A 144,179-nucleotide genomic window follows, 5' to 3' on the forward strand; every position below is an offset into this window, starting at 1 on the left:
TCCAGTAGCGTCCTTCTTTAGTGTAATATTTTTAAATAACCAATTTAACACTCTGGAAAAAATAAAAATAGTATGACATAAAAATATCAAAAACATAAAAAAAAAACTTATTCAACTCAAATTGAGTAAAGCCAAGTACACCCAAAAATTAGGGGAAAAGTGGGGGGAGGAATGTCTGCCAAATTTCCTTTGAATAAAGTCCGCATCTGCCTATGATGGGCTGCAGTACAGGGTCAGCTCTGCACTCACACGGCTGGGTTGGCATCCTGTCTCTCCTATTCCTGTCCATGTCTCACTGACAGGGTTGCATTCCTACTTTAAACTTCAGTTTTCTTATCTGTGAAATAAAGGCAGTTCTTACCCTATAGGGAATTTCAGAACATTAAAAAAAAATCAGTTTGTGGCAAGTCTACCCCCAATGCCTGGAATACGGTATGTGCTTCACGGATTGAACTTTCCATCCTAGACTCACATGGAAACGTAACTCGAACAACCTCTTTAAAAAATAGTTTGGCAAAAAGGACTTTATGCTCCAAAGTGAAACCTCGTGGTTCATGCTGCCATGTTGCACACTGGTTTCCAAATGAACGCTCTCATCCCGCTGCCATCGAGGGGCATGTCACAGCTAATTATCTGTCATCACGCCCTGTTGCATAGGCAGTACCTTGCCTGCTGCTGCTGGGACCTCCGTGCTGTCTGTTGATTCATTTGCATCGCCTCCTGAGTGTCTGCTGTGTATGGATCGCACAGAATGAAGCCCAGGGGCCAACTGGCAGGCCCGGCTGAGTTGTGGAACATTGCTACGGCCCCTCCTCGTTACTCAGTGAGTAATGGGAGGGATGCTCTCCGGTTCACACACCCTGGCAGTGTAAACGGTCATCTGCTGCCTCATCTGCTTTGCTGCGTCTGGGGTGCAGGACCAGATCGGCTGAGGAACTTTGCTAGCACTTATGCAAATAGCTGTGGGAGCTCCTGGGTTTGGCAACATTTCCTTTCAGAAGCCTCGTTTGCGGCCGCACCGTCTGCCTCTTTGTGCTTCCACAGCGCGGTGAGGCCGGCTCAGCACAGCTCTCGCCCAGCCCGCGGAGCAGGCCCGTCCGTGTGCCCTGGAAAGACCGCAGCTTCCCAACGCGATCAACAGGCCCTGCTCCGGGACTGCGAGGTTGCTGCTTACAGTCTTCAAGAACATATATTGAAGGTAGAATCAAACTATGCATGTCTAGTTTTCCAAATGAAGGGGAAATTGATTTCCTTATGTGATGCCCCAATTTTTATTTAAAGTACATAAATAGTCCTGGCCAATTTGGCTCAGCATTTAAAGCATTGGCCCCCTGACCCAAGGGTCACAGGTTTGATTCCTGGACAAGGGCGTATACCTGGGTTGAAGGTTTGATCCCCAGTCCTGACCAGGGTCACGCAGAAGGCAACCAGTCAACGTGTCTCTCTCACATCGATGTTTCTCTCTCCCTCCCTCCCTCCCACTCAATCAAAATATTAATGGAAAATTATCCTCAGGTGATGATTAACAAAAAAATAAATAAATAAAATACATAAATAAATTCTTAAAACATGGGTAGGAAGACATAGAAAAATGAGTCCTACACTGTTAGGCATATGTGTATAATATTATAGTTTTGTTCCATTACAAACTTTATTCTTTTAAACACACTGCATACACATACTTAAAAAATTTTGATTCAAATTATTTAAATTATAGGCAAATAAATAATTTCACAAAGCAACTATGGAATCTGTAATACTGTATTACTAAAGGACAATATAGTTTAATATTGGTCTGAATTTTTACTTCATTAATGGATGAAATTTCTTAATGTTTCCTTCTCTTTTCTGTACATTATGCTATACCTTTTATTGTGAGATGCTTCTTTAGAAACTAAATTCAAAGTTTGCTTAGAAATGCAGGAAATAATAAAGCATTATAAATAAGCCCCAACCATTGGAGATGTATCTACCCCAGATTATGAAAACCACTGGAAATAGGTGATGCTTAAGACGATTTCCTCTAGATGTCAGTATAGTCCCAGGACTTACAAACCTTAGCATTAATGAAAAAAATATATATATATTAAGAGTCAAGTAAATGTGTTTATTGCCAGTCCATACTGTTAATACATTTGAAAGATTTTTCTCTTGAAAATTGAGCTAAATTTGCAACTGTGAATGTTCATCTGCAGATGACAGAACGGATTTTGTACCAGAGAGGACAAAAGGTGGCTATGATATATTTTTGTAAACACACACTGTTTTCTATGTGTTTTTTGGCATTCTATGATTCTATCATTCATTGTTGAATATCATAATTTATGTTCTCCTTTATAGAGACATTAATATTTTAAAGTCTTATCTTAGATAATTATTGATACCCACTATCATTCATTGTTGGATATCATAATTTATGTTCTCCTTTATAGAGACATTAATATTTTAAAGTCTTATCTTAGATAATTATTGATACCCACTTAGATAATTATTGAGTCTTGGCTTAGATCTTATCATCCATAGCATAGATTCGTTTAATTAGACTAGCATAGAATTTAAAGTGATATAATACAACAGCATACAAAGGTTTGAATCAGTGTGTACTTAATATGTATCACAACATGTACTCTATTAAAATACTGGAATCCCATTCCTTCAGCCATAGAGAATTTTTCTCTTCTCTTCAAATGATTTCCTCAGTAGTCTCTATAGCACCTGAATGTCTCTCAATAATCCAACTGGAAAAGTAATAGTGACATTTCTACATCTACAGATTTAGTGCATTTCAGAAATTCATTACACCACCTCCTCTTAATTTTTCTCCATATTTTATGTTAAAAAAAATGTCAAACCCTCAGAAAATTGAAAAAAAACAATGGATACTTATATACACTCATCTATTTCATTAATCATGTTTTATCTCTCTAAGCAGATACCCTGACATTTAAGGAGAAAATATATCTGAGGCATAAAAAACTGGTATTAATCTAGAACTTGGGTAGTATAAAAACCCTGACAGTTTTCATGAAATCTTCAGTCCAATTCTTACAATTTATATGTATACAAACCCGAGTACTGGTATAGTTTTAGTGCCCCAGGAAGGCTGGCATTCCGGATCAGGCACAGTCACAGAGCAATCCCTGCCAGGGCTCACACTGCAGAGCGAGCACAACCTCTATTCCTCTGAACACCCAGGGCACTTCATGGCCCACAGCAGTGACATTCTTCTGAAGAGGGAGAACATTGTGGAGAAGGCTAGATGACCTGTGTCACTGATCTGTAAGGGTCTGGAAGACATCACTGGCTCTAGTGACCTCACAGTCAACTCCTTCCGTTCATGGCAAAATGTAAAGTGGTCCCTCTCTGATCAAAGGAGACAGAAACTTAAAAAATAAGTAAATAAACTTAATTATGGAAGTGATCCTGGCTACTAAATAAATGAACATATACTTATTCATTTATCCATTATCATGGCTAAAAAATTACTACTCTATCCTGAGCACCAAATTTTAGTCTCCTCAACTGCTACCATGTCTATGGCCAACTCCACTGACCTGTGTCACGCTCATAGGAGAAGGTTCAAGTTCATTTATTAAATTCCTGCAGAAAATAAAACTGAAACTGTGTGTACTTTTTTGAGGCTTTATTTTGCATTTTGTCTTATTATTTAAAAAAATGTTTTTCAATCTTTGCTTATGTAAAGGATTTTTTTTTCTTTTTAAAGAACATTTTGGGAACTCTCCAGAACAATTATTTTATTGAAAATACTGTTTTAGTTTCCTACTTGCCACTATAACAAACTACCATGAATGTGATGGCTTAAAACAACACAAATGTATTCTCCTACAGCTGTGGGGGCAGCTGTCCAGAATCGGTTTCACTGGGCCGGAATCAGCTAGGCGGACTGTGTTTCCTTGGGAGGCTATCGGGGAGATTCCTTTTCCTGCCCCTTTTCCACTTTTGTGGAGCTTCATTCCTTGCATTCTTCAGCTCGTGGCCCCTTTCTCCACCTCCAAAGCCAGCAGGGCTGTGTCTCAGATTTTAGCCTGTCAGATGACCTCCTCCTCTGCCTTTCCCTCCAACCTCCCTCGCTTTCCTTTCAGGATGCTTGAGACTGCATTTAGGACCCACCCAGATTTTCGAGGATAATCTCTCCATCTCAAGATTCTTAATGTAAGCAAGACTACACATTCCCAGGTTCCAAGGACTGGGTCCTGGATATCTTTGGGGACCACATTCAGCCCATCACAAACACCTTCTCTGTGTGCCCATTTTATGAAATTGGTGCAGTCATTTCCAACAGAGAAAAATGAAGCCAGTTCCAAATTCTTCCTTTTTGTTCATTACACTGTCATGAAAAGTTTATGTTTAGCCTCTCTTCAGGCAATGACAGGAGATACTAAATCAAGACTACAAAACTGACACAGGAATGCCGCTGTATCTTCATAAATCGTCCCCCCAAATCCCCAGCTCACCAGTGATTTCCCCTCCTCTCCACAAAGAATCTTTGTTTCCTGCAACGTGTCGACTCAGACTACTTCTAAGATAAGCATTTGGGTGTGGTCGTTTAGTACACATTTTCAAGTTGTTCCCCTTACTCCTAGTTTTAGTTTTCCTTTTCTTTAAACGTTCATGTGATCATGATGCAGTCACGTGTCCTGTCACTGCTGTCAACAGAGAGGTAAGTAACCCCTTTGCCCTTGTTAACAAAGCTGCCAAACATAGGAAGAGCCACAAGGGGGCACTCTCAGTCCACTGTTCTTTGTAGACTAAAAACTCCCCTTCGGTTTTCTCAACCATTCTGGTAGTTTTCATTACACCTCTCTATAATCCCCAGACCTCTATATTTAGCCTTGGCCACTGCCATGAGCTTTGGTTTCACACACAGGGTGTCACCCCAAAAATGTATACAGGGCGTCTGCCGATTCTATTACATTTTGAAAATGAAATGTCTTTTAATAAACACGGGCTTGATAGCTATTCAAAGTGTGTATACATGTTTTGGGACACCCTATATTTAAATGTGGGCTAGACAAATTCATCTGACCTGCTCTCCAGAACTTAAATTCTGTATATCCAAAATGGAACTTTCTTTTTTCTACATAAAAATGCTTCGTCCTCCTTTATGCTGTGCTCGGTGGAAAGGGACACCTCCCATGAGTCACAGAAGCAGAGATCAGGGAGGTATTTGGATTCCTCCTTCCTCCTTCATCTGCCAGCTGTCTACCCATCCTTACAATTAATTAATCCACACCATCACTGTTCATTTGTCCTCCAAAATAGGTGTCAGTTCTCTTCTCTTTTTTACCACTGCCTCGCTGGACTTTTTCAGACCTTAAGAAATGACTTAGATATTTTCATTTGGGGAGACTTTCAGTATATTAACAAGTGGGGGGGGGTAAAAAAGCTAAATCAGTTATAAACCATAAAGTATATATTAATTACTTGGGTTGAGTAACGTTTAAACTGTACCATTCATGAGAAAATTTTAAGACAAATTCAGACTGTGTTACAAGAAATATTAATGTAGGAACACAGATTTTAAAATGTTTGATAGTGTATTCTTTCAAACTTGTCAATGTTTTTGAGTCTGGCTGCATAATCTAATGTGGGTAGAATATCAACAATCTAGACTTGAAGCCCTTTGTGAATGTGATTCCAATACCACATGGCTTTCTTGTAACCTTCCTCTGCCTTGCCTCCCCCTCACTGATAGAACCTGAAGCTTGATCAACCACACTCTCCTCCCCATTCTCAAATCTATCCTCCTCTCTGCCAGCAGACCGATCTACTAAATCTTAACTATCTCCCCTCCCCACTTAAAAGTCAGTAAAGTACAATCTATTTAGCATGGCATCTGTGCGTTCTGTGACCAGTCCAGGGGAGCTTTGCCAGCTCATCTTCTCTTTCTTCCTCTTCCCAAATTTTAAGTCACAGGGCTACAAACTGCTTGCTTTTCTGAAAAAACCGATGTCTTTCTTCCTTCTGCGCTATTGTTCATGATGTTGCCTATGGTCCACCATTTCTGCACCTGACGTCTAGGAGTCTTCTCAGGTGTCAGTCAAGGTAGCCGCCCTGGAAAGCCCAGCTAAGTGTGCCCCTCCTCCAGGGCTCAGATCCTCCTCTGCAGGGCAATTTGCAGAAGGCATATCCCTGGCCATTTCCTCATTGGCAGCCTCATGATACTGCTGTTCTTTGGGGACAGAAACAATGTTTTACTTATTTTTGTGACCAGATAGCCTGAAGATTGCCTAGCACAGGTTTAAAGCAAAGAGATATTTATGAAATTGAACAAAACCTGAAGGAGCGGCTTTCACATCGAACTTCCACCAGGTGGCACTGTTTCATTTTAAATAGAGAGAACAAAAAAAAAAAGGAAGCTGTGCAAGGCGGTGCTGAGTGCATCTGTACACACTGATGTATGTATGTGTTCAGAGTGGAGCTCTTCTCACGACTACCATTTATACTAATGTAAAATACAGACGGTCCATGTTGGTATTTTCTTTTTGATCTTTACAATAGCAAACGAGAAAAAAAATATCAAATTACCGGGCAGTTATTATAATCAATATTTCTAAATGGAAGGGACCTGGTGTCTTTGTCATCTGTAGTATCATCACCCAAAGGTTTTCAGGAGGAGATGACAGTGAATGTCCGCTGTTGAGATGATGCAGGTTATTCTGAGCTAGAGAGACAGGATGGCAAGTTGGGGGGCTTAAAAACACAGAGCCCTTGCTGGCTACAAACTGAACCCTCTGAGATTCAAGGTTTCAAGTATTAAAACAGTGACTAATGCTTCTCTTTAAATTCTGACGGAAAGAGTAAACATTATGCAACCTAAATACGGTTCAAGTGCCAGGCACAGTGAAGAAACCGAGGTCCGGATCATGACTGTTAGAGAGACGGGTCAGGAAACGTATGTCATCCGCCCTCAAGTTTGTGAAAAGATAAAACTGAAGCATATTAAAGAGGTTAAGAGCTTATTTGAGCAAAAATCTATTGGAATGAGGGGGCGCCAGACCGGAAGCGGCGGGAGCATCGCGCTGCAGGAACGGAGCCGGGGCAGGAAGGCGCCCAGGGAAGGACCGGGGCAGGCGGCCGGCTGATCCTGATCCGGCCGCGGGTTCGATTTGGAACCTTGAGGCCTTACAGGGGTTCCCAGCCTTCCTCGTGCCGCAACCCTTTAATACAGTTCCTCTTGTCGTGGTGACCCCCCAACCAGAAAGTTATTTTTGTTGCTACTTCATAACTGTAATTTTGCTACTGTTATGTCTTGGGTCACCCCTGTGAAAGGGGCGTCGACCCCCAAAGGGGTCGTGACCCGCAGGTTGAGAACCGCTGCTACAGGCTTAGATTTGAGTCTGTTTATACCATAGATGCCAAAGCAGCACAGCCACATCAAGCCTCCTCATTTAATTAATGTAACACATTCGAAGAATTCAAAGTGGGTTTTGTTATTTTATTTTCCAAAAGCCTGCCTGGGCTGGAATCTATTTCAGCCACCTTTTGGATGTGTGATAAGTCACCGAAGCCTCTTTTTTCTCAGCCAAAAAGTGGACCTGGCAGCATCCCTGCCTCACTGATGGTTAGGGGGGCTTGACTTAAAAATGAGCTATTTGCTTATTGGTAATAGTGGAGCAACAGGGGTAGAAGTCGAGATGTGACAGAGTATTCCTCCAAAGTTATATACCCCTTAGACCCAAAACATGCTCCAAACCTCACATTGCAGTTCAGAATTCTGATCCCACTACTGGCTCTTAGTTTTAAAAAAACCACATTTAGATCTTTTGATGATGTTTAGAGATTGAAGTTAATGTGTATTTTGTGACCACGCTCACCTGGAAGAAAGTGCTCTTTCCATTTAAGGGAACCAATCCCTTTTTCTTAACCGGTATATTTACATGACAAATGCAACCTGAATTCTGCGGGTGCTTCCCCAACGGGGGTACAGAATGGTTGATAACAATGTCGCCCTTAGCAGTAATATTTCACTTGGGGGTTCTGCCCTTCTTAAATAGAGGTCAAGTGTTTGCTTTGTAAATACTGAGCAGCCATGGAAGAAAGAGAAGAAAACCGGTGTCTTTAAAATAAAAGCATGAGCACCTGGAAATGTTTCTTTTTTTAATCTTACTTCTTAGTCCCTGGTGGGCCTTGGGGGTTGGCCAGGCTCAGTGAGCAGACTGCCTGCCATGGCCGGAGCACGGGGAAGTGCATATCCGAATGTCGCCCTCAGTAAGTAGTAATTCCTAAAATTCCACAATTAAAGATTCATTCTTTTGAGTTAAAACCTTTGACCCCTGGTAAACAAGTATAACGTCAAGTGACTCTTGACATCTAATCAGTTATTTGCATCTAAATATGAGTGACGTACCAGATCCCTTCACCCTGAAGCAGGTTTGAAGGGCAAAGGTAGGGGAAGCACAGCCTGAAACCGAAGGGGTGGGGAGGCGGGCTGGCGGAACCTGATTCCCTGGTGCTCAGCACCACCGGCCATGTTGTGATTCATGTGGTTCAGCTATTCCCTCGCATTCTACAGGAAAAGGAAGCTCGGAGGGGCTGTGTAACATCAAGTGGTAGAGCTTGGAAATCTGTATCTCCACATCATGCACATCCAGAGTTCCGACTGGAGACCAAGGAGGACTGACTGTCATGCCAGGGTCCTGTGTTGGGCACTCGGCCTTGCCCGCAGGTGCCACAGGCTGCCAGGGTACAAGCAGAGAAAGGAAAAGGCACTGTCAGCCAGGGGCTGTCGTTGAAACCACAACTCCAGCTTTTCAGCTCTTGTCCACACCTCTCCGTCTCCCTTCCTGGTCAGTCCACACATGTGAATAAGTCTAACTTCACATGTGAGAAACTGAAGACTGTTGTAAACTCTAGGCTATCTTCCAGAAGCTACGAACATTCACAGCAAATGTGATCACTGGGGTTTAATTACTTTATGAACATTTCTCCACATCCCAGAATCATTTTACTTGCTAACCCAGCTTTTCCTCCCCCTACTTAAAGCAACTACAGTGCTAAGAGATGCTATATATACTGCCTTCCCTCGCAAAGGTAACCATGGAAGTTGAAACTGGCCTCTGTTAAGATTCTTTCACCGGCCCAGGGTGACATAACTCAGTGTTTTGGAAAAGTGATGGCTCTATCCTGAAGTTTTCAGCATTCCTGTTGCTGTCTCATTTGACAGGTGGCAAAACACACTTCTGCCATTAAAAGGACAAAAGTGAGTTCATCAAAATTCCTTGTAAGCAAAAATGTTTGTTAGTGCAATATGAGGCCAGATCTCACACAGCACCTTTTAAAACCGACCACGTTGTTGAAATTCAACAATGATACAGGGCATGTTTAGTAACTGTGATTCATGGTGCAATTTTCTTGTTTGTCCATAAATGTGGTTTTCTAATGTGCTTTCTTCAGCTGACTAATCAAAGCAATTATTTAAAAAAACAAAAAACCTCTTCCAAGTAAAGAATGTATAGGATGTGGCAAGGGTTTTATTTATGTGTTCATTGGTTCAATTCCTTCAACAAGGAAGATAGTACAAGCCTACTGTGCATAAAGCTCTATGAGTTTACAAGTATGTGGAAGTCATGGGCCTTGGCCCAAGGAGACCTGTAAGGAGAAAACCTCCGTAAGAAAAACAACCGTGCAAAGCAGTGTATAATAAGCATCCAAATCCCTTGCTGTGCCCCCGGAGCCAGGAGACAGCAAAAATGAATGAAATGCTTCAGGAAACATAAACACTTCAAAAGGCAGCTGCCATCTAATCAAAGCTACTGTTATCATTTATGCATAGGGGTTCAGAACAAGCCACCCCAAGATGGGCCTCAGTGGTATCTATATTATTTTTTTCAAAAATCTACTGAGACCCTATAGGCTCAAATCAAAGGTCTGCCCCACCCTCCCCTTACCTATCTAGAAGAATTTAAATAAAGGGTCTTGCCCATGGTAAGAGTAATCACCAGAAGGGACGACTAATAATTACTGAACATGTGCCCTCTCTGCAATGACCCCTTGGTGTCCCACAGTTTCTTACCATGTGCCCAGCTCAGAACGACATATATATTTCCCTTTCCCTTTCTGTCTTAGGACGTTTCATTTATGTGGGTCTCTGACTCCCTCAGATATGCGAGGTTCCCATACATATTTATGTAATTAAATGTGGTCATTGTCTCGTGTTAATCTTTCTCATGTCTATTTGATTATTAGATGAAGTGGAAGAACCTTGAGGTAGAGGAAATTTTCTGCCTCCCCACACTGGGCACACACCAGCAAAGGTAAGAATTGTTGCCAGATCTCTACCTACAAAGTTTGGGGAAAGCAAAGGGGTGAGAGTCCTTTTTCTTTTTCTAAATTTAGCTTAGCAGAAGAAAACATTTGTGAAACTAGTTTCTTGGGCTTAGCGATCCTTGGTTATTGGTATGAATACTCATGGGTTTTGTTAATTCTGTTTTTTTTTTTTTTCTCTCTCTCTCTCTGGCTGGCATTTCACCTTTCATCTAATTCTATGTCCTGAGAGCTTCACCTTTCCCATATTTTCTCTGGTCTCCACCATCTGGAAGGTACAGACCACGGTGCCTGTGGCCAGTCACGGAGACTGGGATTCCAAGCTGTGGTTAAGTCATAACAGGCTTATCAGTCCTCCTTTGTCCAGTCATCCAGTTCTCAGGGGAATTTGTCATAAGGAGTCCCAGCCCATAATGGGCCTTTGTTATCTCAACCGTCATTGCTTGTGAATACTGGAAAACAATCTCATTCCAGTAGTGCCTGCCTGGGGTCACAAATTAGCAGGTTCGCTGGCGGCATTTCACAATTTTGTGGGAGACAAAGTTGCACATCCACACCGTGCAACAATGGCCTCTGCTTTCTCTGTGTTCTTGCTTCTCCATTTAAACCATAAAAGGCTTATTAGTTATTAGTTTGAGTCCCTGTGAAGTTCCTACCTATCAAGGCCAGATGATATATCCTTTGAATTGGAAAAACTTCTAAATTGAAAAGAAAGAAAGAAAGAAAAAAACAAAAATTAGATATCTCTCATACGGTTTTGCTGGCTAGTCATTAAGATTCCCTTAACAAGATAGAAGGACAAAAGGAGAAATTAGAACAAAATTCAAAGTCCGCTCAGACCAATTCCTGTTTGCCTTCAGTCATTTGCAGGTATTGTAAAAATTAGGCCATTGGAAATATAATTGTCCTGCACTTAAGAAAAAGGAAAAAAAGAATAGCAAAATCTTACTAAAAATGTTATGTCCTAAGGACTCAGCCGGTTGGAAGCTCTAACAGGTAGCCCGGCAGAAGCTGAACCCCGCTTACGTACAGCGAGGGCAGCTCCCAAGGAAATTATAGCCTGAAACTACAAGGCAGTTAGGAGAAATGTCCAATTAGAGTAGATCATTTAAAAGTACACTAGAAAAACAAGGACTTCCAACTCAAATAAACAGAATGAGATACCTACTTTTAAATATCGATAAGGGTGAAACAAAGAGAAAATAGAGAGGAGAGTGTTCCAAAAGGGTGGAAATCTCTAGATGGTTATTTTTAAAAATTGAGAATAAATACAATGAACACTGATGGAGCTAAAACAAAGGTTTTAATGCAGGACCACTTGGGTTGACCTCTCAAGGGGACTCGAAGGTTTTTTACTGAAGAGTGGGTAATGCCAGGGAAAGAAAATTTTCCAGGACTCCCTGATATGATCATTCATGACCTCTGGTATCAAAACCCATTTGTGAAGCCCTGACTTGGGCTAAAATTAGATTAAAAGAATATAGAAATGTAAGGATTAATATTATGAAAATTGGAATTTTTAAAATGAAGCCTAGGAGGTCTTTATTTGTGTCTGTCTCTATTTTCATGGGTTTTATGTGCTATTTTCTACCTTTTGAAGATATTAATTTATAAAAGAGCTCCATCAAATTGGCTTAAACAAACAAGTGCTTATCTGGCAATTTCCAAAAATATAACAGAAACTAACCCAAGTGCTTTTCAGAATCAAATGACCTGGGAAAACATTTGATATTAAAGCTTGTTTGAGGTCAGTTTGGTTACGTTGGCATGTCTGTAGCCATCAACACTAGGTGTAATACTTTCATTCTAGCTGGGTTTATTAGCCAAATAAGTTCATGTTTTTTCTGTTGCAAAACTCGTCAGCAAGAAAAATAACTCGATAGGATGAAATTCCATCAGTGATGTAAACATAATTGTTAAGAGCAAGTAAATTAAATAAAGGCAAGTAGGATAAAAAGTTTCTTTTTTAGGTAAACTCTTTAGCAATATTTATATTGTGCATGTACTTAGAGATGGTTTCTTAAACCTCTCTCGTGACTTGAAACTTCAGTTTTGCTAGCTCAATTAAGTGGCAGGTAGTCTTTAACCATTTAGATCATTTCCAAATAAGATAAAATAATGAAATACTAATTACTGAACATAGGTTGATCTACGTTTTGCTCCTTATTATAGAGGAACTAAAGATATTTGGGTCTACTAGTAAACACGTCCTGTGCCATATTGAGAAGAAGAAAAAAAGACTGTGCTGTGAGGAAATATATATTTCTAGAAATTATAAAATGTGTTCATACACTTTTCAATCTAAAGAATACTGGTGTAACAGACAATTCACGATTGCTTACTCCTTAGTCTTAACTAGAAATTAAAGATTTTAAAGCACCCTTCTATGTATCATTAAAGCTATAAAAATTAATGCTAATAGGGAAACAATTGTATACACAAGAAAACAGAATATATTTTGGCTTTAAAAATAGGTACAAGACATGGAGATGTGTTTTCGTTAAGGGAAATAAAGTAATTTTTTCCTGGTTACTTCTGAATGGGTAAGAGAACAAGAGACCAGCTACAAGGGACACTGAAAGCTGTTGAAAGTTCATGAAAAATAGATCTTGAAAACAAAGTTTATGTGTGATCAAGCAGAATCCAATGACTGAAATAAATGTAATCAAGTAAGTGAATTTAAATAGCAAAGGTAAGCTGATACAAAGTTAAGAGTTTGTTTCTCTCTCTCTGCTTCAAGGACAAAGTTTTCTTGGGCTTAGTGTGCTACTGATAGGAATTGTCTTACCCTTGTCCTTGATTATTGAAGAAAACTACATCTCCTCAGTAGTAAGAACTCAGTTTTGCTAAGAATTATGTACACTTCTGTATTTTGTAAATTATTTATTGTCACTTTGGTTAAACTGATAATTAGTATTATTTCACAATGACCTATGACCTTATTTAGTCAAATGTCCAAACCTTTTGATATAGTTTGACAAACTTCCTAAAATTCGAATTGCAAATAGACTCTTGATTTAGGAATAACTTCGGGGTGCCCCAGAAGGGTGTCTGAAATACCTCAAAAGATTTGTTTTCTCTCCTTACAAAATAGAAAATGATGTGGTATGTTAAATTGTGTGGGAAGCATGTAAAATAAGTGATAATAAATTTCTAGGGTATATTGTGTAGGTAAACAATACATGTAAATCAAGTAAACAGATGTTTGGGAATCCCCAGACGGCCATTTGGTTGTCCCAGCTCCCCAAAAAACCTCATTCTTTTGTTTTTTACATTCCTTCATCCATTGCAGCACATTTAAGCTGGACTTCACTCAACCTCCATTTAGAAAGGGTAATCAATATTCTTGTTGTCTGTATATTTCCTGGGTGGGCTGACAACACTTCCCCCTGCCACAAGGCTGATACCCTTACAATGACCCAAAACGTCATCCCCGCTTGGAGTGTAACTTCCACAATCTCTAGGGATCGAGGCACGCACGTCACTGAACACATCATACAAGTCTTAACAAAGAATCTTGCAAACTCCTTGGAATTATCCTGTCTCTATCGCTCTGGATCATCGGCAAGATGGAAAGACAAATGGAAGGGGCTGGATTCACGCAGAACAGGTTTTGATGACGCAGGACTGAATGTTCTGATGGGATGATTACAATTTTTATGGCTTTGTTTGAAACATTGCTTGTTCTTTTTGTTTGTTTGTCTCCCTGATATAAGAAATGTTTTTCTTAAGCTCGCTGTGACCTAGAATAATTTGGTAAATTATGCTTTTGTAAGCAGAAATGAAAACATTTATCTTTTTCTCCTTACCTGGTCCCTCCAGAATGTGGACCTCTTAGTATTCTTATTTTCATGGCAATATTGTTATTTGCATAGTTTCAATTAAAGTCTATTTTCCTTCTAACAGGTTACAATTGGAAACTGGTTATTTATTGGAACGTCATAGGCTCGGATGTGACCAGACAGCTGTAAGTAATTAAGATTGACAGGGAAGCCAATAAAACCCTTGGAAATATCTTCCTGCCACCCCCCAGCAGTCTTACCAGATGAATAAAGAAGGTCACTTCCTGGCAGGTGCAGGAACCACAAGGTGTTTCAGGGGCTTAAGAACAGAGGACCTCATCCAGATCTGTAGGTCCTGCAGGCAACTTCTGATGTTCAGTCCTTGCCTTGGGTTCTTGGCCTCGAGAGGCCTTTTGAGTTCAATCTGAAGATTTCTAAGAAAAATTTCCAGCAAAGCAGATTTAAAAGAACCTATATGGTTAACTATTATTCTTGCTGGACTTACATAAAGAAAAAGGCCAAGTTTATTGAAACCCCACTCGTTTTGCAAATAAATGGTCTTAATTTGGCTATCTTTGATAAAAATGAGGGTTATTGTAGAGAGGAAAGATGAGCTTCAACAGAAACTACAATACACCTTTGTGGATATTAGATTCTAGTGCTGTTCGTTGTCTGTTGAGGTTTTTGTTGTTTTTGTTTTGTTTTTTTCCTACTTGTAAACTGGACTGGATCCCAAACTCTTGTAGTTTCCTCCAATATCTGCCTATGACTCTCCAAAGTAATATTTGTAACTTTTCTCCTATCCTTTGACTTGGAACCATTGAGAACTAAACCTGCCCTTTTCCAAGGCCACACAAGGTAAATGTGGGCCACTTGATATAAACTTCAGAGAAATCACAGCAGCTCATCTATGGACAATCTCCAATCTCCACGCCTGTTGCAGAAAGATCACAGAAGACTTGACTTGGGGTGATGAACACATAATACAGAATACAGATGATGTATTCTAGAAGTGTATGCCTGAGACCTACATAATTTTATTAACCAATGTCACCCTAAGAAATTCAATAAAAATTATTTATAAGAAAGGGGAAAAAAAAAATCTGTAATGTAAATTACAGACTACAGACCAGGGGGGCCTCTCAGACAGTCATCCCTGTCTACACTCCATCTGAAGGACTTCAAGACTGACATCTAGAAATCTTCTCGACTGCCTAAACCCAGAGTAGCGTCTGCTTCAATCATTAACCTTTTCCTTTTGTTTCCACAGTGATGCCTCCTATTAAATACCAGACTGCTTGCACCACAGGCCCAACTGTGGAAGCCCACGGACATCACTACCTCCTAAAATGAGGCACAACCGTCTCACTGAGCTAACTTTTCTCAAGACGGTGATACAAAACAATCTATCAACCCAACTCCTGGAATGTGAAACTTCCAGAGAAGTTTCGGAGGAGGTACTCAGGAAAGTCACGCCAAGATGTACCTCCACGATATGCGGATTGTTCTGAGCTAAAGGCAACCTAGATCCCGGGGGCTCAAGAGAAACTTCTGCTCCCCTTAACTGCCCAAAGGAATTTTAATTAGGGGCCTTGCCCATAGTAAGACATGATCAGAGATAACCTATCTATATGGCAGGAAAAAATGACTGATTACTGAGCATGTACTCTCCCTGCAATTACCTTCTGAAGCCCGAGGGTGCCTCACCTCATGCTCGGCTCGGAACGCCGCACAGAGCTCACGGTCTCCCTTCCTGTCTGTGAACCTCTCGTGTACGCGGTTTTTCTGACTCTCTCGCACATGCGGGGTTCCCATACATAAGTATGTAATTAACTTTGGTCATTTTCTCTTGTTAATCTGTCTCATGTCTATTTGATTATTCGACTAGCAGAAAGGACCCTGAGGGTAGAGAAAAGTTTCTTCCTTTCAACAAAGCCAAAATTGATTACCAAATGTATATACACTGCTTTTTAAAATTATGTACACACAAAATCATTATGACTATCATTCTACGACACGATCGCTTCTTCTGGTGCCACCTTCCATTCCTACTATTCCATTGTATTTGCAATTCTGATTTAACCGGTTCTCTTCTGGTGGATATTTAGGGTGTTTGCAATGTTTCTCTTCTATAAAGTAAAAATCTTGATGGATTCAACCAAGATCCAGTATGAACTGCTTGAACAACATCAAGTGGAGTGTTCAGGACCACACAACTGGCTAAATCCAGAGGTGGGGCAGGGTCAGCCGTGGTTCAATCAGAGCTAAGGCTCCATCGCTCTAAGGTTTTGGACCTGCTGTTCTCAGAAGGTCAGCTTAGTCCTTTGGCTGGAAAATAAAAGATGACAGCAGTCGCGGTGTCACATACAATCACAGCAACATCCAGGGAAACAGAAGCCACCCTTCTAGTGCCCCAGCAAAGATCCTCGTGATCTCTAGACCCGTGCACGCGTGATTTTATGTGCTGGCAGGAGAGTCAGCAGCAGGTTAGAATAGGCCAGTGTTTCTGAATTGACCACTGGACAAAGAAAGTAGATTTGCTCTAAGACCAAGGAGGCTCAAGTTCAGGAGCTCAGTAGGAAAATGGTAGGCCTGAAGGAACAGAGGTGAGGTAGATAATTTAATGGAAATAAAAATTGTTGAGAAGGGGGAAACAGATTAGGTAAGCAACTAATGATGTGCGCTACAATAAATAACAATGTAACGAACACCATTAGAAAAGGTAGAGAGACCATGTATCTGTATATAACAATCATTTCCTTAGGATTCATTCCAAGAAGAACCATTGCAAAAACAAAGAAGATTTTTATAAATGTGGGATTTTTTTGGACTTGTTTTGTTTTTTATGTAATGCCAAATTGCCAACCAGAATTGCTATATCAATATATACTCCTCCCAGTAATATGTGAATTCCAGGAAGGAAGGGTCTACTTGACTGGCAAAAAAGTTTGAGTAGATAACACCTGATAAGACAAGAAACATAGGTTGGGCTGAACTATGGGTATTTTAAATGCGATAATGAGGAATTTGACCTTTAGTGAGAATTTAAATATTTTAATTTTTTAAATTTGACATACTAGTTTTTAAAAAGGGTTTTGAAAGGACTTGGAATAAAAAAAAATACTTCTATTATTTATTCATTTATTTTATCCTGACCTGAGGACATTTTTCCATTTTTTGTTCAGACAGAGTGGGAGGGAGACAGAGAGAAACATCGACGTGAAAGGGACACATCGAGTGGCTGCCACCCACACAACCCACTAGGGCCGGGGACAAACTGCAACCGAGGTACGTGCCCTTAGTGGGAACCGAACCCAGGTCTCTCGGGACCGCAGGCTGATGCTCTAACCAGCCAGGGCATACTCCTATTATTTAAATATAAATGTGGGAGAATAAAAAGACAAGCCACAAACTGAGAGAAAATACGTTCAAAAGACTACAGCAGGCCACGGGGGGAGCAGAAGAAACCATGAGAGTGACACCGCAGTGGGCTGACCTGCTCCCAGCCAGCTCCCCAGAATTTGAGGAAAACTGGAGCCGATCCGTGCATTTCAGTTGGTGAAAATTCACTCGGAGCTCACCCCTGTCTACCATTTCCTCCTCGTATCCTGAAACCTCTCATTAATATTTTTAGTCCAGCACATTGAATTATTGAGTGTACTAAAACATGGTAAAAATAATACGATGCTTTCTCAGGCTCTGCACCCTGCAATGTCCGGTCCCAGGACTGAACGACCTTGCCCTCACAGAGCAAGGTCAAAACATCAGCTGTCGGCTGCGAGACACTGGGCAAGTCACTCTCTTTTTCACTTTCACTTTCTTCACCCATAAAATTGAGGTAATACAATAAAAATATATACTTCACAGTATTGTTGAGGTAATTAATTAAGATACTACACCAAGCAGAGTACCAGGAGCATATTCAATGCAAATAATGTTTTCTTCCTTTCCGGTGACCCTTAAACAACACACATGTACACACAGATTGATGCCAGCACCCACATTTACTCTCTACCCAGCTCCTTTTAGAAACTTGCTCTCATGTCACAGACCCTATGACTCTTATGTTCAGAAAGTTATAAGCAGGTTGAGGGAAGAATAATCTAACCACCACGATGAGCACAGTGACTTTAGATTTCCTTTCCTTTACTATGGTGCAAGCCAAATGGACATTTTGTATCTTCGTGCTATCATAATGAAGGTCATTTTCCTTGACCCTTGGGCAAAAATGTTGCATGTGTCTCACTGCAGTAGTTTTGATATTAAAATCAGATTGCTTAGCAAAATAATTTGACGTATCAATTCTGAGCATCTTTGAGCGTCCTTAAAAAAAACGGACATATCTGGTCAGTTTACAAATATACTATGGGTGTATACATGCAAAGCTCAAAGTTATTGTGAAAATAGAATGGCTGACCACCCATTAGTCGATACATGTTTACTCACAGCTGAACATGGTTATGTTTTCATGAGGTCATTTTATTAGACAACAAGCAGCACACCTGTCTGGGTCAGGACAGGCTGAGAGGTAGAAGGACTCCTCCTTCCTCAAGATATCCTAAGTAAAACTGCACTTGCGATACAGGAAATTACGAAAACACTTTGGGGGTTCTTCCTGGGGTGGTTATTGAGAGCCAACTTGAATTTGAAAAGCAGCAGCACTTGCGTTTCAGGAGGACTGGAGCCAGGGGTTGCCATGCTCCAGGCAAAAGCACATGTGCATTCAGCAGACTCAGTGTGGGGAGGGGCAAACACTGTTGTCCCACCTTCCCGACTCCATCTGCTCAAAGGATGATTTGAAATGATCTGTGTCTGATACCTGCAGGCATCAAGGACAATAAAACAAGGGTGGAAAATAGAAGATTATTCAAAATTGAATTGCTCCAATAGTTTGGCCATATTCCCAAACATGCACATTTAATCACCATTTTTTTTTTTAATATTTAATCACATCCTTCCCTGTGCCATTTCAGTTATTGCTATTTAACTTTTTAATGAATAAACCATGGTTCAAACAAAACAATCAGCACCATGGTGAATCATTTTTAATCCATCAATGTAAAAATGATCAGAAATTATGTATAAATGATCAGATGGTTTTGATGAAATATTAATGGGTTGCTTTTTTAAAAATTAACTTTTCCCTGCTGCAGTTATTCTGCTAAGTTAAAATGGGGTCATTCAAGCTGCTTTATGTAGGTACGAGGGTATGAGGCACTCTGGGTCTGGGGTAAACTTCCGGTGGGTGGTCTAATTCTGAGGTTGAAACTTGACCTGATGGAAGCACAACAGAAGCTCCACGCATAGAGACAAGCTCTGTGCAGTCCTAGAGCTTTAGAATCCCTGCAGCTGATGACCTCCCAGCCTCCTCATCACCAGAATGAGAGTAGACGCCTCCTAAGGAGGGCTCATCGACTTCCTGACACCTCCAAGGCTGAGCCTGAGAACTGGAGATTCCCCTACGAGCACCCACTAGAGCCCTCCATCTCACATCTATTTTCCCATCTGAATAAACCATTCCTGCCAGGTGACTGGCCCAACAGTGACCTCCGCCCCCAGCCTGTCCATGGAAAGGCACTGTATTATGATTCAGGCACATTCTTATAAGTGCAGCTTAAATCAGCACACCAGCAGTGTCACGCATTTAGGTGGCGAAGTGCCTGGAAGTCATGGATATTTAGTGATACCCCACAGAACATTTATACATGCTTAAAGTTAAAAAAAATACATTGTTTTATTCTAAATGAGTTGTGTGGGTGGGGGCACAAAAAATAACTTTCCTCCGACCTTCTAAGTTCTTCTAGCTGGGCTGATAATCAAATTAACATTAGCGAGATTGATAGAAGAAAATGTCCAAAATGTATGATACATGTACAAGTGCCATCAGACTATGCATTCCAAATTAGGCAGTTGAGAACTATATGCCATTATGGACAAATGAGGGGAGGGGCGCCCTGGGATTTCAGAGGGAAAGTAGGCAAATTACAGGTAAATGAGAAAGAACAAACATGGTAAATAAACTCTTGCTGGGCCACCCAGAGACAATGGGACAGGAAAGGAAATTCAGCAAACAGGCTTTGCTAGATCTCTCCCTGTGAGCCACATTTAGTTTATATTATGATGCTAAAGTGATGTTCTCTTCCTTTAAGCAAGTTTTTCTATCTGAATTCCTTGAGGCCGGTAAAAGTTTCTTTCTAAGTCTTTTGTTTCTTAATAACCAGCTTGAAGTTAATTCCCCAAAAAGCATATTTTGGGGTGGCAAAAGTTGGCCCCCCCTCAGTTGCAACCTCACACTGAGTATGTGATGACAGACATTTAAAGTTTCAAAAAACTTATGAGAGAAAGATTCAAGTTAAGAAAAATCTATACATTAGTTTATTATAGTATTCCCTAGGTATAAGTAGACTCCTATTGCAGAACTTTATTTGGTTATGAAACATATGTATTGTATCTGACCATAATTTGCAAATGACTACAACTCAATCATCATAGTGTAACACAAGTGGCAACGTGGGCAGAAAGTGTGTCATCTGTAAGAGTCACTGAGAAATGACAAAAGGGAGAGTTGTCCTTTGTCCATTAGGATACAGACATAAGGGGTACGAGCTATCTCACACAAAAAGTTGTTTCTCAGCCTTAAAGTCAGGTCAAACATTCACTGCCCAATAGAGTTCAGTTCTTCTGTTAAGCATTAGTAAAGTAAGGCTTTCACATCCTATTTAGAGCCATTACACAATGGTACCAATACAGAAAATGGGTGGTAATTTAGGAAAAGAGAAACTTCTAAGTATGAAGACACAAAGCTTCCTCAGTTGAGATCATTTTAAGCCATAGATTTTGACTGGGTTTTGAAGGAAACTTGTGCCCAGGGTGAATCAGTTTGATCAGTTTGATGATTCTGATCATGTGTTTCCAGAACTGGTGGTGTTGTTGTTGTTGTTATTGGGCTGAAGTGCATTCCTCTCCATTAATTAGTTTATTTTTAAATGAATGTAGCCTCTTTTTCCCTCAGAGAACTTTCAGAAATATTAACTGTGTGATTAAGCAGCAACATCTGCACTGATACTTAGACCTCCTTAATGGGCGTTTTTCAGCTCTTACCAATAGAACAAGACCCTTTCATATGTAGCCTCTGTCTTCAATAAGACTCTTTAGGAAGAATGTGTAAAAGTACTCAAGCCCTGGCCCATTTGGCTCAGTAGTTGGAGCATCAGCCCATGGACCAGAGAGTCGTGGGTTTGATTCTGGTCAAGGGCACATACCTCTATTGCAGTTTGATCCCCGGCCCTGGTCGGGATCATGAGGAAGGCACCCAGTCCATGTGTCTCTCTCACATCGATGTCTCTGTCTGTCTCTCCCTCCCTCCCTCCTACTCTATCTGAAGAAAAATGGAAAAATATCCTTAGCTGAGGATTAAAAAAAAAAAAAAAGTATTCTTGAACTATTTGTTTCACTGAAAAAAGACAGTGGCTGTGCCTCATTTTTAGGTAGGGGCTGAATGAGAAACATCATGAACAAACTTGGGATAATATTATCTTCTTGTCGGGCAAAATAGCTTTGTGGTTCATCTTCTCACAATATCTGTGAAGGAAGATGAGAGCGATTGACTTCAAGACTGGCATAGGTCTTTTTTAATTTTTTAATTATTGCTCACACAGAGAATTTCCTTACCCACACCCAACTTGCTGGGAAGCTGTCTTCTCCCGGGTCACGGCCTGTCTCTGGCCACCCTGGCTCACACATGGGTGGACGGGGAGAGTCTGGGCCACAAGATCATTATTGCTGGGTTTGCAAAGTTTCCTCCAAGTGTGGTCCATGAACACCTGCTTTAACATCACTGAGGGAGCTTGCTAAAAATATAAAGTACTGAATTCAACCCCGTGTCTACAGTCTCAGGGTGGTGCCCAGAAATCTATGTTTTTCCAAGGTTCTGAAGTAAATCTCATGAGTATTCACCTGAGAACAATACAGAAAAAAAGGAGAATGGTAATAGCATAGCCCAGAGATACACTAGTTATCTAAAGGTGGTCTCTAGTCTCCTTGGGAGATTAACTTGTTCTGAAAATAAATTTAAATGAAGAGGTTTATATTTCCTTCTACAGGTTTAGAAATTCTCTAACTCAACAGAACCCATGTTTTAATAGCAGATTTAAATCTAGCATATTGAATACTGGTCTACCTGAGTTTTAGGATTTTTATGCTCCTATTTAAAACGGACTTCAATTTGATTGCAGCAAAAAAAATCTGTGAAAGCATTTAATGTCCAACTGTCTCATTAAATCAGCTGTGTAACAGTATCGCCAATAGGAACATCTGGGAACCAAGCTTTATTACAAGTCAAATGTTAAGTTTGTTGCCATTGGCATCAAGGAACTAGTTTTATGCTGCTCTAGGAGGCAATGAGAAAAACCTGAGCAGAAAGGATGCCTTAGTGTGGAAAACGATTCTGTGCATGTTTTATAGCTCTCCATACAATTACTTGATTATTTGTGGGCAGTTAAACTACCTTTGCTTAGCAACCTTTTTTCTTGTGTGGTCATTTTCATGTTAACATGCAGCTGGTTAAATATTTCTTTAACAACCATTAAAAAATAAACACCTGATACAGTGAGATTGTTGCCCAAATAAATTAGAGAGATGGGGCAGGGGGGAATGAGAGAGACAGTGAATGGACTGGACAATTCGTTTGACAATTGGCCAAGGAATCTGGTCTCCAGCCCCATCTCTGAAACAGCAGCATGTCAAAAGGAGGCTGTTAATTGTACTCTCCTACTTTTTGGGTGATTGGAAAAAGATTTTAAATTTCTAACCCACCATTTCCTTTTCTATAGTAAAAAAAGAATTACACTGAAGTATCTCAAGGATTTGTTTAATTTCTAACATTCTAGTACTAAATATAGAAAAATGTATCCAGTTCAGTAAAAAAGGCAAATGCATCATAAGAGTGAATTAATTGAATTGTAATTTATTTGTAGTAATATGGAGAAGTGCTTTAGAACTTTTTATGAATAGAAAGCTCTTTTGTTAAATAAACACCTATGAATAACTTTTTACTTTGGTTAAAGATTTATTAAAAATATTACATTTTAATAGAAATCCAGGAATACACTTAAATAAATTTTTATTTTATTATTCATAGCAGCATCTACATACTCCTGAAAAATAGCATCTATGGACATAAAATAGATCTGATTCAATGTAAAAGCAATTTCCAGTTTATATAAAGCTTCTTGGATCTCTTGCAATAACTCCAAATATAACTCCAAAAATATTTGGGGAACTACCAAAATGAAATATGAAAAGATCAACTTGAGCATACCGAAATAGAAACTAGATGTTATTCATCTAAAGGTGATATCAAAAGCTGGAAACCAATCAAACAAAATGGTCAGAGAAGGTGATGTTTCATGCTGAAACTTAAAGATGAGACCGATCTAGACCCACAGAACTGGCGGGAGCATTCTGAAGACAGGGTACGCCCTGGGAAGGCCCCAAAGCAGATGGTGCTGGGCTTGCAATGGTACCAGCAGACAGCATGACTTCAGAGGGATTACATGAGCGCTGGGAGGCAGATTCTCATAGTTTCCCACAGAGTGTGGGTTAAGACTAAGCACAGAAGAAATTAAAAATGTTAAGCAAGGTAGTGACATAATGCAGCTACATCTTGAGAAACATTACTTCTGCTCTATGGGTAATGGATAGGAATGGGGAGAGAAAGAAAATGAAGACTACTAAAGGGGCTCATGCAGAAGTCCAAGTAGATGATGATGGTCTGGAACAAAGGCGAAGACGGGAAAGATAGAAAGAAATGGAAGAATGTAAGGACATTTGGAATTAACAAAGCTTGATAATGGGATGAATACTTGGGGCAAGAGACTGGGCAACCAGAAATTACTCCTAGTTTTCTGGCTTCTGTTACTGGGTAGTTGCTAATCCTGAGATGTGGAAGACTGTGAATGAGGAAATTAATGGAACGGGGGAAAATACCTGAATTATACTTGACAGTTTTCTAATAAACTATTCATGCAACTTTTTCAGTTGGGAACACTAGGAGAATTTAACTGAGTATAATATGTATTTTTTTCAGATTAAAAGCATTCTAAGAGGGCTGTAAGATTTCTATTAACTCGAACATGTCAGTCTTTCAGCGTTTTCACTAAACCCTCTTCCCACAGTTTGTTAGCAGAACCTTCAACCTTGACTGTCAATACCGGCTTGATGTTTGTCCTTCCACTTACAGCCCATGCGCCAGTGGGGAATTGCGTTTTGGTTACTGTTAGCCCTGAGCTCTGAACAGTGTTCTGCAATAAGGGAGCGGCAGGAGGCTGCTTATTAACTAGTCACGACACTCTACCCACCCTGTGACTTCATTTCTGCTTTCATGGAAGGAAGAGTAAGTGGGTGGGTATTGTCTCTCTGAAAAAAATGTGAGACTAAATTATTATTTTCAACTTAGCATATGCTGGAAAAATGGGAGACATTAACATTTTGCACATTATGATTATGAAAATTTTCAATATACAGGAAAATTGCAAACAAATTTTAGTGAACGTCTATATTACCTAGATTCTATCAGTAATGTTTTAGGAAAGGTGCTTCATATTGCATCTTTCCATGTATCCGTCTTTCTATCCATCCATTAATTCATCTTAATTTTGATGCGTTTCAAAGTAAATTGTGAACAGTACACTTTCCGCCATGCGTACTTCAGCATGCACATCATTAAGAGTTAGTATTTGTTCAGCTTTTTCTTTTGATAAAAGAAATTATATAAGTAATGCACAATTCTCACATGCACATTCACTGAATTCTGTCAAATCTGTCACGTCTGTATAACCGAAACCCATCAAATTAAAGATTACCATCATCCCAGAAATATTTCCCAAACTCCTTCCCATTCAATCTCTACTTCCACCTCACCAGACTTAACCACTGTTCTGATTTATTTTTACGTTCTAGAACTTAACAGAAATGCACTCATACAGTATATACTCTTTTGGGTCTGTTTTTTTTTTAATGCAATATGTTTAATTTCATCCATGCTTTTGTGTATATTGGTATTCCCTTCCTTTTACTGGTGAGTAGTATTCCAGTGTATGGCTATACCATAGTTTGTTCATCTCCTCTCTTATCGATGGATCCCTGAACTATTCCAGTTTTTGCTATTATGAATAAAGCTACTGTAAACTTTCTTAAAGAAGCTTTGTAGACAGCCCTGGCCAGTTTGGCTCAGCGGTTAAAGCGTCGGCCTGCGGTCCTGAGAGACCTGGGTTCGGTTCCCGCTAAGGGCACGTACCTCGGTTGCAGTTTGTCCCCGGCTCTGGTTAGTCATGCGGGTGGCAGCCACTTGATGTGTTCCTTTCACATCAATGTTTCTCTCTCTCTCTTCCTCTCTCTCCCTCCCACTCTACCTGAACAAAAAAAAAATGGAAAAATGTCCTCGGGTGAGGATAAAAAAAAAAAAAAAAAAAAGAAGCTTTGTAGACATATATTCTTATTCTCTTGGGTAAATACCCAAGATTAAAATGGTAGGGTCATAATGTAGATGCATGTTTAGATGTATCAGTAACTTCCAGAATTTTTCTGAAATTAGCCATATCATTTTACATTCCAACCAGTAGAGCTTCACAATCCCACCAACACTTGGTTTATTCATTTTTTAAATTCTAGACATCTCAATGAGTGTATAATGATAGTTTGTTGTGGTTTTAGTTTGGATTTAACCTGATGACTAATGATGTTGATCATTTTCTGTTTGTTTATTACCCTTCCTGTAATTTATTTTTTTTGAAGTGTCTGTCCAAATATTTTGCCTATTTTTAATTGGGTGGTGTGTGTTTTTATTACTGAGTTGTAAGAGTTCTTTATATATCTTTGAAGTCAGTCCTTTGACAGATATATATCTTGCAAATATTTTTTCTAGCTTATGACTATTTTCTCTAATCATGTCTGCTAATAATCAGAAGTTTTACATTTCAATGAAGTCTAATTTTTCTTTCTTTTTTATTTTATGGTTATTGCTTTCTATGGCACAAGTAATCTTTGTTTACCACTGAATCAAAAAGATCCCTCCGTGTGTTCCTCCAAAAGCTCTATAGTTGTAGCTGTAGGATAATAAGTATATCATTTATTTTTTATTTCTGTTGGGTTGTAGAGTAAGACAATTATCAGGTTTTTTCCTTTTAATATAGATATCCAGTTATTTGGTAGCATTTGTTAAACGACTTTTCTTCCCCAAGCCAGCAATTACCTTCCCATTATACATTAATTACCTTGAATTGTACTTCTTTAAAATACCATATTTTTGCACATTTTAAAGGCTTATTTATCTTTTTAAATGTAAAACAAGCCCTTTTTTATGTTGTGTCAATAATATAAAACCTGTCTCATCCTCCCCAGCCAGTCAGTCATAACAGACCAGTTGAGTCTGGTTCGTGTCGTCATTTTCCTTTAATAGACAAAGGCTTCTGTTACACAGAATAACACAACAAGTCCATACAGCCTGATGATTCAGAGATCCAGGGAAATGATGAGTGAGCCTAGATTCACCGGCACTTCCGCCGGTGCTGCTTCCTAGCTGTGGTCTGTGGCTCATCTCCTACCACTCCCTGACAGAAACCGGCCCTCGCAATTCTGAAATGCTCATTTGCTGAAAAGTCCAGGCTTTTCTCACTTCCAGAGATCTGCAGGTGATACTCTCTTTGCCCATATGCCCTTGTCCTGATGTCTGAGGAACTTTGCATATCAGAGGAAGCTCTTCTCAACCTCCTCAGAGATGTTAAATATTCCCTCCCACACACTCCCTAAGCACGTTGGTCATAATGTATCATAGCACTTATCTATGTTACTCTAATTATTCACCCTCTATTTGTCTCTCCTCCCCACACACAGCATCCTTAACATGAGCCTCTGGAAAGCATAGATCCAATCTATCCTTCCTTGCACCTCAGTAAGTGAAAACAATAAACCCAACAATGAATTTGTTAGATAAAAGAATTTGAATTTTCTGATGTAATTTAAATGTCAGATCTCTTTTTGTCTTTACACATAAGTATGTTTATATTTATATTTACAAGTTCTCATATCCTGATCATTCAGTTTGGAAACTTTAATTATCTTCCTATACCACAGAATGGAGGAAAACAACTCCCACGAAAGAATAACAAACACCATTTGTAATTTTACATAGCGTATATTCTGAAATCCTCTTATATATGGAGGTTGAAATAATGATTATAGCAGGACATTTGAGGTACACCTTCTCAAAGAAGTATATCATGTGCAGCCTACTGATAAGTAAATGAAGTCCCAACTCTGCTATCTACCAGCTGTGTGAAAGTATCAGTGAGGTTAGGCTGAGTTTTGCTGCAGTAATTGTGATCTCGAAAATCACAGTAGTCTCACTCTCATGACATGACTCATGATGAATCAGCCACAACCCTAGATCACATGGCATCACTCTGAATCCAGGGCAGGGGAACAGGCTGCCAATCACTGAGACGAAGGGACATGGCACACCATACCCAGACGCTTGCAGCTTCTTCCTGGGACGGTCACCCACATTACTAAAGGCCACTCATGAGTTCATCAGAGCAGGATGTATAATCTTCAGTTAGGGAGGGAATTTGAAATATAGTGTTTGGCAAAAGGAATCAGTCTACCAAATAAATAGATTTGGGGATAACAGATAGTCTATCTGTATCACAGTTGCCTCATTTATAAAATGATAATAATGCCATGGTAATATACTCTATAGGGTAATATGGATTAATAAAGGTGGTGATACAAAACAGCACAGTATCTGGTATGTAATTATACGCAGTAAGTGTTTAAAAATAAAAAAAGAACCTCAGTTTCTATCAAGTAATAAACTAATGGAGCTACATAATATCTGGGGTTTTAGGTGGGTGGGTGGTTAGAAGAGCCAGAGATGACCAGCACAGCTCAATTGTGAACATATGCCTAGGGTCTCGGTTCTGTTCTGTGTGGAGTCCATTGGGCTAATATACGTAAAATGACTCCCTCACTCACACATCCAGCATTTGGGCTAGGAAAGCTCCAACTTCTGGGTGCTGGTCACCATTGTGGACTCGGGACCCTTTACAACTGACATGGCAGCTGGCTTCTCCCAGAATAAATATTACAAAAAGAAGATACAAGGTTTTCTGATGTAGCCTCAGAAGCCCAAAATATCACTGTAAAATTCAGTGTATTTTACTAGTCAAGCATATCACTAAAACCAGCAGTATTCTTATCTCTATGTTAAAATAAGTTAGCTAAAAAACTAGAGTGGGTATTGCTGTGGAAAAACTGGTATAATAGGTGTGCAGTGGTTTATTTATTTTGCATTCCCCTAATGGCTAATGAGACTGAATATCTTTTCATGTGCTTATTTGCCATTATCTATCTTCCTTACTGAAGTATCTGGGTTTTTTTTGTTTTTTTTTTGTTGTTGTTGTTGTTTTTTATCCTCACCCGAGGACATTTTTCCATTTTTTGTTCAGATAGAGTGGGAGGGAGAGAGAGGAAGAGACAGAGAGAGAGAAACATCGATGTGAAAGGGACACATCGAGTGGCTGCCACCGCACGACCAACCAGGGCCGGGGACAAACTGCAACCGAAGTACGTGCCCTTAGCGGGAACCGAACCCGGTCTCTCCGGACCGCAGGCCGATGCTCTAACCGCTGAGCCAAACCGGCCAGGGCTGAAGTATCTGTTTATATTGTTGACCAATTTTTACATTGTGTTGTTTGTTTCGTTATTATTTGAAGTTTTAGGAGGTTTTAAAATATGTCATAAATATAAGATCTTTGTCAAAAATGTAATTTAAAATTATTTTTCCCAGTCTGTAGTTATATTTTATTCTCTTCAAAGAACTTTTAAAGAACAAAGGATTTTTTACAAGATTGAGTCCAATTTTTCAAGATTTTTTAAATTTTTATTTTATGGATAATAGTTTTGGTGTCACAGCAATAAAAACTTTAACTCAAGGTCACAAAAATTTTCTCCTATGTTTTATTTTAAAAGTTTTGAAGATCTACATTTTAAAGACCCATCTATATATTATTTTGGGTTAATTCTGTATGGTAAGAGACAAACATCACCATTGTTTGTTTGTTTGTTTTTTTCAGATAGATTCTCAATTGTTGCAATACCATTTACTGAAAAGACTATACTTTTTCCACTGAATTGCCTTTACACCTTTGCAAAAAAAATAAATTGACCATGTTGGGTATATTTTTGGACTCTATTCTATTCCATTAATCTATGTGTCTATCCCTTTCAAACATCACAGTATCTTCACTAGTGTGGTTATCTTGATAGGTTTATAATACATTTTAAAATAAGATACTTCATTCTTCTTTTACAAAATCGCTTTTGGTCACTCTAGTTCTTTTTGCCTTTTCATATAAATTTTAACATCACCTTGCCTAAATATGCAAAATCATGTTGGTATTTTGATTTGTATTGTTTTAAATCTATAAGTCAATATGGGAAGAATTAATATCTTATCTATGTTGAGTATTTCAATCCATTTACTTAGGTGTTATTTAATTTTCTTTTTAAATCAGAGTTCTATTACATTTTGTTGGATTCATACTTAGGTATTTCTCTATTTGGAGCTACCACAAAATATACATTTTAAATGAAAATGTTAATTATTCATTGATAGTATAATGAAAATATGATGGATTTTTGTATGTTGAAATTGTATAATGAGAACTTGTTTAACTCAGTTATAGTTCCAGGAGCTTTATAGTGGATTCGTTGGGACTTTCTATATAGATCATCATATCATCTGAAACAGGGACAATATCAATTTTCCTTTCCCATGTATATGTAGTACCTAATGTACTAGCTAAAACTTCTAATACAATGCTAAATAGCCATGGAGAAAGTGACCATTTGCCTTGTTTAAAATCTTAGGGATAAATAATTTGGCCTTCCATCATTAAGTAAAGATTTTTTTTATAGGTGCCCTTTATTAATTTAAGAAAGTTCCCTAGTTTCCTCATAGCTTTTTCTCATAAATACATGTTAAATTTTGTCAAATACTATTTTTGCATAATAATTATAAACATGTGGTTTATCTTTTTAGCCTATTAATATGGTAGATTACACTACTTGTTTTTCAAGTGTTGAACTAGCCTTGCATTCCAGGAAATAAATATCACTTGGTTAATATATATTATTTATTTTACATGTGGCTAGATTTGAGTTGCTAACATTTTGTTGATAGTTTTCATGACTATATTCATGAGGTAAATTGGCCTCACATTTTTTTTTTTTTTTTTTTGAACTGTCTTTAGGCATCAAGGTAATTTTGCCCTCATAAAATGAGTCCAAAAGTATTCTCTCTTACTTAATTTCTTGCAAGATATTGTGGAGAACTGGTGCTGTTCCTTCTTCAAAAGTTTGGTAGAATTCACCATTGAAACCATCTAAGACTGGAGATTCCTCTTTTGGAAAATTTGAACTATAAACTCAATTTTTCTCATTGTCATAGGCCTAGTCACGTTATCTATTTCTTCTTTGGTGACTTTCGAAGATTTGACTTACTTCATCTACACTTTTGAATGTATGTGCATAGAGTTGTTCTTGGTTATTTCCTTATTAGCATTTTTTTAAATCCTCAACAGAGGATATATTTTTATTGATTTTAGAGAGAGAGGAAAGGAGAGGGAGAGAGAGACAAAAGATCAACGTGAGACAGAAACATCAATTGGTTGCCTACTATACAGGCCCCAACTGGGGATCGAACCTGCAACCTAGGCATGTACCCTGACAGAGAATCGACTCCATGACCCTTTAGTGCACAGAACAACACTCCAACAAACAGCCACACCATTAGCATTTTCATGTCTGAAATGATGTATCCTCTTTCACTGCTGACAGTGATAATTTTTGTCTTTTCTCTTGTTCACTTGGTCATTCCAGCTGGAGGTTTATCAATTCTATTGATCTTTTCTAAGAAACAGTCTTTGAGTTCATTGATTTCCCCCCTCTACTTTGTTCAGTTTTCTATTTATTTCTGACCTTACTTTTATTATTCAATTCTTTCTGATTCCTTTCAGTTAATATTGCTCTTAAATTTCTTCTATTTTATTAAGGTAGAAACTTAAATTGTTAATTTGAGACTTTCTTTTTTTCTAATATAAGCATTTAATAATGGAAATGTCTTTCAGAGCACTGATATAGCTTCATTTCATACATTTCCATATACTGCATTTACAACTTAGTTCAGGTTAAAATGTCTTCTAATTACCGGGAAGCTTCACCATTGATCTCATGATTATGTATAAGAATGTTTTTATTTGTGTATTTTCCAAATATTTTTTCTGTTATTAATTGCTAGTTTAATTACATTGTTGTTAGAGAATATACTTTGTATGAATTCAATTCTTTTACATTTGTTAAGGTTTGTTTTATGATGCAGGATTTGCTGTATCTTGATCAATGAAAATACCAAAACTATGGATATTCTACTGTTGTTAGGTGAAGTGTCCTGTGTATATCAAGTAGACCCAACTGGCTGATGGTGTTGCTCAATTCATCTTTATACTTGCTAACTTACTACTAGTAACTTGTTTCTTCAAATACTAAGAGAGAAGTATTAAAATCTTCACAGCCATATTGTAAATTGTCTATTTCTTATTTTAGTCCTATCAGTTTTTGCTTCATGTATTTTAAAGTGTTTTTTTAAGAACATAAACAGCACCATTAGGTCTTCTTGGTGAACAAACTCTTCTACCATTATATAATACTACTCTTTATTCTTGGTAGTTTTTTTGCTCTGAAGCCTGTTTTGTCTAATATTAATATATCCTTTCTAGTTTTCTTTTGTTTGGCTTTTGAGTTTCATCTTTCTTCATCCTTTTACTTTTATTCCATGCAACCTGCTAAAATCCAATGGAGAATGTTGATTTGTTGTGGCTGTTTTTCTATTGCTGTTGCAGTAGAATTGTTAGGTTCTCCACATGTTTTGACTCACATTCTGTGGATTGTGGTTCATATCAGCTCATTATCTAAAGCCTTCACCATTCTATTTACACCTTTTCTGTGTGCCCACCACCCAATGGCCAGTCTGGGACCTGGTCTGCAGTCTACTTCATAGCTCAGTTCTGAAAGCATCTGATATGCTATTTAGCATCAGATCCACCCCTGGCTCAGGGGTGACCCCAAGAGCTCATATGCATCTTATGGGATCATTATCTCAGGCTGTCTCCTCCGTTCAATCTCTCCAACACTCATCCACTCGCAGAGGTCCTCCTTTCTGGTCTCTGCCCAGAGGGTCAAGGTTGAGTTTCCCCGTCTACTACCCACTTCTCGTGACTGAGTTGGCCTCTGGGGTCTGGTGCTTCGAAAGACCCCAAGACTCACTGATAAGATGCAGAGGTTATGAATCTGCTGAAATTTTAGGCTAATTTTTGCAAAAAATACTTCTCCTTCTTTTTGGATGAGTGTTTTTAGAATTCTTCAACTTTATGTCACCAGTGAACCAAAAAGTATTAAGAATCTTCTATCACAGGCAACACAGAATGGAAGCGGGAGCAGAGACAAAGGGACTTCATTTTCCTGGATCCAACTGTCCAGACAGTTTCTGAAAAGTTACTTTTCTAGGCTTTCATTTTTCTCTTCTGGAAGCACTGAAAATTTCTAATTCGGTGGTTCTGGGATCTTACCTATTTTTGGTCTTCTTTTTCTAAACTAGACCAAATTATAGCCCATCCTTTCAAAACTCACTTTTGCCAATACTACCAATATTTTTGCTTATTTAAAATAAATTTTAATCCTACCACACAAGCAAAATATCAAACCAACCATGCTTGTTCCTCAATCGACCTCAGTTCTACTGAGGCTGTTAGATAAAGTCACTCAAACCTTTGTGTCCATGCCTTGCCATCTCCCACTCCATCCACCCTCCCTGCTGCCGAGGTAGTTATTAAATGTCACCCTAGTTAGCTCCCTTTCCTTACTATAGGCATGTCCATCAGAACAGACGCACATTTCTCTCCTGGCCCAGTGACTATTATCCATCTATTACCTATCTCTTGTGATTAGTGTCTGATTATGTCTTAATTGCTTTCTCAAATCAAGTTCATCAGAGGAAAAGTACTTCAATACCCAAGTGTATAGCGTCTCACCTTTTCACGAACAGTGAACTGTTATTCCTGTGCACCCTAGACCTGAAGAAGCCGGCATCTGAATACCAGAACTGGTCCTAAAGCACACGGTTGCAGTGGGGGGGTGTCTCCAGTTGCCCACTGTACTCTGCTTCTGCTTGCGGGTCCTTTTTCTGTCCTCTCAGCACTTAGCTCAAGCTATGTAACTGGCCCAAATCCCCAGGTTTGCCTGCTCTCTTGTATAAAAGGGGAAATTGTTAGGATAAATGAAATCATACAAAATTGTTAAAGTCATACTCCTTTAGGGAACATTCACATTTTAAATAACCTTGTCAAGACAAGTTATTCCTGTATCTGAATTCTGGATTTCTTAGCATGCTGATACTTGAAAAGAGGAGCTAATATGAAGCACAGGCACCCCTAAAATTAAAAAAACACACACCAAAAAAACTTTCCACTAATGTAAAGGATGAAAGTGAGAAGCGTATTTTGTATTGTTGGACTGCAGGGTGTGGGGTGTCCACAATATTCTAAGCTTCAAATTGCTTATAAAATACTTATAAAATTAGAGGGATAGATGAGTGAAAGAAATGTATTACATTTCCTTAAAATGCATCTCTGATTTACCTAATCAAACAGAATGCTTAAAAAATCCTCACAAGTTATGTGTAGTGATAATATAATGATCTACAAGGATTTGCAAAACACTTCCTGTTCTTCAGCCATATTAATAGTCTTAATAGTCTATAGAAAAGACCCACTTCACTCACAAAATAGCTATTATAACTGATTACATGTGAAAGTTACAGATTTTTACTGTGGAAAATATACCACAGAGTGTTTTATGTAGAACAAGTCTCCCAAAGGTTTCTAAGAAAAAGGGAAAATATGGCTGCATAAATGGAAGAAAAGCTATAAATTATTTCCCCTCTTGGAAATGTAAAATGTATTTGACCATATAAAAGGCTCTACAGTAAAGAAATCCAACTTTTTGGGGCAAAACTTTCTCCAACCTGATTAGACTACCGAACTCTGCTTTGCACAGAATGCCCATGCACACGGTGATCCCGGACACAAGCCGCACAGCCTCTTTGGGAAGCCTTGGAGCAGACGCCTGTCAGTTGGGAGGGATCTGCTCTGTACTTTTACAAATCCTCTGGTTCATGAATACCACAGTAGCACGCCTTTCTGTCATAAAACACACACGCGTTGCTGCTTCTTAAAACGAGCACTAACAGTGTTTGTTGAATTGCTTTTCCTGTTCCTGCGAGGCGGACGTGGTAGATGCATTCGTGTTTCCAGTCCCGACTCCTTCCACGGAGTTAGGTGTTAAACATTTGCCCCCAACTTCTTTGGTTCGAAACACGGCTTTTTAGGACTGCATTACTTTGTTCTTTATATCTATCACAGGGATTAGCAGAGGATAATTTGGGGGACAGTCTCTATCTCTGACACTCCCTCTCTCCCTCCCCCCTTCATGTACACACATACATATGTACAATTTTTTGTGGTTTGGTTTTCATTTAAATTCTGGGGAGTAATAAGGAGTAGAGTAGATTGCGCCAATGTACTACGTGCATATACAGTCGTCCCTCGCCCCTTAGAGTGAAGCCGCGAAAGTCGCAGCCGAAGTGGCCAGGGCAGCTGTGTATGAATAAAGAATCCTACTTCGCGGAAATTCACTTGTCGCGGTGAAGTCTGGAACTGATTAACCACGATAAACGAGGGTCGACTGTAAGCAGAAAAAAATGTGTGGGCAAATATATCCAATCAGCCTTATCCTGTAACCCATAATGACCAACCCATAAAGCAGAAAGTTGGGAGGAATGCTGTCCTATTTGAGATGGTTTTGGAGTAAAACAAACTGATGGATTCTAGGTGACCTTGAACACATTGCTTTCTCTCTCTGGGATAGACTGTCCTTGTTTCTTAAATGGGAACATAATAGTTATTTGAAGACTATTTGAGATAAAGTATGTGAACTTGTGGCACCTAGTAAGTAATCAAAAGGCAGTAGTAATCGTGTAGGGAACAGCTTCATGGCAGAAATATTATTAAAATCTAAGTCTTTAAAAATTACATGTGTCATGTATACAGAAATCAGGACTAAGAGTATGTTTGGTTTTATCAGTGCCTTTTGCAGGCTAGTTCAGATTTATGCCACATTAAAGATCAATAAACATCTACTGAAACACTCTTTTCCAGCCCTAAATAGAGAGAATGAGATATATATTTTACTATTTATTTTAGAGAGAGAGGAAGGGAGAGAGAGATAGAAACATTGATGAGAGGGAACATGGATTGGCGGCCTCCTGCATGCCCCCCACTGGGGATTTGGGCCCACAACCTGGGCATGTGCTCTGACTGGAAACCGAACCGGTGACCTCTTGGTGCATGGGTCAATGCTCAACCACTGAGCCATGTCGGTGAGAATGATATTCTTTGTCCCAAATTCTGGAAGCTAATAACCTCCCTGCACAAGCCTTCTGTGCTGAGAAGAGGCAAATAGGATACTCAGTGTACACACTTCTCCTTTATCTTCCATTTCTTTGTGAATTAGCAACCTTTTCTTTGCAAAGATACTTCAATGCCAGTGTTCTACCTCTTCCTATTTAGGTCAGCACCCAATAAGTATTTTGGAAAATAAATAAATATTAGATAAAATTACCAATTGTCTGAAGAACATGAATTTATAACAATGACTGACACCAAAAGAAAAAAGAAACTATAACCATGTACCCATTTTTCAAAATACAATTTTTAAAATATCCTCTATTTGACTTCTCAAATACTTTAGATATGCCAAAACCTAAGAAGGTGTGAATAAAACATAATGGTAGAAAATCCTCATGTTCAGTCTTCCTTTGTTCAACTTCCCTGTGCTAGGGCGGTGAAATGGGACAGTCTCTGATGCCATGTGTCACAAATGTCAGAAGCACAATACTTAATGCATGGTCATCTCTCTCTGTCTTCCACATGCCCACACAGCGGGAAACCCATAGCACAGTAGATGGTGTTTCGTGCGACTGAAACCAAACAAAGCACAGACAGTGGCTGGATTACTATGACAACAGGCAGTGCCATGGCTCCTAGGAAGCCCTAGCAGTTGCTTTTCATTTTGAGTATTTGCTCTGCTGCCTTATATCATGTTAGCCGCTCTGTTGGCCTCAAAATGTGTGCCTTGGCCACTTAAAGAAGTGTCCTCATTCTGTGTGCTTCTCAGCATGCAGAAATAAGGCCACAGCAAATGCAGCAAGCTCAGGGCTGGGCAGCTCACACGTCTCTCTCAGAGAACCTGGGAGGTCCTCTCCTTGTCCTATGGGCTACGGAAAACTGTCCCAGTGGGACTGCACGGGTCTCTTTTAGTTTGTCACTGTGGAACTCCGCATCTCGGAAGGCCGCCGAGTGGGTTCTACATGTTGTCATTTTTTCCCGAAAGCGGATGGACTCATTTAAAAGGCAAACAATACTCTTCTCTCACAGTCATCGCCAAAAAAACCATAATGGAAAACGTAAAGATGTGTTTTGATCCTAGGTCACACTGAAGAGTCTTTCAAATTTTCTGGAAAATGCTTGATAGTTCATTTAATCCATTTATATAATAGTTTTGCATGCATAGAATCAAAATTGTGCAACTTGAGAGAGTTGTACAAAGAATAAGTTGATGGTAATCAACTTACATTTGCAATATCAGTGCCTGGATAGCTTAATGCTTATACACAACTGACAATCCTTTATTGCCCAGGTCAGTTCTAGATGCTCCAGGAGGTAAGAAACAAATGTATGATGCGTGCTCCGTCCTGGAAGAGCCTGCCAGGAGTTGGTGAGAAAATTAACAGGCATAAAAGAATCAGAATGCAATGGAGAAAATATAGAATCAAATATGAAATATCTTGCCCCCCATCTAGGTACTATTGTTAGCTACATTTCCCCTCCCCCCAAAAAAAACCAACTAAACCCTCGTTTACTCTGTGAAGCTTTTCCTGAATTTCCTAGCTCATAGCTTTCTCCTTGACCTTTTATATTTTAATATGTGTTTTCCCAACTAGATCGTTAAGTCTATTTTTGGTCAGGAACCATATATAATTTTTCTTACATCTTCAAATCCAGATGCTTCATTTGGAATAAAGTATGTACCACTGATTTTTTACCTAATTATCATATCAATGATGACAGTTATTAGTGAAATATGAATTCACAGAATGGAACAACCACAGGGGCAACTCTTGCATGGGGTCGTTATGTTGTAGGCACACTGGTTACTTTGTGAGTCCCTGAAGGACAAGCGTGTGTCTTTTTCATGTTTATTCCTTGTTTTTATCCATCGTGATGCCTGACACATAGAAATGGCAATGTTTGACTAAGGAAGGGAAGAATTGAAAGGAGGGAGGAAAGAGTCTGGGTATTGAAATATGGACTCAATATGAGAAAAAGCAAGGAATTCTAGACAAGAAGGACACTATTGGCAAGGGCAGCTGGTGAAAAGGGGCGGTGTGGGAGCGTGTACGAGTGTGTGAAACTCTGTGGAAGCTAAGAGGTCTCCATATAATGGCACAGCACATCTGTAGGATGGCTAAGATATTTTTCATGCTGTGGAGATCATACTGCGAAAGTTAGAATAAAGAATTTAGAATTGGGGCCAGAGGCAATGGAGCCATTCCAGGTTCGTAAGAGAATGAAAAGCATATTTTAGGAAAACTACTTGGAAACAGTGTTAGGCAAGGTAGATGAGAAAGGAAACAATAAAGAAGGGAAATCAGTTTAGACCTGATTGTGACCATGTCATCATGAGGTGACGGACCTGATCGCCAGAAGAGAGAATCTTTTCGTTGAAAACAGTCAGTGGGGTTTCATGATTAACTGAACGTAAGACGAAAAGGGACAGAGACACAGTTGGGCTCACAAATTGGGGTGCCATAAAAATAAAGAAGCACAGAAAACAGTTGGTTTGAGGAAAATGACAAATGTAACTTTGGACATGACAATTTTACGCAGCATGAGGTAGTAGAAAGAACATATTATTAAAGGCAGAATAAGCAAACCCCTAGTTCTGTGTAGAGCATGAAGAAAGCACTTAGATGTTCAATTTTAATTTTTATTAAATCACTAAACATACCTGGATATTTATGTTTCCTAAAATATTAAAGGGACACATAAATTCCTGCTATAATTACCCCACTGTGAGGATAAAATGAGATGGTCACTATTAAAACTGTTTTGTCAAATAACAATGGTCAACCTTCACGTCAGAGGCAAAGGTAAATATTTTTGCCTGCTCCACAGAAAGCTGGTTTTTCTGCCCTTTTTAGGCTCTTACAGAAAGTTACTCTTTTATATTCACTTTAAAAGGACTGGAGGGTAACAAAACTATAGAGAACACAGTTTATTTTCTGGAAAAAAAATATCCTAGGATTGTTTGAGCTTGTCAACCAAATGCCTCTATTTTCCTAACTATGTAACAAGAACATTTAACCAATTTGTTCAGCAAGCTTCAGCAGACACCAGAACAGGAATGCTGGCCAGGGAAAAGAGGGGAAGTGATGCTGGGTGACAAGGACATGTGGTTTTCTATTTTATTTCTTCATTGATTTTTAGAGAGGGAGAGAGAATCATTGATGAGAGAGAATATCGATTGGCCTCCTCCTGCATGCCCCCCACTGGGGATCGGGCCCACAACCTGGGCATGTGCCCTGACTGGGAATCGAACTGGTGACCTCTTAATGCATGGGCCGACAGTCAACCACTGAGCCACACCAGCAGGGCCATATGGCTTTCTAATAACAGCACATCTACAGAGAGCTAGGACCAAGCAGAAGGCATGGGCCCGTCACAGGGAACTTTGACTGAGAGGGGAGAAAGCACTCAGTAATGATGAAGCACATGGGTCTGGAATCAAACAGAAGAGGGAGCATCTTCAGAGAGAACCCAGCTCCTGGCTGTGTGGCCACAAGGAAACTGCTGACTGCAGCGAAGCCACAAACTGTAACATGGGCACAATGAGAGAGCTTACCTTCTAGAACTGTGCCAAGTAAGTACTCAGTAAATGCCAGCTAACATTATTAAAAAGGAAACTGTGAAATCGACTTTATTCAGCATGAGGACACCACTGATTTCTAGCCTTTAAATACAAGGACAGGGAAAAAAATACAGAGAGAGAGAATGAGGGGGCCGGGAAGAAGGGACACAGAGAGAAAAGATGAGACAAGACAGCAGCAAGGACAGGAAAAGAAGTAGAAAAGGGGGAAAAATGACAGAATGAGGGAGAAAAATGACAGGAAACATTGAAAAGAACAGTGATAAAAGGGAACAGGAAAAGGATTCTTCAAATGTATACTTACAATTTGAAATTTCTCTATACTATTTATTTGTTATTTAAATAGGAGCAGAACAAAATACAGTACAGTTCTGAATGAAACTGGAAACAAATGTTGATGGAAGACTCATTGGAAAGCTTCGCGGGGGACAAGGGGTAAGGGCCTGGGTGTTGGCCATGTGAGAATTCATTAAAAGAGTGAAATGTTACTTCATGTAATTTCTTCCTATGCTTCCATATTTCTATAGCTTTATAAAAATGCTTGTTTAAATAATGTGCCTTCTTAGTCCCATATGGTTTGGCCTCTACACCTCTTTTAAATAGAGTACACTTATATAATTAGGAATGGTACTGTAGTACAAAAAGCAAAGATATTATATTACACCAGGAAACTTACGTTCTATAAAACAGAGGCTACATTCCAGCAAACTAGCAAATCTTTCTTTATAATCCCTATTCATACACAATTTAGAATGAGGTAATGCCAGGTTTTATATCAACTAAACCATTCTTTAAGTGCATCTCTGACCCAAATGCCTGAAGACTCTGTCTGAAGTTGATGGCACGTTGAAGACGTGAATACACTCTGCGGTATGACTCTTTGTTATAGATTACTACTGTTTTCACACTGGAACCAAAAGTAATTCGACTTCAGTTACACTATGCTTAGAAAATAAATATTAATAAATGAGGACAGTTCACTGAGTTAGGACTTAATGCAATTTTCTTGGGCAGAGAAATTCTTCATACAGACTGAGATTTACTCATTTAGTGACCAGAGACTTTTGTAAACTTTTAATGTGTAAGACATGCACATTCAGGGTTGGCCAGAGGGAAACTGTAGTTCCTGAAGATGTATCTGATGACTCATCACCTCTCAACCCTCTCTACCTCCCACACAAACAGTTATACATACCCAGGGACTCATCCGTCTCTCCCAACACAGGGCTTCCAATCAAGTCCTCATGCTCTAGTTTGGGTTTGGGTCCTTTTCTAGAATATTATTGTGTTTCTCAATCCCTCCTACCCAATTATTTGCTACCTAACATGGCATAATGCTAAAGGGTTCCCGAACATTCATGGACTAAATTTCTTTCTAGCTAATATATTTGAAATAGAAAGACATCGTTTAAAAAAAAAAAAAAAGTTCAGTGGTAGTGCTATGGGGAAGATAATTTTGCTAGAACATTTATTAAAAATATAGAGAACTCATTATTTTATGTCATATATAGTCTGCTTTTGGTTATCTTATTCCATGTCGAATCAAGCAATAATCCTGCCCCGTTTCTAGAGCTTTCCATTGCTCTCTATTTGAAGGAGTTATTCCAAAGTCATACACTGTACAGAGTAGGCAGCCTACTTCACTATGGGAGAGGCAGAACACACATTTTCCATGAGGTAGCAAGAGAACAATAACATCATTGGCACTGTATAGTATTAGGGTTTTAACAGTTACATTAGCAAAGGCTATTTAGAAAATGATGATATAAATTTATAGGTAAATGACATTTGTGCTTATTAAAACACCCAGGATTCCCCTTAAAAAATATCCCATAATTTCTTTCCTTAGGGTTAAAAACACCCACCTGTTATGAAAGGTGTGCATAAACATTTAAGACTACAATGGAAAGTACTATAAAGACATTTTACAGCAATCTGCTGAGTTATTTTTATAATGAAAATTAATAAAAATAGTAAAGCACAAAGATTAAATCAAAGCCTCCTGTAATATCACCACAGGGATAGTTTCTTCATTATTTGATAACTATGCTTATATATTTGATGTGAATTTAGGTCGCTATTATATACTTCCATGCATATGTATGTGAATATGTATATACATATATATGTGTATTTGTGTGTATATATATTTGAACATGTTGCTGAGACCAGCATTTTTTTAGCCTTTTAAAAATTTAACAACATATTGGCAATATTTCCCATGCTGTTAAGTATTTCTCTATCTATCACCTCCCTTTCACTGGTTGCAAAGTTGCCCAAGCTAGAACTATACATAATTTATTTAACTAATTGCTTATGGCCAGACATTTATTTATATAGCTGCTTTTGCTTGCTTGCTTGTTTTTCTTTGGGATTTGTATTGAACGCATTTATAAATAAATCTCTCTACATATTGCTGATTACCTTTTTAGAGATAAACTTCTAGGGAAGAAACTGCTGAGTCTAATGGTATGTCTGATTTTAAAATGTGACCATTGGTCCTCTAAAAATGTTAACAATTTACATGTACATCAACAATATATTTAATTCACCCCAGATATGGTCACAACTCAGATGTTTTTAAATTTTAGGTAAGTTAGTAAGTAAATAATAACTGCTTTGCTTTTTATTTTTTTTGCAAAGGAGTTGAAACAACCTACTTACAAGTAATCAAAATTCGTCTTTTCAGAATTCCATGAATCCCCCTTAATCATCTCTAGCATAAAACCAAACTGAGAGAGAAAATGAGAACAAGAGGTGTTTCTGCTCCAAATTTCTATACAGCTGTCAAATGAGATTGGTTGCTGTTATAGCAAGAGCGACCATACCTGTCTGCAGGAAACTGTTAGGTTCCACCTGTTAGGAGAGCTCGCCCCCTCTCCCACGGTCGCCTTCACCCTTTTATTTTCTCCTTTCCTCCCTCCCTCTTTCTGGGACCATATCTTGTGCTATGGCACCTCAAATATTTATGATCACATCTTTTTTTTTAAATTAATTTATTTTTGTTACAGATGTTTCCCCCCCCACACACACACACCCTTCTCCCTATCCTGACCCCCTCCCCCCAAGCATTGTTGTCTGTGTCCATTGGTTACGCATATGTGCATAAATTCTTTGGTTTATCTCACCCCCTGCCCCCTCCTCTGAACTTTGTCAGTCTGAACCTTACTCCTTTCTATGTCTCAGACAAAAAAAAAAAAGGCTAAGGGAATATATCATCACATCTTTTAAACTGAGCTCCTAACCAGCATTGACTTACAAATTCAATCCACATATGACGTGGTTTTCGTAGAGAACAGTGAAGTTTAAGTAGACTTCAACAATGTTCTTAAAAAAAATGTTGAAGCGTCTGAACCACCAAGGCATAGTCTAAGATTACAAGCCCAAGGCTGCTATGGAATTGAAGGTCAGCCACCACAAAATCAGCTAGGACATACATACGGGTTCCGGGTTCCGTACAGGAAGAGGACCAAAAAAAAAAAAAAGAAAGGTTAAGCAACTTCATTCTTGTCCTCTGGAATGGCAGAATGCCTTGGGCTATTTTTGCTGGTGACTTTGCCATGCCCTTGGCATTTGCCACATCAGACTAGCAAGAGAAGTGTCCCTAGTTAAAAGGTCATTAACCCTTCTGCCCAGCAGTCCCGATTATTGCACAAGCTTTAATAAAGCACCCTTTCATGACTGCCTTGCTCCCTCCACTCTTTCATTTCTTTGAGGGCCATCACCTCATAAACCAAAGAATTAATTCCCATTCTATTCAGATCTGGGGTCCACCAAGTGCCATATTCTGGTCTCAAATCCTAGCCCTGTGCTAGAGGAGGAAGTGATGAGTCATAATGAAATCAGAGGTGGAGCATGGGAACAACCTTGTAGAATATCCTAATGTCCCTTAATGAGTCATTGTAAATAAGTCTTCCTTATCTCTACCTCACTTAGACTATCAATCTCCCCAAAACATCAGAAGAAATAACTTGATGTTGGCTTCCTAAAAATTTGTGGAACCCGCCCTGGCCAGTTTGGCTCAGTGGTTAGAGCATTGGCCTGCGGTCTGGAGAGACCCCGGGTTTGGTTCCCGCTGGGGGCGCGTACCTCGGTTGCAGTTTGTCCCCGGCCCTGGTTGGTCATGCGGGTGGCAGCCACTCGATGTGTCCCTTTCGCATCGATGTTTCTCTCTCTCTCTCTCTTTCTCTCTCTCCCTCCCACTCTATCTGTACAAAAGGTGGAAAAACGTCTTCGGGTGAGGATAAAAAAAAAAAAAAAATTTTGTGGAACCTTAACAATTCGGAAAGAGACCTAATGCCCATCTGTAAGTAATGGCAACATGAGTTGGGGAGTAAAATACAACTTGGGGCAAATCCCAGCTTCCCCACTTGATTCCAGTGAGCACTGGGTGAGTAGTTTCACCTCCTGGGGCTTCAAATTAATCTTAGGAGAGCAGGGTTACTACCACTTGTTTCTCTGGGCTGTGGTGGGAATTGAGATACAAAACATGTGACGAGCCTGTCACAGACTAGTGGGTGACATGTAAGAGCTCCCCTGAAAGACAGCACTTTTTCAGTTCCCCCCCTTTATTTTATCACTGTGATTTGTACTGCTCTGATTTAAAAGTGCTTTTCTACTTCAAAAAACTGTTCTTGCTGATTCATCAAATGAATATAATAACCAGTAACTATCTGCCTTAATATTTTGAGAACATAATTACAGTATTTATCTTTTATATAAGGTGCATATACTCAAAATACCTCATTATGGTCACAAAAGTATTTGCATTGACTCATACCTGCTTCTTAAAGAAAATGACATTCATATTCTCTTTCCCTCCTCTCTCTCCTCTCTTCTCTCTCCTTCTCTCCCTCCCCCCTCTTCTGTGCATGCAGCAAAGCTAGTTAATAGAGTAATGCTCTTAACTCATAAGACCGAGGTCTGAAATCTTAATATGGGGAGTTCGCGAGTGTTAATTTCCAAATATGCTAACTTATTCATGTGTATCTTTACATAGAACCTTTATGATGTTTTTAAAATGTTGTTAAATGCATGCAAACTTTTATTCCTTATTCTCTTCATTTCCAGATTATGGAAAGGCACTCTGTTTTTCCTTTCACAACTATCACACTCAGGATAATGAGAAGCTAGAACCCCAAACTATGAGGAAGTCTGAAGCCATTCATAAGACATGGCCAGAAATGGGCACTGCTCACAAAGTCAAGACCTTCAGTTGGGAATTCAATGGCATGTGCCACAACTATAGGCCAAACCTTTTGTGGAAAATCATAGGCCTCTCTGAACCTCTTAGACACCTTCCTCTGCGCATGCTCACTGCTGCTCTTCTCTACCCTCACTGGGGTCCAGTTCGACACGCTCAACCTGCACGTTGTGTAAAATCAATACTTCAGATAAAATCTGCCAAGTCTTTTTCAAATCAAATTCATAAGGATGTCTCTCAACTAGGACATAGAAATAGGATATTTCTTTAGGCCTTTTATGTTTCTTTCCATGTTTACACTCTCTATTGTTAGAGCCCACCTCAGACTCAATTTTAGAAATCGTCAAGGTGTTTGGTAAAAGATAGCAAAGGTGGGTCATATAAATTATGTCCGTGATTATGCCACTGGAGTGCAGGGTAAGAATGTTTCTGTGATCAGAGTTTTCTAGCCTATATAAAAGCATACTTTTAAACAAAGCTTTCAGCTGTTAGTAACTACCCATAGGTGGTTATGAATAAAGAGGAAAAGTAGCCTGTCCTTTTTGATACATTATTCCTGATTAGGAAAAGGCCTGTTTCTATGACTTTCCTGTGGCTTTAAGCCTCCATAGCTTGAAATCAGCCACAATGGAATATTTACACCATGAAAATGGTCGAAAGCTACAAAACAGTTATTTATATGTTTTCAGAGAGACAACTGTAAACATCAGTCAGCGTGCCATCGAAATACAGCCTGTAAGTCTATTCTGTAAGTCCAACTCAGATGTTACAGAGGAGCACACCTAGGTTAGCTTCACTGAAGCGATCTCTCTCTGTCCGCCCCGTTTGCACATTTCAGTATGGATTCAGAGCTCAGCAACACAAGCAAAAGCGAATAAAGGACTCCATTACAAATAATGAAGGCAGAGAGATTTGACAGGGATTGTGAAGAGGGGATAAGGCTGACGTAGATGCCGGTGACCTACTTTAGTGTTGTCTACTAAAGCTCCCAGGGCAGTGTTTAGCTCTGATTATAAATATTAATTAGATTCCAATCAGAGTACTATTTCAAGGATCTGTGCTCCTTAGGGACAAACATTTCATATAGATAATAGATATATAGAGATAGATAGATAGATAGATAGATAGATAGATAGATAGATAGATAGATAGATAGATGTAGTGACATATGGCATACACATGTATAATATGCTCAAGTTGGTAATAAAATAAATGATTTATGCTGTGAAACAGACCCAGCTACAAAATTATAGGTGAATGAAATCACTCTATAAATAGGGAGGATAAAATCTGTGTAGCTTTAGCAGATACATAATTTTACTATGTATGGATAGGATCAACATTCTTTAGTTTTGCTATGACATCTTCCTTGTTAAGCATGCCATCAGTGAAACAAAAATATTTATAGGAATAGCACCTCTACACATTTAAAACAAACATCCAGAGATGCTGATACCCATTAAATAATTACTTCCTAAAATCCTTAAGAGTAATTTGAGGCTGTAAGCTGCTTGATGTTATTCTGCCTTGTGGGGAATGGAGTCTCAGGTTAGAGACTCTGCCCTCGTCCTTGAACTTGGTGCCAGCAAGAGCTAGGAATGCTGGAGACTTGCAATGGGTGCCTGAGAGAAGGTGGAAGGTCTTTTTTCTTTAACCACAATGACAGCGGAAATTAAGGAGTGGCATTACTCACACCACACAGAGTCTTGCTGAGTCTACTTTTGCTCTAAGTCTCATTCCAGAAAATGTTCTAAGTATGGAATGTGGAGCATACACCACATCACTCTGTTTTGGGGGGGAATGAGACATTCTTTTAAAACCTGTCATCTGCCTCCAACAGTGTTGCTATTAATTAGCCACAAGGTTTGTTGTTGTTTAATGGTAAATACGTGGCTCCATTTCCTTCTCTGTAAACACAACCCAGTTTCTTAAAGTTCCCCATAGTTTAATACCCATTCTTAGATTCCTTAGTCTGAACAGAAAAAAAAAAAAAAAAAAAAGGCAAATCTAGTTCCTACATATGGCAGTCAGAAAAGGAAGCATATATAAGCTGGTCTGGGTCTAAAAATATACATCACAAACACAAATAATAAAACTCATAATTTTATTTTTCAGTATATTGGCCTTGGAGAAACACCCTGAGTTTAGGTTGTTGCTGGCGGTGCTATTAATTAAGGAAATACTAGGAAGTGGTTGGAGATGGACAGGAACGGTTGGAGCAGGGAATATTTCCAGGACTGGGGACTCGGAGAAATATAAAAAGGTTGCTCGGAAGAGTTTTTTCTCATTTCTTTCTCCGTTCTCCCTCTGTGCGCCCTCCATGCACTGATCACCTCAGTCACTCCTACCCGCCCCCCCATCCTGGACCACATTCTTGCAACTAATTCCTCAAATCAAGATGTGTAATTAACGTACCAATCTAACAGCAATGGGTTAAACTTCTCACACATTTTTTTTTTTTCAAATCATAAAAGAATCTTAAAAGGAAGCAAAAATAATTCTCAAGATCCTTATTTTTAAACATTTTGGATAAGGGATATCCTGAGATCAGATCACATAAAGCTGTAATGACAGGGTTAACACAATCTATTAGAGGCCTATAAGAATTCTGTGATTCTAATGTGTTTTGAAAATTAGCATTATAGCGTTCAAAATGTCTCTGTTTTAACTAAAATGTCATAAAGCATTGAGAAATTTTTATTTTTTTGTTTAAAAAAAATTTTTTTAATCCTCACCCATGGATATTTTTCTAAATATCTTCAGATAGAGTGGGAATGGGAGAGGGAGAGAGAGACAGATCATGTAAGAGAGACACATCGCGGACGACCCCACCAGGGCCAGGGCGGAACTGCAATCGAGGTCCGTGCCCTTGACAGGAATCAAACCCCTGCCTTTTTGCTCCATGGGCCGAACCGGCCAGGGCAAATTGAGAAATTTTTAAAGTCTTAACATTGTTTTTATATTGCACTGACACAACGTATTACTTTCTATTTCAGAGGAGTTTTCTCTTTAGACATTTAAAAGGAAAAAAAAAAAGTTTTCCATTTTGAGTTATCATCAGTATCAAATACTAATTTTCCTGTCACTCATGGCAAAGGAAGTGTTCCTTTTTGTAGATTATATTGACAATAATTTTACAATAAACTTTATTGACCAAGTTTAAAGTAGATATTGCATTTCTAACCTCCTCTTCTTGGCTGGCTAGCTCTATGCTGAACTTTGTAAGGGTTTTGTAATTTAAAACAAAACAAAACAGAAAACTGTTCTTGATTGAGATGCAAGGCTTCCATAATTACATGTCACAGTGCAATTCTTACCCAATGAGCCTGTGGTTTTCCAAATTTAGTACAAAGCTTACATTTTATCAGTGAGTTGAGATTGGGTCTTATTCTCCTTTGATTCCATAAGTAGTTGTTCCAACTTTAAAATAGGCCACTTAATTTACAACTATTTTCTTTATTTCTTTAAGAGTGAGGAATACCAATACTTGACACGTTGACAAGAGAACTTCGGCAACTTTGTGACGTGAAATATTTCATTCAGAAGTCCTGTTTCCTCTCCCTAGACTTTCTAGATGAGGTTATGCTAAGAACAAACTGAGCTATGTCTGCCTATGAACCTACAAGTGTTTACAAAACCTAAGTGGCATCCCTGGAAATAGAGGGTCAGAACGACCGATACCACAAATATTTACTTGTCCCAGAAATAGAGGGGCCATATTTCAAAATATCCCAATGGAACCCTAAAATTAGAGCTACCTTATTAAAAATAGTATCCTCTGCTTGAAAATGATTAGCACAAATTCAATGTTGAATCAAACTGATAATTAGTTTATAATAACTTACTTGGTAGAAGAAACTCAGATCAGTAGCTTGAAAATGTAGATAAACTATATTTTTTTTAACAAATTGAAAATATAAATTATCAAAGACAACTTTTTGACTAGTTATGCTCAATCTTTTCCCTCCATAACTAAAATGAAAGTATCTCAGCAACTTCCCCCTTTTAAAATCCACCACAATCTTCAGTAATCAAATACATTATTCTGGCTGTTTCATTTTTCACTCCTGCTAGTAGTGACATACTGTTACATTTGGTAAGGACATTCATTTTGGTTGTGTATTTTCACTAGTTATTTTTTACTGATATAAAATTACTAGGAAAGGCTTCTAAAGCTAGATTTTTTTTTGCCTTAGGAAGATGGGTGGAGTCGGGGTGGGGGACAATGACACTTCATTTAAAGTCATTTTTACGCCCCTAGTATGTTAATTGCTGTAAAGTTTGTAGGTGTCAGGCAATTCCGCCAGGAAAACTTAACATCTAATACTCCAGCTAGCAACTCCCTACTGAAACAAGACGCTGAAACTACCACTAGCAGCAGGGGTGGGGAAATGTGTTGCTCTTCTTGCCTACGATATACGGTACAGGGGTTGGCCCTGGTTTGGTCCACCTGCCAGCGGAGTTTAAAGTTTCCGAGGCTCACAAGAACACAATGACTTGGATCACACAGCCTAAATAGCAAGAAGGGTACTTCTGCTGCATCAAGGAAGTCGTGAAACTACTGCGAACTATCTCCTTTATGCGTCCGCGCACACGTCCTGCTCTATCACTGACCAGAGATTATTTCTGACGATACTTCGAAAGCTTGGATTTATGGCTGGAAAATGAAACGACGCTGGAGTGTGGCCACATCATTATTTTGTGTCGCGTGGTAGCAGATGGGCAGTCAGTGAATGGCGCAGGGATGTGACGGACAGTTTTATAATGTGATTTTTCCCCCCATAAAGCTAAAGCAGACTTCATTTCCCTCTATTTTCTTTTGGTCTATAGTACTTGCATTTTCCCCCCTCTCTGCAATATCAATTAACTCAACTTCGCAGTGGAGTGGCCAAAAAGGAAGAGGATGAATCGGCCTCTATAATCTTGGTTCGAGTCAGAGGAGTTACAGCGACCAGGGTACTGCGGCTGCGACCCGCCGCGTCCTGTGCAGATTGCAGGGCTGATCTCGCGCAGGCGGTTATGGAGCGGACGGTGCCCTGGACCCGCCGAGGATAGAGACCCTGGCGGCAGGAGGGCTCCGCTGATCTCGCGCCAGACTTGGAGGCCGCGGCTGCCTCTCACCCGCAGCATTTTACTACCATTATCATTGTTCTTGAAAAGTCATGGAAGACGGGACACTGCCAGATCTCAGAGACATCGAGCTGAAGCTGGGGCGCAAAGTACCGGAGAGCCTAGTGCGCTCGCTCCTTGGGGAGGAGCTGGTTCCCCTGGAAAGGGACAGGGACCCCTGCGGGGGGAGCAGCGGAGGTGGCGGTGCCTGCAGTAGCAGCAGCAGCAGCAGCAGCAGCAGCAGCAGCTGCAGCTTACCTCCCTCCTTATCGTCCTCCTCTTCCTCCTCCCCAACCTCTGGCTCCCCAGGAAGACGTAGCCACTCTAGCACCCTGGAGAGGCTGGAAACCAAGCTTCACCTCCTCAGGCAAGAGATGGTGAGTGTGGTGCGCCAGCTGTGGTCGTGGGGGCGTGGGCCCAAAAATGCAGTGATCGGAAGATGGGGCCTGGGAGAGAGGGTGGCTAGGGCTCTTGGGTTGAGTTCCCGTGCGTGGGAATGAAGGTTAGAAGAGCGCACAGGGGCTGCAGGTCTGGAGGCAGCCTTTGCGAGGCTTGTTTACCCTGGACTTTGCTCGGTTCAGGGTTCGCTAAGATAGCAGAGCCTGCTCCGTCTGTGTACTTTATGACAGCGCAGACTGGGTGCTCCCTTGCTCTGACCATTTTGCGGCTCGGGGGCACCAGTTTCCCCAAGGGTTTGCAATTATTACACACGCCTCTGGGGCCTGCTATGAGCCATTCACACTTTCCGTTCTAAAGGTGGCTCAGGCCATCGCACTTATTACAAAAATACTTCCCGGTTTGCCAAGAGGTGGCGCGGCGGGGTCCCTGCAGCTTGCCAGGCTCACTCCTCTTCCACCTCTGCGGCCTCCGCCCCTTTGGTGCAGCAGCTGTTCCAAGGCCACTGTAGAGCTGATTCTCCACAGCTGGTTCTGAAAACAATGGCCCACGCGTTCTTGGTGTTCTTATGAATAGCTTGTTACACTGTTTTGATACAAGAGAGCAGGTGATCCCCAGACCCAGGGATTTGCTAATGACCACTTCCTACCCTTTCCCCTGGGTCTTCATTCTGTGATTGTTTTCTGCATGCTGTTTGCAAATGTTAGCCTAAGAACAGGAGGATGGGACTAGTACAGGCTCAGAGAATACTCCTTAATCCGGATGTACATAGATGAAGGCACTTACTTGTCATAAACTCCTATGCAAGTCACTTCTCCTCTGCAGACCTCGGTTTATTTGTACAATGCACTGGTTGGAGGAAATGATTCTTTCCTAAATTTTTTGAAGAAAATGACCACAAATCAACAGCATTTTCTACTAGGTGGGAAAGGAAGAAAGTTGAAGCAGGGGCCTTCTCAAATGATGGTGAGAAGGTTCTATACACATGATACTGTCTACTGGAGTTTTGCCTTTAAAAGTAGTAATCAGAGGTGTTTCCCTCCTCTCTTTCTGCAGTTGGAACACTTGGGAGGGAATAAATTCCACAGCGTAAAGTAATCTTGGCAAACATATTAGCACATAAAGCCAGTCTTCAAGATATGTCCCATATTCAGAATTTTCACCACAGTATCCATGCAAAGGCTCTAGGAATCACTCTAAAAAACTCTCAAGATCTTTAAAGACAGTCTATAGTTTTTTCATCTCAAGTATTCATTTTCTTCCTACTTGGAATGCCCAGGTGTTTAAAAATATACATAGCTATAGCCTTGGACAGTTGTCTTGGTTAGAGCATTGTCACATATACCAAAACGTTGCTGGTTCAATTCCTGGTCAGGGCACAGACCTAGGTTGAGGGTTGATTCCAGGTTGCAGGTTCGATCTCCAGTCAGGGCGTAAATGGCAGGCAACTGATTGATGTTTCTCTCTCACATCAATCTTTCCTTCTCTTTCTAAAATCAATAAAAACATATCATAGGGTGAGGATAAAAAATATATATGTTTTTATATGTTTGCTATATATGTTTGTGTGTGCATGGGTATTTGTGTGTGTATATTCATGTATCATGTGTAATGCAAATGATTTTATACTATATGTTTCATGCACAGTCTAGATACACAGGTTATACATGCTAGTTATTCAACAAGTACTTATTAAACAATTATTATACCTGCCCTGGCCGGTTTTCTCAGTGGTTAGAGCATCCGCCTGCAGACCAATGAGTCCTGGGTTTGATTCCGGTCAAGGGCATGCACCTTGGTCGCGATTCCTCCCCAACCCTGGTTGGGTGGTGTGGGAGACAGCCACTCCATGTGTCCCAATGTTTCTCTCTGTCTCTTTCTCTCCCACTCTATCTGAACAAAAAAAAATGGAAACGTCCTTGGGTGAGGATAAAAAAATCTAAAAACAAAACAAAACATTTATTATACCTGTAATTAATTAACAGGCTGCTGAAAATACAAAATGAAAAGGTTGCCCTAGCCGGTTTGGCTCAGCAGTTAGAGCGTCAGCCCTCAGACCAATGAGTCGCGGGTTTGATTCCAGTCAAGGGCACGTACCTCGGTTGTGGTTCATCCCCAGCCCTGGTCGGGTCATGTGGGGGCAACTAGTCAATGTGTCTCTCTCACATCGATGTTTCTCTCTCTCCCTCCCTTACATTCTTTCTGATAAATAGCAAAATGTCCTTGGGTGAGGATTTAAAAAAAAAAAAAAAAAAGGTCAAGGTGACTATTTCTCTATTTAGGGCTCTCAAGTTTCTTGCACTCATTTGCCATTTATTATTCATAGTATATCAAGCCAAGTGTGTTCTAGAACTTTATAGGGTAAAAAAAAATCTGGTTATTATCTACTGAAGACGTTACTGAGGAGGAAAAGTTCTTTTTACTTTTTTAGGTTCTTTGGCTGGTCTAACAAGCAAATTGACATAAAACAGATTAACAGGAGAAAAACAAATTTAATTTCCCATGTATTGTAGCCCCATTAAAATGTGAGACACAAGGTCCAGTTGGACAGTTGACGCTTATCTGCCTTCCTGTGAAAAGTAATGGGATAGGGGCCTGGGGCTTCAAAGGGGAGAAAGGTAATTCACAGGACAAGAAGAGCAGATGTTTGGAAATGAGATGTTTTCCTGACTATGGATAGGTCATTCCGATAAAAATCATCTCTGGTAATAGCTCTCTCTCTGAACCAGGCCCCCTATTTAATTCTTTCTGGTAGTTATGGGAGAGGTAAAAATTTTTCGTGAGCCTGCTGGGTCTTGATTGTCTTCAGCTCAAAATAATCCACATTCCAAAGTGGCATATATAGGGGTCATGTATTCTGTTCCTCTTCAGCACTTTCTAGATATATCCATTTTATTTCATGAAAATGTCGTAGAGTTGTCCCGGCCAGTTTGGCTCAGCGGTTAGAGTATCGGCCTGCAGACCAAAGTGTCGCAGGTTTGATTCCTGTCAAGGGCACATACCTCGGTTGCAGTTTGTCCCCGGCCCTGTTCGGGTTGTGCAGGAGGCAACCAGTCAATGTGTCCCTCTCACTTCAATGTTTTTCTCTCTCTCTCCCTCCCACTCTATCTGAAAGATAAATGTAAATATATTCTCAGGTGAGGATTAAAAAAAAAAAAGAAAATGTGATGTCATAGAGTTAATAAAAATCTATTTCCCTAAGCCACAGCTTGCTATGTGTAATGATTAAGGTATATCAATAACTACATTTTCAAAAGCAAATAGAAACAGTAGCAGCAGAGGTATTGCTAAACTGGCTAGTCATTACGTCTTCTATGTGAAGCATCAGTATTTATGCACTTAGGAGGATTCATGCCAGAACAGATGCTTTGTGTTCAACTTTGTACTCTAATAAAGGTCTCCACTGAGCAAATGATAACACTGGCTACGAGAGGTTAGAGAAAAAGGACTGAAAACAGGTATATTCCCATGCCAATGAGAGAGTTTCCCACCATTTTACATAACTCTGTGGGTGCTAAAACCCCCAGCTTCAGCATAGTTGCAAAGCAACAGATTTGTTTTCATGTAGACTTGGCAGTTTTGTTATAAACACCGAACAGATGCAGTTCTTCCTATCTCCCCCTAGCGTCTCCATGTAGAGAAGTTGAGCTATGATCTCTAAATCATGATTTTTGTGTCCTTATCTACCCTCTACATGAGCATTGAGTTAACCTCCTTGGGAGTATGCATGCCCCCATATTTTATGCTCGTTATTTTGTATTGTTCACAGATTTTTCTTCTGGATAGCCTAGAATTATCAATCTTTGATCTTGCCTTCAGAACTCCTTCCTAAGGAACACCTTAGCCATGCGCACACCTTTCTAGAGACCTCCAGAAATTAGCCTCCCTCCTTTTCCTATTAGAATGAATGTGTATACCACTGACACAATGCGGCGTAGACTTGCATGGAAGTAGTCTCAACACTCAAGGTTCTTTACATACACATGACTCTCTAATCTCCTTTTATGCTTTTGTGAATGATTTCCTTAACTATTTTCTGTTAATGTTATAATCCATGCTCTCAGAGGTCTGTGAAATGTAGTTGTAATTGAAGAAAGTTGAAAGAGACTGAAGAGGGGAGAGAAACTGTTTCTGTGGCAAAATTTCTTAACGATGAAACTCTTATTACCAACATAAATAGCACCATACATAATTAACGGTGTAGGAAAGGCAATATTGGAAAAGAAAATGTTCAGGGATATATTCGGTATAACAGTCCAATTCAAGGTAACTATCAGGATGTTTTTGGGAGGGAACAGATTTTTGCAATGTGTGAAGTATTTTTATTTTGAATTTAGAGATAAGGAAATTTGACAATACAATAAGCAAATGAAGAGATACACATAGGAAATGTATAGTGAAATTAGAAATAGATTTCAGACCTCATGTACAAAATCTGTCCAATATTTGTTCATTGCTTTTCAGTTCACAGTGTTTCAATATTTGTCATCATTTGAGCCTAAGGTCATACTAGGAAAGAGGAATTATCTTCTTTCACGTTTTACAAATGCGATCATTGTGGCTTAGCGAACTCTAGGTTGAGAAAGCAGGCCAATTTGTGAACCGAATCACAACTTAAACTCATACCATCTGAATACATGTCCTGTGCTCCTTTCCCCATTCTAGTCTGCATCCCAGTGATTTCCCTTCAAAATAAAGAATGCTTTTTATACATCTGTGATCTCTCATCACCCCTAAAGTACTAAAGGACCAACAAAAAGAATCCCTCAGGCTGCATGTCAGGGGTTGTTTCAGATAGGGGTTCATTCGATAATCAACAAATATTTATTGTGGGCCTAACATGTACCAGGCCTGCCTCAAGACCTTGGGAATACAGAACTAAATGCCTACATTAAAATGTTGGTCATCGCCGGCTGGTGTGGCTCACTGGTTGAGCACCAAGCCATGCACCAAGAGGTTGCTGGTTTGATTCCCAAACAGGGCACATGGCCAGGTTGTGGGCCAAATTCCCAGTGGGGAGCATGCAGGAGGCGGCCAATCTATGCGTTCTCTCTCATTGATGTTTCTATCTTTCTCTCTTCCTCTCTCTAAAAATCAATAAAGAAAAAATATTTTAAGAATAAATAAAATACAATGTTGGTCATCACGGGTTCGGTCCTGTGTGAAGCTCTCATCCCATGTCTATGCAAAGACTCCTTTTGCAAAATGTTCTTAAGAGTGGGACTTTACGCATTACTTACCAAATAGTATTAGTCCAAGTTTTAGAATATCTCATTATATCCAAAATATTTTTCCAATAATTATAAATAATCTCTGTCAAAACCTGCATTTCACTTCTTAGTGGTGAACTATATATATTGCACTTTTACAATATGTTCAAAGGGTTTTAGTGTTACCTCAATAGGTCCATATCACACCTCTAGTTTGAGAGTGAAACTTATTGTCATAAATTTACTCTGGAAGAAATCTAAAATACATCAAAGTAATTACCAAAGAACTGGAACCTGGAATTAGAAGGAGTCTAATGCACCCTCCCACTTCTGCCTTCCTACATAATTATTGTTTACAAAATCAAAGTATAGTTTGTAATGAAGTACATACTACCTGTTGATGCCGTACTCTAGACTTTAAGTCAGTTCTTTATTATGTTGGTATGGTTAATGCAGCACCATTATAAAAACTAAGGTGAAAATATTGTGTTTTGATTTCCATATTTTTGGCAATTATTTGCATAGCAGCTATGTAATAGTGAGGCATAAACAATCTCAAGCTAGTCCCTTATCTTTTCCTACTATTAAAGCATTCAGATACCTCACCTGATTCATCAGCTCTCTCTTGCTTTAATAACGTTTTCTAGGCAATGCCCAGTACTAGACACAAATACACACACACACACACACACACACGCAGACACATCAAGTGATACTGGAACATAGATCAAAATGTCATGGCTACTTTCTCTCACTGATCTTCTGCATGTGTTTACTGTTGTGTTAAATGGCTCACTCATTTTGTAATTAAAATAAAAATTATTTTATATACCCTCAAAAATAATTTTATTAAATCAATTTCACAGTTGCTTCAGACATACTTCAAAGCAGTATGTTCTAAAATGTAGTTATTTTTAGGTTGGTCAGAAACTTAAGGAAAACGTTTAGGTACATAATTGAGAAGCTGTAAAGGAGAAGGCACCTTCCTTGGTGAATTCACAAGGTAGCTGGAAAGATCAAATGGGAACATAATTTGGCCAGAGAAAGATGACCAACAAATATGTCAGCAGGTGTGTGATGCCGTAGTGGAGATTAGACACAAATGTTGAGACTAACAGATAAAGCTGAGATTTCTCACAGCAAATGTGCCTTGACCAAGGAATTAAAAGGGCTAATTACTATGCAAATTAAAGGCTTAATTAATACTAGGGATAAAGACATAAAGGAGATGTGTAAATCTGATTCCAAACAATAGTGTCTTCTGTCATTTGGTGCATGGAGTACTATTATACTTCCTTACTTTAGTAAACAAATCTTGTTGAAACGTGTTTCCGTACAGTGGCTTAAAAATGACAGCAGTGCAGACGAAGAAAGTAATGTTCACAGACAGAACGCCGAGGGGTCCTACATCCCTTGAAAACAGTGCCATGTCCAGAAACTGAAGAGCCCTGCCCTGTCCCTAGGAATGTGCTCTGTATGACGGTACACATATGAGGAACATATTCTGACAAAAAAGAATTACCTTCCATTTTCATTCAGGTTATACAACCACACTGCTTGACCTTAAGAGGCCACATTTTACACCAATTTTAAAACTGGTTATGTTCACTTCAGTGGCAGCATAAAGACACATACCTTTCATTTTTTAGTGATGAGTCACAATTAAAAGACTTTTCACATGCAAAGACTTCAGTTTTTAAGATACTACTTCTGAAACTGGGGTTTATGTCTGGAGTCTCTGGGGTCCCTGAGAATTTGTTACATGTTTGTTTCTTTGAAGGGCATTTTTTTTTTTTTTTTTGGTTGTTATTCCTCTTTAAAGGTTGGTTATTCACTATCAAGTGGTGGACCTCTGGTTAGATGGAAACTTCACAGGCTTTGGAATCAGACAAGCTGGGATTCCAGTCATGTCTAGAACAAGTCAAGATACAAGCCAATAGGGCCCAACACCCTGACCCTCAGAGACTTAGCCCGTTGTCCCTGGGGGAGGCCAGCTCTTGGTGCTCCTCATTCTGGTCTTGGCTCTTTCACTCACTGGTATGTGGCACTGAGCTAGTCATATGCCCATTCTGGGACTCGCCTTCCTTGCTCACAGAGGGGTAAGGGCATCTTTATTAAGGCGCTGCAAGAATTCGGTGAAATAATATAAGAAAATCAGCTATTACATAGGCATTCACAAACAGCGAAGATGATGACAGTTAATAAGTATTATGTCAATCACATGGCTGTTCTGTTGATCTTAACACAAGCAGCCCTAGATGGGCAATGCGGCTTTGTCACTGATGAAAGCATAGGCACCTCTTCTACTAAACTATCATAGCATCGACCACGTCATTAGCTCTTCCATAGAGACCACGAGTCTATGAAAAAGGTTGCCAGCTCCAGTGCGGAGGACAGTAGCATAGATTAAAGAACCTGATTTCCAGTATTCTAGGCAGTCTGAGGAACTCGAGACTGGTATTTGGTTACTTACAATGAGACCTTTCATTTATTTGTTTGTTTATAGTAAAATTTTGGGGGTGACCTCGGTTAATAAAATTATATGGGCCCAGGCAGTATGGATTGAACATCGTCCCATGAAGTGAAAGGTCCCGATTTGATTCCCAGTCAAGGCACATGCCCGGGTTTTGGCTCCAGTAGAGGGTGTGCAGGAGACAGCCGATCTAGGTTTCTCACATCGATGTTTCTATCTCTCTCTCCCTAACGCTCTCTCTAAAAAATATTTAAAAAATTTAAATATATTTAAAAAATTATATGGGTTTCAGGGGTACAATTCTATAACACATCAATTGTATATTGTATTGTGTTCACCACCCCAAGTAAGTCTCCTTCCATCACCATATAGTGAGAACTTTCTAAGTGCAAAGTGCTGTATTAAACATTTTATATGTACTATCTCATTGAAACCTTATAGTTAGCTTAACTAAATACAATTTTCACAATGATCTTATAGATAAAATACTGAGGTTTATTGTTAATGCTCAAGATGACCAAGATAGTAAGGAGATGAGCTGTGTTGAGGTCAGAATCTGAGCTTTTAACCGTGACTGTGGTATTACATTTCAGCCTTGAGTACCTCGATACTCAGGTTGGCACCCAGGATTAACTGTATAAATCTGTTCTTCTTCCAGAATTTCAAAATGTTAAACAGTTCTAACTGTATGCTTATTTACCATAAACTCTCCCAGGAGGAATAAGAACTAAAGAAAAGTCTATCTTAGGAACACTCAAGATTTGGATGAACACATTCAAAAAGTACCTGGTTCTCAGCAATCAATACCCTTTCGTTTTTGTCACCATCACCAAGATCTCCATAAATACTTCTTCCCACTTCTCATGAGCTGCTAGTGATGAATTCCCTGCCCTGACCAGTTCAAGGCTCCGAATTCAGTAGTGGAGCTGAAGTGTGTTCATGACTTACTTCTAAAGCTTACCATTGGTAGCATTTTAGTTCCCTGAGAGAGTCTGATCAGGATAAAGCTTGGGTCTTAGAAAACTCACTAGAAAGAACTAGAAACTGGGAATCCTGATACCTGACATGGCTTTCCACATATGTGCCTGAAACACATCAGTCCAGATTGTAAAGTGTGTTTACAGAGTTCACAAGATTAAAAGGTTATCTTTTCAAACATATATTTCAAAAGTCTGAGAGTCTGAGACTTTAAAATAAAACCTAATCATTTATCTTTCTAAATTGGGGCTATAGCCCTGGCTGGTTTGGCTTAGTGGTTAGAGCGTTGGCCCATGGACTGAAGGGGTCATGGGTTGGATTCTGGTCAAGGGCACATGCCTGGGTTGCAGGTTCAGTCCCCAGCCCCAGTCAGGGTTGTGTGGGAGGCAACCAGTCAACGCATCTCTCTCACATCGATGTTTCTCTCTTTCACTCTCCCTTCCTTCCTTCCCCCCTCTTTAATGTGAATATCTCCATTAATGGATTAACAAAAAACAAATTAATTAATTTTAAAAGGGGGGACTATATATTGTGTTGGATGTTTATATGTAGCTATTATGATGTTCATTTTATAGCTAGGGAAACTGGCTTACAGGGGTGAGTAACTTAACTCAGTCACTATAAGTGGTTTCTCGGGCAAACAAGAACCACTGCCAGCCTGGCTATGGTGGATCCAAACCACTCCCGACTCACACTACATCCACATACCATGAAGTATGCGCACTTCTTGGGAACGAACATTTTTGACAGTAATTTCTTTTTTTTTTTTTTTTTATCCTCACCGGAGGACATTTTTCCATTTTTTGCTCAGGTAGAGTGGGAGGGAGAGAGAGAGAAACATCGATGTGAAAGGGACACATCGAGTGGCTGCCACCCGCACAACCAACCAGGGCCGGGGACAAACTGCAACCGAGGTACATGCCCTTAGCGGGAACCGAACCCGGGTCTCTCAGGACTGCAGGCCGACGCTCTAACCGCTAGGCCAAACCGGCCAGGGCTTTTTACAGTAATTTCATCAAACCTCTTCCAGTGGATCTTCTGGCATTTCTATAAAGACATTATTGTTTTCATTTTTTAAAATTAAATATATGCTTTTTCATTATAAAACTTCCAGAAATATAGACATATTGTAAAAAGGTAAGCAAAGTCCCCATTCACCTGTCCCCTGCACTGTGTCTCCCCCACACCACTCTCCACCCCAAAGGAAAGTGCTGCTCACAGTCTGGCGTGTCCGCTCAGGTCTCTGTCCATGACTATGTGTATACACATATTTACATGACTTTGGTGTTTTAGACTTTGTTTTTCTTACTTTACATAATAAATGTTATGTCATCCGATATGTTTTGGATGATTACAATATGCCAGTTAGTACTGTAAACCGTGTTCATGTAGTATGTCCTTCCTTTCTGACCCTCCACCCGCTTTGGAGGTAGGCACTGTGGGGTCTCAGGTAATATACACAGATTACCCATAGAGCTTAAGAAATGTTTATCTAGTTAATTTTTATCTTATTTTGTCACTTCTCTTATATAAAACACCGGTAAGTTACTAAATAAAATTAGAAGTAATTGTTTCACTTTTTATTATAGGTGATTATACAAATATTTAATAGTTTTAGAAAGTAAATTCCATGTATAGATTTCTGACTTAGAACATTTCCTTCTTCCACTGAAGAAATAATAACTAAGTCTTTAAATTAGGATGGACTTCTCCTCATTATATACCATTTTAACACACCCTTCTTGAGCTTTTCCGGGTGATAATAACATTAATACAGTCTCTCCAAGTTGGACCAAAAGGCCAACATGGCGCAAGGTGATCCCTGCCCATGGCGAAGGCAGAATGACCACCCCGAACTGAGTGTGCCTGCAGTCCTCGTGACTCAAAAACGTCTCAGATGTGTTCAGACTTTGGAATGCTTATTATAAAAAAACAGATTCTGTGCCAAGGATCAGACATAACCAGAACTTTTGATTCTTCAGTTGAAGAAATAATGAATATCCTTCTAAGTGGCTCTTACAAGAAAGTGGTATATAAAACTAGAACTATATTACTGACTTACCAGTCCTCTCTCGAGAGGCCCATGTCACAGAAAGCCAGAGACTGGCAAGAAATCAGGGCAAGGGTGAGTTAGGAATCGGCATGTGTCCTGGCACCACTGAACCCAGCCCTTCATGTGGCAGCTTCAGGACAGTGGCCAAGACAACTGTCTTGGTTGGGTCTACCAGCATGTCCATTGCAGTTAAGCCTATATTCTAATGGACACATCTTATTCCTCAAATGTTAACCCATCAATCAGAAGTCGGGCACATTGTCTTTAGGGGTGAGTTTTCTGTCCTGACTTTTAATGTTTTATGATTAATCTCAGATTTTCAGAAGATAATCATTCCCTCACTTCTAAATTCTAGGGGGCACATCCCATTTACATGTATGGCCTCCTCCATGATCAGCATTACATTACTTTTCTTGAATAATTTTTAAGTTTAAAAAAGATCTGATGGATACTATGGCTTCATTTCATGTAAACTAAAAAAAAAAAAAGATCAGGATGATCTGTTTGTAATAAAAATTATGGAATTTTCTTTTTTTTCTGTATTTTAAGTAGGATTTAAGTGTCCGACTTTCTATATATTAGGTGAGGAGAATAAAATTGTTGCTATATTAATAACTATGTCAGTATACTCATAAAAAGTTTTAACATTACATCCCAAATGGTGAGATATGTCAGTTGCAATCAGTGATTACTAGCCCACGCTATTAGTCTGTTTCCCTAATTTTTTTTTTTGCAAAAGACATTAAACTTGTTTACATTGATTTCTTCTTTTGATGTCAAACAAACAAAGCTTGAGACCAAAATTGAGAAGAAAAGTCCCTCTTCATCGTGATAAAGTCCAACTTTTAAGGCTGCTCAATTCAGGCACCTGCAGTTCCTTTGCTGACAATTTAATTATAAAGAGCTACTACGGGATTTTTCTTGGTGTGAAGTTAATTTTGTTTCCAGGTTTTCTCTTAATTCCATAAAGTCTTAAAATTATTATGACTAAAGTGTCACATGCAGTTATTAAAACATGCAAACAGTATAAAAGGATCTAAAGTGAAAAATAAAAGTTCCCCACATTTCTTTACCCAATTTCCACTCCTTAGAGATAACTACTAAGAATATTTTATGTATCTTCCTAGAAATTTCCTGAATGTATGAAAACATACCTACAGTCTCTCACATAACTTTAGCTATAATTATAGACATATATTTGTGAATGCACATGTGTGCATAATTTTCAAATTAAGACTCTTTGGAGATCATGTTACAGCTCATTTTCTAGATTCAGCAAACACACTGGTATTGATTACATATATACACATATATATTGCTTCAAAACACAATTTACAGTGCTGCCACTTTGGATAGATTACTGGCGAAGTACAGCAGTCAGAGAGAATCACTCTATTTACATAAAAATATTGCAATTGATATCAAGCCCTGGCCAGTTCGGCTTAGTGGTTAGAGTGTCGCCTGCAGACCTTAAGGGTCTTGGGTTCGATTTCCGGTCAGGGCACGTACCTGGGTTGCAGGTTTGATCCACAGGCCCAGTCAGAGTCATACGGGAGGCAACCAATTGATGTGTCTCTCTCACATGGATGTTTCTCTCTCACACGGATGTTTCTCTCTCACACGGATGTTTCTCTCTCACACGGATGTGTCTCTCTCACACGGATGTTTCTCTCTCACATGGATGTGTCTCTCTTTCTCCCCCTGCCCCTTCCACTCTATCTAAAAATGAATGGAAAAATAGCCTCAGGTGAGGATTTACAACAACAACAACAAAATACAAGGTCAATAATCTCTAGCAATGGAAAAGAGCATCGCAGAAACTTAAGGGAGGAAGAAACTATAGAGGTCATGGAAACCAATTCCCCACTGGCACCCTAGTCAGCTGATTATCCACTTTTTTACTTGAACTTCTTTAGGGATGGGTACTTCACTGGCTCACAAGACAACATTCCCTTTTCAGACACCTCTATTCTTTATATTTGTTCATTGGTGATCCCAGTTGTTCATCAAAAGATAAACTCTATCATCCTTCACCATGGGGGGGGAGGGGGGATGCTCTAGCAGGTGTGTCTACAAGCCATGGATTTATAGCTTAAGATGGAAGCACTCAGATGTGAAATACAATACAAGCTCACTAGTTCTTCCTGGGTTTTTATGTATACGACTAAAATAAAAGATTCTCTTGCCTTTCTTGAAAAATGAGGGAAGAATGGCAATGCCATGTATTGGCAAGGGTGGAGAGAAATGGGTCCTCTTGGCACTGTTGCTAGAATCATGTGGCAGAGCTGAATCCAAGGAATTATAGCCCCGCCTTTTACCAGCTAGGTGTCTTTAAGTACACAATGAGTTTAATATACTTAAAAGAGCTGGGATTCTAGAAGCCTGCTAAATAATAAGAGCTCATTAAGCATTTGTTTTTTTGGTTTTTTTTTTTTTGTCCTTCCCATTTGATTAATGGCTTAACTTTTTGATGATTATAGGAAAAGATGAGATAAGAATTGTTCCTACTACTCATTTTTCTCTTTCTTCCTTTTATTCCATTTCATAGAAGAAGGGGGGCCTGGCTACATGTAAAGTAACTTCTTGTCCTGCACATACTAAGTCTGAGTGGCTAAGGTTGGCATTAGCCATCCCTGCACAGAAGGAACACCTGAAATGCTTAGCGCCCACTTCAACTTGGGAGCCTCCTCTCTGTAGAATAAAGTGAATTCAAAACCAACTGACCCTTTAGGATTTTAGTCACAGTGGCTGATGCTAAACATGGGCGAGTTCACCATAGGAAGGTAATGAAGTGACCATCACCCTCAGAAATATTTTTACAAAGCGTTCTACAGTCTCTTGTCAAACCTTATGCTTCTTACCAGAAATATGTGAGTAGAAAATATTAGGACTCAGATAGATGTTCATATACATTTTTTAGAGAGAAAATTAGTCATTGCTCAGATTGCAGAAAAGGATAAGGAATAATCAACTAGAATTTCATGGACAAGAGTCTGAAATCATTTTACCATTTTAAAAGGTGATGATAAAATTGTATTGCAATGAAAAAATACATAAGGAACTACCAAGTATAACAATTTAATCTCCAAGATTGGTGATTTTAGTTCCACTATAAAACTTAATGATTTAATGGTAGACTAAATATTGTTTATTGAAAAAAATCTTTCTGCAGTAAAAGCACATTATTATTTAAAATATATTTATAAGTCTCTGGTGCTAAATATTTCCACAGGGTGAAAGTCTGACAAAATTCTATGTACATGACTTCATTTGTCATGTTCCCATTCTGCCATGTTTTAGGCTATATATTTCAACTTGCTTAATAATATTTCTCTCCCTCACCATGAGGGCAGAGGCTATGACTAATCAATGCTAGTATTTCCGTAATGCCCAACCAGTTATTTGGGAACTGAGCATTGAATGTCTACATTAAAGTACACCTTGGTCCTGCTTCTAATTTGTGTGTTTGAAATGCATTAGCAGAACCCCAGTCCCTCCTCTGCCTTCTGCCGGCCAAACCCAGCCACCTGGATCTCAGGTTCTTGGTTGAAGAAAGACTAAAACGTCTTTCGAGTATCTGCTACTGTGCCACTTTACTTAAAAAAGAAAGAAAGAAAAAGAACTTTTTTGAAGTAATACAGCAGAATTTCTTCCTGGTGGCAGGAACTACTCTACTTCGGATATTGTCGGTCTCAAGAATCACTGTCCTCAGGGGTACTGGCAGAACATAGAAATGAAGGAGTTATTTTTCTTTTCTGATAAGTACACCAAGAATGTGCACATTTTAGTTTTTTACCATCCTCTATTCCTAATCTGGAATGAGATTTTGAAGTTTCAGAGTGAAAGAGCTTAAAAGAAAAAAAAAAGACATCATTTATAGTATTGTATAGTATGCATATTGATACGTATAGTACAGTCTATGTGATTTGGGTTGGATATAAATGATGATTAATTTTGGCAGCCTAATTTACTACCTGGGTAGCATCAATCACCAGGGCATTCTTCTCTGACCATCCTCCCACAGCCCTCGTATAGACCTGGGGACTCTGAACACAATGTGACTCGGGCACATGTAGCTCACGTGTTTGAGGCAGTTAAGCAAACCTCAGCAAGCATCACATTATCAATGTCCAGATGGAGAAGCTGGATGGACAGAATGAAAAGAGCCTGTGTTTCCTGAGTGTTCATGATAAGATTCTAGACTCGAAAGGAGTTCCAAGGAATCAACCCATTTTTCTGTTTTCAATGTGGAACTAGTTTCAAAGGATGAAAAGTGGCACCAAATCTTCTAGTATTGCTCCTAAACCAGCAACAGCACGGACTTCCTTCTGGATGGCTTTGTCCCTGTGTGAACTGTTTAAATACTCATTTTCCCAGAGGCATTACTTTGACCACCTTCAAAAGCTACCCTAAGGGGCTTGTGCTGCTTTTAATCTTCCTCTTTCTTATTTATATCATCCACATCCACAGGAGGAGTTCCAAATATGTGGCAGGCCTTTTAAAGAACCTTCTATTTTAAAATAATGTTAGACTTCATATAATAGCTACAAATATAGTACCAAAATTCATCCAGATTCTCCCGCCTGTTAACAATTTACATTGACCTTCTCATTCCCCTGCCCCATCTCTCTCTGTCACTCACTCACACACACACACACACACACACACACACACACACACTGCCTTAAACATTCTTCTACTTGTGGCTGACAGGCGGGCTCTCTCTGGAGCACACCCAAGCCTTCCTTCCCTCTCACGCGAGCATCTTTACTTTTCTCTTCTAAACTCTTTTTTGGTTTGTTTGTTTTTGTGGTACGTGCCCTTAGTGGGAACGAGCACTCTCTGGTCCGCAGCTAACGCTCAACCGCTGAGCCAAACTGGCCAGGGCTCTTCTAAACTCTTAAGGGCCCCTGGAGACTTGCAACCAGGGAAGCAACGGACAGAGGCAGTTCATCCCACCCTACCCCGGAACCTGCTCCCAAGGCCCCGTTCACCTGCCTTTTCACTGAGCTGACAGCAGCCCCGCCTTGGCTCTCTTATTTCCTGTGATGTTTCTAGGGAACCAAAGCAGACCCCTGCCTAGGCTCTCTCCCGTCACTCCTTCTGCCCTCAGCCCTTCCTTTGTTGAAACGTACTCTCAGAACAAAACTAAAAAGTGGCAGACATGATATTACTTCACCTCTAAATACTCCGGTGAGCATTTCTCATAGACAAGAACAGTTATGGGGCGTACATGCTGTCCTTCCCCACTCTTGCATAATTGCCGTCATAATTAATGACTTGCATCCTTTTCCTGCTGAGTCCAGACCTTTCCTAAAACTATCTTTCAAAAGTGCCCTGCAAGTTGCCACCTCGCATCAATCAGACAGCTAATATAATCCAGTTAGATCATGCAACAGGGTCTACCTGACGCATACTAGGGGCAATCAGGAAATGCCCTCAATTTCTCACCTTTCTATTGACTTTGTGCCAAGAAATTCTATTCTCATTAAATTATCCTTTCAGCCAGAGCCTATAACCCATATGAAAACATGAAATAGTAGCTGGAAGACTTTGAACCATAGATGGTATTCAGTAAATATATTTTGAATGCTGGATATAGAAACAACACTTTTGCCTTCTACTATGTAAACTGTATGGGAACAAGGATTTGAAGAGTCAGTTAAGTAAGAGAAAAGAGAGAAAAGGTTACAGGAATAGGAAATAATTTTTTAGCATTTTTGTCTAAGAAAAGATGTTGCCTGTAAGTCATTATTTTGCACCATACACCATAGCTTACAAAGCATTTTCACATTTGCTATCTTCTTTCCTAGAGATGATGCTGTGATGCTTAGACAATAAATATAACTTTTGCTACATATGTTTCAATGCAATGTGTATAGCATAGATTTGCTAGAATATAGTATTTGCTCAATAAATGTGACTCTTAATAATAGCCTTCTGCCAAATACTATAGTTACTTGGCCAAGTAAGGAATGAATCAAGCTATACTATCTCCATGTGCTCAGTTCCTTTAGAGGATTGCGTTTAATGGTAATATCCCTGTGCTGAATTAACTCTTGAAAAACATCCACTTGTTTTTCCTTTACTCTGGCTATGTTCAGAGTTTGCCAGAAACCATGGCCCTGACAACTCTGTTGAAATGAAATAAAATTTCAACTTTCATGTTCTACTTAACAATTTGGAGTTTATTCATTTTTTAAGTTTGCTTTGTAATGTAATATTTATTGCCATTATCCCTTATTTGGGAGTTCTTAAAACTTAGTTTGGGAATGCTAGAATACGTATGTGAGAAGAAAGTCAGGATAACTAAGAGATTTATGGTCTTTTTATATGTGGTTTTTGTCAATAGGGAAAAAAATGAACTAGAACATGACAAGGGTTATTTTGGCAGATTTTGGATCCATGATGATAAATCCAGATTGTGTATTGATTTAATAGGGACCAACCTTAAATAGGAATTTAAGAATAGACCTTAAAATTGTTCCCCACTCTGGTCAGTTCCCCTCCCTCTAGTTGGTGTCCTACAGTGGCCTGGGAAATTATATAAATTCCCCAACAAATATGTGTCCTGCTTCAAGGTCATCTTGTATGATGGGGAAACGACATCTGTATCCTTTACACCAGTACACTTAGTGTAAAATAAAACTATTTTCTTAGAAGTTTATATTGGTATGATATCTTTGGGTTATAATTTAATCAAGTTGATTTTTATTAGCATACAGATTTGTTGCCCATGATCTTGATCTGTACCTTGGAGTACATTTAAACTGACAAACATTCTTTATGCGATGCTAAGCATTTTTCAGATGTATGCGGTTCTTCAGGGGCAGTAATTTTTAATTGCTCTCCTTTCCAGCCATGCTACAATTTATATTTATGAGTGGGATGAAAAGTTGAATTTCCTAGGAGATGGAAAACTTATTTAGTGAAACAACTGACTACATCCTCTGCTAAAATTGAAATCCTACGTAGATTCGCACATGATAAAGTGGGGAATTTTGAGAGGATCTTAAGAGTTGTCGTGTATTACATTGATGTATCCTGTAACTTTACTATAATTATTACATCATTATAATGATGTGCACAATAACTTTAAAGGGCAGCTAAAAAGACAGTGAAAAAGTTTCTTCAAACACTGCTTCTTTCAGTCATGATAGCAAGTAATCTTTTTAGTGAACCGTAGCTTTACTTGGCATCAGACATGGAAAATCAACATGCTTTAAAGCACAGTGCCAGCTCAAAATGGAACTGCTCGAACATTTTGATTTAATTAATATGTGAAATGAGCTCTCGATATGATTATTAGCAGTCAAAAATAGATAAATAACAAGGCTGAACTCAAATGGATGCTACTTTCTGTGTTGGAGCCTTTTAAATGATCCTAATGCAACCATCTTACCTTATTGGCACTGATAAGCAAGCGGGTTGAAATGATATTGTCAGACTCTGTATCACTGTCTTTTTCACAACCACGAACCATGAAGTCTCGTAGGAGCACTATCAAATGCTCGCATCTCTGAGCTGGAATTGGACATGGGGAATGATTTACGGTAGATAAAGACAAGGCCAAGATTTTCCACTTTCCAAATTGGTTGTTTTGCGTGCCATGGAGTAGCCAATATAAATAGAGGAAAAGAATTTGCATTTACACTTTAATTTCAAAAGTCCAGACATCATTTCTGGGGATGCTCAGCAATTTCATAACATTAAATGTTGGGTTATTTTTGTTTGCTGTCAGTCTTAAAACAAATTTATTCTATTTGGATTTCAGCCAAAATTCTTTAAGGAGAAATGCACTTTGACTTATTTTTTTTTTATATCAAGTTAATTTTGTGACAAGAGTAACAAATAACTTTAAAAGTATCCTCTAGCCCTGGCTGGTCTGGTCAGTGGTTAGAGCGTTGGCCTGAGCACAGTAAGGTCTCGGGTTTAATTCCCAGTCAAGGGCATGTACCTGGGTTGCAGGTTCGATCCCCTGCCCCAAGTCAGTCAGTCTCTCTCCTCTCACTCTCTCTCTCTCTCTCTCTCTCTCTCTCTCTCTCTCTCTCTCTCTCTCTCTCTCTCTCTGTCTCTCTCTCTCTCCTGCCCATTTTCTCTAAAAATTAGTGGAAAAAATATCCTCCCATGAGGATTAACACATACTAAAAAACTATTCTCTATATGACAATAACCCAATGCCTTTTTGTAAGCAAATTTTGGTGCTACCCATACTTGAAAACCCTTCTGAGAACAAATAAAATAAGTATATACTACATGATTCACACACTTGGAAATGAGTCTAACAAGAATCTATTTGCCATCTCTTGACTTTACACATGAAATTAATTTTGACCCAGCCAAAAATCTTTGTTGTTCCAATTAAACACTGATGATACATATCTACAGTAAATATACATATTCCCAAATCCTCACCCCTTACTGGGCCTTAAAGACAGATGGAAACTCTCAGTTGCACGCCATTTAACTACATAAATATCCACCCTGGGCACTGCTCCCCACCTCTGCTTCTAGAAATGTTACTACAATAGTAATCAAGTGAATATATCACATTTTTTAAGCATGAACCACACCCACTCTTGTACAGGCCCCAGAAGAAATATAAATGAAATTGAAGACATGGATTTCAAGTTACTTGCAAACCAATGAGGCTACTACTAAAACAATAGCAATAGTTAACCCCCATGGTATCAAAAATCTGATCTAATTCCAAGGCCCATGATCTATAATAAAATATATATTTTTATATGAAACACATTATGTCATAACCATTTAATACTGTACCTAAGACCAGGTCATTTACATCTTTATGTACAACTCCAGCCCCACCTCAGTTCCTGAGATGTGCCATGGATACTCTTATTTCTTGACATTTGTATAGGTTGTTCATTTTGCCTGGATACTTCTTCCTTTCCCAACCCTGCCCCTCATACCCCATCCAGTCAACTATGACCTTTTATCCTTCAAGTCATACCACTGATAACCCTGTGCTATATTTTGTTTTTGTTTTTCTTATTTTTTACTTTTTATATCCCTCTCTAGACTGTAAGTTCTTTCATAGCCAAAACCATGTCCAATATATTTCATCTCTATAAATTTAGCAGAGTATAAGAGCTCAGTATTAGAGAAATAAATTAGTAACGTTATCTAGAAAGTGATGGGTAACCATAGGTAGAAGTAAAATTAGCCTGGGCAAATTTGGGGTAGAATAAGCACTAATTTCTTAGGAATCTGTAATGAGAATGATTGACATAAATGAGAAGGTTATGTTGGAATTAATGTAAATAACATAGTAAAGGTAAAATAATAATTAATAGAGAATTCTGAGCTAAGAAGGTTGAATATGGTTGGATAGGCAATAAGGACCAATTATAGTTGTTATTTTAGAGAAGTTATGTAATGAAAGCTGTGTTATATTTTTGCATACTTTATTTTTTTCTTAAAATTTTCTTCTTGAGAACTAAACAGTTCCATGTGTTTTCTATTATGGGATCCTTAAAGTATGCTGTACTTTTGAAATACTCATAAACAAGAAAGCACATTGTTGATTACTAAGGAATGGAAGTATGCAATAAAATTAAAAATTACAAAAATATTTTTGGAACAAGGAGAGAAGGGTATACTTGTATAAGATAGAAATATTTCAAATATGTGTTTTTTTCTATCAGATATAATTCCATAATTACAAAGATTTTATAACTATATAATATACCCTCAATAAGTTAATCTAAGTTGCCTTTATTAATATGCTGATATTTTCTACACAAAAAATGTAATGTTTTAATCATGCAATTGGCATTGAATGATTAGCGATTTATATAAATCTCCATGTTTATGATTATGTGATTTATCTTGTAATTAAGGTTTTTTCTGATTAAAATGTAATAAATACCCCTGAAGATATTTTAGAAAGTACCTAAATGGGAGACAAAAATTATATTACCCAAGGCTATTATTATATAATTTTTGTCTTGTTATATTCAATTATTTTTCATCTGTAGTTTTTCCTTTGCAGTGTTGAAATTATAATCTATACCTTATATATTACTTTTTTGTAGAGCCTAGATTTTTGCTTGACATTGTATCACAAACTTTTTCCCATGTGATTTTCTTAAACCTAATTATATATTGCCTGAGTGAGATTCCATTTCATGTGCATTTCTCTAATATTAGATATTTAACTTGTTTCTTATATTTTTGTTGTGATGATACAATATGTCAGGTTATTCCTTTAACAATTCCTAGGCTGAGGGAATTAATGTCATTCTTTTTGCAACGTGATTTTCTAATTCTTGATGTTTATGTTTTTGTCAGACTGAATATCCTAGTAGGCTTTTTTTTTTTTAAAGGATTCATGAATGCTGTGTTTTCTGAGCTCCTGCACAGAAAAAAGTAAGCATGGGGTTCACAACCAGGTAGATCTAGGCCCGAATCCCATCTCCATCACTTGGTACTTGTGTAACACTGGCAAATTACAGATTCTCTCTGAGTTGCAATTCAGATAATATTTACCATTAGAGTTTTTTATGAAGATTGGGTGAAAAAAATTAAAAAATACATATACATATATAAAGTTCTTGTCATGGTGCCTGGAACCAGTGATTTATTAAAGGCTAGCTATTATTGTATATGCTATTACTAATGTTGTTGGAGTTCTTTACTGTCACTATGAAAGTCAGCCTGGATTAGTTAAAAATTTCGAAGGGATTACAAAAACAATAAGAAATTAAAACAGCAAATACCTCTACTATCGCTAAAGTACATTGCTACCAGGACCCTTCCTATACCTGCCACCACCCCGGGGGGTCACTTATGAGAACTACACTTATTTCCTAGAATTCAATACACCACCTCCAGGTGTTTTTACCCTACTTCCTGAGCAGTGAATTCTGATCATTGCAAAACCAGCCTAGAAAGATGTTACCGCTATTACTGAAGACTGACAATGGCAATCACTCTGATTCGTTTTTAACAGCAGCACATACAGAGTGTTAGGAGAGACCAATGCTAAATTTTAGATGATTGCAGACATTATATTTCTGAATCAGGAGTCAGACAGTAAGGAAAGAAAATTGGCAATTTTACTACTTTTAGAGGAGTCTGAATACAATACTGTTGAAATTTTCTAAACTCCATCCACCAAGATTTTGATGAGTAGAAAATAACGTCAAATTCTAGTGAAGATTTGAACTTCTTTGAGGCAACTCTGTCTTCTTTTTCTGTATTATAATTAAGAATAAATACACTTTTGAGTTTTAACTTCAGAAAATTCTTTAAAGATTTTATTTGAGTAGGAATCATATATCTTCTTTAATAGAGAGAGGTTAAATCAACCCAAATAGAGCCTTATTTGGATACTTCACACCCAAGGGAAAACATGATCTGGCATCATCTTTGCTAATTATATGGTAAGCAGTTATATCCAATAAATCCAGCTATTATTTAGTGTAATGTGTATGAATATAAATACTTAGTTTTCTTTTTTTATCATTTGAGTTTGTAAATTTTATCTATTGAACAAATTCCAAAAAAAGAATGGAATATTCCCTAAAATGAATAGTAATGTACATGCTAGCTCACTGGGCAAGCACCCCATCTTACATTATCTCTCTAATGTTTTACAAGTATTGAGTCAAAGTTTTATCATAAGCATCATTCCTATTTTTAACTTATAATAAAAGGCCTGTGTAATTATAACAAAATTTTAAATGCTTCATAGATGAAATTTTCAGTGTAATATTAGGATAAGGTATCATCTGAGCACAAACAGTAAAACACTTGGTACTGTTATGAAACTGGGTGTCTGGACATGTCCTGATGAATTCATCATGGACCATCTGCTCCAATAATTCTTGCCTCCAGCAGCTATAGTTTGCCAGCGGGTACTGTAGAGTCCTACCTATATTCATACCTTGACTCTTTCTGATGTGGATTTTTCTACATGCCTGTGACATGAAACATACTAGCAAACTACAAGTCCTATATTTTCATAGAACCCTTAAAAGCTGTAGGAAAATGGGGACCCAAGTAAGTCTGCATTGCCTTGTTTTTTTCATCCTTTTCACCTTATGTGATAAGAATCGAAAAAAGTGAACCATCACATTCCCACTAGTTCTTTTTAAACGTGGTGACCCATCTGTTGCCATATGCCAGGCATCTGCTTTTATCGTCCTCATTTGTGATCCTTCAAAGATAGAAGTGATAAATTAACATTGAATTTATGCTAATTTTTACAGCAAGAGAACAGCTATTTGCAAACCATATAATCTGGCAGCAGTGATTTTCAGATGTAAGGAAATACAAGATGATAAGAATAGAAATAACAAAGTATTTTTATTCCCAGCTACCTTTTTTGAAGAGGTGTAGAACTTTTAGATAATTGCAATACTTCCATAGCTCCATTTTTTTAAACTTTCAATTGAGTTTATTGGGGTGACATTGATTAATAGAGTATGTAGGTTTCAGGTGTACAATTCTATAATACATCATCTGTATATTGTATTGTGTGTTCACCACGCCAAGTCAAGCCTCCTTCTCTCACCATTTATCCTCCCTTTACCTTCTTCTACCTCCCCCCACCCCACTTTCCCTCTAGTAATAACCGTATTGTTGTCTGTGTCTACAAGGTTTTTTTTTCTTTGCTTAATTCCTTCACCCTGTCACCCAGCCCCGCAACCTCCCTCCCCTCTGAAAGCTGTCAGTCTGCTCTCTGTATCTATGAGTTTGTTCCTATTTTGTTTGTTAAGTTTATTTTGTTCATTAAATTCCACGAGTGAAGTTGGTTTTTTTTGTTTGTTTGGTTTTTTTTGTGGTATGTGTCCCTAGCAGGAACTGAACCTGGGACTCTCTGGTCCACAGGCCGACACTCAACTGCTGAGCCAAACTGGCCAGGGCCCATATAAGTGAAGTTATATGGTACTTGTCTTTCTGTGACTGGCTTATTTCACTTAGCACAATGCTCTCCAGGTCCATCCATGCTGTCACAAAGAGTAAGATTTCCTTCTTTTTTTATGGCTGAGTATTCCATTGTATAAAATGTACCACAGCTTTTTTCTCCACTCGTCTACTGATGGGCACTTGGGCATAGCTCCATTTCTTTAACAGCAAAATGTGAGGAGTGATCCTTGATTGTAAATTGCGTTGAATTTACATCAAAGTAAATGTGGAATCATATAGGGTGGGCAAAACTAGGTTTACAGTTGTGACTACAGGAAACAGAGTTTACTCTTTAATTATTTATTAATTATTGCATTATTTTCCATATGACCAATTTTGTTTCAAAAAGGATGATTCATTTTTAACCAATCCTAAATTGTCATCAGAAAGTTGATAGAATAATAAAGGCTAATACCACATTGATCAGACCACAATGCAATATTTCTGTTCTTTGTATTGTGGAAATATCAGTGAATTGGAATCAGAAGATCAAAGTGCCAGTCCTGTCTACCACTAAGTGCTAATACAATTTTGGCAAGTCATCAACCTTGAGTCTACATTATCTCATAGAATATGGTAGCCTGACTATTGACTATGGTGTCTTTCAGGATTAGTAGTCTGTTGCTGCTGTTTTCTCAAATTCCTTCACTTAAAATATTAAATATGCCAAGGTGCTATTTGGTAGGGGGGTAGCCTGTCCTAAATGCCAGCATAGGTCGTTTTATATTTTTTATTCTTTAGGACTCAGTCTTGGAGGTTTTTATGGTTCTTTAAATGTAACATCTAGGTGATCCAATTTGTTAGCATATAATTGTTCACTGCAGTCTCATAGTTGTTTTTATTTCTGTGCCATCAGCTATAATGTCTCCTCTTTCATTTCTGATTTGCATTATATAAGTTTTCTCTTAGTCTAGCTTAGGGTTTGTCAGTTTTGTATTTTCAAAATTTCAGCTATTTCATTAAATTTTTCTATTCTTGTATTTTGTTTATTTCTATTGAAATAGGTTTTTAAATTTCCTTGTTTCTGCTAACCTTTGATTTATTTTGTTTTCCTCTTTCAGTTCCTAGAGGTATAAAGTTAAGTTGTTGATTTGAGGGGTTTTTTTTGTTTTGTTTTTTGTTCTTTTCTCTTTTCTAATGTAGGTGCCCACCACTATAAGCTTCAGGAGGTAAATAGATTTTATTGAGAAGCATAGGGCAAGGCCCTCTACATTATCTCATACAGTTCTCCCAACCATACTAACTGAGTAATCCATTTTGTGGATTAGAAAACTAATGTACAGAAAATATTAAGTAGCATTAAAATCCAAGAAGCTAATTAGGGGAAGATTTGCATTTTATTTCTAGTCTTTCAATATCCAAACTCATGTTTTTTTCTAGGGTACCAATCTGTCTGGGATACCATGTTTCTACACTGTTTTTATTTTGAACTTCATAAAAATATAGCAAAGAAATGCCCAAACATATGAGTCACAAAGGAAAATACAAAACAGAATAAAATATATATTGTTCCTTAGTTGATTTTCAGGAAAGCATTTAGGTAAACTCTCTCTATATGATTATCTTAAATTATATTATAATATAAAATATAATATTAAATTATATTATGATTAGAATGGCATAATCAATGTGTGAGCAAGAATCTGTTAAGATCATCTGACTGATATCTTTGTAGTTTTCACAATGGAAAAGAAATTGTGTCTGGATGGTAGTCTTTCTTGACAAGCTCAAACAGAAAATAAAATTTTAATTCTGATTTGACATAAAGTTAAATTGTGATACCTAAGTTATAAAAGCAACTGAAAATATTTATGGCTTTTACATAATGATAATTTTGTAAATCTTATCCTTGGTACAAAAATATTTTCCTAATGAGCTGTATAAATTAAAAATACCATCTCCCAATTATTATAATAATCACACTGCAGTTCCACAGAGCACCTTTCATTCAAGACCATCTAAAACTAATTGTTATAACTATAAATAATCTCCAGAAGCTATGACTAATTGGATCTAGCTGCGTCTCTCTGAAGTAGCATCAGGATATTATTTTAATGGTGGTGAAATATATTTAAGAAGGCAAAAGCTGTTCTGCAGCTTGCTCATAGTGAAGTGGATTAGGAGCACCTAGAAGTGTTTCTTAGGAATCTGTATCCTGTTCCTTAACATGGAGCGCCACACCTTTTATTTTTCTAAGGGAAACATGGGATTCTCCAATCATCTGTCATTTTAAGAAAGTTTTACTGTATTATCTTCATTAAACTGCTATTAGAATACAACTTAAAAAGGAAATCTTGCTTTAAGGACATTTTTAAATCGACTCAATTAAAACCAAATGTGTCTAGCAGTTAGGTTAGGAACAATAAATGTTATTGCACTTGAAAGTCAAGTAACAAACTTCTTTTGTGTCTATTTTAAAAAAGTAGAAAAAAACACACAAACGTCAGAAAAACTAAGTATGTCCCCAAATTGGGAGAACAAGTCAAAACCCAAGAGGAAGAACATATTTGTCATGAGAACTTTAAGAACAATAAGACTGGGTTTATGGGCAGGAAATGGGAGATCACAATAAGAATTTGGAGTCAAGACCTCTGCCTTTCTATGTCAGATACTTGAAAAGCACTTCACCCCATCTCCGCTTCTGATGAAAAAACAGAAAACAGCCTTGCTTCACATATACAAATGGACTCTCTTTGAATTCTCGGAAGATTCACCATCACAGTGACTCTATCACTTTGGATTCTGGAAAATGAAATAGTAGGTTACTCACAGTTTAGCAAAATTATTCCTGGAAAAGTTAACATCTACTGCAGAAAGCGATGGCCATGATACAGATGGCCTGACGTCAATCTAAGCCGCAGTCCTTCCTTATCTAACTTTTCTGTGCAGTCAAGTTATCTTTCTCTTTAACATCACTTGTTGTTGCAATCCGTACATTTTTTCCCAAACGAAAGAACAGGTCTGAGATACTAATGAAACCCACTTGCGTTCTTTTGAGGTCAACTCAGTCGGTCACCTAGATCGCAGCAGTGATCAGGGCTTCTGTTTAAGACAATGTGATGAGCTGTTCTAGGGAATGAACTGTCACCTCACTTCTGAGGAATCCTTGCTCAACACTGTTTAGATACGATATGCCTCCAAATTACCTTCCCACCACATTCTAGATCCTCAGGCCCTCTGGCTGGCTTGCCACTTTCTGACCATGAAATGAACTCTTACCTCTCTAGGCCCTTGTTTATTTGCCTCACTGCAGGCTCAAATTATTGTCTCTTTTAGCATAGACCACCCATACCCACCTCTCTCTATCCAAATCCATTTTTTAAAATTATTCAATGGACATATATTTTTTTTACCCAAAAAAATTTAACCCATGCTTATTCTCCACTTCATTACCACATATATATGTTCCTGTTTTTCCCTCTCTCATCCATTTCTTCACCCAACACGTTTACCGATTTGCCATGTACATAACCCTAGTTAGAAACTAGAGTTAATGGATAGGGCAGACTCACTGCACTAGAGGAGTTACCACTTCTTTGCCGTTTGTCTTTATATTCAGTTGTTATTTATGTGCTTGTTTCTTCCATATCTTTAAAAATTCCCTACCTTGAAAATTCCCTTGTTCAATGTAAGCTCTTTCTACCCACGTAGCCATTTCTCGGAATCCAACTCTAAGACCATTTCAACTATGCTTTATTGGACACATACATAAATGCCCCTCCCCTTCTTTTTCCTGCAAAACTATATGCTGATCATACACTGTTAATGCGCTCTACCCAGGATTCAAGACATTTTAGGGCTGGAAGGAATTTTAAACATGGTTTCCAATATTCTCACCTAACAAAAAACAGAGGCATGGGAAGATTAGGTTAAGAAATTTGTTACAAGTCATAGGTTGTTAGTAAAGGAACCAAGACAAGAATCAACATTTTGTTTTCCTTGTTAGTCTCACTAAACGACATCATCAATTGGCAGTTGGGTCACAGGCATCATTGGTGTAAATAAATAACAAATCAGCCAGCACCTCTGTCTTAAATTTCTTTGCATATTATTTCTACTGGAAATGGGTCACTATAGATATAAACATGACAAATCACCTCACATTCAAGGGAAAGCAAACTCTTACACATCCAGATAAAATCGTCTACATTAATTAGGTAAAAGTTTAGGAGAATACTAAATTGAAAAAATAAATGTAATATTTTAGGCAATGTTATTTTAATGACTTCAATTGATTTTATTTAAAATAAATCAAACAGCCCTGGCTGGTTTGGCTCAGGAGTTTGAGCATTGGCCTGTGGACCAGAGAGTCCGGGTTCGAACCAGCTAAGGGCACATACCAAAAACAAACAAAAAAATAAAATAAATCAAACAGTCTGGCCAGTGTGGCTCAGTGGTTGAGCATTGACCCATGCACCAAGAGGTCATCAGTTCGATTCCTGGACAGGGCACATATCCAGGTTGTGGGCCCGATCCCCAGTGGGTACATGCAGGAGACAGCCAATCAATGTTCTTTCTCATCATTATTTCTACCTCTGTCTCCCCCTTCCTCTCCATAAAGAAAAAAATTTTTAAATAAAAATAAAATAAATCAAACAATAATTATTCAAAACAGTATCAAGCAAAGGGTTAGTTTAAACACTTTAATTTCTAAAAGACTAAAGATAGTAGCATATAAATTTAGTCCTTGATAATGTGCAAGTGCCAGAGATATTAAGCTTTTTGTAGAAAATAAAATATGAACAGCTCAGTAGGATTATGAGCACTGAACCATCACAGTACTTGGTATATGCTGAGTCACAGATAACCAGAGAGAGAATCCAGTGGAAATAAATCCATTCCTTCCTCATAGAACTCACCCTGGTTACACTGAAAAGACAATTTATTCTTATTTGAAATATTAAATCTAGGATATTAAATGTTATTTTATGCAAGAAGGATAACTTCTTTTCCTAATAAACAGAAGACAAGAAGTGAGCAAAAGTAAAAAGAAGTTAGACCTATAGAAACGTTTGTTACAACACTTTTCAGTTTCTTTGCATCACCTGCATTGTCTGTACTGTCCTGGGCCCAGGTCTGACCGATTCCTGTCTGTGGCTGTTATTGGATTCTATCAAATAGAATTCTATTATAAAAAATAAGTCAAAAACATGATTCATACAGATAACTCAAGTATATGCTAAAGACGTATCTAATTCTTTAATGAGGTGAGCCACCAGGATGGAAAAGGTGGATACAGAAAGAAACAGAGGAGCAGAGGACAAAGAGTCCATTTGGAAAGATATACTGAGTTAAATCAACTAGGAAAGTGCCTTTTGTTAAAAAATAAATACCTGTAAGACTGGGACCCCATGGCAACAGAATGCCTAAATCCAGCTTGCCTGTTTTTGTAAAAAATTTTATTAGAACACAGGCATGCCACGTCATTTACTAAGACTGCTATGGGGCTGCTCAAAGGTACTTGCAGAGACCTCAGAGAATAGTTTGGGGGAAAAAGACATCTTAATTTTTTTTTCAACTTGAACTTAGGGTTTTATCTTGGGAAGGCAAAATTAGAAGGGTTTTAAGTAGTATTCGAGTAGATTTAATTATAATTATTTGATTAAAACACTCTCATATGTGTCTGGAAACAATGAATGGTTATATTTTGGAGTGAGATTACAACATAATTTTAAGTAACCCCTGTCCCTTTTTTTCTTTCTTTTTTTCTTTGTTTTTCAGCTAGGACAAGCCAGAGTCAGCACAAAGCACTGGAAACTTTCAGCTTAGATAAGGGATCTCTGCTATCTGGACAGATAACACAAAAGAATTACCTTTTATTATCTCTCCTTAAGAGTAAACTCAGTTCTTCTATGTCAATTTTTCATTCTAACAGAGGACAAAGAAAAAAAAATAGTTCTAGCTTTGCATTAATATATTTAGCAGTAATTTATTCACAACCTTCTTTGAAAATACTATCTCCCAATAAGTCCATGTAAACTGGGCAAATTTTACCAAATTTTATTTTCAGAATTATTCTTTGTAGATACTATAATTCAAGGCAAATAAAGTTTTAGGGGTTTTTTTGCTTTTTGTTTTTGCATATTCAGTTTTCTATATCAAGTCAAGTTCTGTCCTTCACTATCGTTCACATTCTGGAATAATTTTAATGAAGAACAAAAAGACTCTCCTCTTTGGTACACAAAACCACAGTTTAGTTCTAGTTCTCCGCCATGATTATTCCCAGTGTAGTCGCAACTACACAGATGAGCCATAATTTTAATCAAATTTATGAATCTTTCTAAGAGAAACTATATAGTAATCATAGCCTGTCTTATACAAGAATTTTAGCAGTTCAGAAAAGTTTGCTTACTACATTTTAAAATCTCCACAACCAAAAACATATTTTCACATCTTTGTAGATGGAAAAATTATGTTCATTTAAATGACCTTAAGATATAGTTACTTTATTACTATAAAACAGAAAGCAAAGATATTGATAACAATTGGTGACCAGTGTTTCAATAGTCTATCTTCCTTAGAAATTATACATATATCCATAAATTTTTGTTTACTAACTTGATATTAGTCTAAGTTCTAAGTTAATATCTTACAAATTATGTTTAAGCTGATATAGTACAGAAAATAATTACAGTTGAATTAAAAAGATTAAGAATTATAATTTAATATATAGAATACATAATTGCATATTTTCTTAATCTGACATAATATATAGAAGACACATTATCTTATCAGTAAATCAGTATAATAAATTTAGGAAGTTCTTATTAACTAGTCAGTTTATTAGATAATAAATCCAAATCTCAAAAAATAAAATTAAATTATGTTTATTCCCCATCCTGAAGAAATCAAGAAAATGACATTTAGCTATTCATAACCTAAAATTAAAAAAGCAATTTATTTCTAGAGAGTTACTTTGATTCTTCTACAAAAATACTTCTGCACTAGCATTGTCTCTAAGGAAGTATTTTTGTTGGTTAGTTTTCCTTAAAAGGTCTGTACATTCATTGTATAGGGTTCAGTTTTTTATTTTCTTGAAATACTGGGAATATTAACTTTTTGCAAGTATTTATTAGCCTCTATAATTAGAAAAGTCTCCTTTTTATTAAGAGAATTTATCATTTAATTTAATAATCTACTGTAGAAGTAGAAAAATATTTCAGTTTCTGATCATGAGCAGTAAAAGATTTTTCTCAATTAAATGCTCAGCCATCAACAGGACTTGAAACTTCAATTCTGCCACCTCAAGCACAGGGCACAGAAGACACAGAGCACCCATCTCAAAGGGTGATTCTCCCTATCAGTGGAATTAGAATATACTCTACATGGATTTGAGCACACCAGTAGACAAACAATACACACCAAGTAACATATTTGTGTTGACCAAGAATCTGAAAAAATGCCAACGAAACAAACCAGAACAAAAAGAACCAAATCAGAAGGAAGCTGAGAGTCAGAGGAGGTAAAGTTCTGTTGCTACTGTTCAGAAGCCTCTTGGGCAACTCTGTTTAGTCCTAGCAGATGAGCAAAATACTTTGTCCAAAAGATGAAAATAGGGCCCTCGTACAAACAAAGGGTGCACGGCACAGATGTATTTAGCTCGTTTAATGAGAGAACCAACAAGATGGCGTGGGCCTAAGAAATGTCCAAACCTGTAGAGAATTTTTATTAGAGTTTATCTCAGCAAAGAATGATGACAATTGCTGGGAAGCATGGTCTCAGATGCTCCGGGGGATGGCAGTTTTGAAATTAAGGAGGGAGCATAAGGAAGATTACTTTCTCAAAGCAATGTGGGGATCAGATTACAGGATAGTTAACAAGATATGTGCTCTCTTGAGGGTAGTTACGCTTATTTCAAAGGTGTGGTTAACCTAGATACACACAAAAAAATGTACAGGGCTAGCTTAAGGCAAAGACAAACCTTTTACTAAAGAAGTTATATGCCTGGGGCATGACTACCCATCGTGAACTGCCCGGCCAGGAATTTATGACCCGATCACCCTGTGAGATTATTTTCCCGTAATGAGATAGCTGGTTCAACAGAGAATTAGGGGAAGAGTTGATATATTTCTCAAAAAGACATATGAAATCATTTTGTTAAGTTAGAGACAAAGTGTTTAATGTCCAGCAGGACAGTAAAACCAGAAACTTTTAGATTATTTTTTCACTGGACAAAAGTCATTTTCATGTCTTCCAGACACAAATCTATAAACCAATTTATAATTTCTTACCTCTGGGCCAAATTAATAGTAAATAGGTCACATAATGTAATCCCATAGTTAAAATAATGCTTCTCTGGGCTTCTAAGGCCCTCTTAACCATATCATTAAAGAGACATTCAAATAATTTAAATATCTTCAAGCTCACTGATTCCCTTTGGTTGTGTCCAGTCTGCTGATATATTATTCATCAAAGGCTTCCTTTATTTACCTAACAGTGTTGATTTATAGCATTTCCTTTTGATTCTTTGAATTTTCATCTCTGCTTTATTTTTCCACCTGTTCTTGCATATTGTCCATTTTTTTCATTAGGCCCCTTAGCATATTAATCATAGTTATTTTAAATTGCCAGTCTAATAATCCCCAAATCTGTGCCCTATCTGATCCTGTCATTTCTCCTTTATGGTATTAAACCACCTTTTCTTAGAAAGAAGAAAGGTTATCCTGTGGGAGATGCAGATGGCCCCCTCAATGAAGACTTTGACTTCCCATGAACACTTTTTGTCTCCATCAATAAATATGCACCTATTTATTCTATGCTTTACTTCAAACTATAAAACAATGTATCAGTAGAGTAGCGTTCCATCAACAGAGCAGTCCATCATTCATTGCCCAAAATATCCACAAGTAAAAAGATCCCTAGGCCCTTGCTACTCAAAGTACAACAAACATGCTGTCTCACAGCTTCTGGGAGTCAGAGTTTAGGCACAGACACCCTGAGTGCCTCTGGCTCTGAGTCTCTAGGCAAAAGTCTACAGTCACCATGTCAGTGGGGGCTGCAGTAACCTCAAGGCTGGATTCAGGGAGGATCTGCTTCCAAGCTCATTCACACAGCCAGCAGCAGTTGGCAGGCCTAGCTTCTCACTAGCTGTGGTCCAGAGATATTAGTCCCTTATCATGTAAATCTCACGATAGAAGGAACAGGTCACAGCCTGGCAGATGGCTCTCATCAGAGCAAGTAATGTGCCCCAGACAGAAACCACAGTCTTTTTGTTACCTCTTCTCAGGACTGACATCCCATCATTTCACCATATTCTGTTCCTTAGAAACAAGTTAATAGACCAGTTCACAAACAATAGAACTACACAAAGATGTAGGTAGCAGGAGAGGGGGCTCTTGGGAGATGGCTTAGAGGTTGCCTACCTCTATGGGCATCAGCTGGGGACTTGTCAGAAATACAAGCTGACAGACTAGTGAAGGGAACCTGAATTTGAAGAAGATTCCAAAGTGAGCTGGACGTGTAATAAAGGTTGAGAAGCACTGATGCACTTTGTTTATTGCAGAGGATGCTGTCACACCCAATTTTACTCAGAAGTTAGTATCACTTTCTAAGAAGTGCAAAGATCAGTTTTCCTTGCAACTCAGTTCTCCCCTACTCAACAAATAGGGAAAAACCATGGCTACTGAAGTACTTACTACTGGGCTGCAGATAGAAGATTAGAAAAAGAATTAAGAGAACGAGGAAGAAAAGGGGGCATAAGGACTGACAAACAGATCTAATCTGAACATCAAGACATTACTAAAGGAAAAAAAATTATTGAAAGAGAAGATTATACATTTGGGTGGGGAGGGATGTCTGAACCATGTACAAACAGGACTATTACCCTATGTCCTCAACAACCTTTAAGTGCACTGCTGAATAACTATGCACTAGCAATGCTTCGTTTATACTTGATTCTGTTTAGAGAAGTAGGTAGCATATATTAGAAATATATCCATCAAAAATTAATATAAAAACACAAATGCTTAAGTGAGTTTCAGATCTCAATTGTTCCTTTTCCAAGTGCATGTCATACCTCATTGATGCTTAAATAAAAATCTGTATTCAATATTTGAAATCTTTCCATAATAAACACTAATAATTCTGTTATAAGTATTTCCCATTTTCTTCAAATTCTAGTTAGTGAAAAAGATAAAATGACATTGGGCTTTTAATCCTGTACAGGAAAATAAATGCCCTAATGGGGGAAATGAAATTCTTTAATCTATTTATGAAGTAATGCAGTAGACTGGGCACAGCCTCCTGCACCTTCAGTGGTTTGCTAGAGCCAACTCCTACTGGCCTGGCCTGTGTGAGCCGTTCATTCCATTTCCAGTTTTGTGAACTAGTTTTCAATCACAGTCACTTTTACAACTTATTTGATTTGTATAAACCTACAAGTTAATGAGCTATATGAAAACTAAGGTAATAAATATTCAGAACTCATCACTTTGTAATTATGTTATTGCATTTTACTATTGTTTTCTAGAGGTTCTTTCAAACATTTATTGTTTCTATAGGGTGAAAATACTCTCTAATACTGTATTCCTGAGAACCTGTTGCCAACCCTGTGTGTAGTGACTTCACTTAGGTGGCTGGAAACTGACCATGTAGAAGTATTTACAGCACAGAAATTGGAAAACACTAGAAATCAGTGTTTGTTGACTTTTATTTTGTTGTCATAAAATAGTGATGGGGGAAATGTTAATACTGCACATTACACTTAAAAGGGGGTCATGTCTTTAGCTATTACATTATCAACAGTGCACACAAAACAGGAAGTATTCTTCACGTATTCAAACACTACCATCCAATTTAGCCAAGTTGCTCACACCACTGACCACCCAAGTTCGGGCATAACTAGTGTTGCAGCTGAAACAGATTTCAGTTTAACACACATCATTTGTACTGGGGTGAAAAATAGTTTAACAGCTGATCCCCTTTCAGATTTAATGACAAAAAATTACTGAGAAAAGAGTTAGTGAGTTAGGATCGATTCTATTTGTCGAATTGTGGTTGAACTGCAACCTTAGGTTCAGTTGAGCAAAAATGAATGAGAGCATTCTCTGAGAATCAATTAGTGCTATGAAATCCACAATAAAAGGCACTGAGTATGTTATTTGTAAAGTGTGTGCAACACATCTTTTTATGTCAGCACAATTTGTATCCCATGCATGTGTGTGTGCGTGTGTGTATGTGAGAGTGTGGATGTGTGTGTGGGGGGAGTGTGTGTGTGTGTATGTGAGAGTGTGTGTGTGAGTGGGTGTGTGTGTGAGTGTGTGTGTGTGTGTGGGTATGAGTGGGTGGGGGGGGAGTGTGTGTGTGTGTGAGTGTGTGTGTGAGCGTGTATGTGTGGTTTCCCAGGGAGCCAGTTGCTCAGCATTTACCAGCACACCACTCTGCGTTCTCCTTTTCCTCCCAGCTACTACATATTACAGAGGAGCACATTCTATATCCTAGTTTTCCATGTAAAAATAGCATTTTAAGTTCTAAATTAGAAAAATACACATGCAGAAAGAACATTCACTTTTATTATAAATTAGTGGAAACACTTCTTGTCTGGTCTGTGTGTGCGAGCTTCTCTAGTACAAATGTGGGGAGTCTGTGTTTCTGTTACATCATTGCAAAGACTTTCAGCCCAGGTGACTTCACTCTGCATATGGAAAGCACGTGGGAAAACAATTTCACTGTGCTAGGATATGGAAAAGGAATTGACTTCGCAGGCATCTAAGTACCAGTTGGACCTACAACCTGATGGAACAAGGCTGAAAAGCTCCCCATCTATCCGCAGAAACTGTACAGGTCTCACGAGCAGGCCTGGTGGCGGGAATTTATCTGTAAGATTCAGGGGAGTCACTTGTGCCCCTTTCAAATAAACCAGGTGCAATTTTCTAATTCATCAGAACAACATCAGTCCCTCAGCTGCACTGATGACAGTGTCTTTATGGATGTAATTTAGTCTTCGGGGAAATTACTCTTCTATAAGGTCTTGGGAAAAGAGTGAACTGTTTAAGTTATTGTTCAATTCCCCAAATAAACAACACAAATGGAGGAAGACAACGCTGACTGATATGAAAATGGAATCCTCTGTTGTCCAGTTAGAAACAAATTTTGTTGTCAGCGTTGAAGTGGCGGAGAAAGCGGAGGGACCCTTCGCTGGAAACGCTGATCGCCAGCTTCTCTCCCGAAGCCCCCGACCCAAAGGCAGGGGCTGGGAATGCGCCCCGGCTTCGGAGACCGCGCAGGGACAATGATATCCTTATGGATCCTCTGAGAACAGACTTACAGAGGAGTGCTTTATAAATAAAGCTATTAATAAAATTCCCAGAAATGTTAAGGATGGTAGGCAGAAAGCTCCTGTGATTATCAAATCGAGGATGTGGTGAACTTGGAGAGGGAGCAGACTGAACACAAGGAGGTTATGCACAGCGAACATGCGGAGCAACTGGGTTCAGCTGCCGCAGCAACGATATTCCAAGTGTATTTCAAACAGCTCTTTAATTTAGTACAAACAGATGCTTTTGATTATTTTTTGTATATTTATATAGAAATGAGAGCTTCCACCAGTTACAAGTCTGAAAAAAAAAAAAAAGTTTATTGGTTTCCTCTCATTTGAAACTGGGATTAGAGCATCACGTTAAAAGGCAAATCTAATGTGGCTTCCTTTCCACTTGTACATTATCGACCTGCTTGCAAAGTAGTCTTTCTCCCTTCTAATTCATATCACAGCTTGCTGGACATTTAGGATTTAGGTCATGGGTACTGTGGGTTTTACAGTAGCAATGTGTAACTAAGAGGTGGCTTGCTTTTATCTGACTAGTCGATTCTCATACATAGAAGGATGACAATAGTGAAGGAGAGCTTTGAGAGAGATGAGAACGTGGTGCTATCCAGGTCTGCAGTAGGGCCAGACAGAGTGTCCTTATTTGGAAGATACAATTCTTCAGTTCATGTGTATACTGCAGTTAATATATGTGTGTTTATCTTGGAGCAGAACACAAAAGGATTTTTATTTAAACTCAATTGGTAAGACCTAAAATTACCATTGCCACAGGTGATTAACATTCACATAGAGCTCAAACTTCTGGCTTAAGCCACGAGTTTTTATGAGCTAAATATTTTGCTGGAGATACTGAGCAGCAACATTGCTATAACTCATCTTCTCTGTAACTCGCAGAATTATCTCATAGCAGAAACACCTTGGTAATCAAATGGGCACGGCAATGGCACAGAATCAGAGACAATGTCAGAATGGAGGGAAATACTGAGCTGGTCTGATCTATAGAATCTTCTTATGAAATAACATCTTAATACCAAAAGCAGACGAAAGTGATAACTGGGCTCCTCAGCTGCATCAGATCTTCATGATTGGGTAGAAATCAGTCTTGGCCACGGACTTTTACTGTGTCCACTGAAGCTCAAATAAAACGCCATGATTTTGTTTCCAGGTCCTGTGTGCCAAGCCGCTTTGCCCAAAGTTTACCTGGGTAGACAGAGGCAGTGGCTGGCCAGAACCCTGTACCATGTTCCTCATGTATCACCACAAAAGAGGTCGACTTGTTTGTCACCTCCCTCATTAACTGAAAATTTGACTGTGTTCTCTCTTTCTTGGATTCCACTGACCCAATTCATAACCTTTGTATCCTTTCAGTATTCAAACGACAGTCTGAAAGAAAACATAGATCTGGAAAAGTCTATTATTAAGAATATTTGCTCTTTCAACACCCCTCCTTTCAAGTTCTACCACAGACCCATTCACTGCCTGTCTGAAAATGACATGAACTCCCGCATTCATTCAGTCTAGAGTACAAGAACTGGACGGGCCCACGTGGAGACATCCACATCTCTTCAGATCAATTAGTGCAAACCTTTTTTTTTTTTTTCCTCTTTTCTTTGGTAAATGTCCTATTTGTTTGTTCCCGTTGTTGAACTCATTACACCAAGTGTTTACAGAACACCTGTGCTGTGCTCGCCCCAGTGATTACCTCCGAGCAAACTCAGTAATGTTTGGAGTGTGATTCACACCTTGGAGTCCACTTCCTTTCGAGCTACTCCATCGCAATCTGTGCGTGAAAGACAGGAGCAGCCACACCCCAGTTTCCCGGGTGGGACTCCTGTGAGGGAGCAGGAGGGGGCTGCCGCCGGGAACGCTCCTTCCAGAAGCTGCCTCTTTCCTTCCTCTCAGTCACATAGCCTGGCCCGTAGCAACACCCACGGGCAAGGTGCTCCTGACAGGTGGTCCAGTCCGAAGCAGTCATTCGGTCCTGGAGTGAATATGAATGGAGGACCTACTGTGTGCCAAGCACTCTCGTGGGTGTTGGGCGCAGAGCGGTGAAAAGGACGCATCAAGTCCTGTGCCCTCTGCGGTACTTACATGCTAACGGGGGAGGCAGAAAATAAGGAAACAAATAAGCAGAATGATTTCAACTAGTGATAAGTAGTATAAAGGAAACAAAAAACCAGAAATGCAGTGTGGGGATTGGATATCATATCTCCCTCCCTCTCCAAAGAGGGGACACAGACTGAGACCATAAGGAGGGCCTCCCAACTCTCTCCACCCTCCGAGTACAGTCACAGGACCTTGCACGACCTCAACCTCTCTCCTCTCCCTCTCTCTCCTCTCTCCTCTCTCCTCTCTCTCTCTCTCTCTCTCTCTCTCTCTCTCTCTCTCTCTCTCTCCCTCCCCCCTTCTTAATCAATGGCCCTACTTCATAAGGACTGACATGAATAGTGAGGACAGGTGGGGCAGCTACTGGAGACAGAGGTGACATTGTGACTTAGCTGTGCGGTGGATGACTCATCCTTGCAAGGTTCATCCGCAGGAGCACAGCCACACCTGGGAGGCGGGAGAAGCGGCGAGTGTGAGGCAAGCAGCCGGAGCTCCAGGAAACGGAAGGCACCGTGTGAACCGGCCGGCCCCGTGCTCCCACAGTGGGAAGCTGTTTACTCTCTCACCCCGAGGACAGAGCTAGACAGCAAATCTGTAATAATTATCAGCCAGATCAACACGTTCTAACTGACCTGCTTTCGTCATTTCTTTCCCCAACAGTGGTTCAATGGCCTGTGAATGTTTGCTTTCAGAAGAAAAGAATTTTTTTTTTTTTATTTAAATAAATCATGCCACGGTCAAAGGAAGCTTTTGTTCCTTCGTAGTCTACTCCCTTGGTATTCACATTGTGCATTGAAATTTTTAAAAATTGTGTTTGATGCAGCCACTGTGTGGCTTACACAAAAATTGCTGAAAAATGATCCTAAGCATGTTTTAACCCTTGAGTGACTCTGTGGGAATGTGTCTTATTATTGTCTTAAGAGCTGAACTTTCACAGATCCTAAAATGATGACAATTTCTAAAAAAAATAAAATAAAAAATCAATCAATGCTTAGGACACACCTGAAGAGAGAGAAGAACTGTAAGACGTGGCTTCTTTCTTACAGGAACTTTAAATCTAGTTGAAGACACAATAATAGGGAGCAATGTAAGACCGCACACAATTAAGCTACACTGTGAGGTACACACTAAAAGGACCGTAGAGGAGGCTAGAATCAACAAGTACTGCTTGATGGAAGAAGTAGGACTTCAAGAATGGAGAGGATTTAGACAGGAAGAGAGGAAAGTATTTCAAGTGAGGGGAATAAGAGTGAACACACCCAGAGCTGAGCATGGGCCGGAATATTTTCAAGGGACAGGGTGGGAACATGAACTAGCAGCTGTGCTCACTTGGGGAGCTCTGGGAAGCGGTCACATTCAAACCGCACCATGCCTGTAATGGGCTACAGATGCACAACTGAAGAAGTCTGTGAGACTTTGGCTCATACTGACTTTCTAGGCCCCTCCGTGGACTTAGGCAAATTGTTGCTGATTTGTAAATATCTGTTGTATTACGGTATCTGGATGGCTCACAGGGTGTGTGGGTGAATTTGAACATAGAAACTGCCAGAAAACCTTCTTCTCCAACAGGTCACTGCAAGGTCATTGAGATGACACTGCAAATAGAAAGGCACCTCAAGACCCACTAAGTTTACATCCTTCTGTTGGTGAATATCTCAGCAGAAAGTGATTTTCACTGGTTACCTTCCACAGGACCTGTTTTCCGGGCTTCAGAGAAGATAAGGAAATCACCCAAATCACTTTATTGAATATCCTAGCAAAATTAAGGGTTTCTAAATTGTACTTTGTGCTTTTTATATTTATACATTTACATTTTAACCTGTAATCTTAGGTCTGTGAAGTCACTGGTAGAAATTCTATCTCCCCTAATGTTTGTTCATCACATTCGCGGAATCTAAAGTTTGCCTTCAGTTATGGATTAACTCCTAACCAGGAAATATTTTTACAAAAATGAATGCATATAATTGAAGACAATAGGCTCCTTTCTCCCTTATGGTTTGAATCGCTCGTGACTGATGCCTTTGATAATTCTAGAGACCTACAAATCTAAATTAGCCATGGATCTTAAAGAGAATTAGCAAAGCCCAGCCTCTTGGGTGAAAAGACTCCAAATGAAAGGACAGGAATCTATTTCAAATGGAAATGAATGTGACTAGGACCTCTAGTGGCCAAACCTGTCCCAGCCTCCCAGTCCAGGCACTAGAGTCTTTCCGGGAGCCACACCTCTCCCAAGGACAAAGGCAGTCATGACAGCTGTTACAGCCTCCCTTTCCCCACCCTCCCCGGAACCACCCACCACGCACCGCATGTTACCAAATGTTCCATTGAAGGTAAAAACCACAAAGAAATTCTGCTCAGTGGCTGTGAAGACAGATTTCTCCAAGGTAACTTAGAACAAGCAGAAGAAATACATACCTAGAAGGCACTTAGGAGAGTTTTAGAACCTTCTCAGAGTCTCATACCCCAGTTCTGATTGGGTCTGCCCCTGACATATCTGAAGCAAATAATCAGATCTATGGAAAATGTCTGTACACTTCATCTTGTAAAGTAGATCAGCCTAGTATATTGGTACCCTTTTGGATTCAGGGAATATTACAGCAATTTCAGTCCTCTTAAAATTAAAAAGCATTAGCCCAACCAGTGTGGCTCAGTAGTTGAGCGTCGACCCATGCACCAAGAGGTCACTGGTTCGATTCCCTGTCAGGGCACATGCCCAAGTTGTGGGCCTGATTCCCAGTGAGGGGCATGCAGGAGGCAGCCAATTGATGCTCTCTCTCATCAATGTTTCTATCTCTCTCTTCCTCTCCCTTCCTCTCTCTAAAAATCAATAAAGAATAACAAATTAAAAAGCATTATTCAGTACTATAGATGTCAATATACTCATAAAGAGAACACACCTTTTCTGTACTCTTAAATCTTTCCTGTCTTTTCATCTGTAAAATGAGGATAAAAATAATAATAGTTGTGGTCCAGAATTGCTATAATGAATGTTGAGCTTTTGTAATGATGCCTGGAATACTATCACTCAAAAAAATAGAAGTTGCTACAATGATGATATGATGATTCCTTCATGTACATATTTATCTTCTCCCCACCTCTTAGCATCCACATGCATTTTCCCAAGTAAATGTGGATAAATGATTAATCTGGCCAGAGAGAGAATAAGTTTTTTTTGAGCTGAGAACCTGACGCTCAATATGATATCTCCAGGCCTCTTGGTCAGGGTCAGGGATGCAGTGGGAGTTTTACTGTCCCTTTTGGAGCCTAATGCTTCTGGAAGGACGTGTTTCCTTTGACTATGACTCCTACAGTGATCAGTCGCCAGTTTTCTTTTTGTTGCTGCTTTGGTTTGTTTTTGTTTTTGGTCAGCAGTTTTCAAAAACATTCTGGGATCAAGTGAATTTGGCCTATGAATTTAAAATTATGGGCTGAAGAAGAAAGAATCCAAATGAAGGTTGGGTCTTTCGCGAATGTAGACTAACTGGGATGTCTTTCCCCTCCCCCTCTTCCCTCCAGGTCAATCTGCGCGCCACAGACGCCAGGCTCATGCGCCAGTTGCTCGTGATCAATGAGAACATCGAGTCCATCAAGTGGATGATGGAGGAGAAAGGCGCCAGCACCAGCCGAGGCAGCAGTCTCAGCGGCAGTCTGTGCAGCTTGCTGGAGAGTCAGAGCACCTCCTTCCATGGCAGCTACAACAGCCTACATGATGGCAGTGATGGGCTGGATGGGATCTCCGTGGGCAGCTATCTGGACACTTTGGCAGATGATGTCCCAGGCCATCAGACCCCGTCGGACTTGGACCAGTTCAGTGACGGCTCCATCATCGAGGACTCCCAAGCACTGCACAAGCATCCCACATTGGATTCTGAATACTACTGCTTTGGCTAATGACCCAGGTTTTTTGCATGGGATTGGTGTGCAATTAACTTGTATTTATCTTTCTTCTCTGCTGCTATATTTTTGGTGTGGTTTTTTTTTTTTTTTTTTTTTTTAACATGACAACCTTTTTAAAAATAAATATTTTTTTTATTGATTTTAGAGAGAGAGGAAGAGAGAGGGAGAGGGAGATAAAGACATCGATGAGAGAGAACATCCACTGGCCGCCTCCTGCATGCCCCCCCCCCCCAACCGGGGATTGGGCCCACAACCTGGGCATGTGCCCTGACCAGGAATCAAACCAGCAACCTCTTGGTGCATGGGTCAATGCTCAACCACTGACATGACAACCTTTAAAAAAAGAAGCATATTTTGAAACTGCTTGATATATCTTTTGCTCCTAATCTTTCTAATCTAGACATTTATATTTGTCTCTTACATCTCTATTTTTATTTATTATAATGATTTTTTTCTCCCTTCTTTTACAGTGGCACATATAAAGTAGGGGGGAAGAATAAGCAATAATTATGTTTTTGCTTTTGTTTTCAGAGCAAGGGGTCAGGGATTACTTCAAAAACTTTGCTAAATTTTACAATAAACCAAAGTCTGATAACAGCTAATTTTGTTGCTTGTATTCTTAAATGATTCAAAGTTTCACTGTCTAGAAGATACTGAGGTTTATTTGTACAGTAGAATGAACAAAATGCTTGGGACAAAGCTAGACATTACTTCCAGTCCACAACTTCCTAGTGTAAACATCAATGATACTGTTTGTCACACGCTTCTCATGGCAATCATTGGGAAGCCCCAGCTCTATGCAGTCTGTTCAGGTCAACTTGTTTTCATTTGTACATCAGCATTTTCTCATCAGTGATTCTAACTGAAACTGTAGACTGTTTTGTGTAATTGTATTTGATTCTCCCAAATTCAAAGATAACTGAGATCAGGTATGATGATGATTAGAGGTTAAGGGGTCCTAAATTTAATTTTATTTTGAGATTTTTGTTGACATTTACTTATATACATTTTGCAACTGTAATAAGATATATAAAAACTTAGATAATACATATGAATGGATGGATAGATATATTACATGCAAAATAGAATCACTATTCACTTATATGATATCGTTTCATCCTGGGATGGATAAATCATCTCAGTTTTCTGAAATGACATATGAAAATATAACTTACGTGGTAAACATTTAATTTTGATGTGATATTATTAATCCTCCACATTCCTTTTACCTGGATGATTTCTAGTGAGTGAATCTATTGAGATGTCAAACTGTGTTTTATAATGATACATGTTTCTGCACAAAATATTTTACAATATGAATCAAAAAGTCTTCCTATTTATAACTAAAAAATGTCCATATTCAAGACATGATTTCCCCAAAGTGTCCTTTGTTATTATGTACCTATTACACACTTGTTAAATGTATTGTTTGTTTCCAGGGCATATATTACTTTATTTTCGATTAAAATCTATAGGGTCTTTATTTCACAGTGGTCCTTTTTCATAAACTTCTTGACATAATTTTCATTACAATAATTGCATGTTATGGAAATTATCTCCCTTCTACGTTTGAGGAAACTGAGGCACACAGAAGGTAGGTGACTGGATCAGATCACCTAGTAAGTGTCAAGCTGGGATTTGAACTTGGATATGTCTTATTCCTAACAATAACACTCAGTAGACCCTTTGGTACCACGTTAAATAACAAAGTATGAATGAGAAAGCAAATATAAGCCCACGACGAAAAGAAGAAAGACATCAACCATTTTCCTTCCAATCAGTATAACCTGCATTGTTCAACATTGAGTTTCCAAACCCTGTCTTGAAATCCCACGTCCAGAGTTAGTCTTATACCTATAGGTGAAGCAGGCAGTTGGCCATATGCCAGTTGTTCCTCACATATTTCACTCTTTCTGCTTTCTTTTTCATTCAATTGAATAAAGTCTGGTTGGTTGGCTATTTTGTTCAGTTTTAATCTGAAATCATACCAAGCGATTTTTAGCACACATGACCTGGCTGAGAAAACAGGGCGATGAAATAGGTAACCCCATGTCTGCACCATGGCAGAAGAACTTCCTCAATCAGAGACGTGGGCCGAGAGTAAGTACGCGGGGGGGGGGGGGGGGGGGGGTGTGCATCAAGGGCAAATTCCGACCCCTTCAAACCCAGTTTTTGCCTGGATTGAGCCAGGCACAGAACGTGATTTGTGTCCTTGGATCCCAGTTTCAGATTGTAAATTTAAAGTGGCAAATTTATTTTACACCCTCCTTTTGCCAGTCAGCTTCCCCTGCTATTTGTCTATCCCATACCCTCTATAAATTTCCCTTCTGTAGAAAGGAAATGGAAAAGTGTAGGAGTATGCTATGAGAGAAGTATGCGGAATAGTTTTCATTTATACATTTTCTTTTAAAGAACCTGTAATGAACTTTGGCAGAGTATTTAAGGAGAATTTTTTTTGGCTCAATAGTTTATGTACTTTACAGTTATGCCTGTTTTTTCAAAAGATACCAAATATAGTCTGTGATTTAGATACATGGAGTCACATATAAGCCAACAATATTTTGATAGTTGATTTTACTAAGAAGAGGGAAATATGCAGTTAAACAACACTAATTAATTACTAACATATTCATTGGTCTCAAGAGAACAAATGTATTTTCAACTAAAGAATCCTCATAACTAATGTCTGACCTGCAGCATTTGATGTTCGATCTCTGTCAGCACCACAAGGAAATGGGATAAAAATGTTAAAGCAAAAGTGCCTTTCAAACAACTGCATGGACTGAGTTGCGTTCTCCCAGAGAAATGGAATTTTCCTCAGCTAAATTAATCTCTCCTGTTTTAGTGGCTCGTCTGTCTTATGAGAGGGAGATAATTGAAGGTAAGGAATTTGGACAATTTACAGCTAGTACATTTTGAGGGTTTTGCAAAGAAATAAACTCTAGATGACTAACTTAGAAGTCTTGACTAAACTTCAAAGAAACTCCAATATTTATACTACCAGTCAGCCCCAGATTCCATAGCATAGTTTTAAGCATTTGTCAACGTTTAGAAATGCAGTAAGGATTTTTTGCTGCTTGGTGGATTATGAAGGCCCTTGGAGTTCCATGAATAAATTCAATCAAGCATTTGTATCCCCAACTCTATCAAAACACGGTCACTTCCATGATGCCAAAATAAATGGTTAATTTGAGGTACTCATCTTACTTGACAATCTCAGCAGCAACGAACACATTTGATCACTCTTTTTTATTTATTTAAATTCTTTTAAAAATGTATTGACTTTAGAGAGATAGAGGAAGGGGGGAGGGAGGGGAAAGAAAGAAAGAGGAAGAAACATCTATGTGTTGTTCCACCAATTTATGCATCTGTTGGTGAATTCTTACATGTACCCTGACCAAGGATCAAACCAGCAACCTTGGCATATTGGGACAACACTCTAACCAACTGAGCTACCTGGCCAGGGCTGATCATTCCTTGCTTAAAGACTCTCTTCATTTGGCCTCCTGGACCTCCCTCCCTCTTGGATCCTCATTCCCCACTACCTGCTTGTTATTACACTCCCATGGCTACTTCCTCCTCGGACTCCTGCCTTTCAAACACAAGAGTGCTTCTGCTGGTTGCTGGGGCAACCTCTCTTCTCAAAGGGCTCCGTGGGGATTTCATCCACTTCACAGCTTTAACTGTCACTAGGTGCAGAGGTTCCTAAAAGGGCAGCTCTAGCCCCAGTCTCCCATGTCCACCTGACCCCAAGCATCTCTGCTATTAATGTCTGATAAGCCGCTCAAGGTAAACATATCCCAAACTGAAATTCTGTCTGAGTTCTGTAGTCTCCCCCAGTTCAGTAAATGGTGCCTCCTCTCATCAAATGCTCAGCCCAAATCCTTGCAGTCATTTTTATTTTTACTTTTTTATCCTCACCGAGGACATTTTTACATTTATCTTCAGATACAGCAGTAGGGAGAGATGGAGGAAGAGAGAGAGAGAAACCTCGCCCTGAGAGACACACATCGACTGGCTGCCACCGACACGACCCCAACCAGGGCTGGGGACAAACTGCAACCGAGGTATGTGCCCCTAGCAGCAACCGAACCCGGGTCTCTCTAGTCTGCGGGCCGACGCTCTAACCACTGAGCCAAACCTGCCAGGGCCTTGCAGTCATTTTTAACTGCTCTCCCTCTCATCCAATCCATCATGCAAATCACATGAGCGCTACTTTAGAAAAATACCCAGAATGAACTACACAGTCTCATGTTACCAATGCTCCCATTCTAATCCAAGTCAGTGTCATTCTCCCTAATGCAACGGCCCTGTTTGTCTCCTTGCTTCTACCTTTACCTTCCTGCAGGTAGCAGTCAACATAGCAACCAGAATAATCCTTTAAAATACAAGTCAGAGTTTCACCAGCCTGTGTTCCAACCCCATAATGTACTCCTATCTCCCTTTGAGTATAAGCCAACTCTTTTTAAAAAAAAAAACTTATCTTTATTGTTGAATGTATTACAGATGTCCCTCTTCCCTCCAACCTTGACCTTTCCCTCCCCAATCCTGCCCCCCCCCACACTGCTTTCCCCACACTATTGTCTGTTCTATTGGTTATGTATACACGCATATAAGTTCTGTGGTTTCTCTCTTCCCACGCCACCTCTCCCCTTCCCTCTGCGGTTCATCAGTCTAACAACCAATTTGTATTTCCTAACCCCCTCATCTTTTTCACCCAACTCCCCTACCATCTGGCAACCAACAAAAAGTTCTTTGTATCTATAAGTCTGTTTCTGTTCTGCTTGCTCATTTTGTTTGTAGATTCAATTGTTGATAGATATGTATTTATTGGCATTTTATTGTTCATATATTTTTTTTTATCTTCTTCAAGAAGACCTGTCAACATTTCATATAATACTGGTTTGGTGGAGATGAAACTCCTTTAGCTTTTTCTTGTCTGGGAAACTCTTTATATGGCCATTGATTCTAAATGATAGCTTTGCAGGATAGAGTAATCTCGTAGGTCCTTGCTTTTTATCACTTAAAATATTTCTTGCCACTCTCTCCTGGCCTGTAAAGTTTCTTTTGAGAAATAGGCTGAGACAGCCTTATGGGAGCTCGGTTGTAAGTAACTGTTTTTCTCTCGCTGCTTTTAAGATTCTCTCTTTGGCTTTAACCTTTGGCATTTTGATGATGTGTCTTGGTGTGGACCTCTTTGGGTTCATCTTGTTTGGAACTCTCTGTACTTCCTGGATTTGTATGACTGTTTCCTTCACCAAGTTAGGGGAGTTTTCTGTAATATATATATTTTTTTATTAATTAATTTTTGTTACAGATGTTTCTCCTTTTCCCCCCACTGATTCCCCCCTCTCCCTCCCTCCCTGCCCTTTCCCCAGTTTGTTGTCCATGTCCACTGTTCATGCATACATGCATATAAGTTCTGTGGTTTATCTCTTCCCCACCACCCTCTATAATATTTTTTCAAATAGGTTTTTGATTTCTTGCTCTCTCTCTTTTCCTTCTGGCACCCCTGTGATGCATATGTTGGTATGCTTGAAGTTGTCCCATAGTCTCCTTATACTATCCTCATTTTTTTGGATTATTTTTTCTTTTTGCTATTCTGATTGGGTGTTTTTTGCTTCCCTATATTCCAAATTGATGGTTTGCTTCTTGGCTTTACCTACTCTACTATTGATTCCCTGTAAATTATTCTTTATTTCAGTTAGTGCATCCTTCATTTCTGACTGGTCCTTTATTATGCTCTTCAGGCCCTCACTAAGTTCATTGAGTGTCCTGATAACCAAGCCAGAAGTTATGGGGATTCTCTTCCAGGCACTGGAACCCTGAACTGGGCAGCTGGTGTGGGACAGGGACCCCTGACTCTTCAGGGAGGACTTTCCCAGTCAAGGTGTCCCTCCTGACTTTTATCTGCCACACGTGGGTGTGGGACCAGCCCATCAGCGCCCCTGTCCCTCCTACCAGTCTCCATTTGGCTGTTTCTTTAATTTCGTAGTTGTAGGTCTTCCATTCAGCTCGATTTCAGGTGGTTCTGAAGGATAGTTGTTCTGTAGTAAAGTTGTAATTTTGATGTGGTTGTGGGAGGAGAAGAGACCACATTTACCTACACCGCCATCTTTTTTCTTTTTTTTTTTTTTATCCTCACCCGAGGACATTTTTCCATTTTTTTGTACAGATAGAGTGGGAGGGAGAGAGAGGAAGAGAGAGAGAGAGAAACATCGATGTGAAAGGGACACATCGAGTGGCTGCCACCCGCACAATCGACCAGGGCCGGGGACAAACTGCAGCCGAGGTACGCGCCCCTAGCGGGAACCGAACCCGGGCCTCTCGGGACCGCAGGTCGACGCTCTAACCGCTGAGCCAAACTGGCCAGGGCTACACCGCCGTCTTGACCGGAAGTTCAATCCAACTCTTTCCAACAGACTACAGACTATTATGCAACCTGTCACCTTTCCACCTGCCTGACCTCATCTTATTCCATTCTCACCCCTCTCAAGGTGAACCTCATTTGCATCCTTACTATTCCTTAAAGACCTCAAAACCCCTGCATGTTCCTACCTCAGAATCTTTTCATTTACCACCTTTTCTTTCTGAAATGTTTTCTCCAAAATATTTATGTGTTTTGATTCCCCAGTTTTTGGTCTCTAATCATATGGCAACTTGTTTGAGAGGCTTTCTTACACAGCACACCTGGCATATCGTGTACTTGCTCTGGATGATTTCTCTTCATATCGTCACCCAGGAATAGTTTGTGTGTATACTCTCTGCTTCCCACACTAGAACGCAAGGGATATGTGAGAAGAACTGTGTTTTGTTCACTGCTGCATCTCTTAGAAGAGTGTCTGCCACTTAGCAAATGCCAAATACATTCTATTTTTACTGAAACAATTATTAAACACTTACTAAGTGACTTCTAGGTACCTGGCAATGACTGTACTAGGTTCTGATGATACAAAAAGAAGGATGGTATAAATTTTACTTTTAAAACCCTCATTTGTATAGTATGCCTCTCTGGTAGGAAAAATAATGCTCCACCTCTCCAAAGATGTCCTGTCCTAATTCCCGAAATCTGGAAATACCTTCCATGGCAAAAGGAACTCTGCAGATGCGATTAAGTTAAGGATCTCAACATGGGGAGATGACCCTGTATTAACCAACTGGGTCCAATGGAATGAGGAAGATCCCTCCAAGAGAGAGGCAGGAGTGTTAGGGAGAGAGGTATAAACGTGTTAGACTTCTGGCTGTGAGAGTAGACAAGTCATGACTCAAGAAATGCAAGAAGCTTCTAGAAGCTGAAAAAGGCAGACATAGATATCCCCTAGAGCTCTCTTGACACCTGATTATAGCTGAGGGAGCCCCATTTTGGGCTTCCAACCTCCAGAGCTATAAGGTAATGCATTAGTGTTGCTTTCAGCCACTAAATGTGTAGTAACTTTTCAATGCAGCACTAGGAAACTAATGCAGATTTGGGGAACTGCAAGTAGGATGCTGCTTTAACAGACGCCTAAACATGTGGGGATGGCTTTGGAATTGAGGGAGGGGTAAATACTGAATGAATTTTGAGGAGCATAATAGAAAAAGCCTCGATTGCTTTGAACAGACTATTAGTAGAAATGTGGATTTTAATGACTGTGCTCATTAAGAGCAAGAAGGGAGTGAGAGACACAGGAGAGAAATCCACGCTGTGTCTGAGAGAATACTTAAATACTTGCAAGCTGCTGGTTGGTAGAAAGGATAGTGAAAGCACTGTTGGGAAGGGCTCAGAAAAATGAAAAACATATTATTGGAAACTAGAAGAAAGAGAAGTCTTGTTATATAGTAGCAGAAAGTTTAGCAGAACTATGTCCTAATGTTACATGAAAGGCATAACTTGTAACTGATGAACTTGGATATTTTCCTGAGGAGATTCCCAAGCAAAGTGGTTAAAGATGTGGCTTGATTTCTTCCCGCTTCTTAAAGTAAAATGCAAGAGGAAAGATATAAGAAAGAGAGAAGAACTTAATCAAAAAGGAACCAGCACTTGATGAAATGGAATATTTTGAGCTATCCAGATTGCAAAAGATACTAACATTAGGAGCATCACTGTCAAGAAGAAGTGTTCTGGATAGAAAGCCAAGTGTGTGTGGCTGGACAACCTTTTTCTAATGTCTCAGAAGGCCCGGGAGGTCAGAGTATTCAGTCATGTGATCCCCTCACCCACGTCAGCAGAACACAAGAACAAAGACATGATCATCTAAAAAAGGCCTGTGGAAGAGCTTCTTGTCTAAAAGGGTGAATTCCTGTGAAAAACACAGGAGACTCATAAGGATCTTGACATTTTTATACCAGCAGAAACATTGCTAGCTTGGGATGGAAGGGATAGAGAGGTCAAAACCAAAAAAAAGCTATAGAACCCCCACCTCCACCCCCCGCAAAATCCCATAGTGAGGAGACAGGGTGGTAAAACTATTCAGCTGCAAATACGTGCCAGTACTGATGAACAATGGAAGATGACTAAAAGGGCGAATCCTCACCTCAGAGGGAAGAGTCATACGTCCAGAGGACAGAGTTGAAAACCACAGGATTATTCCCAAACCTCTAAACCTAATGTTGATATCTCAGCTGCATTTTGAAGTTGGTTGGGACTGTTGGCCCCCTTTCTTAACTCTTCTCTTTCTCCCGTTATGATTAGAAATATCTATAACTAGTAATCCCATGCCTGTCCCACCACTGCATTTTGGGCACAGGTAACTTGTTTATTGAGTTTCATAGATTTGCACATGAAGGGGAATTCTACCTCAGAATGGATCATACCCAGAGCCTCACCCATACTTGATTTAGATTATTTAAATGATGACGTATAGGACTTTTGAGATGATGAGATTTTAATGAGATTTTAGACTCAATAAAGTTGATGCTTTATTGAGTTGAGGCATTTGGAAATCTTGAAATGGGGTGAATGTAATCTGCATATGAGATAAACATGCATTTCAGGGTCAGAGAGTGAACTTTGCTATGCAGTGTAATGACATCCCAAAGATGTCTACATCCTAATCTTCAAAACCTGGGAATATGTTACCCTACAAATACAATGCCTCTGCCTATGTCTTTCTCTGTTTTATTCTATGTTTTTTGACTGCCAAAGAAGAAAATGCATATCTGAACAAGAAAGAGTTCTGGGCTAAATTATGAGAGAGGCTATATTAAGATTTGGCCAACTGCCCACAATTTGCACAAATAATGTTTTAAGAAATTCCTGTGGGGACCAAACTCCTATTCTTTCTGACTTTATGAATGAACATGATGAATTCTCTAAATACTCCTGGGCTCCTAACAGCTCGAGTGGCACCAGTACCAGCCTCTGCTCTGGGAGGAGGCCTGAAAGTCTGTCTTCCGGAGACGCACACAGGCAGGCAAGCTGAACCGTCTCGCACCGGCAGATCAGTTGTGCACCCCGCCATCCCCCAGCACACTGATGAAGTGGGAGGACAACCACTGTTAAAAAGGGGTATTTTAATTTCCATAAAATAAGTTTTATTTGCTTATTTTTCCAGTGATTCATAACTCATGCAGAGTTACTGTATCTTGAAGTGTTTATTATTTGGTGGCCTTGTGTTTGAAGAACTGGGAAGTTTCAAGCACATTTTCTGTACTGTCAAAAAATATATATATATTATGGCCTGGCTGGTGTGACTTGGTGGTTGAGCGTCGACCCCTGCACCAAGAGGTCACCAGATTCCCGGCCAGAGCACATGCCCAGGTTGTGGGCCCGATCCCCAGTCGGGGGCATGCAGGAGGCGGCCAGTCGATGTTCTCTCGCATAGATGTTTCTATCTCTCTCTTTCTCTCCCTTCCTTTCTAAAATCAATAAAGAGAAAAAATTCTACAAAAAATGTATATATATATATATATATATATAAATTTCCAAGAGAACTTTTTAAGAAATTGCTAATAAGCCCAGCTGATGTGGCTAAGTGGTTAAGTGTCAATCCATGCACCAAGAGGTCACTGGTTCGATTCCCAGTCAGAGCACATGCCCAGGATGTGACCCAATCCCCAGTGGGGGACATGCAGCCAATCAATGTTCTCTTTCATCAGTGTTTCTCTCTCTCCCTGTCCCTTCCTCTGTCTCTAAAATCAATAAAGAAAAAAAATATTTTTTAAGATATTGCTAATAAACTGGTGGTTTAGAGTTTATCAATAGATTCCTTGCTAACATAGCACTCATTTGTTTCTTCTTCCAAGAAGATGGATTTATTTTATTTTATTTATTTTATTTTTTTTATCCTCACCCGAGGGCATTTTTCCATTTTTTACTCAGATAGAGCGGGAAGGAGAGAGAGGAAGAGAGAGAAACATCGATGTGAAAGGGACACATCGAGTGGCCGCTACCCACACGACCCAACCAGGGCCGGGGACAAACTGCAGCCAAGGTACATGCCCTTAGCGGGAACCAAACCCGGGTCTCTATGGACCACAGGCTGACGCTCTAACCGCTGAGCCAAACCGGCCAGGGCAGAAGATGGATTTATTGAACAGAATCAGTATAAATAAAAAAGTGAGCAAAAATACCTATTTGTTTGATTAATCCAGACACTGAATACCAGAAACTGCATCACATGGACCACTGTTCTGCTGGGGAAGTCTGATGAACTCAGGCATGGTAGCAAATCCATACTATCTCTATCCTTGGTAAATCTCTAAATAAGTTATTCGAGTCATTCAAATAGTAATAGTCAGATCTAAGATTTTAACTTAAGCTTTACAGACTCCAAAGCTTCTCACAGCATGCAGATTATAACACAAAAATGTTATACTTCAGTCAAAGTGTCCTCTCTTAGCTTGAGATGTACCAAAAGAACAGTTGTCTGCGTACAGTTATATTTATAGCCAATATGCCTTTGATATAATCCAATATCATTCAAGTCTGGAAAATTTAAATTCAGTTTTGCAAAGAAAAAGAGTTTCTCAGGGGAAGTATAGAAATATAAGAGAGGTATGATAGAAGGAGGGAAAAGAAGCAGACAGAAGTAGATTTTCACAGGGTTTTAATTTCTTGCACAACAGGATATAGTTTCTATTTGGATTTTATTGACTGGCACATCCATCTTATACTATTTCTAGGTAACCACCATTATCATTGTTTAAATGTTTAGTAGAGTGCGGCCTGTGTGGTTCAGTAGTTGTGCGTGGACCCATACACCAAGAGGTCGTCGGTTCGATTCTTGGTCAGGACACATGCCCAGGTTGTGGGCCCGATCCCCAGTGGGAGGCATGCAGGAGGCAGCCAATTGATATTCTTGCTCATCGATGTTTCTATCTCTCTCTCCCTCTCCCTTCCTCTCTCTCTAAAATCAATAAAGGAAAAATAAATAAATAAATAAAGTAAAAAATAAATGTTTAGTAGAGCACTCCCATCACACACTCATTCTTTCCAATCTCTTCACCTATTATTCCGGATTACTGTGCCGCCTGCTCAACCTAAGGCTTGGTCAAGCCACACCCGAGCTAGTGCTGGGGCCCTATCACATCTACCTGCATTCAGAGTGTGAGGTTCCAAACACTGCCCACTGCTCAAGTTGCTGGCACTGTGCACTGAGCCTGCTGTCCAATGTGTGAGGAAGAATGGTCAAAGCTGGCATGGTTTCATACTTAACTAATGAGGGATCGTGTACCAGCAGGGAAATGCTGCATTCTTGATGTTCTTAGACTATTCTCAGAGTAATTTATTACAATTATTTTTACATCAGCCAAATCCACCTATAAATCAGAGAGTTTTAGTTATCAACTCTGCACACACACACCCCTACAAAGGAATATACGTGAGAAGTCACAGGAGCTCTTACTCCTCTGTCACTGATGCAGTCTAGCTTCTTGCCCCTTTGCCTTCCTCTCAAGGCAGGGTCTTTGTATTTTTTATTGAAAATTCTTTGCAAATGGATTAGTGATGACTCTCAATCGGAAAATTTTGTGTCATAAAAAGTGAACTGAGGTAATTGTTCTGCTGGACCCTCAAAGATCTGATTTTATTTTTCAGTTCAGAGATTAATATCTGTTACGTCTTGAGGACTGCAAGAGACGTGTGGAATAATACATCGTTTTAAATTTTTAAAAAATGGCCCTGGCCGGTTTGGCTCAGCGGTTAAAGCGTCGGCCTGCGGTCCGGAGAGACCCGGGTTCGGTTCCCGCTAAGGGCATGTACCTCGGTTGCAGTTTGTCCCCGGCCCTGGTTGGTCATGCGGGTGGCAGCCACTCGATGTGTACCTTTCACATCGATGTTTCTCTCTCTCTCTCTCTTCCTCTCTCTCCCTCCCACTCTACCTGAACAAAAAATGGAAAAATGTCCTCGAGTGAGGATAAAAAAAAAAAAAAAAAGAGGACTTTTGAGCAACCTGTGCCATATGATAGACAGTGCAGCTAAGTTGTCTCTCTCTCTTTTTTTAATGTTTTCTTATCGGTGTTTTAGAAAGAGAGGAAGGGAGCGAGAAAGACAGAAACATCGATAAAAGAGAAATGCCACACGGGAATCAAACTGGGATCTCTCAGTCCATGGGACAATGCTCAATTCACTGGGCCCAAGATGTCCTTTTAAATTATGTTTCAGAAGATGATCTGATTCACACTATCCACAATAAACAAAAATAATGAACTCCATTTAAAATATAAATATAAGAAGGAAAAAGAAAGGCATATAAGTAGTGAGGTGGGATGTCGCTAACCTGCGATTAGAGGTGCTATAAAGCGTGTAAAACACACTGGTTTCAGAATGTTTCTCTCCTGCGTAATCCTAGGTCCATGAACAGAAAACTGTCTCTTTTCTCATTTGTACAATGAGCATAATAAAACCAGCCTCATGAAATTGTTGGAGAATTAATTAATATTTAGAAAGTACTTCAAACACTACCCTGCACATGGAAACACTTAATAAATTATGTTACTGTCATTAGAATAAATAAGTAAGCAAAGGAATCGTTTATATCTAAAGAGAAAAATTAAGACTGGCCCGTCATAGGGAATATCATTGAGGTCCATATACCGTTGTATGACCAATTCAATAATCATTTCCAAACAACCCCTCTAATGACAACCTCCTCTACTGAGGCTGCAGATGTTAAGCTGTTGGCATTTGTAGCACCCTTGTAGCCAGCCATGGCCATGAGACAAAATTTTGGCCAATAAACTGCATGCAGAAATCTGACAAGGGTTTCTGGAAAACCTTTTGCTGACTGTGAGCTGTTTATATAAACCATTCCTGAACTCAGAATATTTTGAGCTTCTGACATCCTTATTTCCTATGGCAGTTGTAAAACTCTTGCAAGAATAGGCATTAAAAGTGCAACTTGCATTTTTTAGGACTGTTAACACAGTGCCAGCAGTGAATTTCACAAACTCAATGCAGTTGTTTTTCTTCTGTCCTCAGAGTCATCATTATACAGCTAATAAATCTGGGGATTTTTTTTTAAAGCAAAACAAGTTTTTGCCTTTATAGCGCATACTGTACAGTAATGGGCAAGCCTTTAAAATAATGAGAAGATGCTAAATTCAGATTCTGTTTTCTCAATCTTACTTTCTGGAAGCCAACCAAGGTGCACAGAAAATTCTTTAGACATTCAGACTTTCTGAAACGTTGTTAATTGTCTCAAATTTTACTTGAAGCCACATTTAAAAAATGGAAAGGAAATATTTATATAATGTGTCACTGATCTTCTTTTAGGTCCCTTACAGACACCAGATAAATGATGACTTATTTTGGTACATTTGTCATAGAATGAAAAACAAGTAAGAGTACAGTTAAAAATGTACCATGCCTGACCTACTTTTCCTACTGGGTTTGTCAAATCAATCAGTGAGAAAATAATAGGTGACAAAATGATGGCTGGTAAGGCCGTTTACAGTCACATATACCATTTATGAGATCATTTTAATTCAGTAGAAGTTCACCAAATGATTTACCAAAAATCTATCATGACTTTAACTTCTTCCAAATTTTTACTAACCACAGAACTTTGGAATATTAAAATTCTTGTGGATTTTCATTGGCGTGATTCCAGGCTTAAACATTAGCCAGCAGTTAGGGTGAAAGCCCTCATTAAATTGATGACTAGGGGCTCCTACTTTAGTTAATGAGAGACACAATGAAAATAACCTCAAATTCTGAAAGACTGGCAGATCCATGAAAATGGCTAATATCTGAGCACTCTAAGATAATCAACTAATTAGAAATGTTAAAACCCCGAGTCTCTCAAAGAACCTGCAAAGTTAGACAAGTTGGGTTCACTGAATGCTGTTTTGGAAAAATAAAAATAATCTCTGTAAAAAAAAAAAGTCTTTCTTTTTCCATTTCAGTTTCTTACATTTGATGAGGAACATATTTGAATGTACAGACTTTGAAGGCCTTAATAATTTAATTTTAAGATTTGAGTCAGGAATTGGGAACTGAAACACAAAAAAATATATAGTTTTCACCACAAGATTGTATCTTAAGAGCTCTACAGGAAAATCCAAATAACTAATTGCTGGAATGGCTGTGATTTGGTAACTGGGAATTGCTTTGTTTTGTTTTAAGTTAAACAATTCACTTTTAAATAAACACTGTGATCCACTCTTTCTTCTAGTGATGCAAATATTACACATCCTTGTAGAGGCTGTGTTTCTAATTATGAATGTGTACTCTATTTCATATTTCACGTAAGATTCATTTTGAAGAAATAACGATAAAACATTTTTTACGTAAAGCGTCCTTCTAGTCATTGTTACTCTATAGTTCTATACTATTGCATCCCCCCTTTAGGAGCTTTCTGTTGCAGAATAATTTCCTCCCCCTGGCACTCAAAGGCTTCATCTGCCCAGTATCAGCTTTGCAAAGAGCAGACTTCCTTCCCAATGGGAAGAGCAAAAGGGTTAGAAATGTCATAAAGATTTAAGGGATAAACCAGATAATAAAATTCATACTAAATATTTTCTTAATAGTAAATGTCAACAGTAAACCCCATGATAAAAAGTTGCAAAGCTACAAATCATGCTAAACAACCAAGGTCCAGAGACCCAGGAGATGATCAGAAAGAGACCACATTAGAGAGTACATCAGAATACAAAGCTAAAAGCATGCAACCTTGACAGAGAAAACCAGGGGAAGAGGTTTGGATTCAAATTGGGAAGAGAGGAAACACATCTACTATACAAAACACTAGGCAGTTCTAAAGACCTGCAAAGGCATGGCTCAGGAGGGAGTCAGGCCAGATAAATGAGCCAGGGAAAGCAACACCTGCTGTTCTCACCTTGAAGACTGATCTGCCTAGTCTCTGAACATGCCTTGAAAATAAAATACTAGCTATGTCTTTGCTTTGCTTTCTCCATCATCAAGAATGCCTTTCGTCTGACCTCTATCCATCCAAATCCATTAATCTTTGAAGATCTATCTTCTCCAGGTAGCAGTCAGCTTTTCTGTTAACCTATAGTATTCATTGACCATACCACATGTTTTGGGTTTTTTTGTTTTTTTTTTTATTTTATCCTCACCCGAGGACATTTTCCCATTTTTTTGTTCAGGTAGAGTGGGAGGGAGAGAGAGGAACAGAGAGAGAGAGAGGAACAGAGAGAGAGAGAGAGTGAAAGGAACACATCGAGTGGCTGCCACCCGCACGACCGACCAGGGCCGGGGACAAACTGCAACCGAGGTACATGCCCTTAGCGGGAACCGAACCCGGGTCTCTCAGGACCGCAGGCCGACACTCTACCCACTGAGCCAAACCGGCCAGGGCACATGTTTTGTTTTGATATTTAAGAATTTGCTACAGCCCTGGCTGGGTGGCTCAGCTGATTGAAGCATCATCCCATACATCAAAAGATTTTTGGTTTGATTCCCGGTCAGGGCACATACCTAGGTTTCAGGTTCAATCCCCAGTTAGGGTACATACAGTAGGCAATCGATTAATGTTTCTCACATCGATGTTTCTCTATTTCAAATTAATAAATATCCTCAAGTGAGAATTTAAAAAAATAATAATTTGCTATAATGCGATGTGAGTACATGTGGATGTGAGTATATAAGCAATTTGAGGGTGAAACCATGAATGTTTAGCTCTTCACTGCTTACAATATTATATATTTCATAATATGTACTCTCTGTATGTGTGCAAAAGATATTTCTAGAAACAGTTTAGTTGAATTTATTGTCAAGCCCTACCAAATAAAAGTTATTTCACAGCCATTAAAATCAACAGAAAAAAGTATTAATATTATCAACATATTGTCATCATTCAAATTATCTCTGATATATGGTAAAAAAATATATATATGAGAACAAAAATAAAACATATCAAAGAAAGAAACAATGGAAAGTTATATAATATTGTGGTTATAAAATAAAAAACTACCAAATTAAAATTTTAAATTAATAAAGGAATTAATAAGATAAATCGATCAATATTTTTAAAATGCATATATTGTTTTGTTATGTGCTAGTCATTTTAGACATGCACCAGGAGTCACCATTTACAGTAAAGTATATAAAATATTTAAAATGACTTTAATAAGAAATGATTCAACTTACCTGAAAAAAGAAAAACAATAAAACTTTCAGAAAAATAGAAAAATTGGAAAACTGGAATATTGTAATTGTGTCCATTTTTTTCCAATTTATGTATGTTTATGGAACTAAATAAGAAGATAATATAGACTGACATAGAAGAAAGAAAACAAAAAGAATCAGATCTAAATTTAATCTAGCATGAAACTGAGCTTTCAGCAAAGGAAGAAAAATAGAAAAAAGTTCCCTATCATATAATAAACCTTTACAGAGATATAATAATTAAAACATTTGGGCTGTTTCCAGATCTCAGCTATGGTAAATAGTGCTGCTACGAACATGGGGGTACACATATTCTTTCTGATTGGTGTTTCAGGCTTCTTAGGGTATATTCCTAGAAGTGGGATCACTGGGTCTAACGGCAATTCAATTTTTAATTTTTTGAGGTAACACCATATTGTTTTCCATAGCGGCTGCACCAGTCTGCATTCCCACCAGCAGTGTACTAGAGTCCCCTTTTCTCCACACCCTCGGCAACACTTGCTGTTTGACGATTTGTTGATTTGAAACATTCTGACAGGTGTGAGGTGATACCTCATTGTTGTTTTAATTTGCATCTCTCTGATGATTAGTGATGTTGAATATTTCTTCATATGTCTCTTAGCCATTTGTATGTCCTGTTTAGAGAGTTGTTTATTTAGTTCCTCTGCCCATTTTTTAATTGGGTTCTTTGTCTTCCTTTTGTTGAGTTGTATGAGCACTCTCTCTATATATATATAACCCCTCATCTGATGTATCATCGGCAATTATGCTCTCCCATAGAGTGAGTTGCCTTTCCATTTTGGTGGTTGTTTCTTTTGCTGTGCAGAAGCTTTTGAGTTTGATGTAGTCCCATGTGTTCATTTTCTCCTTTGTTTCAGTTGCCTTAGGTGACTGGATAGAAAAGCTGTGGTACATACACACAATGGAGTACTATGCAGCTGGAGTAAGAAAGAAAGAGCTCTTATCCTTTGAGATGACATGAAGGGACCTGGAGAGTATTATCCTAAGCAAAACAAGCCAAACAGAGAAAGACAAGTATCATATGATCTCACTTATTTGTGGAATATAATGAACATAACAGTCTGAAGAACAGGTTAGTCCCAGAGACATGGAAGTAGGGTACAGATCGACAATCCCCAGAAGAGGGGGTAGGGGGGAGATAAACCATGGAATTTATATGCATGTATGCGTGATCAATGGACATGGACAACAAAGCTGGGGACCAGGTGGGAAGGGGGGGGGGAGAAGGGTGTAAATGGGGGAAAAGGAGAAACATTTGTTACAAAAATAAAGAGGGAGGGAGAGAAGGGGGGGGGGAGAGAGAGAGAGAGAGAGAGAGAGAGAGAGAGAGAAGGAAAGAAAGAAAGAAAGAAGAAAGAAAGAAAGAAAGAAAGAAAGAAAGAAAGAAAGAAAGAAAGAAAGAAAGAAAGAAAGAAAGAAAACAATGTGTTGCTGGTACAAAAACCAAGATCTCCTGGAATGGAATATATGAATTTATGGATTAAGATTTAGTATTTATAAAAGAAGCATCTGAAAACAATAGAAAAATTAGTGTATTTAATCAAGGGTACTGAGATTACATTAGAAATTTGAAACCAAAAATCTGTTTTGAACCTACAACTCACACTGTAACCCACATAAATCTCACATGTATTAACCTGTTACTTTTAAGACAACTATTACAGAGCTAGAGAAGAAAACATTTAAATTTAAACATATTGGAATAAAAATCAGATATTACAATAATGAAAAACTTTATATGTAAAAGTTGAAATTTAAGAAAAGGTAAGTAGGTTGAAGAGAAACATTGCATCAAAGGAATTATTAAAAAGAACATAATTAGAAAAAAAAATCAGCATCCCAGTAAATAAAGGACATGAAAATTTCAAAAAGGGAGCTCAATTAATAAAATATATAGGAAAGTAAATGTGGTAGTAATTAATGAGCAAAAATAAGGGTCCATTTCACTTATTCTCCATATCTTGAAAAATATTTGGTACATATTAATTGCTGATGTCCAAGAAAATGTGTATTATTCTTTACAACTTGAAAATATCTAAATTTAAAATATTTGAGAGCAAAAACTACAGAAAATAACGCTGAGGGAGGAGAAAGCCATTAAGTACAAAGATAAACTAGTGAGGCAGAAATAACCTAAATATGGTAACTGAACTGTACTACATGCACTGGAACTGATATTGTAAATGCAACTATTAATAATAATTATTATTATGAAGTTTACACAGTAAAATAAACCCATTTTTATGAAAAGTTACGATTATTCATGCTGTTTATTAAGGATGACTGCAAATTTGTTAAGAAATATGTGCATATGTAAAATTTATCATATGCATTATTGTGGTGTTGTTCCCATTTGTATTATGAAATACTATAACATTGCAGTTACATTTTTAAATTAAAGATAACTTTAAAGGGCTTGCTAAATTACACTCTAAGTTGTACCAATCAATCAGTCCCTTAAAGATTTCATTTTTCACCACATTTACTGACTCTGGATATTACTTTTTGGTTTAGTTTTAAAATTAATTTTTATTGTTATTTTTTAATATATTTTTTTAATATTTAGTGAGGTTGACCATCTGTTCATTCTAATTGGCCATTAACTTTTCTTCTATGACTACATTATTTATCCTTTCCCAATTTTTTATTGATATTTTTCTTATAGTTAAGGAGACTATTTTCTATGTTAAAGGTAAATAAAATAAATAAAATAATTGTATTATTTTCTAAAGGCTATTTTAAGTGTGAAGACTTAGATTTTTATGGCACATGTTGAGATCTTTTTTTTTCTTCTTTCTTTCTTTATTGATTTTGAGAGAGAGAGGAAGTGAGAGGGAGGGAGAGAGAGAAACATTGATGAGAGAGAACATCAATTGGCTGCCTCCTGCATGTCCCCCACTGAGGATTGGGCCCACAACCTGGACATGTACCCTGACTGAGAATCGAACTGGTGACCTCTTGGTGCAGGGGTTGATGCTCAACCAGTGAGCCACACTGGCCAGGCCACATGTTGATATCTTGATCATTGGTTCATGTATAGAAATGTATCTCTATTATTTTATCATTTATAAAGCATTTTCATATACATTGATTTTATTTTTATAGATGAGATTTCATGAATTAAATTTTAGGTTCAGTATGGGAAATGTCAAATTTTCCTAATTGTAAGTGTGAGGTTCCTATATTCTAGTGAGAAGTTCTTTAGACTCATAGTCAACTGTTTTAAGTTTCAATCTGAAGATTGCTCTTTGAGCTATATGATCATCAGCAAAACCACTTTCTCATGCATGAAATGGAAAATGAGCTTAGAATGTTGTGTGAGGAGTAAACTAGACTGTATTATTTAACTATCAAATCCCCTAACAAGTGTTAGGGAACATATTTCCTACTTTATTTATGACATGGTTCTGTAGTACTCCACAGAAAGCAGCACTATAGGGAAGCTCTTTTTTTAAAAAATTGATTTGAGAGGAAGAGAGAAACATGGATTTGTGGTTCTACTCATTTATGCCTTCATTGGTTGACTCCTGCATGTGCCCTGATGGGATCAAACCCCCAACCGTGGTGCACCTGAGGGATGCTTTAACCACCTGACTGCCCTTCCAGGGCAGGAACCTCTTACATAAATTATTTTTATTTTTTGTTTGGTGCTTGTAGTATTTATTTTTTAATGTATTTTATTGTTGAGCGTATTACAGATGTTCTCTATTTTCTACCCTTTCCCCTCTCCACCCAGCTCCCACCCCTGGCCTTCACCACACTATTGTCTGTGTCCATGCACTATGCATATAAGTTCTTTGGTTAACCTCTTCCTGCCTCCACTTCCCACTCCCCTCTGAGATCTGTCGGTCTCTTCCATGCTTCCATGTCTCTGGACCTATTTTGTTTGCTAGTTTATCCTGTTCATTAGATTCCACATATAAGTGCAATGATATGATATTTGTCTTTCTCTGACTGGCTTACTTCGCTTAGCATAATAATCTCCAGGTCCAACCATCCATGCTGTCTCAAAGAGTAAGGGATCTTTTTTTATATATAGCTGCATGGTATTCCATTGTATAAATGAACTACAGCGTTTTAATCCACTCATCTACTGATGGACACTTGGGCTGTTTCCAGATCTTAGTTATTCAAATGCAACTATGAACATAGGGGTGCATATATTTATTTATGATTCATTTAAAATATATGTTATAAAATGAAGCAAGATTACATTGAAAATGACATAGTTCAGAAAACTAGGTAAGATAACCAGCTATTACTGAAACCTAAAGTTGATTTGTTCTTGTTTCATACTCTGATATTATCAGAGAAGAAAGCCTGATATCTACCCACGAAAAGACTTTAAAAATAACTTGTCAAACCCTGGCTGGTGTTGTTCAGTGGTTAGAGCGTCAGCCCTCACACTGAAGAGTGGCAGGTTTGATTCCCAGTCAAGGGTACATACCTGGGTTGCAGGTTCAATCCCCAGCCCTGGTTGGGGCACGTTCAGGAGGCAACCAATCTATGTGTCTCTCCCAATGGATGTTTCGTTCTCTTTCTCTCTCTCTCTCCTCCTCCCTCCTTCCCTTTTACTCTCTCTAGAAAAATCAGTGGAAAATATATCCTTGGGTGAGGATTAACAAGTAAACAAAAAAATTTTTTAAGCCTGTCAAAAGCTATCAGTACTAAGAACTATTTTCTTAAGAATGAATCTGTTTAACTTACTGCCAAATACATTATAGACATTCAATAAATATCCATTATATGTTTAATATCAGAATAATATCCCACTAACTAGTCATTTTTTATAAAGCTTTTACTCTTGTTTTAAAACAAATTTATAATTTGATTTTGTATAATTTAATTTTGTGAAAATGCTTTTTATTTCTCAGACTGACACAGTTACCTTTCTGACTTGTACATGAGTCATGTGAGGCTCTGCTTGGTTTCATAATTAAACCCTGAGTAAATGGCTCTCACTGAAATTGCATTCAATTGAGAGAGTCTATGCAAAACAGTTTATGCTTTTTTCTTCTTTTAACTTACCAAGTTAACTGCCATTTTCCTTTCTGCTCGAATTTAATTTAATCTGAAACAAATCATCACAAAAGAATGGAAAACCTCATAGCATAGAATTCCTTGAGTTTGTGAAAAGAAAATATGTTTACATATAGACAGAAGAAAATGTAGGAAGATGATCTATGTTTGGTTATGTGAATTAAAATGCTATACTCTCTGGGATTTCTGACAAAACACAGAATTTTCAACTAATCTATTTTAGCTCTACACTTACATGTTTGGAAGAACAGTGAGATAACATGGGAAGACGAGGAACTGTTTTTATAAAGACAAATCTAATCTTTTAATGCTCCTTTACTCGTTTATGATGGGCGTACTGAGCTGGCTGCTGAGCTGGAGGTAACGTTGAAAAGAAAAAAAAAGCATAATTTGATATAAGTGCTATAATGAATGCAGCAGAAATTACAATAAAAAACACAGATATTTATCTTTTCCCCCCCACCTTCTAAGAAGTATCATTTGTAAGCAAGGATTGATTATGTAGTTACTGTTTTACTGTCATGGTCATAGCTGCAAAATGGTGAGCCCAAAGAGGTATTGACTAGCTTCGTGGTTAAAGATACAAACCTGGGAAGCTATTTAAGAATTAGTAGGTTACAGACTGTGGACTATGATGGAATGGAGACACTGGAAAGAACAGTCAAATTGCAATGCAACAGAGAAGTGTGGAGAAAGACTGAGAGATGAAGAAGCTGTTATAAGGAATGGATCACTAATTGGTAAAAAAAAACAAAACAAAAAAAAAAAACGAAATCTATGTCAGACTGTTAGGAGGTATTGTTGGGTTCTAGGTGGTGGAATCTCTCCTCTGTGACATCAAAACCCTTCGGTAAAAATAAAGGTTGCTTCCCTGGCTGGTTTGGCTCAGTGGTTAGAGCATTGGCCTGCGGTCCGGAGAGACCCGGGTTCGGTTCCCGCTAAGGGCATGTACCTCGGTTGCAGTTTGTCCCCGGCCCTGGTTGGTTGTGCGGGTGGCAGCCACTCGATGTGTCCCTTTCACGTTGATGTTTCTCTCTCTCTCTCTCTTCCTCTCTCTCCCTCCCACTCTATCTGTGCAGAAAATGGAAAAATGTCCTCTGGTGAGGATAAAAAAATAAAAAAAAATAAAGGTTGCTCTTTAGTGTTTTGTTTTGTTTTTAAATATGTTTTCTTTATTGATTTTAGAAAGAGAAGAGAGATAGAAACATCAATGAGAGAGAACATCAATTGGCCGCCTCCTGCATGTCCCCCACTGGGGATCAGGCCCACAACCGGGGCATGTGCCCTGACCAGGAATCAAACTGGCTGAAATTCATGAGGGCACAAGAATAGTAAAAGGTATAAGAATAGCATTAGAAATACTGAGAAAATACATTAAAAATAGAGATAATTGTAGTGGTGAAAAATGAATGTAGAAAGAAGGAAAAATATTGCAAAAGTTCTCACTTGTTATAGATATGCTATTAATGCTAAAAATAATAATACTCTCAAATTCCAGGGCTGCCATTAAAATATTAGCGGTGAAAATATTCTGGACTAGCTGAAGATACAGTTGATAAAATTGGTTAGTGTAAGATTATGAAGAGCTTGCTAAGATGTAAATGTTTTAACTTTTTCCTAGAGAGAGTAGAAAGGGGTTCCCAATGATAGTGGGAAAAGCTATTCGTATAACAACTAGAGTTCATTTGGGAGAAAATTTGCAGAAGCCCCCAAATATTCTAATATATTTTACCTATAATAGAAACAGAGACCCATGATAATCATTCCTCAAAGTATACAAATATCAAATCATTATGTTGTATACCTGAAACTGGTATAATGCTGTATGTTAATCGTACCCCAATTTTAACAAACAGTGAAATTTATATCCTAACTAAATCTGTAAAATTTTGTAGACCAAGAATTATTGCTTCATGAGCCATGTTTTTTTAAGCAAGCAAAGAGGGGGGAAAAAGGGCACCCCTAACGCATTGAACCTATCAATAGTGAGCCTGAGAATAAATTGCCATTTATCAGAAAGAAACTGCTCATTTACTGAGACACTGCAAGTATGACTTTCTCAAGATACTTTTGGACTTACTATAGCGACATTGTGCTGAAAACACCCTCTCACAAGGCAGAGAGCCATTGCACAAACGGCTAATAATAAAAAAAAAAAGTAAGATTAATGTTGCTCTTACTAACCTTTCCTTAAAACAACCTTTGGCATGTAGCTTTAAAAAATGAATAATATGTAAAAATGGTTTACCTCTGAAAGAAAACACATTTTTTAAAAAAAAATCGGCTATGAATACATAAAACATATGATCTGAAAGCCACGATAAAAATTGACATATAGTAAGTAACTACAGACTTGTGACAACATACATTACTGTTAGCTTGCTCTCTGCACTTTCTTCTTATGGTATGTATCAGTTTTAAGTTCCATCCTATATAAATAAAATAGTAGTAATAACTTTAATAGTTACATTATTGAGCACTAATTAGGCATGGGAAACCATATAAGGTATATTACACTTTTAATCTCATTACTGACATGTATTTACAACGAAGATATCATTGCCTCATTTTACAGATGAAGAAATTATCAGGGGGAAGGAGAAATATATCAATGTGTAACCAAGACCATAAAGCCAATAGACAACAGAGCTGCGAAGGCATCAGCTCAGTCTAGCAGAGAGACTTGTGTCCTTTCCATTACATTGTGCTGCCACCCGAGATATAATATGACGGTAACATTGCCTGCACCAGTGGCTAAACATCCATCACTAACACAAGTTCAGCGTATGTGTACCAGGTTCATCACCGTCATCCAAAGCCTCACACTGCCTTCAACGATCCACCCTGCTACACTGCTAGCCGTATGAGCCTCTGAGAAACTAAAATTACGTGTGATTCCCCTTCCCACCGGTGGATTACCACAGCAAGGCAGATGAACTTGACTCATAGTTCAGGCATTAAAAAGAGATGGATGTTTAGCCCTGGCCGGTTTGGCTCAGCGGTTAGAGCGTCGGCCTGCGGTCGGTCCTGAGAGACCCGGGTTCGGTTCCCGCTAAGGGCATGTACCTCGGTTGCAGTTTGTCCCCGGCCCTGGTTGGTCGTGCGGGTGGCAACCACTCGAGGTGTCCCTTCACATCGATGTTTCTCTCTCTCTCTCTGTTCCTCTCTCTCCCTCCCACTCTACCTGAACAAAAAATGGAAAAATGTCCTCGGGTGAGGATTAAAAAAAAAAAAAGAGAGATGGATGTTTAAATAACCATATGCAGAGAAATGTATATTCTGTAATGTCAGTATTCTGAATAGAGAAGCAGCACCCCTAATTGTTTTGTAAATTAGAAGTTTGGAGTTAGAGCCTTCATTAAAGCCAATTCTCAATAATATTTGTGGATTAAATAAAGTTGGTTCTATCGCAGGCCAGATCTGCCTGCAGCAGCACCAGTTGGTTTTTTATGTTTAGTCGTCTGGCATCTAACTGCAGAGTTTCCACTGCAGGGTTTCAAGGGCATCTGTTTTCCCAATCCTGGGGACTCATGCTTTAGACCTGCGATTATTTTATTTTATTTTTTTAAAGAAAACATATACTGCTTATTTTTGAGATATAATTCACAGTTTCAGATTTGTCAGGGATTACCTCGCCCATCTTCTGTACGATGTCAGACTCCTTCCAATGGCTTTAAATAGCTGCATTTAATATTTCATCCAAACTTCCTAATTGCTACACATGGGAGGGTTTGGCAACCACATCTCTCAACCCTAGTATCAGAAGTTGTCAAGACCAAAGCCTTAATATGAAGTTCAAAGAGGATTCATGCATTGGCATGGGAAGGAGTAAATTCATGAATATTATTAACTGATGCAAAATTGTGTGTGAATACATTATTGTGAGGAGAAGACATTATTACTTTCTTCAGATTCTCAATGAGATTTATCACACAGAGAAAGGTTAAAAACCACAGCTTTACCAAGACTTAAATGTGCTTTTAAATTTCACTACAATTATGCTACTAAACTAGCTTTCATCTTAGCTTTTCCTTTATAGATCACTGAAGTGATATTAAAATTATATTTAATTGACAAAGCGAAAAAACTCATACTTGCTCCCGAGGTAGCAATCTCTCCTTATTTTTGATGGTCTGAAAGCCAGATGTTTATGTCTTTATTAATCTCTGTTCCAAGTATGGGTACGGAGAGAAGCCACAGAATTTTGGATTCTGCATCTCTGTGCTCCTCCTGTGCTCCAGGAAACGGACAGGGTTTTGCATAAAAAGATGTGAGAACCTCCTTTATGTCCTTCATGACATAGTGGTAATAAAATCTAAGTTTTGCTTGCTGACTTCTGGCATTGGATACATTATGCATAATCTGATTCATCAGAATGGAATGGAACAGATTTAGTGTTTCCTGCAAAGATTATTCACAAAGATTCATTTTAATCCCCCTACACAACACTACCCCGTTCCGTTTTAAAACCTGATGGAATCAGCCCAGGTCTAGAACTAGCTATACAGAGAGCTCAAATTGAATCCACATTATTAAGTTATTGGATTTTAAAGAGTTTACTTAATTGAAAACAGGCAAACAAATGTGTTGGTTCTTTATTTTTAAACTGTCTGGACCTATATTATGAATGGTGGGGTTAGAGCTGTAATGCTATTATACGGCAAGTGACTTTTATTCATTCATTTATTTCATAATTTTCAACACCTACTCCGAAACGCCAGACGCTCTTTAACACGATGTAGCATTTGAGCAACAGGAGAAAAGACAGATGACCAAACATACTGTGACGAAGATACCATATGTGTTCTATTACCAGCAAACACAGGCATTTGCAGGATGACATTAACAAGATACTTAAAAATATTAGGGATGACATCTAGGGGGGAGATGACCCCAGAAATTCTTCTTCCATGATTACAAAAGAGTGGCAAGGTCTTCATCCTTGCGTGGCTGGGGAGGGGTGACGGGGCTTGTGGGAAGGAAGCGGAGCAGCACAGCATGTCGACTCTAGAGAGATGGAGGCAGTCGGCATGCCCAGGTACTATGCGGAGGTAGCGTGGTAGGCAGTGAGGCTGAAGAGTTTGTCTGGGACACGATTAGAAAAGCCTTGTAGCCTAATGGGGGTCCATGACCATCAGGAATTTGAGATACGGAAATGAAATAGTAAAACAATGTTAAAATCTCATCGTCCATAGAATTTTCAAGACTGGCTTATGTAATGAAGAGAAGAGGATCACGCAATCCTTAGCCCAAAGTGCCACTACTAACCATTCATAGGCACTATTAAAGACAGTCCTTGAGTAATCAAAGAGTTTATTCACCAAATGGCTTTAAATATACAGGGTTGGCAAAGGTAGGTTTATACTTGTAATACAAATAAATAATACAATAATTAATAAATAATAATATAAGAATAAGCTCTGGCCCTGGCCAGTTTGGCTCAAGGGTTAGAGCGTTGGCCCATGGACCAGAGAGTCCTGGGTTCAGTTCCCACTGAGGGCACATACCTTAGTTAGGCCCCAGTTGGGGTCGAGTGGGTGGCAACCAGTTGATGTCTCTCTCTCACGTCGATGTTTCTCTCTGTCTTGTTGATGTTTCTCTCCCTCTTCTCCCCTCTCTCCCTCCTGCTCTATCTGAAGATAAATACCAAAAAAAAAAAAAAAGTAAACTCTGTTTTAAGGACTCACAACTGGAAACCTACTTTTGGCCACCCTCCATATAATAATATCCTCACTTCCTCCATCCCCAATTCCTTTCATTCTTGTTCTCCGGCGAGCTTATTTTATGGAAGAGAATTGTTAAAAACCTGACAAGAATCTAGATGTTTCCTGGAGGAGAAGATGAGAAGAGACAATTAAACGAATCACTCATAGCCTCTACTGGGATGAGATTAGTGTTGAGATAATAACTCCTGCTTTTACCACCTAGAACCTAATCCTCAGCTCTGGAAGCCCTTATCAAATAAGCAAACTACACTCTTCACAGGAGAGAACCATGCCAGCTGTCCGAGAAGTAAGACCTCCAGATACGAGCAAACGTCTCATTTGTCAGAAATAACCCCTTTCAAAGACTAAAGCTAGTATGCAGAAGTTTATGGTTAAAATATACAAAAAGCACCATTTCCAATTTTTAAATAGATGGAATCTACTAAATTCATATTACTACAGTGTTGAGATACACACACACACACACACACTCTTTCATCCCTTTGTTATAACAAGCAGAAGACAGAGTTACAGATGGATATAGAAAGTAGGGCATGTTTTAATTGGGAGGCACAAACAAAAGATAAATAGACTCTCCCATGGGAACCCTACAGAACACTTGGAGGCAAACTGTTGAACTTACCTTGTTTGCCTTATTAGGAGTATGCTTGGCACTTTGTTTTATAATTATTGTGTCATTGCTCCTTTCAACAAATATCATAATTGCACAGATTCATGATACTTGCAATTGTTTAATTTTGGGGAACAAGCAATGTCATCCATCATCTTTTATTTCCATATTTCTAACCATAGGTTCCAATCACGGAGGGAAGTTAATAAGAAGTACAGTCGTGGTGAGCTGGAGAAGCCTGGTATATGATACTGGAACGAGGCAAATGGATTGGGAAGGATGTAATCAGTTGGCAAAAAGGACAAAAAAAAAGACTCCACCTTAACATTAATTTAAAAAGTTTTCCTTCTTTCTTTATGTATAACTGTGTGTGTGTGTGCGCGCGTGCAGTAATCTTTTACAAAAATTTTGATTTGGAAATATTACTGAAATAAAATATATTTAACTGGCCCTGGCCTGTTTGGCTCAGTGGTTAGCACATCGGCCTGCAGTCCAGAGAGACTGGGTTCGGTTCCTGCTAAGGGCATGTACCTCGGTTGCAGTTTGTCCCCGGCCCTGGTTGGGTCGTGCGGGTGGTAACCACTCGATGTGTCTCTTTCACATCAATGTTTCTCTCTTCCTCTTCCTCTCTCTCCCTCCCACTCTATCTGAACAAAAAACAAAAAAATGTCCTTGGGTGAGGATAAAAAAAAAAGTATATTTAACTGTTTAAAGAACCACTGCCATACGTATTTATTCTAATGTATTTCTTTCTCTCCCATATGATTAAATTATTAATGTCTACCTTTTCTAATCAATCTAATATTCTTATTTTCCATCATAAAGCTGACTGTGAAACAATACTGAGTACAGCCTGCCAACATTTTGGTCAGAGACGGAGAATTAGGCAGTCCCTAACAACAAGAAAAACAAGGAAGGATGATCTCTCCTGACTTATAAAAGAGAGAACACATGGGTATTTGGTTATAATGTAAAGATCATGCAATCCTAAAGTCCACTGATATGTCGGGCTGCCCTTCCAAAAACAATTTTCTACTAAAAACAAGCAGTCAATATATATGTATAAACAACCTTTGCAAGTCATTTGCCTCTTTTAAGTCAAGAATCTTTAAATATTCATAACATTTTCCTTTAGAATTCCAATAAATGAATGTTGTTCTTTTTTTTTTTTTTTAGAAATGACCTAGTTGAGGGAGAAAATATATTCCTAGAGGTATTAATTATAATGTTACTTACATACAATGGAAAGAAATATGACTGACTAAAAGCCCTCAAATAGAGTAACAATCAGGTACATCATCTACAAATACAAGCTAGAATATTATATTACAATTGAAATTATTTTTATAATAACATTTTTATAATAACATTTTTAGGCATGGAACACAATATAAGCTCATAAATGTAAATAAAAATGTATAGTTAACTAGTTAAAGAACTCATCCATATGTGCACCAGGATACCTATATCAGAACATTCATAATAGACCTAAACTGGAAAAAGCTCAAATGTCCATAAACAGTACAATGAAAATGAATTGTGAAATATTTAGACAATGTTATACTATATAAAATGTAAATGAACTGTAGCTGTAAGCAATAAAATACATAAAACATTACTACAATGTTGATCAAAGGTACAAAATCCATATAGTAAGGTGCAATTATATAAAGATAAACAATGCTACTTAGAGACGTATGCATAGGCAGTAAAAATCTAAAGAAATAAACACAATGAAAGGAAGGACATGATTATTACTAGGTCAAGACAGTGATTATCTCCAAAGAAGAACAAAGAGGACACACGGAGTTACGTGAAATCACATGAAGGGCTGCTAGGACATTGACAATGTCCTGTTTCTTTACCTGGGTGGTGGTGATGTGGATGAATTCTTTTTATATTAACTGCTTTCTTAATTTTCATATCTAAAATGATATATTTCACAATAATATATGTTTTTAAAAGTAAATCAGAATACCTAATTTTTCCCAATTCTGGAGGACTAGCAGAAAATAGAAATTGAACTCAGACTTGAAGAATAGATGAAATTAATAAAAGATAGGGTGGAAGGAACTTTCAAAGATATGCAACCACATGCTCAGAAAGAAAGATTTAGGATAACAAAATAGGCAAGTTTGGTAGTACTGATGTGTATATGAAGGAGAATAAAGGGAAATTAAGCTGAAACATTATAGGCAAAAAACAAACAAACAAACAAACAAAAACAGCCCCTGAACACTAAGCAGATTAGTTACAGCACTAGGAGTAAGGTGATGAACGGTATTTTACCTGACCTGGATCATAATACTAACGCAGACCTGGATCCTTCTCCTGCTTGCCCTATGCCCCACCTGAAAAACCAGTACCATCCCAACACCCTGAACCATGGGGCGGGGAGCAGTCGGGCTGGAACGAGGTTAGCATTTCCTCGGTCCACCCACTCCTATGTATCCTGGTCCCTACAAGGAAAGTTCTGCTTTGGTTCCTGTACACTGTTGTTTCCTTAGTTCCTGTTCCAGAGAAAGCCCTGAAATGGTCGAGCTTCACAGATTCCAACTGCGTAATTCAGATTCCCTTCCTCCGTGTTCCTCCACCTGGTGGGGGCACCTTCGCCACACTGGAATGCAGCACTCAGCGTAGTCTGCCCTCATCCGTCTGTGCTCATCTATCCAACAGCCCTTGGTATCAGGTCTGCTCTACAGGTCATCTGTGCCTCCTCCTCAAAAAGCCTGGTTGTAAGGAGTGGGGACAAATTCAATGATTTATCTGCATCTCCATTTCCAACTTTTTCGATAAGTAACAACAGGGATGACAATTAACTGCTACATGTGTGAAGAACTAATGTTATCATATTTTTGCTATTTTTATGCTAAAAATAGCAGTATCACTACTCCTATAAGTGATGAAAATTGAATAAATAGTGATCAAGAGTAATTTTTTAAATGAAAACTAATTTTATTTTTATTTTTTAAGAATATGAAATCCGCCCTGGCCAGTTTGGCTCAGCGGTTAGAGCGTCGGCCTGCGGTCCGGAGAGACCCGGGTTCGGTTCCCGCTAAGGGCACATACTTCGGTTGCAGTTTGTCCCCGGCCCTGGTTGGTCGTGCGGGTGGCAGCCACTCGATGTGTCCCTTCACGTCGATGTTTCTCACTCTCTCTCCCTTCCTCTCTCTCCCTCCCACTCTATCTGTACAAAAAATGGAAAAAATATCCTCGGGTGAGGATTAAAAAAAAAAAAAAAAAAAAGAATATGAAATTCTACTTGCCTAAACTTAGTTTTGAAAAAATACCATTCCAGTTTAACCCCTTGATAAGAAATGAGAAAGAGCTCAGAGTAATTTCTGATGGCCTGTAATGCTCTGCGCATTAATTGTGATGACTCATGGACAGCATTTTCCTTTCCCTTAAGAGTAAAGAGCCTCTACAACTGCCCCCTCCCCACCACCAACAAAAAAATAAGTAAAAAATAAAGACATTTTTTTTAAAGTCTTGGTTGTTTATATTTTAGTTAAATAAACTCTTTCTTGATTTTCAAAAGAATGTTTTGTTTTTAAATACTTTGTTGTTTTCCTTTTTTCAATAAAACAATCATAAAAGAGAATGGTATAAACCAATTAAAATAGCTTTGGTTATAAATTATCCCTCCAAAGGCTGTGATTTGCAGTGATACATGTTTTTACAAATAATGATTGTAATAACAGTGCATTACTGAATTTTCTTCTATGTAAATATTTGTTCCAACTCAGCTTATCCCGAGTTACTCCCAATGAAGCTGCCATTGATGTGTGCTCCTTAGAAACCCAGTGTTTCGCTATGTCACTGTCTTCTAGTTCCCTGACTGTTGCATGAGCCAGGGTGCAACCCAAGAGATCTGTCAGCTCTAAATTATTGTTTCATGGGCTGCATATTATTAAAGTATAATGTTTTCCCTCTGGCTGTTTTCTGTGCAAAATTGTGAATCAATTTCTGTTTCTAAATGGGAATATAAAAGAGTATCTACCTACAGTTGCTTATGTGTTTGTCAAGACTTTTTGACTGCAGATAACTGGCAGCTACTCAAGTTCGGTCAAGCAGAGAAAAAGAAAAAAGGTGGAATTCAGGCAGTCCTCAGGGGTCAGGAAAGACACTGTCGTGGGATTCTCTCAACTTTCTTTCTTTATCGACATCTCTCTGTGAAAACCGCTTTCTCTGCTTCAGTGTGTCATAGGAAAACTCCTGAGTTTTTAAGTCAAAGTTCCAAATATTTGTAGGATTCAATGTACTATTTCTCGGTTTCTCAATTTGCAAGAGAGGGAAAGAGGTTGCCCCAACCCCATCAGTTGTTAAATGCTGGTCATTCCAAGGACTGAGAGTGGACACAAACCCAGCTGCTGGAGGGCCACCCCCTTGGACAGCAGTGAAAAGTGGTTTAAATGCCTCTCCAGTAGGCTGTCTACTCCAAAACTAGCCTTTTTGTTTCTTCCGATGCAAATCTTCAGTTAGTACTAAATTTTAGTTTAGGCCTAGAGCTCAAGAAGAGGCCTATGAACCTACACAGATGGATTTTGTAGTGATTATTCCCTCTAAGAGAAAACACAAAAGCCTTTCTGATCTACCCTGTGATTCAGTTCCCTCAGGTAACTCTGGCATCTCCAACAGGCTGCCTTCCGTTCTCACACACAGGCTCACGGAGCAGGTAGACAATTCACAGCAAATGCCAGGAATGCACATTACAAGGAAGAAGCTGTGTATTAGGCAAAAACAATGTGCAATTCATTCCTCTTATTAATGAGCCATTTCCCTTTCAGGCACATTATCTCACTAACGTTTGACAGTGAAGGGCTTCTGTAGGCCTTCTTGACAGACTGGACATGTTGCTGGACAGGTGCCACTATTGCAGAAATAAACCCAGGGCTTTTCAGCAGAGCTTTCTCACAGAGCCACCTGAAGAGAGAACACACAGTTCTCTCCGATAGTCCTGATAAGTCCCAGGTCGTCTGTGTGAAACTTCAGAGACCTCCTTATGAGACCAAATATAGAAGAAGGTATTTGGGCAGTAAAGGAAAACGTATCTTACAGAGAAGAAAGTCAAAGATGAATTTAATTAGTAGCAAGATATATTGACAAGGCACATACTACAGAAAATGGAAATTAAGTGATTATCCTCTTAAGCTGCTATTCTGATTTTTATGTAACCACTATATAGCTCCGAGGCAGAAGATTCAGAAAGATGACATCACATCATCAACACAGCAGAGTACTTTCACTAAAAGGGGTTGGTTTTGTATGTGCTGCTTAAAAATGTGGGGGCATTTTTAACGAAGCAAACATTGTGATGAGACTAAAATTCTTATATCATATGCATAACAAGCTAAGTTTAAGAAAATTCTCTTCTTTGCTATTTTCCAAAATTACAAGATATTTCTCATCAAAGTATTCTCTTTTTTTGCAAAATCATTTAGGAGACAGGGAATGAACGTCAGTAGAATAAAACTGAAAGTCAGAAATATCTGAAATGTTACCAATGGGGAAATAAATCACAGTGCTATAAGACTTTGGGGAAAGGGGAGGGAAGGAGGTAGGGAGGAAGGGAAGAAAGGATAGAGGGAGGGAGGAAGAGAAAGGGCAAGAGATGGAAGGGACTGAGGGGGGGAGTGAAAAGAATTGAGGATCTCGCATTACTGCTTTGAGAAGTCCCATAACCAGTATCAGCTTCTCCCGTAACTCTGTCCCATTTTACAAGACGGAGTGGCTTTAATCACTTCAGAGAAGGAAATACAATAAAAGTGTGTGATTTTCTAAATACACAGACTCCAGTAATTCCTATAAGACACCTGTCAGGATTTTGGAATAGAGATCGTGACTACTCTACCAAAAGTATCTACTAAAGGGAGCTCATTTGTTACCTTGATCATTATAACTGGTATTTATAGTGTGCCAGACAGTATAAACCATAAAATGAATACTGTTTAATGTGAGCTTTAGCAGTCCTCCAAACTCAAATTAGGAACTTCGTTCAGATTACAGTTTATCCCTGTCTTTCATCCTAAAATCCTATCATTGTAATCACTGAGGGACATAATACTGGTTTTTCAGCTCATAGGATTTTCAGCTTCATATCAAGGACAGTTTAAATATTTTAACTATTTTTAAAATACGTTTTTATTGATTTTTTTAGAGCTAGACAGAAACATCGATGTGAGAGAGAAACATCGATTGGCTGCCTCCTGCAAGCCCCCCTGTTGGAGACTAAGCCTGCAACCCTGGCATGTGCTCTGACCAGGAATGGAACCGGGACCTCTCAGTCCATAGGAGGATGCCCAATCCCCTGAGCCACACCAGCCAGGCACAATGTTTTAATATTTTAATGCCCAGCATAAGGAAGCTAATTTCTCCCTACCCCAACAACCTCACGCCAGGACAACACAGCAGAGAACTGACTCAGTTCCATTCTGGCATTTATTCCCAGTGCAATGATGGTAAAAGGAGAGGTCTGGATGATAACATTTTATCTTACTTCTACGAGGTTATTATTACTGCAGGGAGATCATATTGAACCCAATCTTCCCAAATCCTGAAAAACATTCTGCCACAAAAACTGTATTATCTTCCTACCTGACCTGAATGTTTTAGAATGAGAATCCCTGTTATGGGCTATACCAGTACTTCAGTTGCAAATATATGGTCTTATTTTTTTTTCATATGCAAATTATACAAATGGGAAAGGTTGAGAAATGGTTTTACAATAACTATTGGTATTTGTAGCAACCGGTTTCTGGATTAGAAGTTCGTTGTTATTGAGGGTCATGTCTCACTTATTTTTATATCTGCAGCTTCTACCACAATACCTGACACACAGCAGGAGCTCAACAAACACTGAAAAAACAAATGAACTCCAAATGAAGCATCATATGGAGAGACGAGACCCTCCATTGCTCTCCTGTTAGACAGTGACACCATTTAGGAAGATAAAATCCAGTTTGCATTGAGTTTGAATTTTTCTATTTTAGACATGGACCAAGAAAACAGCACACTTACAAGGGTAGCAGATGCTGAAATCCCAAGAGTTAAGCCAAAGTTAAGTATGAAGAAAGTATTCATAGGCATTTAAACTAAGTTTAATTACTGTGACCTATTTTAATAGAAGGGGAATAACCTGTCTAACAATTGGGTCATGTTTCAATAGGTCAGGGTATATCAGTGAAACAATGAAATGAAATGTTATATATTACACAGCCATGAAAATGTTGGTTTTAAAGAGTCTTTAGGAGCACAATGTATCAAATTACTTCATGTCATACTTCAGATCCTGTTCACCGACAAACCTTGCTTTTTCTTATTCTGGCTCTGCTGCAGTGCCCAGCTTTGCCTGAATTCAGATTCACACGAGCTCAAGTTGACCTAATTTGTTTCACGTCAAATCAAAAGCCTCTTGCCTTCCACCCCAAGGCCTCCCTGTTGACAGAAGAATGGCTCACACAAGACTTGCTCATAGCGCACACATGTGAGGGAACTTGTATCTTGTAGGGCAAAAGACCCGGGGGAAAGACTAGCTAGCTAGTGGCTAAATCTGTCCCCCTTCTCCCCCATGATTGACGATTCTATGATGTAGTTCATAAACCTTCTTGGTGAATGTCCACATGAGACTGAGCCGAACATTTTGAATTGGTTATACCTGCTTTACTTCTCTTTTTCCTTATTCCTGCTCTCTGGAATTGCATTCCCTAACGAAACAGTAGTGGATACGCTTTTGTCTCAAGCTCTGCTTTCTGGAGAAACCAGGTAAGACATTAAAAATGGTCCTAGAAAGAAGACTTTCAGGCCAGGATTTTGTAGCTAGAATGCCCAGTTGTGGATGGAAACACTCATTTTGGCTTCATATGGTGAGGCTAGCAGTACACTTTTAAGGTCTTGCCCCAGAGATGTAGTACTCGCCTGTTCCCGATTACATTCAAATCTGCAGTCTTTGATCATGGTTGACATGTGAGTGAACATCAAAATGGCCCACTGATTTGATGATAGTCTACTAATTTGACTTGGTGAGCAGGAAGTGGCAAATATGCTAATGCCCTAGTAAAATACATGCATGTCAGATGACTAGAAATAAGATCCATGAATCCTCAGAGCCTGCCATTAGTGAGGCTCTCCTGGATCTAGCGGCCTGGGCCCTTTAAGGCAAAGTATGTGGTTGTACCTTACACCTTGCCAAGAAGAAACAAACAAAGCACTTGGCACTCTTTGGCTTTTGAAGGAAGTATGTGTTATACTTGTGCTCAAACCCATGTATTTTGAGACTCAGAAGACTACTAGTTTTGAATGGCAGTCAGGGTAAGAGGGACCTGCAACAGACACAAGCGGTGGTGTGTACTCCCCTGCCACCTGGACCGGCACACCTGCTATCCCCCTGGGGCTCGAGGTTTCCACGGTGGGTAAGAGTGCTGTGTGTGGTTCTGGCAAGCCCCAGTAGCAGATACTCAGTGCAAACCCCTAGAGTTATGTATGGAGCCTTCAGGAACAAAACCACTCTCCCATAAACAGTTCCCAGGGTACCTGGGCTGTCGTAGAGACTGAGTAATGGTGGTTTTGGAAGTGACAACGTGGTTTAGGAAAGACCCACTGTGAACTGACTGTTACCAGACCTGAGTTACAGCGCAGGACAGCAGAATAGGGTTCCGTTTTATTGCACAAATTGTACTTTGGGGAGTAAGCCTCAGTAGTTCCTGGAAGAGCAACATTCCATGTCAATGTCTTCTGTTACACTGACATCTTGACTTCAACACACACCTATGGCCATAGGGAGATTTTATTTCCAGTTTATTTAAATAATTTATTTTATTAGTATTATTTTTGCATTGTTTCACTTCTTTGGTTTCTTTTCCAAAGAGCTTTTATTTAGAAGAGCCTGCCCCCAAGAGGAAGGTTACAAATATGCCCGCCCCCTTTCCCTGGGTTGCAAAGTGGCCCTGCACACGCACGGGAGTGCACAAAGACATGCGTGTGCATGGGCGGGGTTCTGCTTGTGTGGCCCAAGGCACTGAAGATGGCCGTGTTAAACCACGCGCGTCTGCACACTCGGCCTGCATGCCGGGGTCCGAGTTTCCACGGCAAGCCCACCTTGGGGGCCGGGCTGGAGGGTACCCCCAAGGTCAAGAGAGCGTTGGAGCCTGCGAGGTGCCGGAACACGGGAACACTTTCGCGGGGACATGCCTGTACCCATACGCGGCAGAAACACGTGCGCCAGGGTAGGCCACGAGCCAGACGACCCCTACTCTCACCCGCTGCCCAGGCTCAGTTCCGCAGTTCAAGAAGCGTGGGGGCTTTCAGGACGCGGTGTGAACTGGGGCACGCTTCGGGAACCCCAGCTCCAAAGTAGCTCTTTAGCCAGGCCTCCGCAGACCACATGGGGAGGGCAAAGTGAGCAATCGTTGGTTTTGTTGTTGTTGTTGTTGTTGTTTTAATCAACAGAAAAGAAATGAACTTGGGCCTGGCTCACGGATGAGTTGGTACGACATGGAAATGGACTGCCGCCGTGGTAAAACCTCGCAGAAGCAGCCTACGGAACAGCGGTGGCGGGGAGCAGTATGAGACACCCCCTTTGTATGGAGGGGAGCCGCGGTCTGAAACCAAACGTGCAAGGGCTCCTGAGCAGTGTAGGGTGGTTGGTAAGGTGGACAGGAAAAGGTTGGGAAATCAGAGTGAAGAAAATATGGGAGAACACGAGGAGCTCATGGGTAGTGCAAGGGGTGGACTGTATCAGACACAAGAAGTCCTTCAACCCAGCTCCCCTCACAGTGGCCTCCGTGGTGGCGAAGCGTGTCTGTTCTGAGCACCTTTGCAGAGGAGCAGACGGACATCTGCTGCCTACGCTGGCCCTCCCGCCTCTTGCCCGCAACCTGCCTGCTAACGCTGAGCTCTGGGCACAGTCACAACCCACGAACCCCATTTTTATCTCCGCACACCCCATGCAGAAGTTTAGGGGAAGCCATGTCCTGTGGGGAAGAGGCTGGGGAAATGGAGCCAATGGACAGCGATGGGCAAAAGTGAGTGTACAGTTGTTTATATGGAAAAATAATACAATAATTAATAAACAGTAATACGAGAATAAACTCTGTGTTTTGCGCACTCAACTGTAACCCTACGTTTGCCTACCCCTGTACAGATTTTCTCCCCTTCTGCCGGGATGAAAGGTACTAATACATAGTTTGTGAAGTTTCTCATAGGACACACCCAAGACAAAGAAATCAGTGCACTTACTGCCTTATGACCAGTGACTTGCCATCACATCTTTGTGCCAGCTTCCCCTCTTCCTGCTGTCCTCCTTCCCTCCCTGCCCGTTCCCCAGATTCCCCTCCAACACAGGGCTCCGGGCTCTGACTTCTGGAAAACTAGCTTAGTGCACATGGGAAAATCATAATGACATAAAGTGATGTGACAAAAAAGATACAAAACTGTATAAACTGGTGTCTCAAAAAAAAGTATTAAAAGTAATAGATTAAACAGAATGTTAACAAGTGTTATTTCTGGGGAGCAAGATTAGAAATGGTTATTCACTTATTTTATATTTCATAGTTTCTAAACTTCTTACAATGAACACGTTATCTTCAAAACCTGCGGAAAAAATGTCTATGGGAGAACAATGTCAGCAGGTTTCTGCTGTAGCACAGGGTCCAAGAGCATAGTTACTGCAACATACAAAGTTCAGGGAAACAAGTAAGCACATCGTCAAAACCCAGCAGATACAAAGTAAAAAGTCAGAATCTATCAAAGAGAAGCAGTATGTTTCTGAATAGTTGAAAGTAGCAGTTTTATTTGGGGGCTGGAGTCTTTTTTGATATATTTTCTCTTACAGAAAACCTACCACCAATATCTCATAGAGGTATGGTGTCATGAATTTATTGCCCAATTAAAAATTAGACAATATTTGGGAGTATAAGAAGAGGATGATCATGAAAGCCATGGACAAAATATTTGAAAAAGTCCAGAATTCCTGGTCACTGAAGTCATGGGATAAAGGAGAAGCTAATTTCACTAAGAAGAAATTATGCTGTGAGTATAAATATGAAAAAATATTATAGTAGCATTTGTCAAGGAAATTCATCTTAGGAAGTAAACCCTATTTAGGCAAGTTGGTGAAGACTTTGGGATACAGTATAAGACTCCACAGGACTAGTAGATTTGTGAACTGGTTCGGGTTTGGCACAAGAAGAGGAGCAATTTTCTTCTTGCTCAGAGCAAGGAGCGGGAGGTGAGGGTTTAGGTGACAGAAAGATGAGAATGAGTGAGGGAAAGATGGGTGAAGACGGGGTACAATGTGATCCTTCCCTTTAAACCTACAAGTCCTGTCTCTGGAACCCTGGAATGCTGCAGGCAGTGGATCTCATGTTCGACAACCAAGAGGGGCTGAGTTTTGAGTTTTGGAACCAGCTCAGTTTGTTGCAAAAAAAAGAGATGGCACTCAAAGACGCAGGGGTGCGGAAGCAGAGAGGAGCGAGACTGGCAGTGGTGGAAGGGGCTGTGGGCTGTCGTAGGAGGCAGGACTGGGAGGGTGGGGGCTGTTTGGGAACTCAGGACAGTGAGCTATCGTGAAGTCAGTGTGACCTCGGGGTCTGCAGGGGTCAGGATGAAGAAACCCAGTGGGAGTTGATGGCCAGGGGGCAGTGTGGGGAAGCTCAGCTTCAGGAAGACGGCTCTCCCTCTGTTCCTTCTTTGTCGTCAGGCCGCCTGCGCTCTTCTGCGGGCTTGTAAGGAGAACCAGCAATGTGCCGTGTCGTCGATCCAGACACCAGGAGGTCACTGGTTCAATTCCCAGTCAGGGCACATGCCCAGGTTGTGGGCCAATCCCCAGAGAGGGTACATGCAGGAGGCAGCCAATCAATGTTCTCTCTCATCAATGTTTCTATCTCTCCCTCCCTCTCCCTTCTCTCTCTAAAAATCAATAAAGAAAAAAAAAATGCTGATACAAAAAAAAAAGTCAAAAATCTAACCGAAAACGAATCTACTTCATGCAAATTTTCCTTAAAAATAAGATTATATTATAGTAATTTATTTGTCCCAGGAACTGTTCTAGATGCTGGGAATTTGTTGCTAAACAAGAAAAACCATGGTACCAGCCCTGAGAGCTTACAGCCTAGTGAGCCTATATATACAAGTAACATCTTATTAAAATCGTAGTATGTACTTTTTTTTTTTCATCCACACCCGAGGACATTTTTCCATTTTTTGTTCAGGTAGAATGGGAGGGAGAGAGAGGAACAGAGAGAGAGAGAGAAACATCGACGTGAAGGGACACATCGAGTGGCTGCCACCCGCACAACCGACCAGGGCCGGGGACAAACTGCAACCGAGGTACGTGCCCTTAGCGGGAACCGAACCCGGGTCTCTCAGGACCGCAGGCCGACGCTCTAACCGCTGAGCCAAACCGGCCAGGGCATGTACTTTAAAGACTATAAAGTGAGTCATGAAAATTCATATCCTGGAGGCCTTGTCTAGGAGGAGGAAGGGGATTGAGAACCTTCCTGAAGAAGCAGCATTTACACTGAGATTGGCATGAACAGGGGGGTCAGCCAGGACTGAGGTGAGACATTAAGGGAGGGTTTCAGGCACAATGCTAGCCCAACACTACAGAAAATCATGTGAGGCCAAAGGCAGAGAGTTTTGCTTTTCTCTTGTTTCCTGTTGTACCTTACCGCCAGGACAGTGCCTGGCACATAGTAGATACTCAATAAATATTTACTGGATGAACAGATTGATTACACGATATATTCTAGGATACAACTAAAATCTGAAAAGCCCAGAATCACGGGGATCCTGATGAAAGCAAACCTTCGAAGAGGAAACAGATTGTAGCCACTGAATAGATGTGAAAGTAAATTCAAGAAATAGTGTGAAGGGCACCGCTAATCAATCCCCTTGGTCTGAAACAGCTTGAATCATGCCTGTTCAGAATCACAGTCCTCAGCGTCTGGCAGTTTTTCACAGGCCATACATCAAGGAAGTCTATAGTTTAAAAAGTTGTATCTCCTGTACACACGTAATGGAACTCGGTAATGAAACACCCTTGATAGAAACCAGCTCATCCCTAGTAATTCCAGATACCTTGGAGTAACCCACATCATGCATTGCTTATGAGTAATTAAGACTTCAGTAGAAATGCTCTTTTATCTTCTTTCAGTCTAAGATAGGCTGACCACTGACCAAGACAGAGGGTTTTCATTACATAATCCTTAAGTAATTTTGCTGGATTGTTTGACTTGGACAGAAATTTAAGGCTTAACACAAGCTCACTGTGGTGAGTGATTCGGGACATGCCCCCCTTTCTCCTCTAAAGGACTGCCCCACCCACAGAGCCAATTTTCTGAAAGAGTGACTTCAGTCTTTGCAATAAAAATAAAATTGGAATTCTACTTAAATTATTTTTTGCTCTCTCAGAGTTAAAATCAACTAAATAGGAATTTCCTGTTTTAACCATCTAATCTTGCTATCTGTAAGTGAACACGGTATAATTTAAATATTTTTGTTAATAGGCATTCTTTGCCTTTCACATGTAATAAATTGCAAATACCAGTGGGATCTATATAAAAATTAAAACATATTTTGTCATTTCTTTGATGAAGCCCCACACATGTAATAACGAAAACTCCTGAAGGCAAGAAGTATGTCTTGTCCATTTTTAAACTATTTAAATACAGTTTTAAATTGCCTAATATGTGTCCATCTCCTAGTTACAGCTTATTTTCTCATTGAGCAATTTTTTAAATCTACTTTTATTCATCATTTATTTGGTGCCATTGAGCCACATTCACATAACCTCATTTACTGAGTCCATATATATAACGTTCTAAAAACAGTACTGGTGCAGAGTAAGCAGTCAGTAAATATTGGCTACTAATTCCTCGTTTAATCTGCATGTGTCCAATAACATCTGACGAGGTGCACATTATTATCCCACAGCACGAATGAGGACACGGTGCTCAGCAAGGTGGAGAGGGGGGCACTTTGCCCAAAGGGATCCAGCCAGTATGTGTCAGAAGTCAGGGTTGTCTCCTCTCATGCACCCACTTTTCATCACACACAATTTCAGAATATTCTGGTTTTTTTTTAATCCTCACCTGAGGATATTTTTACATTTACCTTCAGAATGGGGGCGAGAGGGGAGAAACATTGACATGAGAGAGACACATCGACTGGTTGCCACCTGTGGCCAGAGACGAACTGCAACTGAGGTTCATGCCCTTGGCTAGAATCGAACCTGGGACTCTTTGGTCTGCAGGCCAACGCTATAACCATGAGCCAAACTGGCCAGGGCTCTGGATATTCTTGAAAGGACTTTTGTGGCTCATCAAGAATAATATGCACCAAAGACAGAAACCTCAGCCCAGTTCAGACACCGGGAAAGTGAAGTCAGCAGGATGAGGCACACGGGAGGCAGAGAAAGAACCGAAAGAGAACCCAGCCCATCAGGAACCTGGCCTGTCCACGGCTCCGGCCAGCAGGGCGCCTTCCCCCCGCACTGCTTCGCCCTGAATACGAGCTTTGTATGCGCAGTGTGGGCTCTGGACCGTCAGACAAAGATGGCGTGTCAGAGGCCCTACTGCCCCTGTGAAGCAAAACTAATAGCAAAGTAGACCCAAGACAAACAAATAAAATAACCCCAAACTGGGATACATCCTATGAAGAAAGCAAACAGAATGCTGAAATAGAAACTGGGTTACAACTTCAGAGGTTCAGGAAGCAGTCCTTGCAATTTTCAATATGCATGTTAACTTTTAAAATATAATTAATGCTCTTCACAATCACAAAGGTACATCATGAATAAGTAGAGATTGTCCAATAAATACAATGATATATTTTTAAAATCCATTCATATAATCCATCACATTGATGGGCTAAAAACAAGACACCATATGGTCTTACTAGATTAAGAAAAAATATTCATAAAATGTATCATGTATACATGAGAAAAACTCAGTTATATTTCAATATGGGACATCTCTTAGCCTAATGGAAAGTACACAGAATTACCTAGAGCAGTGGTCAAACTTGAGTTTGCATGAGAATCACCTGAAAGGGCGAATGAAAACAGACTTCTGGGTCATCTCCTTTCCCTCCGAGTCTCTGACTTCCTAGGTCTGCAGTGCAGCTCAAGAGTGTGAACTTCTAACAAGTTCCCAGGTGATGTTTTCTTGCTGACCTAGGAGACTGATCTGCTTGGAGAACCTCTAACTGACACTCTTAATTATAAAATGGCAGAAGCACTTGCTGTGAAGTCAGGATCAAAATAAGAATTCTCACTTCTAGTGTCATGTATAAACCCTAAACAGAGTAAGAAAAAGTAAAATGTAATAAGAAGTTCAAAAATTGACAAGAAAAAATTTATTTGTCTTCATTTGCCGGCGATATGATATAACACAAGGACAATCCAAAACATTCATTCAGTAAATAATAACGTACAGTGTGTGTGTGTGTGTGTGTGTTCTTATATGCAGCAAGACCAATCACAAAAGTAATTAAATATATGTTTTATATAAAATTGCCTCAAAAATTATAAACTACTTAGGAATATAGCTAATAATATCTGTAATATCTATATGTGGGAAAAATTTTAATTTACTAAAGCAGGCAAAAGAGAACCTAGGAAAGTGATGGAAAGATATATAATATTAATGATGCTATTAATCTATTAATTTACTTACTCTATAAATTTAAAGCAATACCAATCAACATTTCAGCACAGTTTTTTATAGAATGCAACAAGGTAACCTTAAATTCATTTGGAAGAATATAGAAGCCAGGAATGTAAGAAAATTGGAGTAGGAGGAAATACATAAATTAGAACTATAGGTATAATCAGATACATAAATACATACATAAATAGGAAAAGTCAAATTCCAAACTTAGAACATTTGTGAATGTTTTGAAAACCTACAAATTAATACAATGTAATAATTTAATGGAAATATTACTATCAGAACAGGTCATCCACCACCTTTAGGATAGTGGTACCACTTGGGGGGTAGGAGGGTAAGCTCAGGGCATCTACCTGTATCCCCAGTACAGCGTATCTTATAAAGTTTGCATTCATCAGCCAGCTCACCATGAATGCATGTTACGGGAGACTATAGTGAAATAATTCCTTTCTTCTTGATTGACAATGGTGACTCGACACACTTCTAAAAAGATCTCGTCTCTTTTCTCTAAAAGTTTCTTTGGGAAAACTCAATGAAGCAAAAACACTTCCATAACCAGTAAAGTTGGCAAGTTGCCTTGATTAAAATTGTTACCATACTGTGATGAACTTCTGGAAGTTGTGTTAATCAAATTGAAAGAAAATGTCATTCCCTTAAAGGAAATATTTGGTTTCCGCAGCCTGTAAATCTGTATTAGCTATTCTAAGTCACTGGTTCAAACTGAAATGCAGTACCTGGTTCATAATAATCAACTGCAGATAAATCAGCTTGAGTCACAGTCATTTGGCTATCCTCTCTGAGACACTGTTAATATTAAAACACTCAATGGCACCTGCTTAGCATGTTTGCCTTCATAGGCTATTTCCAGTTTCTTTGTAAGTTTGCCAAGTGTTTTCAAATGAGTCCCCTGGGAAAATGACCTATCAGTAATTTTTTCCTGCATTTTCTCAGGCTGATAGAAGAGCAGTCCTTTGATCATGCTGACTGAGGGTTGCACTTCTTAGTTTTCCGAGCACAGAGAAACCTTATGCTTGTGCAGCTAGGCAGAGCTCTGTGCCAGCGCTGGATAGTTTTCTGTCTTACATAAAGCATAAAAGTGAAATCGTGACCTACAGGTTGGAGGCAGAGAGAATACCTCAGTGTTTCACCTGAACGTACAGAGCAAGTAGTTCTAGTTCTTTCACATACAGAAAAATGTTTTGTTTTCGTTATCGTAGGCAAAAATCGAATAGTACTAAAGTCGTCACTTTCAATGCACTAAGAAGAAAAGTTATTCTTTTTTTCTGTGTTTCTTGGAGTAGTGAGAGAACACGTGTTGTTTAGAATCGTCACACCCTAGGATGACGGAAAACATTAGAGGAATGGATTTCACATCAGGAAATCTAGGGAGGAAAAATCCCTTCCTCTGGGATGGTGTTAAGTTTCTTTTTCCAAAGAGGGCGAAAGATTCACTAATTAAGATGAAAGCAAAACCAGGATGCCCACGACAGCAGCAGTTCATTTATTTATTTTTTCCCAGGCAGAGAAAGAAATCTGACAGGTTGATTCTAATGGGGGGAGGGGTCAGATTTCATTTTCTGATTAAATTTCCCTATATTTTGAGTACCTCCGCATTTAGAAATAAAGAAATTTCAACTCACTGGTCAATCATAACATCACTGAGACTTGGTTTCCCCACCTGTAAAATGTGGCTTCCTGTAACCTACCTTGGAGAATAATTATGAAGATCAACTGTTGAGAGAACGAGAGCTGGTGCAGGAGAGGAAAATGCAAACATTGGCAGAAGTTTAGGAGGTGACTGAAAGGTGACCAAAAGGTGACCATCAAGATGAGAGGAAGAGGGGCTCTTTCAGATCCAGGACGAGCAAGTGCACTCACAAAAGCATTGCATAAAAAAATAAAAAATAAATAAATAAATGTTAACACTGTGTCAAAGGAAGAAAAACATGAAAAACAAATAATAGGTTGCAGCCCCTATAGTAATTTTTAAAAAGAGGGGCTCTGGTTTGAGACAGCCTAAGAGTTTGAAATTATTTCAAAGTACAGATTCTACCTGGTTCTTAAGTAACTTAGGAAAGTCACTTAATTTTCTTTTGCTCCCAGCTTCATTGAGATTTAATTGACACCCAACATTGTGCAAGTTGCAAGTGTACAAGGTGTTGATTTCCTACATTTATGAACTGCAAAATAATTACCACCATAGCATTAGCTACAATCTCCCTCCCATCAATGGTTACCTTTTCCTTTTTGTGGCAAGAACATAATGATCTACTCTCTTAGCAACATTGAAGTCTATAGTATAGTATTACTAACTATAATCACCATGCTACACATTAGAACCCCAAATGTGTTCATCTTAAAGTTGGATTTTACCCTTTAACCAATATCACCTATTTCCTCTGCCCCCCTCCCTCAGGCCCCTGGTAACCACCACTATCCTGTGTTTCTCTGTTTGTCTTTTTCAGATTCCCACATATAAATGTGAGTGATATCCTATGGTATTTGTCTTTCTCTGTCTGAGTTGGAAAGTTACTTAATTTCTTTGTATTGATTTCCCCCCAAATGATAATACTATAACATAATGTTTCCACACTGAAACATAATAATATTATATCCCTCCTATGGTGCTTGTGAGACTTAAACAATATCATGTATGCTCCTCAGTAAAGGTTACTTGTTACCTCCTCAAGAGAGTGCTTTTTACTCGATAACATTCTATACAGATGAAAGGAGTGTTTGGCTTGTTTTAATTTAATTCACTATATGATATTTCAATAATAAATTTTAAATATAAAATCAAATTAAAAGTTCAGTTAAGCCCTGGCTAGTTTGGCACAGTGGTTGGAGCGTCAGCCTGTGGACCAGAGAGTCCGGGGTTCAGGTCCTGCAAGGGCATGTACCTTGGATGCAGTTTGTCCCCAGCTCAGCTGAGGTTATGTGGGTGGCCACCACTCGATGTGTCTCTCTCACATTGATGTTTCTCTCTCTCTCTCCCTCTCTCTCTCCCTCCCACTTTATGTGAAGATAAATGCAAAAATGTCCTCAGGTGAGGATAAAAAAAAGTTCAGTTAACCACTTCCAGGGTAGAAAAGGAGAAATGTTATTTTAACTGCTATCATTATTTAATATGCCAGTAAATGTTTATTTAATTATCAGATCCTTGTGGAATAGATTTTTGTGAATACTATCAACAGAAAGGTATTCTATTCTAAGACAAAAAATATCAAAACTAAAATAGAAATATTCATATGGACTCATACTGCTTATTTTGTATTAAATATAAATAACTTGCAGCGCATATATATTGGTCGTTTTTACATTTTACATTATGTTCCATTGTTTTTAAATTTTCAGTGAGAATAACACTAGATCTTAATAACAGAATCTTTTTTATTTCAGACAGTAAAAAAGAAAATATTAAGCAGCCCCCTTTTTCCTTATAAAATATATCATACACACAGTAGCATATATAAAAATATATAATTTAAAGAATAAAAATAAAGCAATCACCCTTAGAGCCATCCTCCAGGTTAAGTAATAGAACACTGTTAGTATCTTAGAAGCCTTCTGTGTGTCCCTCCCAATGAAGTTTCCTTCCTTCCCCACAGAAGTAATCATAATCCTATCTGTGATAACTATTTCCTTTATCCTATCTGTGATAACTATTTCCTTTGATGCATGCATATTTAAACATTACATTGTTTAGTTTTACCTGTTTATAACTTTGTTAAAATGGAATTACATTTTATATATTCTGTATCTACTTCTTTCACTCAACATTATGTTGATAGAATGTTCTTTCGTGTTGGTGTTTGTTGTTATTATTTGTTCATTTTCCTTGCAGTACATTATTATAATGTGTGTACATATGGTGATTTATTTATCTAATCTATGGTAGATAAACATTGGGTTCTTTTCATTTAGGACTATTATGTCAGAGTTGCTCTGAAAATCGTTGTGTAACTTTTCAGGTAAAAGTAAGAATTTCTCTATAGTACAAATCAAGAATGGAATCCCAGGATCATTCAAATAATGCTGGAAAATGTCAAATTATATTCCAAGTTGGTTCTATCAATTCTTATCCTTGAAGAAGGACAAGAATTCTCCTTGCTCCATATCCTCATCAATATTTGATAGAGTCAACCATCTGCTTTTCCAGGCTCCAAATAGCACTTAGACTTATAGGAATCTTTTCAGAACTTTAATCTGATTATATCCTTGACTTCAACTCTTCAGTGGATCCCCTTGCCATCATAATACTCAAATCCTAGGTCTAAACCACAGGCTGTGCCTTACCTGATCCCCGTTGTCAAACATTTGAAGTTTGCCAGTTCCACGGGTGAATGGTTGATTGCTAAAGCAGTCTTAAATTGCATTTCCCTGATTATTAATAGAATGGAGCACCCTTTCCTCGGTCATCTGGCCCTTAGTGCTTTCCCTTCTGCAAATTACCTGACTCTGCCTTTCCCCTGGTTTCCTACAGGGCTCTCTGTCTTTTAACCCCTTATAGATGTCCTTTCTTTTTTTCAATAATTCATCCTGTTAATTATATGCGGTTGCAATAATCTCTCCCTCTCTGACTCCCACTTTCAGTTTCTTTATGGTATCTTTTGGTGAAGAGACGTTCTTAATTTTAATGCAGTTAAATCTGTTAGTTTTTCCTTTATAGTTTACAGTCTCTGTGTCTTAAGAAACCCTGAAGATATAAAAATATTCTCTTGTACTAACTTCCAATAAAAGGGTGGGCAAAAGTAGGTTTATAGTTGCGCATACCCAAAACGGTTTATTCTTGTTATTGTTATTTATTTATTAATTCTTGTATTATTTACTATTATTTTTATTAACCTACTTTTGCCCACCCCTTTAGTTTTATAATTTGCTTTTCAAATTTATAATTGAAAGTCACCTGGAATGAATTTTTTAGGAGGCACAGATCTAATCTCACGTTTTCCTAGATGCCTAAGCAACTGCCCGCGCTCCGTTTGTGGGAAAGTCTGGGTTTCCCCACTGATCTACGATCCCTCTTCAGTGAGACTCCAGGTGCCTTTTAAGCATTTAATTTTGCTGGGTTCAATTTTCTGTTCACTTGACAATTTTTATATCCCTGCACATTATACACTGTCCTAATTACTAACCTATAAATCTTCATGTCTGCCAGGGCTGGCTCACCTAACTTGCTCTTTAAGAGTATCCTGATGCTTTGGGCCCTTTGTAGTTTCATGGACATTTTTCAAATTCCATTAAAAGGATAAAATTTTTAAATGCATTGGTTCTACAGACCAATTAGAGGAAAAATGACACATTCACAAACCGCGTCTTCCATGCTACAAATATGATATATCTGTTTCTCTTTAAAACAAAACAATTTCAATAAAGTTCTGCAAGTTTTTCTATACAGAATTTCGAAATTTTTAAAAAAGATGTATTTCTAGTTGCCTTAAGTTTTTATAGTAGGATAAATGGTATTTTTTTTAAATATTCATTTTTTAATTCTTTGTTGTTACTATGTTAGAAATGCAACAGTTTATTGTACATTGATCTTATATCTAAATTCTTATTTCAATTTATTCTTTTGGTATGTTATGCTTTTAGACATTCTATGTGTCATCTGCAATTAATGACAGCTTTGTTTCTCCTTTCATAATTTTTGTACCTTTTATTTACTCTCCTTGCCTTACAGAACTAGCTCGACCTCTAGTACAATACTGAATATAAAGAGGGGTAAAGGCATTTGTCTTTCAGAACCTAAAGGAAGGGTTTTGGTTACTTACTATCAAATGTCATGTTTGTGTATGAATGAATGTTGAATTGTATCTAAAAGGCTTTGAGGGGCTTATATTAAGATGCTCTTTTATTTATTTTTTTGCATTCAATTTGTTCATATTCATTTCCTAATTTTAAATAAGCTTTGCACTCTTAGAAAAAATACAACTTGGTCAGGAAGTATTATTACTTTCATTTTAATTGCTGGATTCAGTTTATTAATATTTCATTTAAGCATTTTGCACTTATGTTAATTAATGAGCTTTATTTGAACTTTTTCTTACTCATACTATCTGTGTTGGTTTTGATATGCTAGCTTTAAAAAATGAGTAAGGACACTTGAGCTGTTGATGGATCTTAGCTATTACAAATAGCACTGCTATGAACATAGGGGTGCATATATTCTTTCTGACTGGTGTTTGAGGCTTCTTAGGATATATTCCTAGAAATGGGATCACTGGGTCAGATGGCAAATGGCAGTTTCATCTTTTATTTGAGGAAACATCATATTGTTTTTGATTAAAAAGCTGTGGTACATTTAAATGATGGAATACTATGCAACTGTAAGAAAGAAAGATCTCTTACCCTTTGAGACATGGAGGAACCTGGAGAATATTATGCTAAGCAAAATAAGCCAGTCAGAGAAAGACAAGTGTCACATGATCTCACTTATTTGTGGAATCTAATGAACAAATTAAACCAATGAACAAACTAGATCCAGAAACGTACATAGAAGTAGGGAACAGACTGACAAACCTTAGAGGGAAGGGGGTGGAGGGTGGGAAGAGGTAAACCAAAGAACTGATATGCATATATGTGCTCACCCCACAGACAACAGAGCACTGAAGGCGGGAGGGTGTTAGTGGGGTACAAAGGAAGGGCATCTGTAATACTTTCAGCAATAAAGATAATTTTTTAAAAGAATGAATAAAAAGGGAATTTTTTCTCTTTTTCTATATTCTTAAATACTGAAATTATTTATTTCTTTAACACAACATGTAGCACAACACTGGAAGTTGCAAGGATGTTATCCCCAAATCTTGTTTCCTTTTCTGCATGGCGCACAGACCATGTACATTTCCCTGACTCCTCAGAGTTTTGTGGGGCCATGTGACTGAGTTCTGCTCAGTGGAACGTGGTCTACATTATGAGAGTAAATAGGATGTTGCATAAATAAGCGCTTTGTCATAATGAGTATGCATATTTGATAAATCATTTTTCAAGAAAATGTTCTTCATTATTTTTAGTGGTGAATAATAATATAAACAAGCAAATAACAGTTGTGTGCCTTAAAATCTGTATGTAAAGGAACTAGAACAAGAAAAGCCAAAATTATGTTTAATAAATACAAATTGTTACTATCACTCGATATAACTGGTATATTTATAACAATGCTATTACAACTTTCACAGATTTAACTTTGACTCTATATTCCATATTAAAAACAAGTCCCTAACTTCAGTTTCCAAAAATAAATAATATGTGAAAAATAAATTCTTTGAGATTAAAAGTTACTCTACCACTATCATACAAATGTTCCAAATATTTTACTTTAAATTGGTTGAAATGGACAAAAATGTGTTTGGGGAACATTCGTAGACCTTCAGAGCATTTTGCTCCATTTTTCATCAGTCATCAAACTGGCCAAGCGCAACAGCAGGGAAAGCTAGGTGATCAGCCTTTGAACCCTTCTGCACAGATCTCTAGACTGATAGAAACTAGAGATCTGGGAGACTTCCAGATCTTTCACAGACTGAAGGGTTCCCCAGTTCCCGGGTGGCACCACCTCTGTTCCACGCAGAGCACTGATAGGTTGAGTTTAGGCAGGAATAATCATACTTTACAAGGCCCGCTCTCCTGACAGGTGAAATTAGACAGCTGAATCCAGTCTAATTTGAACCTCAAAAATAGCCTTTGAAAACAAGGGGTATGAATGAATTAATATAGTGATTATTTTTATACAAATCCCGGATATTGTTAAAATAAGCTTCCTTTACATCTTCCCATTGCCCTGCCCAGCTGGAGTGTCTCTGGGTCGAGGGCAAAACAGCATCTGCCCTAGACCCCACAGCCCGAGGGCTAGGGATGCAAGCAGGAGGGCATGGGCCAGGCTCTCAGGGTTTGGTCAGCCAGACTGGTATGGTGAGGGCGACAATTATTAACATGGAAGTTGTAGGCATGGTAAATAGCCAGGGAGGCAGTATGGACACTGGTCAAGAATACTAGGTTTGGAATCTGTGGTAATAAAAGAACTAGATTCCATTCCTACTACTTTTCATCATGAATATTGTGAAATCATATTTCTTCACTTTTAAAATGGGACCATTAGGAGGCCTGAGCACCTTACTGGTTCCAGCAAGAATTAGTGAGATCAAGGGAAGCTTTGTACACTAGAAAGGCCCAGACACATCAGGGCACAAAGAACAATTATGTGGGAGCTCAACCCACCTAGACAAAGATCCGGCCTAGCAGAAAACTGGCTTTGTAGAGTAATGGGCTTATGAGAGTTTTATAAATACAAAAATATGCATAATATATAGTAGATAGTATCAGGGAGAGAAAAGTAAATAGGACTAGTTATTTTGTGGCAGTGAGTAGTATAGTTCTGGGGCTAAAAATCGGTGCTCTTTCCAATGTGACCTGTTCAAACAGTCTCTGATATGATCACTGAGTAAGAGGCTGATATTGATGTGCCTAGGTAATTACTTTACTGCTAAACATAAAACTGCCCATTGTCCTCGTCAATGATGAGAATGAGACCTTTTGTATAAAACCTAAAGCCACAAGCTCTTTACTGTGAAGGTGCGTTTGGTTCTTGGTTACGAAAAGACCTCTTTCAGTGGTATTAGAACAGGATTGAACAAGCTTTTTTTTAATGTATGTAGAATAATTATGAGGATTCATTACATGTGCTATATAAGGCCAGAAAAGAAGTTTCAAACCAAAGAGGAACCT

General features: G+C 38.8%; 1 protein-coding gene across 1 annotated transcript; it reads left to right on the plus strand.

Annotated features, from left to right (window-relative positions):
• The first annotated feature begins 48,979 nt into the window (after nt 1-48,979).
• Nucleotides 48,980-91,918, plus strand: LURAP1L (leucine rich adaptor protein 1 like). Its single transcript, XM_036261739.1, has 2 exons — nt 48,980-49,916; nt 91,470-91,918. Exons 1-2 carry the CDS (start codon nt 49,593-49,595, stop codon nt 91,842-91,844), a joined length of 699 nt encoding a protein of 232 aa, XP_036117632.1. The 5' UTR covers nt 48,980-49,592; the 3' UTR covers nt 91,845-91,918.
• The last annotated feature ends 52,261 nt before the right edge of the window (nt 91,919-144,179 follow it).

Source organism: Molossus molossus, unplaced genomic scaffold, assembly GCF_014108415.1.
Source record: "Molossus molossus isolate mMolMol1 unplaced genomic scaffold, mMolMol1.p scaffold_m16_p_14, whole genome shotgun sequence".
Taxonomy (NCBI): Eukaryota; Metazoa; Chordata; class Mammalia; order Chiroptera; family Molossidae; genus Molossus; species Molossus molossus.

Bases quoted from the DNA above. Each gene is read 5' to 3' on its own strand.
- LURAP1L (XM_036261739.1), top strand. From the start codon at position 49,593: ATGGAAGACGGGACACTGCCAGATCTCAGAGACATCGAGCTGAAGCTG. The intron at 49,917-91,469 runs GTGAGTGTGGTG...TCTTCCCTCCAG, and splicing joins ACCTCCTCAGGCAAGAGATG to GTCAATCTGCGCGCCACAGA.